Source organism: Heptranchias perlo, chromosome 3 (assembly GCF_035084215.1).
Source record: "Heptranchias perlo isolate sHepPer1 chromosome 3, sHepPer1.hap1, whole genome shotgun sequence".
Classification (NCBI taxonomy): Eukaryota; Metazoa; Chordata; class Chondrichthyes; order Hexanchiformes; family Hexanchidae; genus Heptranchias; species Heptranchias perlo.
This window is the reverse complement of record NC_090327.1, coordinates 47435055-47577200: the sequence shown is the minus strand read 5'-3', so window position 1 is coordinate 47577200 and position 142146 is coordinate 47435055. Positions and strand designations below refer to the sequence as shown.

The window sequence follows — 142146 nt, the reverse complement described above, 5'->3', positions numbered from 1 at the left end:
CAAGCACAAACAGCCTTCTAGAAATTTGTACTGACTGGCCCTGATATTTTACCATGTTTGTTTGATATTAAACAATAAAAGAATAAGTAATCTGATGGAGTTCATTAAGGAGGTGACATATGGTGGATGGGGGCAATGAAGTGGATGTGGTGTACATGGACTTTCAAAAGGCCTTTGACAAGGTGCCACACAGGAAACTATTGGAGAAGAATTTGCCTTTTACTAGTTTAAAACTTTGTCCCCTTGTCCTGCTCTCATAATTTAGTTTGAAATAATATCTGTGGCTACCATTTTTAATAATTTATTACCTTCTATACCTCTATAAAATTACCTCTCAGCTGCCTCCTTTCAAGGATGGAAAAACAGTCTTTCCTCAGACCTTAGTCCTCTGATGCTAACAATCAGCATGTGGCTCTTGTTTAAATTGCCTGCAGAGCTTGAATGTCTCCCTTGTGCTTTGGTAACCAGGAACGATCCACCTAGAAGCATAATACATGGTACATTATGTTCCTCTCATTATAAAACAGTGCATCATTAAACTTACTGTGAACAATACCACTAGAATATGTACAAAATAGTACATCTAGCTTATAATTTGTTTAACATACATCCAATGTCACATTTCACACACTGTGTAACTCAGATGTTTTCTGTCACATTTGGCTGAAATTTCATTTTCATAAAACTGGCATCTTGAATTCACACTAGGAAAAAAGATGTACAATACAAGAGAAATACAAAATTTACATGAAAATTCTTAAATTTACCTATACACAATTTGCTATGTTCAACTGTGTTTGTTTTATATCCAATGCGTGTGCCCCTCTACAATGGCAGAATAACACACAGGCCTATGGGGTAAAACTCACCATAATGCAGATAAATGCATACAACCACTGGATCAAAATATTCTAGAATTTAAAAAAATACTGTCAGAGGGGAGTGAGGCAGATTTGTTATAATATAAATATAAGAAATAGGAGCAGGAGTAGGCCAATCGGCCCCTCGAGCCTGCTCTGCCATTCAATAAGATCATGGCTGATCTGATCCTAACCTCAAATTTAAATTCATGTCCAATTTCCTGCCCGCTCCCTGTAACCCCTAATTTCCTTTACTTCTAGGAAACTGTCTGTTTCTGTTTTAAATTTATTTAATGATGTTGCTTCCACAGCTTCCTGGGGCAGCAAATTCCACAGACCTACCACCATCTGAGTGAAGAAGTTTCTCCTCATCTCAGTTTTGAAAGAGCAGCCCCTTATTCTAAGATTATGCCCCCTAGTTCTAGTTTCACCCATCCTTGGGAACATCCTTACCGCATCCACCCGATCAAGCCCCCTCACAATCTTATATGTTTCAATAAGATCGCCTCTCATTCTTCTGAACTCCAATGAGTAGAGTCCCAATCTACTCAACCTCTCCTCATATGTCTGCCCCCTCATCCCCGGGATTAACCGAGTGAACCTTCTTTGTACTGACTCGAGAGCAAGTATGTCTTTTCTTAAGTATGGAGACCAAAACTGTATGCAGTATTCCAGGTGCGGTCTCACCAATACCTTATATAACTGCAGCAATACCTCCCTATAGATAATTGCTATTGCAGTTGACGTGTGTTGTAATGTGGAGGGGGGAGGGGGGAGGGGGGCCCCAAGATTTCTTAATCGGGCTCTGCCTCTCTAAGAAGCCCAGGGCTTGAGTTTGTGGTTGTTCCAGAACCAGCATTGGCAACTACCAATGCTGGTTTGCCAAAGCAACTTTGTCTACAATTCCCAGCATTCTACAGTGAGTGAAGAAAATTTCAGTATGATACTTTAGAGCAAGTCAACATAAGGGCAGAAAACAAAGTGTCAATTTTGGAACCTTTCAAAAAAAATATTTTCAAGGGCTTATTTTTTTTACAGATAAACAGAAAAAGAGCCTGGAAAAGTATATGAAAGGCATCTAGAATACCAGACATAAAAATACAATGAGAAAAATATTATGAAATGAAATGTCCTCATTAATAGGCTTTCCTATTTTCTTTCCGAGATTCACTTTTTAAAATATGCTTCTTCTTGTACTTAAGGGTTAGCAATCTGCCTCGCATCTTCATGGGCAAATGTTTTTTTTTACAGAATGAGTTATAGTTATGTAAATTATACATCCATGTGCATTAACCCTTCACTGGTGCAGGAGCAGCGGTAAAAAATTAGGCACTGCCTCTTTAAAATAATTAGGTTTGCCAACACTTTTCGCCCCCCTTTAACGTCTAATACGTTAAACTATCTTTTTCTTTCCGAGGAGTGATTTGTTGTGCATCTCCGGCATTCATGGGTTTTCTTTTTTCCCAATTGCTCTTTTAACAACGCCCAGTTTTTTTTTAAAGGATGCGGGTACTTCCTTGTGCAAATATCCTTGACGGTCTGGTAAACAAGAATGTTGCCGGCCGCCTATTGCAGGGAGGCTTCAATCTCGCCCCGCCTAGAGCGTGGGCGTCTGACAGACCCGCCAATCAAAGTCACGTGCGCAGTGAGCTGGAACGTTGTGTCAGCAGCGGCAGGGTTTGTGCGCGAGGTCGTAAAATCAAATGAGTGTAGTTGCGACTCAAGGTGGTAATGCATTTTTTTTGTACAAATATTTTTCTCTAGTCATACTAAGGAATCATATATATAAGTTGCTTGTTTTTTTTATTTCTTTTTGTTTTATTTCCGCTCCATAAGAGACGTGGTAAAGTCCGTTTTCAGTGAGAAGATTAGAGGTGTGGCTACTTCTCAGGTAGTTTTACATCTTATTTATCAACCTGATTTGTTTCCGAATGTGTAGGAATGATCTGTGTCATGTCATAGGGCGTTGTCATAATAGGAACTAGACCTCCGGCAGGCACCAAGTGTTTTGTGTGTGTCTGTTGTCATAGTACTTACTCAAGTCGGTGCTGATTTTTCTAGCTATCCTTTTTGCTTTTTATTGGACCCCTGCTGTGGAATTCTAACGATTTTTAACTGGGTGGGAATAACATTACCGATTAAGTTGTAGTTTTGTGTACTGAGTGTTTCGAACTATTGAGCAATGCTGTCAATAGTCTCCCATGAAATTCTGAAATCTAGTGTTGGTTAATAAGGGGTGATAGCACGTTATAACATTTCTTGTGTGCGTGGTGTCTAATCTACTTTTGTGACTCAATTTTCTGCTTCATTGGTTGAATGCGTTTTATCCTTCCTCATTGGTTATTTTCTACTTGTTTGCTAATTATATTATGCAGAAATTAGATTTTTCCTCGATCCCATTTCAGCAAAACTTTTTTTTGAGGGTTAACAGTAGTGTTAGTGCATAGCACTTTCATTTTGTATCGCCACTGTGTTTCATCTTGCACAGTTATAGTGTAACGGTAGTTTGAGTCTGGAATCGGAGCCCAATCTAAAACTGCAGCAAGATGAAATGAGCCTCTGGAGATGCTTCTGTCATGCCTCTTTTTGCTTTGGAGTTAGTTTGGTCTTTGACACGCAATTTAAACTCAACAGCAGATTGCATTTATATAGTGCCTTAAATAAAGAAATGTCACAAAGGTGTGTAGAAAAAAAGACATTGAGCTAAAGGAGAGATTAGGAAGAGTGACCAAAGGATGGGTTAAAGAGGTGGGTTTTAAGGTGGAGGAGTTTAGGGAGGTAGTTCCAGAGAGTGGGACTTAGCTGATTGAAGGCAGGGCTGCCAATAGTGGGTGAAGGGGATGGCATCAGAGGAAGAGAGTTGAGCAAAAGGGATTATAGGGCTGGAGGAGATTAGAGATAGGGAAGAACGAGGCAATGGTTAAGAAACACAAAGATGAGAATTTTAAATTTAAGTTGTTGGGAGTGGGAGCATTATTTAAGTAAGTAATGAAGGGCTAAGCAGGTCTTGGTGGTGGAATAGGATATGGATGGCAAAGTTTTGGAAGAGCTGAAGGGTATGGAGGATAGAGGCTGAGCAGGAGGGTATTGGAGTAATTGAGTCTGGAGGTAACAAAGCATGAAGAAGGATTTCAGTGGCAAATTGGGTGAAGTAAAGACAGAGGTGATCGATGTGACAGAAGTGGAAGTAGCCACTTCTTGTGACGTAAAGGATATGGGTTTGGAAGCTCAGTTCGGTGTTGAACAGAATGCTGTGGTTATGAACTGCTTGCTTCAGCCTGATGCGTTGTCCAGGGAAGGGGGTGAAGACTATGGCTTCAGTCTTAAGCTGGAGGAAGTTCTGTATCCTCCAAGACTTGCACTTGATAGAGGTGAGGGTGGAAGAGGCAGAGGAAAGGAGGTGTTTGGATAAATAGGCGGTGGTGGGTCAGAAGAAATCGTGGGGAGGTAAAGCCTGGGTGTCATTGGTGTTCGTATAGAAGCTGAAACCATGGCTTTGGATGATGTCACCATTGGGCGAGTAAATGGAGGGGGCCAAGGATGGATCCTTGAGGGACTTCAAAGGTGTTGGTACAGAGGTGGGAAAAGAAGCCGTTGTTGACTGAGAGGTTGTGTTAGAGTGGAATCAAGAAAGTCCAGTCCCATTAGAGCTGGACAATGGAGGAAAGATCTTGAAGGAGGACAGTGTGATTGACTGTGTCAAGAGGTTGAGAAGGAATAATGCACCATGGTCACAATCACAGAGAATGTCGTTCCTGATTTTGGTAAGTGCTACTTTGGTACTGTAGGAGGGGCAGAAACCTGATGGCAGGATTTAGAAAGGAGGTTGTGTTGTAGGTAAGCACAGATCTTGGATGCAACAACACCTTCAGAGACAATAGAGTGGAAAGCAACGTTGGAGTTAGGACGGTACTTTGCGAAAACAGGAGGGTGGAGAGTGGATTTTTTTTTGAGCATGGGCTAATGGCTACAGTTTTGAAAAGGAAGGGGACAGTGACCAGGAAGGGAATCAGAAGTTTAGTGGCAGCAGGACTGAGGGATCCAGAGCTGGGTCTTATGGATAGATGAGCTTGGAGATTGATTGATTTGATTTCAGGGCTAGGGTGCAAGCAAGACTAAAGGGAAGTTTGGCTTAGCGGGGAAGGAGTATGCAGCAGAGGCAGCTGAATGGCTGGTCTCTATCTTGGTGACAGAAATCCATGAACTGTTGCACTTGTTAGAGGTGAGGGTGGAGGGGGTAGAGGAAAGGATGCAGTTGGTAGTCGGGGAGAGGTGTTTAAGGATGTAGATGGTAGCAGAGAAAAGGAGCCATAAATTGCTTTGTATTGATGCTAAACTAGTAGTGTGAATGCACTGTTAAATTCATTCAGCCCCTCACCCACTTAAAAAAAAATCAAGAACAAAAACATTAAGAACTCCAAAAAAAAATCACCCTAAACTTAGCTCCAACTATTTCTGTTCCTTCTCTGCACCCCCAAGCAGCACATAGCACTCTGCCCTCTGGATATACCTTCCCCTTCATGCAACATGATCTCTACCTGGGCAGCTAATGTCCACATTGCAATATATTGTTACTGAGTTGGGTGATTTCTGTGACTCTCCAAGATATTTGGATTCACTTCTAGCTGTGTTAGAAGGAGGTACAAGCAAAGCTGATATGCTCCTTCACAAGTGGAGAGGGAAATCACAGGCTGATTCATTCACAGGTTGCGATCGATGGCCTGCAGAAAAGACAGCTAAAGTCGGGCCTACTCACTGCGGACCCTGCCATTTTCGTTAAAATTTACAATTTAAATTAAACGTATCTATTCCGTTCCCAATCACTCCCCTGTATATATTTATATTTGTATTCCCTGTCATCTTTCCATTTTAAAAAGTCCTTTGTTAATAGCTGATGAAAGGTCTTCGATCTGAAACGTTAACTCTGTTTCTTTCTCCATAGATGCTGCCTGACTTGCTGAGCTTCTGCAGCATTTTCTGTTTTTATTTCAGATTTCCAGCAACCGCAGTATTTTGCTTTTGATCCTGTGTCAACAGTCCTTTTTTAATGTGTTTTCGAGATGTGGGCAACACCTGCAAGGCTGCATTTATTGCCGATCCCTAGTTGCCCTGATAAGGTGGTGTGCCTTCTCCTTTAACTGCTGCAGTCCTTGTGTGATGGTGCTCCCACAATGGTGTTGGGTATGGAGTTCCAAGATATTGACCCAGTGATGAAGGAATGATGCTGTATGGCATTTTCAAAGTTAATTATGTCCACACCTATGTTACATCTGGCGATGCCTGCCCTCATGTTTTCAATAGGATTGTTCCATTAATGTAATAGCCTGTGAGGTTAGAATACTTCTAGAATTGCTTTAATTTAAAATTCTCATCCTCGTTTTAGGTCCTTTAATGGACTCTCCCCTCCTTATCTCTAACCTTCTGCAGCCATACAACCCTCCGAGAACTCTATATTCCTCTAACTCTGGCATCTTGTGCTTTCCTCTCACCCAACTATTGGCAGTCTTGCCTTCAGCTGTCTAAGCCCCACACTCTGGAATTTCCTCCTAAACATCTTCATGTCTCCACCTCCCTCTCATCCTTTAAGACCCTCTGGTATGAGCTGTGCTAAACCCTTCTTGATTGAACTTTAATTTTACATTTTCTGAAAATCTATTCCTATGTTTTCAAGGACATATCACTTTATATTTTGTATAATTCTAAGCTACCTTCTGCTCTTTATAAGAGTTGCTGTAACAAGATAGTGATCATCGCATAGTGCATTTAATTATTTGATATTCAAATACACTCCTATAATTGGAGGGAAATTGGTTAATTTTCCCTCAGTCATGAAAATTGCAGCCAGTGCTTTACAATTGCACTTAGTTTTGTCTTTTTTTAAATTCCTTTTTCAATTTTCACAGCAAGTGCTTGTGATTCAACATAACATATATTAGTGTAAGCTGCTAAGGCAAAGTTTTCTCATTTGGTTTCATATTGCCTGCCCGAGCCTTTTTAAAAACTAGGTGTCACCTTCCTTTATATCCATATTTGGATGATTGGCTTATCTGCCATTTTTCTTGATGCTGCGCAGAGTGAAATGCAGAAAATCAAGAATTTATCAAGGAAAGATTTTCATATGTTGGTTTGGTAAATGATACTTGGGCACGTGGTTAAAATAAAACGCATGGGGGGAAAAAAAGTTTAGCTGCAAGAGTTGGACCTATAAAGAAAGGAAGGGGAGAATGTAGTGGTTCAATCAAGTGCAATCTGTGCTGTAACTTCTATATGTAGTCTTGCTCTGTTTATTTTGCAGGGCAGCAGATGGCAGATTGTGTGACTAAAGTTGAACTGAGTGTCTGCTGTGAGAACTTACTGGATAAAGATGTTACTTCCAAATCGGATCCATTGTGTGCGCTGCTTGTGAATGTTAGTGGAAATCAGTGGGTTGAGGTAAGTAATTTTCTTCAGCTGTGTAGTGCAGTCTTACACCCGTGGAAGAACAACAGTTTGTAGCAATGGAGCTTTTTATTTTTCCTCCATTCAGCTGAAGAAGAATATTTTCTAATATTTTGTTTTACTGATCTGCCTTCCTTCCTTGTGGAATATATGAATAGTTTTTTCAAACGTTGCTTCCCTCTTCAGGCCAGTTTACATAACTGACACCAGTGAAAAGGCCCTTGGGTTTTATTTCGGTAATCAGTGTTTTAGAGCTGAACTTGAATGTCACTTGCTTTGGTGGAATATGATCAAAATTGATAGTAAAATTCTGCAGGAGTCCTGACAGTTGTATGTAGTATGTATACAATTTTGCTGTAAAATCTGGTGCATAAACTGCATCTTCATGTAAGTTCTTAATGATTTGGGTTTATGAGAAATGGATCACTTTTCTACCTTGCCACAGGAGTTGCAGGTACATCTTTTATGTCAGTAAAACCTATAATACCAGTTTATAGTGTTATTTTTCAGTGACTTATTGTTGACATTGTTATAGCCCTGGTTTATCAGCATATAAAAAGTGCTTTTCGAGCTATCTATGTAGGGAAAGAAAATGGAGCAAGAAAATTGGAGGGGAAAACTGAATCAGAAGTACTTTTACAGTTCGATTTTCAGTGAAGATTTTTACTTAAGTTTGGTGAATTTTGTGATCATCAAATTTTGGGTTACACTGTTAGCAAGATCTCTGCTTGTTGATTCATTTCACTCCAGTGGTTTTAATTTTAGCAGTTGAAAATCACAATAATTCCTTGAAGGTGTGATTGTATAAACACGGCCAGTAGGATTTTTTGGTGTTATAGAGGCAATGAGTACACAAGTAAAGATAAAGTTGGACAAGTTAGGCCATAAGTGGAGTACTGTGTGCAATTTTTAGCACCCCACTACACAAAAGACATTAAAGCATAGATTTACGAGCATAATATTAGGGATGGAAACTAAAGTTATGAGGAGAGACTTGAGGTACTGGGACTAATTGCAGTTGAGCAGAAAAGGCTAAGAGGCAATTTAATAGAGGGTTTTAACACGATGAAGGATTCTGAGAGGATGAATAAGGAAAGATTACTTCTCTCCCCTCTAGTTGGGTAGTCATGAGTGTAAAATTGCCATGGAGAGTGAGATAGGTGGTTAGAAGAAATTTTTTTTACTCGAGTTGGAGCATAGAATGCTTTGTCACAAGGAGTAGTTGAGGCAGAGACCATTGCAACTTTTAAGGGAAAAGTGAGTAAATATTTAAAGCGGAGGAAGGTACAAGGCCATGGGATTAATTTTGGAATTCTCTAGCAAAGAGCTGACACAGATGCGATGGCCACATGGCCTCCTTTTGTGCTGTAAACTTGAGATTCTATGACTATTTTCCATTTTAGGCACCCTGTGTCAACATTAAGCACTTTTGTCTTCCTTGGTATTTCAGGGGACTTTATATTGGAATAAGTGCCCCACCAGATCTTAGTTCTGTTATAGGTATAACTTCATTGTAGTTTACTTTCCTAGTAGCCTAATTAGATACTTTATATAAATGGGCCAGCTCCAAATCAGTAGTTAGTGCTTGAAGAAATTTGAAACAGTGATTACAAGGCAATGTAAAAAGAGCTTTAGCGCAACTGGGGGTTTTATGCTTCGTATCTAAGTGCTGCTTGACGGTGTAGTTTGGGTTCAGAGTGCACTATTAGCATAACCTGTGTGCTTGTTCGTTCATTTCACTCCAGTGGTTTTAATTGGGGGATTTTTTTTAAAATATAGATTGATCGCACAGAGAGAGTCAATAACTGTCTCGCTCCAAAATTTGCGAAGAAGTTCCTGATAGATTACTACTTTGAGCAGGTTCAGAAACTGAAGTTTGGAATTTACGATATTGACAATAAAACCATTGATTTGAGCGATGATGACTTCCTGGGAGAATTTGAATGTACTCTGGGACAGGTAAATACAAAAAAGCTCTCGTTATTTATATTTGCCACTGAATAATACTTTGGGGACATTTCTATATTGCTGATTAATGGAAACCAATTTACAAACTTTAGCTTATCACTCTACTGCAACCAGAAATATATTGGTTTTGTGAGAAGAAAGGAGGCTAGGAGAGGCTTAACCTTTTAAACAGAAGAATATTACAATTTCAAATCTTGACATGAAATTATCTTGTACGGTGTGTATTGCAGTGTCAATCTTTTACAACAGTCACCATTATAATTTTTTTTTGACTAGTCGATCTCCTGTCTCATTACCCACAGGAGTCAATACCAAGTATAATAGTCAGGTGCAGTGGGGTTAGAGACTGGGGGACAATTGGATCAAGATGCACAGATGCAGTTCATTTGCAATTTTAAAGTCATACATTCTGTCCTTAACTTTAAATATTTCCCTTTTATAAATTTCTATGTCCACATTTATAATGGAAACTGCCTATGTAAACTTGTCACACTGGAACTACAGCTTCCTGCTAGTAGCGGCACTGCAGTGCCTCCAATGGGGAACAGTGTAATTACAGCACAAGTTTGCTTAGGCAGTTTTCATTACAAATGTGGGCCTATGGATTTATAGTGGAAAAATTGACTTAGTGCGTGTAGTTGTAAGATTTTTAATATATCAAAATTATGTTTTTCTATTACATCACTAAATTTGAATATGAAACTTTTGGTCAATGATGCATTATGCAGTGACCGTCTGATATTTAAAGCCAGCTAACAATTTCTAAATTGCTAGTGTGATTTTCTACTTGTGCAATGGGTTTTTGAAATTAAAAAATACAATCAGAAACTCGGTACCATGTTAATTTACGTGTGTTTTTGATGTTTGTTTGTTGCCATTTATTGCTATATGTTCTGTTTTTGGTCCCAATAATGCAGCGTATAACAAAATGGGATTATAGTTGAGGTAATGCACTGCTCCTGAGGCTTCACCATTATATAATGCCCAATAACCTATATGTTCAGGTTTGTGTGAGGATAATTAGATCTTCTACTCAATGATTTCTAACTTTTGTTTCCATGGTAATTGTTTCTGTTAGAAACTGAGCATCTACGGTTGAATTGTTTTGACAGATTGTCTCCAGCAGAAAACTGACCAGACCTCTTGTGCTGCGAAATAGAAGACCAGCAGGAAAAGGAACGATCACGGTACAGACCTAAATATCTTACCTTTTTTGGTTGTTAGGAGTAGATTTTGGTGAATGCTGCTAGCAAGTAGTTTTAATATACCAGCAACAATAGGAAAATTAAATAGTGAATTTTACCAACATTTTTGACTTAAATATTTTTCCCCATTATTTTTCTTGCCTCTCTGCTAAAAGGTAGTGATTTCTACTGGAGCCCTCTGATACTTTGCCCAGTTAACCATTCTGTGTCTAAGTTTAGACTTCCGCTTGTCCATGTGATGCTGCTGGAGACACATCGCATTTTCCTGAGAAGAGGGGCCTCATTTTATAGACAAGATGGGTCTTCCTGCTCCTGACTGGTTTACTGCTAGGAGAGAGGGACATTACTGTGCAGCAGCTTTGTTTAAAAGGCTACATGCTTTTAAAGGGCCAGAAATGCTGGAATTTAGGGAATACAAGCAGAAATGGCAGGTGAAGCAACATCAGAGAGTCCTCCTGTGGTTGGCGCCTCCAGATCCTTGCATGCTTCCATTGATGCACTTTTGGCTGAAAGAAGGGCAAGGAGAAACTGGTTGCTCAGCACTCAAAGAAAGTCACACATGACGGTCATGCAGACTTGATGGAGGGAGGTGTCTCAGGCAGTCAGTGAAACCTTCACCACCTCACGGACTGCCACACAGTGCAGAAAATGGTTTAATGACCTCCATAAATTTGCCAAGGTAAGTGAGTACCCTTGAACATCTTGAAACAGTGTTAGAAACATGACTCACCTCCATACTCACCCTCACTGTACAAGTGTAATGCCCAAATGAAAGGTGAGTGTTCTTGTATCCTACACTTGGAAAGATTACCACCAAGGAAAGGATGGAGACACCATTGGGTGAAAATAAATGTAGTGGCAGGAAGGTGCTTTTATTACTCTCTATTCTCCTTGAAAACATAAAGGTGGTTCATAATCAGTGTCAACAAGTAGCCACGAGGAAATAACTTACCCCGAGAGCACTAACTACTCCTGACCCAATTCTGCAATTACTTGGTGACACATAGGCGAGACAACATGAGATGAGGAAAGGAGGTGAGCTGCAAGGTGCAGGTTGGTGAAGACAGTGATGACCTGCTGTTCAGTGAGTAGTTACGGTGTCCTGCTTTTCAAGGAAATTGTATGGTCTCCGTTCAATGCATGAACCGTTGTCAGATTCCATGATGCGCAGTCCCCATCATCAAATCTATTTCCATTAATATATTCCAGATCATTCTCACCAAGACTGGACCATGGTTGGAAGACCAGCCTCTCGCCGCCTCTTCAGTAGTGACCAACTCCCTCCCCGCCCCCCACCCGCAGTCTCACCTTCACTATCACAGGACTTTATGTACTCAAGCACCAGCCCAGATACACTGACTGGGGAAGGTGTTCTTAGTGAATCAGAAGGAATATCACAGAGTAATGCACAGAGCAGCAGTGAGCAGGAGGACTGGGAGTGGAAGCTGAGGAGGCATCAGAGTCTGACTGGCAGGATGAGAATCGATAGCCTTGGGATGAGCCCAGGGACCCAGATTTCAGGGGCTTGTTCTTCAAACAGAAAATGATCCAAGAGCATAGAACATGTGCAGGCAGTGGATAGTTTCCATGAACGTACTGTAGATAGTGGATAACGAGTCCACTACCCACTCTCCGTATTTATAACCCATCAAAAGTTTGAGAGGTCCTGGAACATCACGCAGTCTGGGAGAGATCTGTGGCTGCAAGGGTGCAGGGGGAGGACCTAAGGACAGTCATGTCCTCCAGGATGGGAGCTATGGCTGCTTCCATTGATTCCTTGTGAAACACCCTTAACGGTACCATTGCTCAGGGATTGAAAGACTTAATTGGGAGCTTTTGGATCTGTTCACGCAACGACAATGAGCTCAAATGAACCATTGCCTAGAAGCAGTGGGTTGCCAGGTGTGTTACCTGAAGATGCTGCTGTGTGTCAGGATAGAAAATCATTGGTTCCCTTCTTGCAGCCCCATTGTCATAACTTATTCAGAGGATCATGATCTTCGATGTATGCTAGGAATTATACTTATTGAAAATATTGTTTATTTAAAGACAGTGAAGACATTCACAAAAGCGTAATCAAAAAAAAAAAGCTTCTGGCAGTTGGCTTTCCCTGAACAACTTCATTTACATCCTGTGCAAACTCTGCATCATCAGGTGATGGAGGGCCTATTCCTCCTTCCTCCTCAACATCCTCACCTTTACTTGAAAGCACTAACCTTTTCTGATTGGCATAGTTATGCAATGTGCAGCAGGCCACGATAATACCTGAGAACCTTGCCTGGCTGTATGAACCTATCAAAGCACCTAAAATAAGACTTTAAAATTACAATTGTATGCTGTATATAGTTGGATTGGTTGCAAGGGCCTCATTGTACTTGTTCTCCGCTCCTGATCTTGAGTGCTGGGGAAGAGGTCATCAGCCAGGGCTGCAAGGAGTATCCCTCATTTCCAAACAAGCAACCGGAAACAATGAACTGGCTCAACGATGCAGATCTTACTGATTTTTGCTAAAGCACAAATAAATTATGAATGTTTCTGAGGTAGCATGCATTCATGTGCAAAGTTATGATTGGTAGCACATTAATTGAATGAAGTCCTGTACTATTGATAAAATTGAGGGGGCTCTCGTATGGGCCTTCATGAGTTCTGCCAACGGCACCATGTACATGGGGCTCCTGCTATTCTATAAAAGTTGACTGCTTGTATGCTCTGCTTGACAGGGTCCATTTGAGAAGACCATCTGAACAGGGCACCTGTAACCACCTTAACACAGTAATGTATAGTAGATTGAATGATGTGACTTGGGTCATCTAGAGCTGCCTGGAAGGATTTGATGTAAAAATTCAGTGTGGTGCTCACTTAACAGTCACTGACAAGGCTGTGTCCCTTGTTCATGTGGGCTGCAAGAATGTGGCCAGCAGCTGGCATAACTGCCCAGTTGCCTTCAGGGGAAGCACAGTTTTCTAATATTGTCTCTTATGAAAAGTCAATGTATGACCTCCAAGGTTGGTGTACCCTCTGGAGTGAGTATCTACGTATCAGATGTTGACAACTTCCATGGTGCTTTCCTCTCCCTGCTTCCATATTCTTGCCATTCTTCTCATTATAACACAGGAGCAAGGGTATTCTCATAGTGGAATCCACTATTTTGCCCAAAACGTTTTAAATTTTTGTTGTAGTTACTCAAATTCTGAAGTATTGTCAGGTGAACCGGTGCACTGTGACTGCAGTGTGTATTATCTACAGGATGCACTGCAGCAAGTCACCAAGGCTTCGTCGGTAGCACCTCCCAAACCCGAAACCTCCACCACCTAGAATACCATAATTTCCAAGTCTCACACCATCCTGACTTGGACATATATCGCCGTTCCTTCATCGCCACTGGGACAAAATCCTGGAACTCCCTACCTAACAGTATTACGGGAGTGCCTTCACCACATGGACTGCAGCGGTTCAACAAGGTGCACCCCACCACCACCTTCTCGGGGCATCTACGGATAAGCAATAAATATCCCAGTAATGCTTATATCCCGAGAATTAATTTAAAAACATGATTAATTTATGCCCTGTATCTTCTGAGCTGGAAGAAATTTTACTTGTTGACAAAAACATTGAGTTAAATACTTTGAATGCAATTTCCCACTGTTCCATGTGAACAAATCTGCTATGTTATAGAAACTAATGTAGTGGCGACTAACAATGTTGTACAATAGCAGCTTGATTTATATAGCGCCTTTAATGTACACCTGTCCCAAGGCATTTTACAGAGTGGTAGTAAGATGAATAGATTATTCAGCCAGGGGAGAAGGATGATTAGGAGGGGTGATGGAGAGGATCTGGTTTTGAAGCTTAGCTCAGTTGACCAGGATGCCAAGGTTTTGCTCAGTCTCATTCAACCTGTGTGAGGGCCAGGAAGGGAGGTGGAGTTAGTGGCTGATATCATTTCCAGCCCTGCCCACTTACATTGGCAGGGTGGGGTGGGGGGGGGGGCTATTTAGAACAATGGATTCTAGAAGCACACAAAACTTTGCTTTTGAAATTAAAAACTGGTGAATAACATGCCTTAGGGATCATTTGAATGGTATGTTAGATATTTAAGTATGACTCATGAAATGCACATTGTGGTCTCTGATAATTAGGATCCTTTTTTGTAACTTATTTTTAATTGAGTGATCTGGATCGGAGCTACAAAATGAAGTAATCAGGATAAGACATCGTGGCCTAGAAATTGTATCGCATACGGGTGCTGCACAAACACCCAGTGCCCCAAAATGGCAGGAAGGAAGAATGCGCACACTTGCGTCCTCTTCACCGGTGGGCTACAGTGCCATGCTGGTTCTATTACAGTGAGGTCAGAGGTCCAATATCAGGGGCGTCTTGGACTTCACCATTCTAGCACAGGGTATTGGCACGGAGCGGTCCTGAATTTCTGGGCCAGCACCTCCTCCTTCAAATATTTGAAGTGTAAGTTATTTGATCATTTTGTTTTTAATTGGTTTCTATTCTGTTCCCTCTTTTCATGCTTAAGATTTTTGCAGAGGAGGTGAAAGACAACCGGGTAGTAAATTTTGAAGCTCAAGCACGGAAACTGGATAACAAGGTGGGTTTTATATATAAAAACTGAAAATACATAGCAGTTCTTTTGCTGAAAAGAGGAAAGATTGACCAATGATTTGGATAGAGACCCTTCATCAACACTGGCTGTTTATTTCCATCATTTTCAGTTTGATTATTAGCCGTTTTGCTTTTTATCTCGGTTTTTTTTATATTATTCATGCGTTTGTACATTTATTGTTGGTTCACATTTTCTATCTGGCGATAACCTCTTCCACTTTTATTACTCGTGATGGTGGTGATCAGGATTTCTTTGGGAAGTCAGATCCTTATTTGGAGTTCTACAAACAGGCTGAGGATGGGAAATGGCAAATGGTTCATCGGACAGAGGTGAGAGATACACATTTGAAAGCTTGATGGTAACATGTTTGCTCTAATTTTCATACACATTGTCTACTTGTGTAAAATAGTCATCTACCAAGTTGTACCAAATGCATAGGAATGCTCATTAGATTGTTGTGATTTTATGCTGGTCATGTGATACTAAGGTAGAGTGTTTTGACTAATTTGATTGCATTTTTGGAGAAAGCATTGAGTGTACATATAAAGGGACAGTGATGGAGGGTGTGTGTGTGTATTTGCTAAGCTGCATAATTCCAGGCCATTTTGTGCATTAACGTTCAATAATGTCAATTAAGCAGCATAAATAACACACAAAAGTGGTAATTTAGGCACAAGGGGGCAGATATTGAAGTTTTTCGATAATTCCAAATTAGGAAGCATGGCAACCTGTGAGGAAGAATGCAGAAAGACATAGGTTAGCAGTGTAGGCAGATAGGTGGCAGATGCAGTTCAAATCAGAGAAATGTGAAGTTCTACATTGTGGGAAGAACAATGAATAGCAGTATACCTAATGGAGTCAGGGTGCAGATACATAGATCTCTAAAGGTGGAAATGTAGGTAGAAAACTGGACTCTGGGATTAATACATAGTGGTATTGACTACAAAAGCAAGAAAGCGATGTTGAATTTGTACATGACATTAGACCACAGTTGGAGTATTGCATGCAGTTCTAAGCACCCCTTTTTATAGGAAGGATATTAGTACAATGGAAAGGATACAGCAAAGATTCACTGACATTACCAGAATATGAGATTATACTTACGAAGAATGTGTGAACAAATTGAGGCTTTTTTTTCACTAAAACTGGGTTTCTAATAGGAGTTTTAAAAATTATCAAAGACTTTGGGGGGTTTTGAGAAGATAAATATTGAAAGTTTGTTTCCAGTGGTTGACAAATCAGTAATAAGGGACAAAAACTAATGATTATCCCTAGAAGAAGGGGAAGTTTGAAGATCTGTTTTCACACAGATGGCTATTAGAACATGGGATGTTTTATCACAAGTGGCTATTGAGACAGGGACTATAACATGGGCTGAATCTTGCTGAAAAAATAATAGTGGGTTAACCACGTATGCCGTTATTAATGTGCAAATCGGCCAGCAAGTTCTGGGGATTATAAAATACACCGTGAGTTGTGAATCTACAGAACTTGTTGGTCGATCTACGCCGTTTGCTTCGCACAGACGGCATCTTGCCCTTAGCCTCCCCGTTATTTTTAAGAACTTGCTGGATTTGCACATGAATTATCCACTAAACTCGCTGCAGATTATTTAAAATATAATTAGATAAGTATTTGAAAGGGAATATAATAGGAAACAGATAAAGGATATGGAATTGGGATTAGAGTAGGTAGCTCCACTTGAAGAGCTAGCACAGGCAATGAATTGAATGGCCTGTTTCTTCTTAGAAGCCCCAGGTTGTATTTTATCCTGAATTCCAAATTCAGCATCTGTTTCTCGGGCTTTGTGGCCCATTTATTCCTTTTTGCATCTTCGCCAATAGCAGATGCACACTTTTATAGTGTAAAATAGCCAACTGTTGATCTGTGCATCAGTGAACTGTTCTAATTTCATTTTTAGTCCCTTTTACAATCTTTTCCCTCACCTAAGTTCTGCTTATTCCTTTTTCTTTCTCTTCTAACTTTTTCTTTTCAACTTAACTTGTATGCATGGTCTCTAATCCCTCACATTACTTTAATACTTTTTTTAATGCACTGAATTTTTTCTAATTTTAGAACATAGAACTTTTATTTAATGACTGATACATTTTTTGACATCTAAACTGTCTCTTCATAATCTGCATTTAAAGAATTTATAACAGTACTTGATGTTTCATCCCACTCTCCAATGCAGACAAGGGGGATATTCATCTAGACCATATCAAACACAAGTACAATTCAGCTCTTCACACTTTTCACATTTCAACTTTTTTTGTAAACTGACACATTTTATTTTTCTCAATATATGCACAATATTCTGACATGCAAAATCAATGGCTCTTAACTTTAATCTTAGTCTCTTTCTATATCTCTAAAACTTCAACCATGTCTTATCCTGAGCAATGCCACAGGAGGTGATTGAATATACAATTGTTTTGTCTCCAAATTTTACAATGTGATCTTTCCAATTTCAAAAAATGTTGCTATGAACTCCTGTACAATGGAAGAACTTGATTGAAATGTCAGATTACAAGGGAATGTTTTGTTTTTAAAGTCAAATGACACTTTTGTGATATTTCAATTATTGTTAATGTATTTCCTACTTTACTTTTTAGGTAATAAAGAATAATCTGAATCCCAGTTGGAAACCTTTTAAAATCCCTTTGCGGTCTCTGTGCAATGGTGACTTACAGAGGCCTATCAAGGTACTTTTATATTTATCTACATAGAAGGTGAAACAAGTACTTTCTTCACCTTCGCAATATTGATTTTAAATTAATCACTAGGGAAATATTTAGCTGGTTCACTTTCATAGTGACGAATGTAAAATCACATCAACAAGTGTGTCTAGCTGAACATTAGTACCGCCATCAGTATTCTTATAAAGAATTGACCAGACTGAGCAAGTGCGTCCAATTATGAGTGAAGTAAATCAAGCCGTACAGAGTGTAGATCTGTTTTTGTCCTTGGTTACATTTTGTTGTACAAACAAGCAGTGACAGAGGTTTTGAACACATGATGTATGGTTTGGAAATTTCTAGTAGTCATAAGTTGAATGAGAAGATTATTAAAGGATGGCGTTTTTTCTGAGTTGGCCTTTCTTCATCTCTAAATGAGTACGGGTTAAACACTCATTAGTTCTATAAGTAATTCTATTGTTTATAAACAGTCAGATTTGGGCTAATTCAGAGTTTGGCAAATTTTCCATTGGCACTATCCTTGCCTGTTTGTAATATGCTGACAGATTAGATTTGCTTATACAAGTTCTTCCTGCCCAGGGGATAAAGTATTTTACTTGTGTCCTGTGCTCATCTAATGGCTCATGCGGCTAATTTTCAGAAACTCTTAACGAGGTGAGTTTAGATTAAAATGGGATTTGACTTTATAATGGGTCTGATGGGTTAGCAATGTTGATACATATAAATAAGCTAGTTTAGCGAGCTCAAGTTCCAAGTGTTGATGACACTTGTCACCTCTGGAATCCCCCAAAGATATATCCTCGGCCCCCTCCTGTTTCTCATCTACATGCTGCCCCTCCGCAACACCATCTGAAAACACGACGTCGTGCACTAACGACACCCAGCTCCACCTCACCACCATCTCTCTTGACCCCTCCTCTGCCTCTGATTTGTCACATCCAGTACTGAATGAGCAGAAATTTCCTCCGACTAAGTATTGGGAAGACCGAAGCTATTGTCTTTGGTCCCCGCCACAAACTCCGTTCCCTAGCCACCGACTCCATCCTTCTCCCTGGCCACTGTTTGAGGCTGAACCAGACCGTTCGCAACCTTGGCATCCTATTTGATCCTGAGATCAGCTTCCGACCCCATATCCGCTCCGTCACCAAGACCGCCTACTTCCACCTAGAATCATAGAATTATACTTCCGCCTCCGTAACATTACCTGTCTCTGCCCCTGCTTCAGCTCATCTGTTGCTGAAACCCTCATCCATGCCTTTCTGAACTCTAGACTTTACTATTCCAGCTCTGCTAGCTGGCCTCTCATCTTCCACCCTCCATAAATTTGAGCTCATTCAAAACTCTGTTGCCTATATCCTAACCTACAGCAAGTCCCGTTCACCATCACACCTATGTTCACTGACCTACATTGGCACCTGGTCCAGTAACGCCTCTTAAAATTCTTATCCTTGCTTTCAAATCCCTCCACGGCCTCGCCCCTCCCTATCTCTGTAACCTCCTCCAGCCCTACACCCCTCCGAGAACTGTGCGCTCCTCCAATTCTGGCCTCTTGTGCATCCCTGATTTTAATCGCTCCACCATTGGTGGCTGTGCTATTGGTTGTTTAGGTAACTAAGCTCTGGAATTCCCCCCCCGGTCCCCCGTCCCCCGACTCAGGTTTTAAGGAGTGTCTTAAAGGATATCACTTTGACCAAGCTTTTGGTCACCTGTCCTAATATCTCCTTATGTGATTTGATGTCAAATTTTGTTTGATATCGCTCCTGTGAAGTGCCTTGGGACATTTTACTAAGTTAAAGGCGCTGCATAAATGCAAGTTGTTGCTGACACTTCTTGGGTCAATTGGCAGAAAATCTAGGATGTTAAGTCACAATCTTTTATCCCTCCAACCTCATCATTTGGGTTGCAGTTGCACAAAAAATGTCAGCTACTGTCTACCTGATCACTTCTTGTATTTTACAAAGTTGTTTTGTTTACAAGCCTGCTCAGCTGCTCAAGGTTTTTGCTGCAGATTTGCAGTGAGAATTATTAATGATCAGTATTGCTCCAATCAACAAAAGAAGGTAATGCGTGGAGGAATGTTGCATCCATCAGCAACAATAGGCCCATTGATACTGCAGTTTGAGGGCAGCAGAGTGTGGAAATGTGAAAGCAGCAATTTATAGTTTTCAACAAAAAATTTAATTTAATCTTTTTCAGGTGGATTGCTATGACTATGACAATGATGGATCACATGACCTAATTGGTATATTTGAGACTAACATGACTAAACTACAAGAAGCATCCCACAGCTCACCAGTAGGTTTTTATTGTTATTTTTGCTCAAGTACAATGTGTCTCTAGCTGCTTTTAAAGCCGTAGTACCCCAAAGGAGTAATTTTCTGACTTTGCACACTCACTGGGAGCCTCACCCTCTGGGAACGCATATTGGAACTTCAGGTGCATGTTGTACCCACTTTTTTGACCAATAACTAATGGTTGGAAAATTTGGGTGCAGCAAGTGTCACTATTTCTGACAGATTAAATCTTGCCTTCCACATTTTTTTTGCACATATATCCTAACTGTTTACATTTTAATAACATCTAAACTCTCTGAAATGCTTTTAAATGTTAAAAAGAACACCTGCATGGACTTTGAATTTCTAGAGTTACATCTGATAGCTCTTGCAGTGCCAGGCCAATAACACGTTATCAAAATGTGATTTTTTTTTTGTAAATCTCAGAATGGCTAATTCTATTGGTCATATTAAGTATGCCTATTATTGGCACAATCGAGCAGTGACTTATTCACAACACAAAAAAAATAACTAATCAATCCAAAGGAATGCTGCCTCCTTTATAAAGTTGCGCTTGGGTCTATGGCAGATTAAAGGACTGCTTCGAAAAGACGAAATGTTGCAATCAGTATATAATGAGTCATGAGGATGGATTTTCTGAATCCGCCCATGTTGAGGTAGCTGGACTGCCATGACGCGCATTGGAAAATTATGGGTGAGGACTCAGAAAATTGATCCTGAGATGTTGTGACTTGTTTATACGCTAGTCTAGTATTTTAGTGGTTCCATTTGATAATTGTGTTTTATTGTTGATGAGATCTGGTGTATTTTTTACTGTTGAAAACACATTTAGGTGTGGATGTTTAGTCTTGTAGATTTCAAGGAAAAAGTCTTCACCAAAATTTTGGCTACACATTTTCACTTTCCTGTTATTGGGTAAGCTTTGTTGAATTATCTGGCTGGTGTGGTGAGCTTGGAGAAGTGTTTCATGAAGGAGAGTAAGAAATGGGGAAATGCAGCCATGCACATCCTCTACAGAAGCTGAGGGGGTGGAGCGGGGAAGGGAAAGTTTGGAGAAAGTATATAACAAAGAATATTCTAACATTCCTGTCTTGGAGCTAATATTTTGCTCCTCACTCCTAGCAGAGCATTGATGAGGTAATACATGTCAATAAGGTTAAATTGGTTGCTTATGCAGTAACGTAGTCATTCGCCTTGGTTTTCCTATTCTAGCGATCATTTTAATGGATTACTACCGGTATACAATCAGAAAACCTAAGCCATTGTGTTTAGTCTTATGATCTGCAATCACATTTCTCATGGTATTTCTGTTGCAGGCAGAATTTGAATGTATTAATCCAAAGAAGAAACAGAAAAAGAGAAGTTACAAAAATTCAGGAATAGTGAGTTTTAAATTATGCCAGGTAAGAAATGTTGCCTCTTATCTGATTATTGATGAAAGGTTGAAACCTGACTGCTGGATGATTGCTTAGTATGTTCCTTTATTTTATTTTCTTTCTTTCTCTTCTCGTGTTTCTTTCTGCTTTCGTCTGTCTCTCTGTGTGTCTCTTGCTCTCTCCCACCTCGACCGTTTCTCTTAGCTTGCTACCTTGTGCCTAAAGCCTCAGCTGCTGCTTACCTTCCATCTTTCACCCGCAACAGCTCCCTTGGGCCTCAGCAGTTCTGTTTCCTGTCCCCAGGACTGCTGTTGCACCTTAGCCAATTTTGCAGCTTAGCTTTTTGAGCTGATAATGTACTGGCTGTATATTTGGTAAATACATTGTAAGCATAGTGCTTAAAAAGCTAAGCTGTTATTTTCCCATCTCAATGCTGGAAAACCAGTGAAGTCGATGCAGCAGGCCTGATAGGAGGTAAAACTGTACCATAAATCTTTGGGGTGGTGGTGAAGGGGACAGAGGGGCAAGAAATAGACATCATGGTAATGGGGGAATAGAGAAGGGGGAAATGCTGACAGGAGGGGAAGGCAGGAAAGAGAGCGAAAGGGGAGATAGAGAAGAAAGGTAAGAAGGGCGAGGGGGCAGGGAGGAGGGGATGAGATGGCCGTGAGGTGATGTGGAGGAGGAGGATGAGAAGGTTGATTCCTGGGGTCTATCAGCGGCGGGGGGGGGGGGGGAGGGTGTGGAGGAAAGTATCTAACAGCAGTAAGGGGGAGGCCCTGGATCTGATGGCACTGGTTTGTAAGTTTCTAATCGATCTCAGTAAACATTGAATTAATTATTTTGTGACTGCTTCTTGGAAGAATACTGTTTTCATTGGATGAATAAGTATCACAGCTGCATAAATAAATGTCATTGCCTCTCTGGAACTGTGTATAAACGCATCTGCTTTAATAAAATTTAGTTTGAATTTTACTATTTGAAAATAAATCAGCAATTTTTGCATCTGTTAAAGTGGGTGGGAGAGGTGGGGCTTACAATCCTCTAAATTTGCAGTCCTTGTCACACTGAAATGCTTCTAGAAATTACCTCTGAAAACATTGTTTAGCTGAGATAGATAGCTGTTTAAAAAATCTAATGTTTAATTTGCAGATTGTGAAAGAGTACTCTTTCCTGGATTACATTATGGGTGGCTGTCAGCTGAACTTCATTGTGAGTAAAACGTTCCCATTGGTGAAACTAACAAATGTAAATTTGGTCACTGATCTATTCTGATTTTCAAAGCAGATTAATCTGAAGTTTAATTGCAAACACAATTGATATTTGAAAAAATAAGAATTGATATTGGAGTAGCATTAATAACTGTTCATGTAGAATTCCTCCTTTTGACATTACTTTTGTGTTTTTTGTTTTCTATTTGTGTGTACTTCGTCTTTGACCTCACTTTTTCTCATCCGTGACATTCTTTTCATGTCGGAAAAATTGATCTGTAAGCAAAGTTATACCCAAACAAAAAGCTTACTGAGCTGGTAAATTACCTGTATAAATACTGCATGTTATTCAATTAACAGGAATGTTGGCCCAAGTACCCTAGTAAAACAAATTAGTAAATTAAAATCCCTGTTGCTTTTAACATTAATTAACGTTTAATATTAAATAGAAAAGCACTTACCATTACAGATAATTTTAAGAAGTACTCTGGTTGGTAAGTAAAGCCTTAATTCTGACCATAAATTTTCTTGTGCTAGTTATATATAATTTGTTTAGCAATATGAATGTTAAAACCCAAGAGTCTGCATGCTATATTGTCTACTTCCAGTAAATATTTTCATGTTTGCCAATTGCAGGTTGGTATCGATTTCACAGGCTCTAATGGAGATCCACGCACGCCTAACTCTCTACATTATATAAATCCTAATGGATTTAATGAATACCTGATGGCAATCTGGTCTGTTGGAATGATCATTCAAGACTATGATACGTAATGCATTCCTTTATCTTCAGTCAATTTACAGTGTTCCATTTTATTAAGTTTCTCCTCAAAACTACTGTAGAAAATTCTATCTGCAATATAGATAAAAGCTGTATAATGCACATTCTTTCTTGCCTGTAGATCTAATACTTATGTTTCCATTGCTTGTCTAATATTAGTGAAAATTATTTTTGAAAGCTTTGTGCAGTTATGGAAACATAGTACTAACATAGAGTACTATGAGATGCCAGGTTTTTACATTTTACTTTGCTTTTGTAACAGTGGAGAGAACTAGTAGCACTTGGTTTTTTTTCTATTGTTATTAAAAGTCATGACTTTGCAATCCTTAAGATGTAGGTTATTGTGACATAGTTGTCTAATGGGCAGTTTGTGGCACAGCTATATAGGCTAGGAACCCCAGCCCCTGCTGAGTCATTGGGGGCAATATCAGCAGTGCTGCAATTGTCTTGAGTGCCCCTGGGTTAGTGAAGGAAAAATCGACCAGGGTTGCTGTTTCTGATTATTATTCAATGATCGCTGTTAGACTCGCGTGTGTGTGTGTGGCTGTTTGGTGAAGAAAGGATCAGACTTGGCTGTAATGCAAAGTAGTGGTTAAATAGCCCACTGACACTTATGCCTTAATTTTGCACTGGTAGTGTAGGGTCTTGCTGGTGGTAGGTACGGGTGAAAAAAATGGAAGTCACATTCATGATTCACAACATGCTGCATTTTGCAACAGGTGACTTGAGAAGGGAAACACAGGCTCCACTATAGTCATGTGCGAGCTTCATTAAAGTATTCAGATTAATGAAATCACGTCCCGCAATGAATCTCGCCACTTCAGGTGCCACTTTGCTTACAGTTCGCATCTTGCCATTGTAAATTGGGTGCAGCAGCAGTCCTGGGACCTGATCTGCTCGGTTAGACTTCTTGAAGAGAGATTACAGTTTGTCAGTGGAAAACTTCTTCCTTATTTGCAGCCAGGTAAAAGGGAGCTGGGTGACTGCACTGACTTGATTATTGACTTTCTGGCATGCTCCTTGTACTTGAAATTTGTTTAGAGTGGCTTTCTGCACTAAATATGGCTACCCTGTTTTAGGTACATCTCCTGCACCAGAATCCTCAACTCTTCAACATCAATGAGAGCACTATTTTCCAACATATCACTCTTGTACCACTGAGTCCATTTTTCTGCACTATCAATTTCTCCTTTGATGAAATGATGCATCACTAGATTTTATATTCCCTAGTCAAGTGTGCTACAGACCAAGATCTCTGACAAAATTTTTAATTTGCCTGTAGCATATTCAAATTAAGCAGCGAGATTCTCATCACAAAATTTGGAGTGACCCTCCCTCTGAACTGCCAGTCTAGGTGAGCCAGCACAAGTTCACTTTGCCTGACTCTCATCGGGACTTTACTATCCAGGCTCACACATGTATAATGGTCACATAGTTATGACAGTAGAGGGTTCTTGTCAAACACGGACCCAACAATGAGTCATCTAGGCCTGAAGCTCTGGAATTCGTTCCCTAAACCCCTCTGCCTCTCCACCTCTCCTCCTTTTAAGACCCTTCTTAAAACCTACCTCTTTGACCAAGCTTTTAATCACCTCTCCTAATATTTTTTTTGGCTCAGCTTCCATTTTTGTCTGATTACACTCCTGTGAAGCGCCGAGGGACATTTTCCTACGTTAAAGGCGCTATATAAATAAATTGTTGTTGAGTCAACTTCTTCAAGTGCAAGCGAGGAGAGAAAGGAAAGAGGGGAGGGTAGAGAGAGTGGGGTGGGACGAGATTGTTGGTTTGGAGAGGGAGGGGGAGAGAGTTCTTAGATTAGTTTGTTCTCTCGGCGTTTTAAAATTAAGCATCATTAACTGAGGAGAAGCACTTCCTTGTAGGGAAGATGGAAAGGGAAATCAACAAGCAAGTCACTTGCTGATGTCTGATACAGGAGATAATGCTGTGCAGCAAAATATCTGTATCTAAGATGGGGTCCAAGTAGAATTAGAAGATGAGGCCAAAATCATTTTGAAGATGTTCTGCTCACGTTTTAGTTTGCTGCTAATATTTTATCATAAATATATAATATATGGCAGTGCTAAAAATTTATGCTAGCTTGATGAGCCCCAATAATTCCTGCTGTGTGTGAGCATTGTGTAGGATTTGGATTAGCTTTAGTTGAACAGCCAGCTGACATAGATTGTATTTAGGTTTCAGTCAACCATGTAAATTTAATTAATTATTGTAAAGGGAATTTTCAAGATGACCAGTTATCTTTGAGAGGGGTGAGATCTATCGTGTTGAAGTGCTGCCTACCCTCCTAATAGCTCTGATTAAAATATGTCTTGAACAGCAATGAAGTAAGATTAAGCAATTTATGTACAACAATTTGATTATCTGGTTTCTAACTTGTGGCGATGTTTATTATGTTGTTACTGGAATGACTTATCCTCACTCGTACATTCTCTCTTTGCGGTGGTTTATAGGCAACCGTCTAATTATGATTGTATCTTTACAGAGACAAGTTATTCCCGGCATTTGGATTTGGTGCACAACTACCCCCTACCTGGCAGGTAAATATAGATCAGTTTTATAAAAAATGTATTCAAATATCATTTTTGTATACAAGTCATATTATGTAGTGGCGTTTTTTCCTGTAGGTATCTCACGAGTTTCCACTTAACTTCAACCCTGAAAACCCATTTTGTGGAGGTATGGAATATATATTTATTTTGTAATAGCTTCTTTTTAAATGGGGAGGAAGGTGGGGAAGATTCCAAGCAAGATGTTCGACTGTTCATGTGACATTACTTTGTTGACACATACCAAAATAAGTGATTCCCATTTTTCAAGCACAACTTTAAGAACTCAACACCAAACAAGTTATGAATATTCTGCTGTATTATCTCCTGTACTTGAGGTACCCAACCCTTGCAGAACTAATCTAACTTGATTTTCTTATCTCTTCTCACAGCAACCAATACCATAATCCTTATGCCTATCACTAATGCTTTAAAAATGCCTATCCAAGTATAGCAAAGCAATTTTTTCCCCCTCTTACCTTTCCATTCCTGGCTGTGATGACTAATGCTGAGATGGCTCCTTGGATGCTCTTGTCTCTCCAGCACCTCACTTCAGGTATGAGCCCTGGTATGTGTTGGCAGACTGTTCCAATTGTGAGAGGTATCATGGCCGAACCTAATCCTGTTCCTATCCATAGCCATTGGATGGACACTTTCTGGGGATGGAAGGTCACTTGATAGTTGTCAGGAGCTAGAATCCCAACTAATTTACCAGCAGCCCAGCCTTGGACACTGATTTATAATTATAGTGCCCCAATACAACCTTGGCTGAGATCAGCTAATTCAGCACAAACCAAGGATCAAATGGGAAACCTTGGTCTATGTTGGTCATGTCAGTCTCCTTCCCGTCCCACTCACTCCTTCCAGCACTGACCCTGTTGACTCTGCCAGTAGATCAGCTATCGCTGCCCCTCTCCGCATCTCCCTCCAGAATGTTCGTTCACTTGTAAATAAGGCCCTTTCAATCCATGAGCTTATTGTGGATGACTGCGTCGACATCAAGGCCTTGATGGAAACTTGGCTGACTGGTGATGACACCTTCCCCCTTAATGAAGCCTCCCCGCCTGGCTATATCTTCCACCACTTGCCCCACCCAGACCACCGCGGTGGGGATGTGGTCCATATCACTAAATCACACCTTGGTCTGTCCCCCTACTCCACTGGCACCTTCTCCTTCTTTGAGCATCTCACCTTGTTCCAACCTCCTCATCTTTAAAATTCTCATTCTCTACTGCCCTTCCAAGTACCATGCCAAGTTTCTCACTAATATCTTCACTGCTTTCCTCCCTCAGCCTCAGCACTGAGCGACTTCTCATCCATGGTGATTTCATTCTTCTTCTCAACTCATCGTGCCCTCTCTCCTCTGAGTTCACTGCTCTCCTATCCTCCCTTAATCTCACCCACCATATAAACTCTCCTACACATATTCACAGCCACCCCCTCGACCTTGCCATCTCACGTGGCCCCTCTGCTCCCATCTTGTTAATTACGGATAAGGTCATCTCTGATCACTACCTTATATCCCTCTTCCCTCACCGAACTCCTCTTGTCCATGAGACCCACCTCCTGCTCCCTCAACTCTATTCCCACCAAACTGCTGACCACCCAACTTCCCTTCCTGGCTCACATGTCAGCTGATACTGTTAACGGATCCCTCTCCTCAGGTACTGTCCCCCTCCCCTTCAAATCTGCCGTTATCACCCCCCTCAAAAATACCCACCCTTGACCCATCTGTCTTTGCAAACTACCGCCACATCTCTAACCTCCCTTTCCTCTCCAAGGTCCTTGAACATTTTGTTGCGCCTCAAATCCATGCCCATCTTTCCCGCAACTCCATGTTTGAATCCCTCAAATCAGGTTTCTGCCTCTGGCACAGTACTGAAATGGCCCTCATCAAAGTCACAGATGACATCCTATGTGACTGACCACGGTAAACTATCCCTCCTCATCCTTTGACATGGTTGACCACACCATCCTCCTCCAACGTCCAGCTGGGTGGGACTTCCCTCGTCTGGTTCCATTCTTATCTGTCCAGTCGTAGCCACAGAATCACCTGCAAAGGCTATTCTTCCCGCTCCCGTACCATTATCTCTGCAGTCCCCCGAGGACCTATCTTTGGCCCCCTCTTATTTCTCATCTACAGGCTACCCTTTGGCGACATCATCCGAAAACACGACGTCAGGTTCCACGTGTACACTGACGACACCCAGCTCTACCTCGAACCCTCCACTGTCTCTGATTTGCCACAAGACTGCTTGACAACATCCAGGACTGGATGAGTAAATATTGCCTCCAACAAAACATTGGGTAGACCGAAGCCATTGTCTTCGGTCTCTGCCATTTAAGAATATAAGAATTAGGAGCATGAGTAGGCCATACGGCCCCTCGAGCCTGCTGCGCCATTCAATAAGATAATGGCTGATCATCAACCTCAATTCCACTTTCCTGCCCTATCGCCATATCCCTGGATTCCCTTAGTGTCAAAAAATCTATCGATATTCAAGACTGAAATACTCAACGACTGAGCATCTACAGCCCTCTTGGGTAGAGAATTCCAAAGATTCACAATCCTCTAAGTGAAGAAATTTTTCCTCAACTTGGTCCTAAATGATCAACCCCTAGTTCTAGACTATCTGGGGAAAAGCCTCTCAGTATCTACCCTGTCAAGCCCTCTTATTTTTTAAAAAAAGAGTATACATTTCAATGAGATCATATCTCATTCTTCTAAACTCTAGAGCATATAGGCCCATTCTACTTAATCTCCCCTCATAGGACAACCTTCTCATCCCAGGAATCAATCTAGTTAACCTTTGTTGTACCCCCTCTAAGGCAAGAATATCCTTCCTTAGGTAAGGAGACCAATACTGTACACAGTACTCCAGGTGTGGTCTCACCTGAGCCCTATGTAATTGCAGCAAGACCTTCTTACTCTTTTACTCCAACCCCCTTGCAATAAAGGCAAACATACCATTTGCCTTCCTAATTCCTGCTGAACCTGCACGTTGATTTTTCTGTGATTTGTTACAAGGACACCCAAATCCCTCTGACTACCACATTTCTCAATCTCTTGCTGTTTTTTAAAAAAAAAATTCTGCTTTTCTATTCTTCCTGCCAAAGTGGATAATTTCACAATTCCCCACATTACACTCATCTGCCACTCACTTAACCTGTCTATATATCCCTTTGCAGCCTCTTCATGTTCTCCCCACAGCTTACTTTCCTACCTAGCTTTGTACAATCAGCAAACTTGGATACATTACATTCGGTCCCCTCATCTAAGTCATTCATATATATTGTAAACAGCTGGGGCCCAAGCGCTGATTCCTGTGTCACCCCACTAGTTACATCTGCCAACCCAAAAATGACAATTTATTCCTCCTTTATTTTCTGTCTGTTAATCAATCCTCTATCCATGCTAATGTATTGCCCCCAATCCCATGAGCCACAAACTCTGTTCCCTAGCCACCGACTCCATCCTTCTTCCTAGCCACTGTCCGAGGCTGAACCAGACCGTTTGCAGTCTTGGCGTCCTATTTGACCCTGAGATGCACTTCCAACCACATAATCCGCTCCATCACTAAGACCGTTACATCACCTGTCTCTGCCTCTGCCTCAGCTCATCTGCTGAAACCCTCATCCATGCCTTTGTTACCTCTAGACTTGACTATTCCAATGCTGTCCTGGCCGTCCTTCCATCTTCCACCCTCCACAAACTTGAGCTCATCCAAAACTCTGCTGCCCGTATTCTACCTCGCACCAAGTCCCGTTCTCCCATCACCCCTGTCCTCACTGACTTACATTGGCTCCCGGTCCTGGAATGCTTTTGATTTTTAAAATTCTCATCCTTTTTTTCAAATCCCTCCATGGCCTTTCCCTTCCTTCTCTCTCTAATCTCCTCCAGCCCTACAATTCACCGAGATCTATGTGCTCCTCCAATTCTTGCCTCTTGTACATCCCCGATTTTGATCGCTCCACCATTGGCGGCCATGCCTTCAGCTGCCTGAACCCTAAGCTCTGGAATTCCCTCCCTAAATCTCTCTACCTCTCTCTCCTTTAAGACGCTTCTTAAAACCTACCTCTTTGACCAAGCTTTTGGTCACTGGTCCTGATATCTCCTTATGTGGCTTGGTGTCAAATTTTGTTTGATCATCACTCCTGTGAAGCGACTTGGGACGTTTTACTACATTGAAGGCGCTATAAAAGTGCAAGTTGTTATGTTGCTCGGTATCACCCCAATCAGTAGCTTTACCCTCTGTGTAATTGGAGATGGGGTTTGGAAGGGGTCAGAAGGAATGGGAGCTCATTTCAAATCCTAAAATGGAAAACACAATATTCCAGTTGTGGATCAGGCAACATGATCAACACTACTCAGTTTTTTGCCCTGAAGTCTAAAATCAAAAGCAATTTGAGTAATTTTGAGCATGTGTTTCTAACTGAGTTGGAAGCGTTGCTGTGTTTAATTTTAATGCATTGTATGTGGTGTATTTTTTTTTTAAATGTTGTAATGGGATGAAAAAATAGTTCACAATTTTTTTTCAAATATCCAATCATGTCTGACCTCTTGGCAGTCCAGATCAATAGGCCCAGCTTCTTGGGTTACGGAGAACTGAAGGTATTAAAGTCTGATTTTCTTAGTATTGGCCCACCAATTACCAGAAAAAAGCTTGACCTGCCTCTCTTCCTCTACCCTCCATGGACTTGAGCACATAATCTAGGTCCAGTCCTGATGTGAAGTTTGAATCCACAACCTCCTGACTCGAAGGCTATAGTCGTGAGCTTTATTCTACACTTGGCTGTTATACCTGACCTGGAAGAGTTTAATGCTGACAAAAGGGTGACAAATAGAAGAACAATGAGCACAAAATGCACCCATTTTTTTTAAAAGAAAGAATGTGATGGGGGATGATTTGTTGTTCTTGCTGGCCTCAGCCCATTTAACTTCTGAAATGATCAATCTTCTTGGGGACAATGCCCATGCTATATAGATACTATCAATCATTGATCTTTTACTAACCATGGCTCCTTAGATATATCCTATTAATAGTAAAGGATTTTAATGTCAGTGGATTAAGTACTGGAGTGGGGAGGGGATGAACCCACTGTCTTCTAATTTGTACTATTCAGAGCTGTTTCATTCCATCTGTCTGGGCTTGATTCAAACATAAAGGCCAGTAGTGAAAGACAGTTTGTTGATCCATGGTGTTGCTCAATCGTAACCATCAACACAGAGGAATATACAGCACCATGGGTAACCACAAGGAAAAAAATTGAAATATCAGGGGTTTCTCGGGCTTTCTCTTATCTGTGTTCCCCCATTGTTTGATGTGGAGATGCCCCTTTTCCACACCGCCTGAGGAAGGGGAAAGCCCCCGAAAGCTTGTGGGATTAAAAATAAAATCGTTGGACTATAACTTGGTGTTGTAAAATTGTTTACAATTGTTAACCCCCATTGTTTGGGGGAGAAGAGGTAAAGAGCAGTGGAGTTCTGATGCTCCTGGTCTGTAGACTGGAATCTTGAAAAAGCAATGTCTGTCCTCTCCTCAAGAAACAGGAATTTTCTTCGAGTAGTTGCTGCTGAAGTCCCATTTTAGTTCAAAGTGTTTTTAGCTTCTAATCACGTCCCCTAATCCTGTTGTCTTGGTTCAGCACAAAGAACTTCTGGTGGTATGACTCACTCCTTTTGTGTTCAGCTGTCTTGTAGTAAACAAGAGGGTCGATGTACGTGAGCTGGAATGCAAAATTGTAAACAATTTTACAACACCAAGTTATAGTCCAGCAATTTTATTTTAAATTCACAAGCTTTCGGAGATTTTCTCCTTCCTCAGGCAAATGTTTCAAGATCTCCTTGAAGCCTACGCATTTATACATATTGAACAATAAAACATGGTGTTTACAGACTGCCCCTGCAACTGCCCGTTGCCAAGGCAATCACCGTGTTCAGACAGAGAGGTGTTACCTGCAGAACCTCCGAATACACATTCAACAAAAAAACAAACAGGGAAAAAAAACAGAGAAAAAAAAACACAGAGAGAGGCAGAAACATCCGGAAGGCAGAGAGAGCCAGCAAATGACCCATTATATTAAAAACAGATAACATTTGTTCGCTGGTGGGGTAACGTGTAGCGTGACATGAACCCAAGATCCCGGTTGAGGCCGTCCTCATGGGTGCGGAACTTGGCTATCAATTTCTGCTCGACAATTTTGCGTTGTCGTGTGTCTCGAAGGCCGCCTTGGATGACACCACCCACCAGGTGCATGGTTCATACTCCTGTGACTCAGCCAACGTTGTCTACCTCATACGTTGCAGGAAAGGATGCCCCAGAGCATGGTACATTGGCGAGACCATGCAGACGCTGCGACAACGGATGAACGGACACCGCGCAACAATCGCCAAACAGGAGGGTTCCCTCCCAGTCGGGGAACACTTCAGCAGTCATGGACATTCATCCACCGACCTTCGGGTAAGCGTACTCCAAGGCGGCCTTCGAGACACACGACAACGCAAAATTGTCGAGCAGAAATTGATAGCCAAGTTCCGCACCCATGAGGACGGCCTCAACCGGGATCTTGGGTTCATGTCACGCTACACGTTACCCCACCAGCGAACAAATGTTATCTGTTTTTAATATAATGGGTCATTTGCTGGCTCTCTCTGCCTTCCGGATGTTTCTGCCTCTCTCTGTTTTTTTTCTCTGTTTTTTTCCCTGTTTGTTTTTTTGTTGAATGTGTATTCGGAGGTTCTGCAGGTAACACCTCTCTGTCTGAACACGGTGATTGCCTTGGCAACGGGCAGTTGCAGGGGCAGTCTGTAAACACCATGTTTTATTGTTCAATATGTATAAATGCGTAGGCTTCAAGGAGATCTTGAAACATTTGCCTGAGGAAGGAGAAAATCTCCGAAAGCTTGTGAATTTAAAATAAAATTGCTGGACTATAACTTGGTGTTGTAAAATTGTTTACAATTGTCAACCCCAGTCCATCACCGGCATCTCCACATCTGGAATGCAAAAGGGAGGGACAGATTATTCTAATCACAATGATAGACCAACCAAATGGCACATTTTGGTAGTGTTGGGATTTTTTAGTCACGTCAATCTGATTCAGTATCAAAGTATTACTGTTTTGTTTAGTTTGGTGAATTATTTGTCCACTGTCTCTAGATCTTTTACAAAATGTTGATTGGCACTATTACAGTGATCAAGATATTCATGTTGAAAATGTCAGTCTGATCATATCCTGTAACTCTTTCATATGATGCTGACTTTAAATTTTAAGGCCCAGAGTTTCCGCTAGATTGTGCTGGCTTTTTCAGCGCAATCCGGCTGAATCAGTGTAAACATCACAGAATTTCCACAATGTTTTGTGCTGGCTTAAGAAAAATTGTGCTGAAGCCAGCCTTGCCGACAAAACTGGCCACGTCCCCCGTTCGAAAGGATGAGGATGGTGAGTTTACGCCGATTGCACCAGCCTGCGGCTGTTTGGGGAGGGTCTTAAAATTAAGTTAGCTTTCTTAGGAGCAAAGGCACTGCTAATAGGCACGATGTAAATGTTTTTAAATATTAAATATTTAATTTACTAAGAAACTGACTAGTGTACACCAATGAAAGTAGTAAATGCTTCAGTATAGTTTTTTGTCATTTTCAGTGATTTTTAAATCAGGTTACTCAGGCAGAGGACTGAACCCCTTTACTAAAAATGCTTATTTTTAGTGATGAGCCCATTTTCAACTGTATTAATAAAACTGCACCAGGTCACCACCCTCTCTTAAATACATCTCTTAAATATATCAATGAATATTTTTGATTGCAAAAATAAATAAATGATTACACTATGTTAAGCTGCCGAATTGTGACAATTCATGGCAGGTATTATGTTTGTGATTATGTTAATGCATTTTAGCAGAAACTCCAGGCCTAAATGTTTTAGTGCCCCCATACCGTTCTCTCAATTGTTGCTTTTGACATTGAAACCATTTTTAGAAAGAATGGCCTTGCATTTATATTGACCCTTCTGTCATTTCCTCAGGACATCTCAAAGTCAGTGAATTGCTTTTGAAGTGCAGTCATTATTGTTATGTCAGCAAACACTGCAGCCAATTTGATCAGGTCAAAGTAAATGTGATAAATGACTAGTTAATCTTGTCTATGTGGTGTTGGTTGAGGGGAAAAATGTTTGCCAGGATACTGGGAAAACTCCATGCTCCTCTTGAAATATGCAACAGGGCCTTTTACGTACACGTAAACAGGAAGATGGGGCCTCACTTTTAACATCTCATCTGCTTAGAACCTCGGACAATGCAGCACACCCTCAGTACCGCACTGAAGTGTCAGCCTAGATTATGTGCTGAAGTCGTGAAATGGGGCTTACACCCAAACCATTTGACTCTGAGGTGAGGGTGCTTTGAGCCAAACTGATACTTAGCACTTTAGCCTTACAGCATGTGGTTTATCATCCAAAAAGATTCTGAAAACAACATGTATATGAGAAGGGGTAAGCAAGATTGCTGCAGCCTCATCTCTTTTTTTTTGTTGTTTCTTGAGAAGCAAAGGGGAAAAAAATTAAAACTTTTAAAAATCACATTCCTGGAATGAGAATACATGGCATGTGTGTATGCCCTTGTGAAGCATTAACTCTTTTGGAAAGCAGCACTGTTACAAGTGGTGTGTACACCAGTGCTGTATTGTAACTCCTGAATCTAAGTAACAACAACTTTGCAACTTCTGCCATTTATTTTTTGCATAATCAGATTCTCTTAGTTATTTAAAAAAAAAGTAAATTGTAAACTATTGTACTCCATTTGAATTGCCCATAACTTACCTTTTTATAAATAGAAGCATTGAGTTCATGAAAGTTCTGAGCATGTTAATGTATTTAATCTATTTTGTGATTGGTTAAATAACTACCAACTCATAATGGTTCCCTCATGGTAGGAAAACTATAGTTGGGACATTATCTTGAGTCTTGCAGAACTTGAGACTGATGCTAGAGTGGCACCAAATGGGTTTTGATAAATTCATTTATTAACATTTTATTACTGATTGGGTTCTTCAGGGGTGCAGGGGATTGTGGATGCCTATCGCAACTGTATTCCTCAAGTCAGGTTATATGGACCTACAAACTTCTCTCCAATAATAAACCAGGTGGGAAGATTTGCAGCTGCAGCGGCACAGCAACCAAAAGCTTCAGTAAGTATTTCTATATATACAGTCGCACACCACTATCTCGTATGAGTAGATGGTGATAGAGCAGCTTTGACAGATGCTAGGAAGCAGATTACTAACCACAGTGTCTCAATGAGGAATTGTGTGCGCAAAACTGGAATGGGGAGAAAATAGTAACACTTCATATAATTTTTAGAATCTCAAAGATCATTGATAACCAAGGGTTAAATGTACAGGGTGATTACAAAGTAATTGATATTCCACAATCACATTAGTATTTTGGAGAGGTGCTGAGTGTAGTGCCCCAGGGGTCAGTGTTAGTGATGTTGGGGTGGGGAGAGGTGCTGATTGCAGTCCACCATATCAGCTGAGATCAGCTAACTTAGCGCAGACCGTGATTGAATTTGAAACCTTCTCGGTCTGTATAGCTAAATTCCACATAAGGAAGTGTATTTCCTGAGTGAGCCCTGAATAACTACTGACCTCAAGAGTATGTAATTGTGCTGCAAATCTCAAACACTGCCAGAGAAGTAGCTATCTGAGATATTATCCAGTTTGTGCCTTTTTAGGAAGTTTTAAAATGTAAGTATGTAACACTGCCCAGTAATAACAGTTCTGAGGCCTCCTTCACAGGCTTGAAATAAGAAGTGATTGACAAAATCACTGAGTGATTAATATTTTAGTCCAGTATTTGATTTATATATTTAGAAATCTTTAAGTTGTTTGAATTTTAGTAGGTGGAGTTTATATGTAAAACTGCTTTGCTTTTGCTTTAAAATTTGGGCACCTAGAGAACTTGTTAGCGTGCTTTACTAGTGAGATCTGCATTTAAATAGAATGTAAGGGTCAGTATTCATAGTGAAATGAATTTCAATATATATGTCATAATTGTAGTAAGAAATAGTCACAATCCAACTTTCATGATCTTTGTAATTGAACTATCCATTAAGAAGCAATGCTTTGTGTTTGATCTTGGCAAATTAATCCATTTGCTGTATATGATTTTGATGAATTAATTAAAGTAAGATCACTTTTTTTGGCAGCAATATTTCATCCTGCTGATCATCACAGATGGAGTGATAACCGATTTGGATAATACAAGACAGGCCATTGTTAATGCTTCTAAGTTGCCAATGTCTATCATCATTATTGGTGTTGGTGGTGCGGATTTTAGTGCCATGGAATTTCTGGATGGTGATGATGGTGTTCTGAGATCACCCACCGGCGAAGTAGCTATCAGAGATATTGTCCAGTTTGTGCCTTTTAGGAAGTTTCAAAATGTGAGTATGTAACATTGCCCAGTAATAATAGCAGTTTTGAGGCCTACTTCACAGGCTTGAAATACAAAGTATTGCATTAGACAAATGTATGAAATATTGTAAAATCTGCCATACAAGTCACATTTATGCAGATCTTTAAATGTGACTGGTAAAACTGAAAACTAATGAATTAAGAAAATCACAAACTACATGACTGAGATTTCTTGAAATGCACCTCCTGAAAGAACCAGATCTTAGAATCCTCTCTAATATTTACAAATAGATGCTTTGGCATAAGATGCAAGCAGCAAAATTGCATATGTGTTGCAACTGGTTGGTCCATTTGTGCTTATAGAATGGGTAAGTATTTTAGCTAGTTCTAGTCTTAAATATTTTTTTAAATGAGAACCCACCTCATATGGATAATGTGACTGTAGTGTGTTGTGATTTATGCAGGTACATGTACTGAAGCTTATGATTTGAATACAGTTGGTAAAGGGATTGTTTTTGAGCATGTCATTGTTGATGTGCTTTATCAAGTGTTTTGCCAAATTTCAGCAGGAGAAAATGATACTAACAGTGTGATTGGCCTCATATAGTATACTGGGTAGGATTACTCTTGCTTTGTTCTACTATTACCTATCCAATTGTAGCCAGAGAATCCCTGCAATGGCTTCTCTTCCCGCCACACCATTACCTCTAGAGTCCCCCATGGATCTATCCTTGGCCCCGTCCTATTTCACATCTACATGCTCTCCCTTGACGACATCATCCGAAGCCATGACGTCAGGTTCCACATGTATACCGACGACACCCAGCCTTACCTCACCACCACCACCTCTTTTGTCCCCTCCACTGCCTCTGTTGTCAGACTGCTTGTCCAACATCTAGTCTGGGATGAACTGCAAATTCCTCCAATTAAACATTGGGAAGACCAAGGATGTTGTCTTCGGTCCCCGCCACAAATTCTCGCTACTGATTCCAACCCCCCCTCCCTTACCACTGTCTTGGGCTGAAACAGACTGTTCGCAGCCTCGGCATCCTAATTGACCCTGAGCTGAGCTTCTGACCCGATATTTTCTCCATAACAATGACTACCTACTTCCACCTCCACAACATTTCCCATCTCAGCCCCTGCCTCAGCCCATCTGCTGCTAAAAGCCTCATCCGTGCCTTGATTACCTCCAGACTCAACTATTCCAATGCCCTCCTGGCCAGCTTCCCATCTTCCACCCTCAATATACTTGAACTCATCCAAAACTCTACTACATGTACCCTATCTCTCTGCAACTCTCATTCACCCATTATCCCTGTGCTCACTGACCTACATTGGCTCCCAATCCACCAACATCTTGATTTTAAAGTTCTTATACTCATGTTGAAATCCCTCCATGGCCTTTATCTTCCTCTCTGAACTCTGCAGCGCATCTGACAATGACTGGATCAAATTACACATTACAGACAAAGGGTTGGGTGAGTATTGTCCTCCCACATTCTGTCGGTGGCAATAACAGAACATGTTACTGCCACCACAGTGGTGGCAATAGACGTGACCTACTTTGTGGCACCTGAAAATAGTCCCTTGAAAAACTGGTATTACTGGTATAATATGATTGGACCAAATTATGTAAGTTAGAACTTCACAACACTGACATCTAGTATGAGGCTGCAAAATCTGCATGAAATTGAATACCAGAAAACCTGCAGTTCTGTTACTGCAGCAAATCTTTGGCATTAAAACAAGTTTCATTTTAGAGAAGTAAAACATTATGGCTCAGGTCTTTTGCTTTAGTGGAATTGAGGCACATCTTTGACATGGTGGTACTTCTACTTTTCAAAAAGATATGCCTTGACCACAGCTAATCTTGTGGCCCTGGATCATTTAAATAATTTTGGTCAGCACTCTGGCCTCCACCAAGGAGCCTACCAGTACTAGGAGCAAAGATTTGTTTGTGGCAGTCTGCTGGTAATACTTAAATTTTAAAATCCAGAAAGCCTGTATAATTGCCAGATTCAAAACATTAAGTTCCCCCTTCTGCTGCCATAGCATTGTTGGATGCCTAGGGCAAACAACCATCTCTGGCCTCCAGCAATGCTCTGGGCCAAGTGATAGAAAATACATTGGCTGATGTATTTTCATCATTTAAATATCATTTCAATATGCCCACTCATATATGGGGAGATCTATTGAGCATCACCTGTCACTTCCAACTTGAAATCCAGTTGATTGTAAAAACTACATGGTGCATCCGTCTCATTTTCCACCTGTGTGTGCCCAGTTCTGCCCAGAAAGCGTTGGAAAAAAGCAGATCCCAGCCACTGTTTTTAGTACTGCATTGATTTGGTAGAACTATTTTATTTTAATGCGAGAGAAGCCAATTTCACAAGATGGTTTGGCTTTGAAAGTCATTGGCTGTGGATTTCTGCTTCTAGATTCACCATTCTGCAATTTCCTGCCAATGCAGTTTAATCAATGGAAAATCACAAGCTGGTGAGCGAGAGACAGGAAAACCCAACCACTGTTTAATGCAAACAAGCCTGGGGGTTCTTCTGTGTGCAATATCGCAAATATATGATTACACTTTTGATATATAAAATCCTTAATAAAACTATATGGCACTTACCCACAAGCATTTAGTTCTTTTTACTATATTTTTTGAAGTATTTAATCTGTTACAATGTAAAGTTAATGTCTTATTTGTAATGTTTTCATTTTTTTTCTCATGACTTTTTTAGAAAGTGTGTTTATGCTATCTTTTTTTAAAATTTAGAAGCCCCATAATCTTGTCCTGTATCCCTCTGCCTCATTTGAGTCAACGAGAATGATTACCACTCTGCTTGAAATTAATATTCAATTTAAAATGTGTGTAAATATAAATATTATTTGGGACACTTGGTAAAATTATATTGACAAATTACTGTCCACAGTGCCTGCCACCTAGAATAGGCTGATGCAGTTATGTGGAGAGACTAGAGAAGCTGAGATTGTTCTCCCTAGAGCAAAGAAGGTTGAGGGGAGATTTGAGATGTTCCAAATTGAGGGCTTTTGATAGAATAAATAGGGAGAAACTGTTTGCACTGGCGGCAGATGGGTCACCAACCAGAAGACGCAGATTTAAGGTAATTGTCAAAAGAACCAAAGAGGAGATGTAAAGAATGCGTTTTTTGCAGCGAGTTATGATGATCTGGAATGCACTGCCTGAAGGGTTGGTGGAAGCAAATTTAAAAGTAACTTTCAAAAGGGAATCGAATAATTACTTGAAGGGGAAACATTTGCAGGACTGTGTGGAAAGAGCAGGGGAGTCGGACTAATTGGATAGCTCTTTCAGAGAGCCGGCACAGGCACAGTGGGCTGAATGGCCTCCTTCTGTGCTGTATGATTCAATGAAACAGTGTAGACTGAAAATTTGCTGTCATATCTGTCATGTGCTGTTTGTCCACATATTTGTTGTTTTTCAAAGTAATGACATTCTCATCTCATTCCACAGGCACCCAAAGAAGCTCTTGCACAAAGCGTATTGGCTGAATTACCTCAGCAAGTGATGTACTACTTCAACTCGCGCAAACTCCATCCTTCGAATGAACCAAGCCCTTAAGTGTCTGAAAGTGTGATCTGACCAACAGATGTATTCCCTGGAGTACAAAAATCTTCAGTCCTGCCAGTATTAGCCACTATACATTTTATTTATTTTGTTAGTTAAAAATGTTTTAAATGTTTATGAATTTCCATGTTAACATAATTTGAATAATTTTGATAAAACAATATAATGAAATTTGACCAGATTAAATTGTTCTGTATGATTGCTTTCAAGTTGCCATTTGTGTAAAATGTTTTGTTTTGAAGAGAAAACATAATACAGAAAATATTTTTGGAATATCTTCAGTGAGTCAATGAAAAAATAGGTAATTCCTTCTTAACTTTCTAGGACTGGAGTATCTCTTGTTTCGTCTGCCCCTCCTTTTTGCCCCCAATCCTGTAAATTGTTTCCTTTCAGTTTTTCGTTCTGATGAAAGGTTAAATCTGTTTTCTTTTATATATAAATGCTGAGTATTCTGTGTATTTCCAGTACTTTCTAGTTTTATTTCAGATTTTCAACATTGCAGTTTTTTTTGTGTACTGCTTACTTCTAAGTTATTCTGTAGATGATTTACTTTAATGTTTTATAATGTTCTGTTTGAAATGTACAATTTTTGAATTTTTAGATTGGGGCCAAATACGAAGTAGGTGCTGTTAGAAAAAAGATTGAAATGTACATTTTAAAAAAAAATATTTAGAGTTGAATAAGGATTTTAAAGAAGATAAATGATAAATCTAGATTAACTTGTAGATAGAATGCTCTTAATAGAATGACACAAACATACCTTTCTATGACATCCTTTTGATGTATAAAGGGTGTAGTATGTTAGTCACTTGAACTTTAGCAGTTTATAAGTAGCTGATGACTACAAAACTACATGAATTAAAAAAACATAACAAAATACAGAAGGAATGTTCTTGATGTCAGTAAGTCAACATCTTTGTATTTACCTTTCAATTAAATATATCTTCTTCCACTACATTGCCACAACATTTTATCCATCCTTGTTGACCTAAAAATCCAAATGCTCAGTGAAATGTTTCCAAATTCACCACAGCATAGGGTGAAAGCATTTTATGATTTTAAAATATGCTCACCTAGTACTGTGTAAAATATACAACAGACATTTTACTATACACTAATTTCCCAAAAATAAGTAGTTATATTTAAGCAAGTATCTTTCAATAAAAGACACAAGGCAGTTTAGAAAATATTTTATGGCTTTTTATATTGAATAAAGAAAGGGCGAAAGTTGCAATTATCATCCAGTTAACAAGTGAGTTCTTAAATGTGGAAGCTGGAGAACTTGTAAATAAAGTAACAATTGCTACTTTATGTAAGTCACTGAATATTTACTGGCACTTCTGGGTCAGATGGTACACTTGTACAGAGTATATTGGGCACTTTTTATGTAATGGATAAAAAGAAGTTTTTTTTAATATAGTAATGGCACTTTTTTCTTAATATTGTAATTTGTCATATACCATTTGTAGTTCATTGGACCTTCTTTAGCTTCGCATCGATCACACCACAAGTGCATTGACATCTTTCCATAAACCATTCACTATAGCTTTCCAGTCATGAGAATATGAGGCAGGAGATACGGCCCCTTGAGCTTGCTCCGCCATTCAATAAGATCTTGGCTGACCTTCGACCTCAACTCCACTTTCCCGCCCGATCCCCACGTCCTTCGAGTATATTCAAGGCTATCGATCTCAGCCTTGAACATACTCAATTGACTGAGCATCCACAGCCTTCTGGGGTAGAGAATTCCAAGATTCACAACCCTCTGAGTGAAGAAATTCCTCCTTATCTCTGTCCTAAATCCTGAGACTATGTCCCTAGTTCTAGACTCTCCAGGTAGGGGAAATAGCCTCCCAGCATCTACTCTGTCAAGTCCACTAAGAATTTTATATGTTTCAATGAGATCACCTCATTATTCTAAATTCCAGACAATATAGGCCCATTTTACTCAATCTCTCATCATAGAACAACCTTCTCATCCCAGGAATCAATCTAGTGAACCTTTGTTGCACTGCCTCTAGGCAAGTAATTCTATCCTTGGGTAAGGAGACCAAAACTCTGCACAGTAGTCCAGGTGTGCTCTCACCAAAGCCCTGTAGAATTGTAGTAAGACCTCCTTATTCTTGTACTCCAACCCCCTTGGAATAAAGGCCAACATGTCATTTGCCTTCCTAATTGCTTGCTGTACCTGCGTGTCATATGTGCTACATAATGTACAATAACTGCAGAATGTTAAAATAATTGGCTTGCAGTCAAATTCTTGTATATTGTAAGTGATGTTCATGTCATCTGCAATTTTTAAAATTTCTGCACATCATGCTGAGATACATTGAAAGAATCAGTGACTGCCTAAAATTATCATGTGACTGTATTTTGTGTAAACCTAATGGCTAGAAATAATATCTGGAGTAAAATAAAACTACAAAATTATGATATTGCAGTGGCAATTGGTGGAGCTATTGAGCAAAGGAACCGAGAAATCCTTAAGGGGAAAAGTAATTTACCACCAATTTGTTTGAGGGAATCATTAGCAAAGAAGATCTGACAATTTATAACTTCCGCAAATGGCCGTTTAAAAGATAAAAGTAGTGTCAAAGCTTTTTGGTATCACATTTATGATAGCTAGTTATGTATGCGTGTTGTGATTCAGTGCACACAGCACACTATTTAGACAGGGAGTCTTGTTCAGCAATCTGGTGTTGCAGTGTATTGATGTGTTGTGCCATGGCCCAGAAGATCTGTATTTGTAGCTCTGCTGACATTTACATTTGGATATTAATTTTAGTTGAGCTGTCTAATCGGTGAGATGGAAAATGATAGAGGTTCAAGGTTCAGTCACACTTCAGTATCCCTTGACCACTGTGTTGAGGGAGTTGGGATGGTTCCTTATTGCTATGAAGTTAGAAACTGTTTTGGTCCTCAAGCCAGAAACGGACTTTTTGATGTGGCCCAATTACAGATCCATACCCTCTTTAATGCAGATTTTAAAATTTCAACCAGAATTTTAGTCCAGTGCAAATTAAGCAGCCTTTATAAAAGATTACTTTATAAAGATTTAATTCAACAACTAAAGTCCAGGGATGTTCTGGAAAGAGTGGCTCAAATATAGCTCCCTTGAATCAGTATGGAAATAGACTGAGAGTAAATAAATGTATCTTATATTTTGAATATGTAATTTATCTCCAGCATGTTTATTATAAAATCAGTCCATTTTGAGATTTTGAGGTAATCTGGCTGAACTTTGCTCTTAGTTTATGAAAAGAATCGGAAATAATTGCATTTGTACAGCACCTAATCCTGTTGTCAAAATGTCTAAGTGCTTTGTGCAATGAATTGCTTTTAGGGTGCAGTATAAGTAATCATGACAGCAATTCTACATCAGCAATGTATCTGTTCATCTTTTCTCTTGGTTGTGAATTAAGGGAAGAATGTTGGCCAGAACATTGGGAGAACTTTGACCTTCAGATGGTGAATCCTGAGCACTTAACGTCTTATCTGAAGGATAGCATCTTAAACAATCCAATTGCACTGGAGATTATACGGTCAAATACTGATGAGAGTTGAACTTATAACTTTGAGTCAGAAGCAAAAGCACAACCAAGTAAGCCAAGCTCACACATCATTACATGTAGATGCTGGGAGGAAGCACTGAGGGTAGCAAGGGCACAAAATGTACTCTGGGTGGGGGACTTCAATGTCCATCACCAAGAATGGCTCGGGAGCACCACTACTGACCGAGCTGGCCGAGTCCTGAAGGACATAGCTGCTAGACTGGGCCTGCGGCAGGTGGTGAGCGAACCAACATGATGGAAAAACTTACTTGACCTCGTCCTCACCAATCTACCTGTCGCAAATGCATCTGTCCATGACAGTATTAGTAGGAGTGACCACCGCACAGTCCTCTTGGAGATGAAGTCCTGTCTTCGCACTGAGGCCACCATCCAACGTGTTGTGTGGCACTACCACCATGCGAAATGGGATAGATTCAGAACAGATCAAGCAGCTCAAAACTGGGCATCCACGAGGTGCTGTGGGCCAGCAGCAGCAGCAGCAGAATTGTATTCCACCACAATCTGTAACCTCATGGCCCGGCATATTCCTCACTCTACCATTACCAACAAGCCAGGGGATCAACCCTGGTTCAATGAGGAGTGTAGAAGAGCATGCCAGGAGCAGCACCAGGCGTACCTAAAAATGAGGTGCCAACCTGGTGAAGCTACAACTCAGGACTACATGCATGCTAAACAGCGGAAGCAACATGCTATAGACAGAGCTAAGCGATTCCACAACCAACGGATCAGATCAAAGCTCTGCAGTCCTGCCACATCCAGTCGTGAATGGTGGTGGACAATTAAACAACTAACAGGAGGAGGAGGCTCTGCAAACATCCCCATCCTCAATGATGGCGGAGTCCAGCACATGAGTGCAAAAGACAAGGCTGAAGCGTTTGCAACCATCTTCAGCCAGAAGTGCCGATTGGATGATCCATCTCGGCCTCCTCCCGATATCCCCACCATCACAGAAGCAAGTCTTCGGCCAATTCGATTCACTCCACGTGATATCAAGAAACGGCTGAGTGCACTGGATACAGCAAAGGCTATGGGCCCCGACAACATCCCAGCTGTAGTGTTGAAGACTTATGCTCCAGAACTAGCTGCGCCTCTCGCCAAGCTGTTCCAGTACAGCTACAAAACTGGCATCTACCCGACAATGTGGAAAATTGCCCAGGTATGTCCTGTCCACAAAAAGCAGGACAAATCCAATCCGGCCAATTACCGCCCCATCAGTCTACTCTCAATCATCAGCAAAGTGATGGAAGGTGTCGTCGACAGTGCTATCAAGCGGCACTTACTCACCAATAACCTGCTCACCGATCCTCAGTTTGGGTTCCGCCAGGACCACTCGGCTCCAGACCTCATTACAGCGTTGGTCCAAACATGGACAAAAGAGCTGAATTCCAGAGGTGAGGTGAGAGTGACTGCCCTCGACATCAAGGCAGCGTTTGACCGAGTGTGGCACCAAGGAGCCCTAGTAAAATTGAAGTCAATGGGAATCAGGGGGAAAACTCTCCAGTGGCTGGAGTCATACCTAGCACAAAGGAAGATGGTAGTGGTTGTTGGAGGCCAATCATCTCAGCCCTAGGACATTGCTGCAGGAGTTCCTCAGGGCAGTGTCCTAGGCCCAACCATCTTCAGCTGTTTCATCAATGACCTTCCCTCCATCATAAGGTCAGAAATGGGGATGTTCGCTGATGACTGCACAGTGTTCAGTTCCATTCGCAACCCCTCAAATAATGAAGCAGTCCGAGCCTGCATGCAGCAAGACCTGGACAACATCCAGGCTTGGGCTCATAAGTGGCAAGTAACATTCGCGCCAGATAAGTGCCAGGCAATGACCATCTCCAACAAGAGAGAGTCTAACCGCCTCCCCCTGACATTCAACGGCATTACCATCACCGAATTCCCCCACCATCAACATCCTGGGGGTCACCATTGACCAGAAACTTAACTGGACCAGCCATATAAATACTTTGGCTACGAGAGCAGGTCAGAGGCTGGGTATTCTGCGGCAAGTGACTCACCTCCTGACTCCCCAAAGCCTTTCTACCATCTACAAGGCACAAGTCAGGAGTGTGATGGAATACTCTCCACTTGCTTGGATGAGTGCAGCTCCAACAACACTCAAGAAGCTCGACACCATCCAAGATAAAGCAGCCCGCTTGATTGGCACCCCATCCACCACACTAAACATTCACTCCCTTCACCACCGGCGCACTGTGGCTGCAGTGTGTACCATCCACAGGATGCACTGCAGCAACTCGCCAAGGCTTCTTCGACAGCACCTCCCAAACCCGCGACCTCTACCACCCAGAAGGACAAGAGCAGCAGGCACATGGGAACAACACCACCTGCACGTTCCCCTCCAAGTCACACACCATCCCGACTTGGAAATATATCGCCGTTCCTTCATTGTCGCTGGGTCAAAATCCTGGAACTCCCTTCCTAACAGCACTGTGGGAGAACCGTCACCACACGGACTGCAGCGGTTCAAGAAGGCGGCTCACCACCACTTTCTCGAGGGCAATTAGGGATGGGCAATAAATGCTGGCCTCGCCAGCGACGCCCACATCCCGTGAACGAATAAAAAAAAACATCATCTGCCTTCCTTGCGGAAACTTATCTAATGAATTCTGGTTATCTAGTGTCTCTGGCCATAAAATTTGCTGTGGGATAATAGCAGATGAATGCATAGTATGTTCATATAATTAAAAAGTAATAGAAAATTAAAATAAACTGGTAATGCTTCTGAATAAAACAGTGAGGGTAGGAATATCTTTTAAATGTGCTAAGAGTTCCTATGGCATAATGCAATTAAGGTCAAAATGACAAGTAAAACCTGTCAATCATACATTAATGTTCTTACCTATATTGGGGATTTAATGTTCATGAAGTCTGGCAATCATGAAGGAAAGACTGCAAGAACAAAAGTAATGATAAAAAGGAAAAATGTAAAGGCAAGCAAGGAATCCACTAACAACTAATAGGTTTGTAGAGTGAAATCAATAAATGAAGAGTCAACATAATTCTTCAAATATTTTCCATTATCCTGTTTAGTTTTTGTATGCATTTTGTAATGCACAAAGCTGTCACCATTACAATGTGCATGATTTAAATTACATTACAGTTGAAATAAAAGAAATAAGGAAATTAAATGCCACCAAATAAGCATCTCTCAAGACTATAGGGGGGATGTTCCTTGATCTGTGGCCGGTGCATTGGATCGCTGAGGGCAGCGAATATTGGAATCCAAGGCAACGGGCAGTAATCACCAGGCATTGTTCTCTGATTTTAAAATGCAAAGGATTCGAAAATGTCATTTCCACACCACCTGAGGAAGGGGGAAGCCTCCGAAAGCTTGTGGGATTAAAAATAAAATTGTTGGACTATAACTTGGTGTTGTAAAATTGTTTACAATTGTCAACCCCAGTCCATCACCGGCATCTCCACATCATGAATCAGTAAGTTCACATACATTGATATTTCAAAGGTACAAGATAACTTCTGATACAATTAACTTATTAACATAGGCAACACGATTACTGTGGGGAACTAACCAGGCCAGATGGCTTCTGGAAATGTGAATATTTTTAGACAGTTTTGTGTATTGCTTTTCTCCCCCAAAAGACAATACAGCCTAGATTTTCCGATCGGGATCAGCGAGTAATTAGGCCTGATCTTCACTCATTCTTAAAGCTGCTCCATTTTTTTCTCCTGCCAGCTGGAACTCCCTGCTCATTTTTGGACAGTCCATGCAAATTAGGTGAGAATTGTTGTGCCCCATTTTTTGACATTTCCATATCATTTCCTCTTCTCACTTTCATAAAACCAGTTTCTAGGCTGGCATTCTGGAGGGAAGTGAAAGAGCATTTAGAGCCTAGCAGCTATATTCATTATAGTAGTTCATAATCATGTCTGACCTATCTTTGAGATTTTTTTCTATTGCCAAGGAGTTTGTCATCTGCCTTTGTATAATTCGCTGAGGGACTGTATTTCCCCCTCCGCCAACCACCACCACCATCCACCAGCTCACTCGGGGCACAGTGGGAATTCCCCTATATGCTTTTTGGAAAAAGAGATGCAATGGAACAATGCCAGTTTGATCAGGCAGCTCCAGAGGTGCACAGCACCCACCTGCCAGTGTCCCCACACTGGACCAAAGGAGCAGTGCCTACAGTAGGTTTGCTTTATATAAGAACTTGTGACTGAATGATGCCACATGCTGCAGCCTGATTGCGCCAAAAAAATGTACCCGTTGTCTGTGTTGAATTTTTAACTTGTATTTTGTATTGATAGACGCAACATGAAAGGGTTTAACACTCAAGCTCACACAACTTTCTGTATGGAAAATGTTTTATCAGCTCAGAACAGCCAAGTTTTTTTTAAGAAAGGACTCCACAAGGTGTGAGTTTCTACAGCCCACATAATGGTTGTAGTGTTAATTGGTTAAATAATCTGTGACAATAACTAGCAATCTCAAACATCTTTGACATTGGCTAGTTTGAGATTGGCTAATCATTTAACATTGATAAAGGAAATGAAAGGGTAGAAAAATAAACAGGCAACTACAGACCCGTTAGTCTTATTTCCATTCAATATAAAATAACGGAATTGATTATCAGGAGTAAACTTATTGTCATCTGTACAATAACAATCTAGTAAACGACAGTCAATATGAATTCAGAAAGGGAAGATCTTTCTGACCAACCTCCTTTACTTCTTTGAGGAAGTGACAACACAAGTGGGCTGTGGAAAGCTCTATGACATGCTATTCATTAACTTCTAAAAGGCTTTTGATAAAGTTCTATGTGAAAGGCCATCAATTATACTCAAAGTTGTGGGATTTTAGGATATAAACTAGGAATGGATAAGAACTGGCTGAAGGGGAGGAATAACAAGTACTCACTAGAGAAGTTAGGGTGAAATTGGTCTTGGGCAATAATGCAAAATGGACGATAATGAATTGGCAGCCTGTTTTACACCCTGCACAATTTTCGTTTCTATTGAAGCCTCCACCTTTCTCTCTCTATCACAACTTTTCATGCCTGTCTATTTTATCAATAATCAGTGCTCCTTTGCGCTTTTTCTCTTGTTCCTAATGCACTCCACATACATTATTTTATCTGCTCCTCTTCCTCACTAGAGCAGCGGAAAGAAAGTGTACTTTAGGCACGAGAGATAAAATAAAAACTAGAAGGTGCAAGGCGATTAACCCAGCATCAAAGCTGTGGCAGGGGGTTGGGAACCTGAGCAGGGAGACAGGAAAGCGTGTCAGGAAGGGACAGAAGGTATGGAGAAAAAGGTAAAGTGTTAAAAAAGGAAAAAGCAGGAACTAAGTGTCACAAAACATATTTGAAAGTTCTTTATCTGAATGCACGTAGCATTCGTAACAAAATGGACGTGTTGTGGGAAAAATCACCACTCGGAGTCAGACTTAAAGATTCAACATGCAGTTTATTGGACAAAGCTTTGGGAGAACAGCTGGACACTCCGCAGTGTACGCAGTCACCTTTCTCAACTTTGAAATGGTTGTCATGCTTTTTTATACCTTTGAAATACAGATTTTCAGTAGCTTTTACATCATTAATCTTGATTACACACATTAACCAATTAAGTTCGCATAGCAACAACGGACTGCTTACACATTAACCAATTAAGTTCGCATAGCAACAACGGACTGCTTACACATTAACCAATTAAGTTCGAACAACTGTTATCGCCTTAAGACAGTATGCCTTTGTTTCACGCAGTCTGGTTCTATAGTTTTATCAGTTCGTTGTGAAATGTCTTTTGTATTCCCAGACTGTAAGCCAGTTTTGGAATGTACAAACTCAGCGCTTCTAACTGTCTTTCCCACAGTCACAGAATCCATTTTGTTTAGTAGTGTCCATTTTATTAGTAGTCAAGTGTTATGTTTAAGCTTTAATTAGGGTTAGTCTAATCTACACAAAGCGCATTTCGGTGTGGTTTTAGGGTAAAGATCACCGCCATGTACCCAATAGTCACTTCATCGTTGCCTTTAACTCAACAGCCCAAATTTTACGCTAACAGACGAGTTATCGGCACAAATAATGACGTATGGGTATGATCTTGTGGCCATTACAGAAACATGGCTGCAGGGTGACAACGACTGGGAATTAAATATGCCAGGGTATTTAACAATCAGGAAGGAAGGGGAGTTGGGGTTGCTATGTTAATAAGGGAAGGAATCACTGTAATACAGAGAAAAGATATTGGGACAAAGGATCAGGATAATGAAACAGTTTGGGTAGAGATAAGGAATAATAAGGGGAAAAAAACACTCGTGGGCGTAGTATATAGGCCTCCTAATAGTTGCAACTCTGCTGGAAGAAGTATTAATCAGGAAATAATCGGGGCATGTAATCAGGGAACAGCTATAATTATGGGGGATTTTAACTATCATATTAACTGGACAAATCAAATTGGGCAGGGCAGCCTTGAGGAAGAGTTCATTGAGTGTATTAGGGATGGATTTCTTGAGCAGTATGTAACTGATCCTACAAGGGGGCAAGCAACCTTGGACCTGGTCCTGTGTAATGAGCCAGGATTAATTAATAATGTCCTAGTTAAGGATCCCCTTGGAATGAGTGACCATAACATGGTTACATTCCATATCCAATTAGAGGGTGAGAAGGTTGGTTCTCAAACAAGCGTACTGAGCTTGAATAAAGGAGACTATGATGGTATGAGAGCGGAATTGATTAAAGTGGACTGGGAAAATAGTTTAAAGGGTAAGACGGTACATGAACAGTGGTGTTCATTCAAGGAGTTATTCTACAACTTTCAAAAAAAAAATATTCCACTGAGGAAAAAAGGGTGTAAAAGAAATGACAGCCATCCGTGGCTAAGTAAAGAAATTAAGGATAGTATCCGACTAAAAACAAGGACATATAAGGTAGCCAAACTTAATGGGAGGATAGAAGATTGGGAAGTCTTCAAAAGACAGCAAAAAGTAACGAAAGGATTGATTAAGAAAGGGAAGATAGATTATGAAAATAAATTAGCAAAAAATATAAAAACAGATAGCAAGAGTTTCTACAGTTATATAAAAAGAAAAAGGGTGGCTAACGCAAACGTAGGTCCCTTAGAGGATGAGTCCGGGAAATTAATGGTGGGAAACATGGAGATGGCAACAATGCTGAACAAATATTTTGTTTCAGTCTTTACGGTAGAGGACACTAAGAATATCCCAACAGTGGACAAACGGGGGGCTCTAGGGGGCGAGGAGCTAAATACGATAAAAATCACTAAGGAATTGGTACTCAGTAAATTAATGGGACTCAAGGCGGATAAATCCCCTGGACCTGATGGCTTACATCCCAGGGTCTTGAGGGAAGTGGCAGTAGGGATTGTGGATGCTTTGGTAATAATTTTCCAAAATTCTCTGGACTCGGCAAAGGTCCCGGCAGATTGGAAAACTGCTAATGTAACACCGTTATTTAAAAAGGGTATTAGGCAGAAGGCTGGAAATTATAGACCAGTTAGCCTAACATCTGTGGTGGGTAAAATTTTGGAGTCTATTATTAAGGAGACAGTCGCGGAACATTTGGATAAACATAATTTAATAGGACAAAGTCAGCATGGCTTTACGAAGGGGAAGTCATGTCTGACAAATTTGCTTGAGTTCTTTGAGGATAGAACGTACAGAGTGGATAAAGGGGAACCAGTGGACGTAGTGTATTTAGACTTCCAGAAGGCATTCGACAAGGTGCCACATAAAAGATTATTGCTCAAGATAAAGAATCACTGGATTGGGGGTAATATTCTGGCATGGGTGGAGGATTGGTTATCTAACAGGAAGCAGAGAGTTGGGATAAATGGTACATTCTCGGACTGGCAACCAGTAGCCAGTGGTGTTCCGCAGGGGTCGGTGCTGGGTCCCCAACTCTTTACAATCTATATTAACGATTTGGAGGAGGGGACCGAGTGTAACATATCAAAGTTTGCAGATGATACAAAGATGGGAGGGAAAGTAGAGAGTGAGGAGGACATAAAAACCTACAAGGGGATATAGACAGGCTGGGTGAGTGGGCGGAGATTTGGCAGATGCAATACAATATTGGAAAATGTGAGGTTATGCAGTTTGGCAGGAAAAATCGGAGAGCAAGTTATTATCTCAATGGCGAGAAACTGGAAAGTACTGCAGTACAAAGGGATCTGGGGGTCCTAGTGCAAGAAAATCAAAAGGTTAGTATGCAGGTGCAGCAGGTGATCAAGAAGGCCAACGGAATGTTGGCTTTTATTGCTAGGGGGATAGAATATAAAAACAGGGAGGTATTGCTGCAGTTATATAAGGTATTGGTGAGACCGCACCTGGAATACTGCATACAGTTTTGGTGTCCATACTTAAGAAAAGACATACTTGCTCTCGAGGCAGTACAAAGAAGGTTCACTCGGTTAATCCCGGGGATGAGGGGGCGGACATATGAGGAGAGGTTGAGTAGATTGGGACTCTACTCATTGGAGTTCAGAAGAATGAGAGGCGATCTTATTGAAACATATAAGATTGTGAAGGGGCTTGATCGGGTGGATGCGGTAAGGATGTTCCCAAGGATGGGTGAAACTAGAACGAGGGGGCATAATCTTAGAATAAGGGGCTGCTCTTTCAAAACTGAGATGAGGAGAAACTTCTTCACTCAGAGGGTGGTAGGTCTGTGGAATTTGCTGCCCCAGGAAGCTGTGGAAGCTACATCATTAAATAAATTTAAAACAGAAATAGACAGTTTCCTAGAAGTAAAGGGAATTAGGGGTTACGGGGAGCGGGCAGGAAATTGGACATGATTTTAGATTTGAGGTTAGGACCAGATCAGCCATGATCTTATTGAATGGCGGAGCAGGCCCGAGGGGCCGATTGGCCTACTCCTGCTCCTATTTCTTATGTTCTTATGTTCTTATTCTCACTGTTGAAATCAAAACTCTTTGAAATCAAAACACTGTTGAAATCAAAATTTCATAAGAACATAAGAAATAGGAGCAGGAGTAGGCCAATCGGCCCCTCGAGCCTGCTCCGCCATTCAATAAGATCATGGCTGATCTGATCCTAACCTCAAATCTAAATTCATGTCCAATTTCCTGCCTGCTCCCCGTAACCCCTAATTCCCCTTACTTCTAGGAAACTGTCTATTTCTGTTTTAAATTTATTCAATGATGTAGCTTCCACAGCTTCCTGGGGCAGCAAATTCCACAGACCTACTACTCTCTGAGTGAAGAAGTTTCTCCTCATCTCAGTTTTGAAAGAGCAGCATTATGCCCCCTCGTTCTAGTTTCACCCATCCTTGGGAACATCCTTACCGCATCCACCCGATCAAGCTCCTTCACAATCTTATATGTTTCAATAAGATCGCCTCTCATTCTTCTGAACTCCAATGAGTAGAGTCCCAATCTACTCAACCTCTCCTCATATGTCCACCCCCTCATCCGCCCCCCCCAGAATCTCTAAACTGCTCTCCTTCAGTCCTTTTTCCTATAGGCTTCTGACTTTTATAACTTAGGCTTGCATCATCTACTTCTTGTGATCTCTTGTCCTTTTCTCTTTTCCATAGCAGTATCTGCATTTTAGGCCTTGGCTCTTCCCCTTGGTTTCTCAATTTTTAAAAAATGAGCTATGACAGTGCCAACTTAATAAATGCCAACATGTAGAGCTTTCACAATGTTCCTGTGTTAATATTTACAGAAAATCAATCCAATCTCCCAACAATAAGATGTCAGCACTAATGGGGAGCCTGATGTCAATGTCAGTGAGTATAGTGTATTCTCAGATACCCATATGAAATAGTCCCATGAGAATCATTGATGATAGATGTTATCTCATGGCATTAATTATTATAGTTATTTTAAAATAACTTTTTGTTTCTTTTATTTTTCAATGTATTTTCAAATACTTTTATTTAAATTAAATACTGATGGCACTGTCTGAATAACAGACTTGAATTACTGCCTAACTACCAAAGGCTCAAACGTGAGCTTGTCAATTGTCTAATGACTAGCTAGTGACTATCCTCCTGGGGAGTCATATAATCATGGGCTCTTTGGGGTTGATTTGTTTCCAAGATGATATGCTCGGTGATGGACGATTGGAGCCAAATCACCCTTACTGGTAAACTAAATAACGTGACACTTGAGACAGGCAGACCTACAGTACTCCAAGGCCCACTATTGATGATTATCCAATGCCAGGATTTTTTGATCATTTTGCTATAAAAGGGGTTTGAAAATGAGTGTTACCTTTAATTGTTTAATTATTTGATTAAAGTGCATCCTGAAGTATGCAAAAAAGGCAGCTAGATAAAAGGTGATTAATATGCCAAATGCAAGTTGTTTTTCTCAGTGACTAACCAGTGTGCAACTTGTTAGCTTGGCCAGGTGATCTAACAAAAACAGCTCACGTCTATTGTGTTGGAGAGCCCTTTGATCCCTTTCTATCTGTGGAGAGATAGACAGACAGAGAGGCAAAATGATAAGAGGGTGGGATACAGGCAGGTTTATTAAAGGAAAAGCTGTGAGGGCTTTCATTGAGGTGAAGAGGCTAGAAATACTGGAGGATAGTTAGAAGACATCTTGTTTAATAACATCTTGCATTTATATAGCACCTTTAACATAGTAAAACGTCCCAAGGCACTTCACAAAAGTGTTATCAAACAAAATTTAACACCAAGCCACATAGGACAGGTGACCAAAAGCTTGGTCAAAGAGGTAGGTTTTAAGCAGTGTCGTAAAGGAGGAGAGAGTGGTAGAGAGTCAAAGAAGTTTAGGGAGGGTATGCCAGAGCTTAGGGCCTTGACAGCTAAAGCCACAGCCTACATTGGTGGACCGATTAAAATCGGTAATGCACAAGAGGCCAGAATTGGAGGACTGCAGAGATCTCGGAGGGTTGTATGGCTGGAGGAGGTTACAGAGATCAGGAGGGGGCGAGGCTATGGAGGGATTTGCATGGAAGGATGAGAATTTTAAAATTGAGGCGTTGCTGGACCGGGAGCCAATGTAGATCAGCGAGCACAGGGGTAATAGGTGAACAGGACTTGGTGCAAGTTAAGATACGGGCAGCAGAGTTTTGGATGAGCTCAAGTTTATGGAGGGTGGAAGATGGGAGGCTGGCCAGAAAAGCATGGAATAGTCAAGTCTGGAGGTAACAACGGTATGGATGAGGGTTTCAGCAGCAGACGAGCAGAGGCAGGGGAGGAGACGGGCAATGCTAGAGGTGGAAATAGGTGGTCTTGGTGATGGAGCGGATATGGGTTCGGAAACTTATCTCCGGGTCAAATAGGACGGCAAGATTATGAACGGTCTGATTCAACCTCAGTCAGTGGCCAGGGTGAGGGATCGTGTCGGTAACCAGAGAACGAAGTTTGTGGCGGGGACTGAAGACAATGGCTTTGGTCTTCTCAAACTTTAGATGGAGAAAAATAAGATGACTTACTAACATGAAGAAGGATGGCATGCTCTTCATTTTGTATTATTACATGATCAAGTTTTGCAGTCTGAATTATTTCATTCAGATCATAATGGTTATTATCACCTTACTGTGAAATAAAGCAGTTTAATGATTCTTATATTACCTCATCTCACCGAAAATTTGCTTCATCTGCCTTCGAAGATATTGAAGAATTATACGAGTGAAAGTCATGCATATCTGGTTCAGGTCACAAGGGGGCACTATTGTTACACCCCCTGCGTTATGATATCGTATAAGTAAATAAAGGGCAGTGTGAGTCAACTCCTATAAAAGTAAGATGCTCAGACCACTTCTGGGAACAATTAATTCCAATGAAGCTGAGAAGTCATCTACAGAAAACCCAAATTTGTAGCAATTAGATTGACTGACTCATTACTGGAACATGCAGGCATAGATCAGATTCTTTCAACTCAGCTCCAGGCAAGTCTATAAACTTATCTTCTTATAGGTAGGGTGGTCTTGGCTGCATAGGTACGGGGATGCTTATTAGTGCTATGTGCTGGTAGACTGTGTAGTTTTAGTAGACTAAGCTCCAGCAATACATTTATGCCCTTTGAGGGTCCATAAACCTCAGTTCTTTCCAAAATGTTACTAAACTCTCTGGAATTAGGTAAGTGGGGTATATTCAAATGAGACTCTGCCCACTTCATCCTGGGCAAACAGAAGCTCCAGCTGTGTGTATTCCTCAGATGCTTGGTTTGAAGGGCTTTAAGCATGGTGATGGGTTTTTGTGCACATCAGACACCTGGTAGACCATAAAATGTTTATGTATTTATTAAATATTAATATTTTTATAGGGTATGTTTAGTTGGGTTAGGAGTAAAAATGGCAGCTCTTTGACAGAATGAACTTAATGATATGATTGGTAGAAATTCATGCATTAGTCTTTCTCACCTCTTTTCAACAAAGCACAATTCCACTACATATTATGCTTGTAGTGTATAAAACATATTCAAACAATTATCCTTCATAGAATGATACAGCACAGAAAGAGGCCATTCCGTTCATCAAAGGGATTCCTCTAACTTGGGACCAAATGACAAGGTGGATTTGTGGCAAAAAGGGGAAGCAGCAGCAGCAGGGAAGGAGGGCTCTGACCTACATTGACCTATCACTGAATACCCTGGAGGAGGAGTAAACCTCATGATGGGCATGCCTCTTTGCTAAAGCTAATTGCATAAGGACCTGTTTGCTGATGAATAAACCTGGTACACAGCATTTGACTTGGACATCTAGAACATCAAGTTGGCTGGCACAACACAAGTTACTTTGTGTGTGTGTGTCCTACCACTCTGTTGAAACATCACTGGAAAGGTGGTTTTTATTGCCTACCTCTAGTTGCCCTGAGAAGGTGATGATGGGCATTCTTCTTGAACCACTGCAGTCCATTGTATTGGTTTGATACACTGAGTAGCTTGCTAGGGTCAGAGGACAATTATGAGTCAACCACATTGATTTGGGACTCGAGTTACATATTGGCCAGACTGGGTAAGGACAGTAGGTTTCCTTCTCTAAAGGACATTAGCGAACCAATTGGGGTTTTACGACAACATTGTCATACCAGCTTTTATTTCCAGATTTTTAAACTGAATACAAATTCTCACACTGCCACGGTGAGATCTGAACTCATGTTGTCTAGATTGTTAGTCCTGATCTCTGGATTACTAATAGGGTAAGATAGCCACTACACTACTGTACTCCTAGTTGGGATGACAGCTGGTGGAAGACATTCCTTAGAGGCCGAGTATTGGAATACACATTCATACATCTGGGGCTTGGCAGCTGCCGTGAGTGGGCTGTGAGAAGGCAAGGAACTACTGCTGAAACTCTGCCCCTCCAACTGGTGGAACTGCTGTTTATTGGGATATGGTGTATGTCCATGAAATGATGAGAATGGTAGCAATGCAATTTTCCATTTTATTTTAAGATGGATGTAGATTTCTCAATAATTTGATGCTTAATCTTAGTGATGGGGTTCTCTGCATGTCAAACATCCTTCAGGTCAGGTAAAAAAAAATGGTATGGAAAAGGTAGATCTGGAAAACTACTTCAAACAATATTGTGAGAGTTGGTTCAAGGGAGTAAAGATTCAAACTTTTAAAAGAAAATTTAGGACTGATGTCAGGGAGTTCTTTCTAAGAGTGTTCAACACATGGAATGAATTTCCAATTATATTAACTGAGGCAAAAATCCTGGAATTATTTAAGAAGCAATTCGAAGCCATGATGTATGAGATTGTAGGGGTTTTCTGGTTGGATGAGTTAAGATAGCTTTGCTCATCTGTATTTATCTTATGACCTTGTATTGGTTATTAACTCACCAACAACTTCACTTTGCATAGGAAGGAAAGATAGACAATACACATACCCCATGAGTGGTTTGAAATAGCTCAGGATGAAGCTGAAGGAGAACTTGGAATCTTAATCAACTGAACGCTAAGTAATATCAACCAATGCAGAGCAGCAATCAATAAAATTAATAGAATATCAGTCATAAATAAAAACAGAAAATGCTGGAAAAGCTCAGCAAGTGAGGCAGCATCTGTGGAGAAAGAAACAGAGTTAATGTTTTCAGGTCGAAGCCCTTTCGTCAGAATTCTCCACAGATGCTGCCTCACTTGCTGAGCTTTTCCAGCATTTTCTGTTTTTATTTCAGGTTTCCAGTATCCGCAGTATTTTGTTTTTGATTTAGAATATATGTCAGCTGAGTTAGTAATCAAACTTCTCGGTACTCTGCTAAGACCACACCTTGACTACTGTGTCTAATTCTAGTCAATTTGAAACAAGACATTCAAATGCTGGAGGTAGTGCAGAGAAGATACAATTAAAAAGCAGTTCCTCAAGGGTGGTAATCACGGGATTATTACCTGAGCCACGTGTTACATGCTAATTGGCATTGGGACAAACAGATCTGGAAGGTCAACATGTGACTAAAGAAGTGGTTTGGGAAGGAGGGGTTTCATTTCATGGGACACTGGCATCAGTACTGGGACAGGAGGGAGTTATACCATTGTGATGGGCAACAGCTGAACCGGGCTGGGACCAAGGTCCTAGCAGAAAGGATAAATAGGGTGGTAAAAAGGACTTTAAAGTAATAAATTAGGGGGTGGTCTCAGTCAGAAACAATAGTCAAAATGATAGTTTAAAGATCAAAAAAAAGATACAAGCAGAATTCAGGTCACAAACAGTGATAGGGAATACTAAAATAACTAAAGTAGTTACAGCAGGAGTGACAAATAAGAAATGTGTTAAGTTAAACTGTGAGAAAGATAGCATCAGGGCAGAAGGACAGGCTATGGCTATGGTCTCTTGCCCAAATAAGAGTTTTATATACTAATGCATGGAGTAGAAGTAATAAATTGAGTGAAGTGGAAACTCAAATGCAACTTAAAGGAAATGACGTGGTGACCATTACTGAAACATGGCTGCAAGCTGGACATGATTGGGAGTTAGATATTCCAGGTTATAAGGTCTTTAGAAAGGATAGAGAAACTGGAAGAGGAAGAGGGGTAGCCTTATTGATCAGATACTATTACATTAGTAAGAGAGAATATAGGTAAGGGAAAACAATCAGTGGAGATTCTATGGTTAGAGTTGAGGAATAAGAGAGGACTTAAAATTGTAATGGGAGATGTCTACAGGCCTCCTGATAGCAGCAATGAAGTGGCAGCATGTATTAATTCAGAGATTAGAGAGGCTTGCAGCAAAAGTAGTGTTGTTTTAGTGAGAGATTTTAATTTGGGAACAGCAGAGTAGCTCAAGCCAGAAAAGTAGTGAAATTCTTGAGTGCATTCAAGATAGTTTTCTGGAGCAATATGTTCTAGAACCAAAAAGAGGGAAGGCCATTCCTAGATTTAGTAGTGAGTAATGAGCCAGACTTAGTTAATAACCTTACAGTAAGGGAACATTTATCTAATAGTGATCATAATATGATCAAATTCAATGTTAGGTTTGAAAAGGAGAAATGTAATAGTCTAGATTTTGGTAAGGCTAACTTTAATGGGATGAGACAGAGACTGACGACAACAAACTGGTCAAAACTGTTATCGGGTAAAACTATAGATTAACAGTGGGAGGTGTTCAGAAAAGCATTCAGCTTAATACAGGACCAGTACATACCCCTAAGGGGCAAGAGCTCTACTTACCAAATAAAACAGCCATGGTCGATGAAAGAAGTGAGAGACAACATAAAACTAAAGAAAATAGCATACAAAAGTGCAAAGAATAGTGTAAATCCAGGGGACTGGGAGAGATATAAAGAACAGCAAAAAAAGACAGAAAAGATAGTAAGAGCTGCAAGGGAATACAAAAAGAAACTTGCAAGGGATATCAAGATTAACACAAAAAGTTTTTACAATTATATTAGAGGAAAAAGGGTAGTCAAAGGTAATGTGGACCTTTTAAAAACAGGTGCAGGTAATATTGCAAATGAAAATAAGGAAATGGCAGACATGTTGAATAATTACTTTGTGTCAGTCTTCACAGTAGAGGAAGAGAATAACATACCTGACATTCCAGGGAAACTAATAATGAATCAAGGACTGGAACTCACAGAAGTTAATGTAAGCAAGAAAACAGTATTAGAAAAAATAATGGCACTAAAGACTGACAAATCTCCAGGACCTGATGGTTTCCACCCAGGGTTTTAAAGGAAGTAGGTGAGAAAATTGCAGATGCTTTAGCCATAATCTTCCAAAACTCTCTCGATTCAGGAATTGTCTATTTAGATTGGAAAATTGCAAATGTAAATACATTATTTAAGAAAGGTGAGAGAGAGAAACCAGGAAATTATAGACCTGTTAGTCTAACATCTGTTATGGGGCAGTTATTGGAATCTATAATTAAGGACAGGGTGACAGCACTTAGAGAAATTTCTACTGGTTAGAGAGAGCCACCATGGATTTGTAAAGGTTAGGCCATGTCTAACGAACATAATTGAATTTTTTGAGGAAGTAACTAAAGTAGTAGACAGGGGAATGTCTATTGATGTAGTTTATATGGACTGCCAGAAGGCATTTGATAAAGTTCCACATAAGAGACTGATAGTTAAAATTAAAGCTCATAGAATTAAAGGCAAATTATTGACCTGGTTAGCAGATTGGTTAGGCAGTAGAAGACAGAGAGTAGGGGTAATGGGTATGAACTCAAACCGGAAGGAAGTGACTAGTGCTGTCCCATAAGGATCTGTGCTGGAGCCTCAACTATTCACTATATTTATTAATGATTTAGATAACACAATAGAGAATCATAGATCCAAGTTTGCCGATGTCACAAAGATTGGTGGCGTAGTAAGTAGTGTAGATGGGAACATAAAATTACAAAGAGATATCGATAGATTAAATGTGTAGGCAAAACTGTGGCAGATGGGTTTCAGCAATGGTTTTTTAAAATTCGCTCATGGGATGTGGGCATCACTGGCGAGGACAGCATTTACTGCCCATCCCTGATTGCCCTGAGAAGGTGGTGGTGAGCTGCTTTCTTGAACCGCTGCAGTCCGTGTGGTGAAGGTTCTCCCACAGTGCTGTTAGGTAGGAGTTCAAGGATTTTGACCCAGCGACGATGAAGGAACGGCGATATATTTCCAAGTTGGGATGGTATGTGACTTGGAGGGGAATGTGCAGGCGGTACTGTTCCCATGTGCCTGCTGCCCTTGTCCTTCTAGGTGATAGGGGTCGTGGGTTTGGGAGGTGCTGTCGAAGAAGCCTTGGCGAGTTGCTGCAGTGCATCCTGTGGATGGTACACGTTGCAGCCATTGTGCGCCGGTGGTAAAGGGAGTGAATGTTTAGGGTAGTGGATGGGGTGCCAATCAAGCGAGCTGCTTGGTCTTGGATGGTGTTGAGCTTCTTGAGTGTTGTTGGAGCTGCACTCATCCAGGCAAGTGGAGAGTATTCCTTCACACTCCTGACTTGTGCCTTGTAGATGGTGGAAAGGCTTTGAGGAGTCAGGAGGTGAGTCACTTGCCGCAGAATACCCAGCCTCTGTCCTGCTTTTGTAGCCACAATATTTATGTGGCTGGTCCAGTTAAGTTTCTGGTCAATGGTGACCCCCAGGATGTTGATGGTGGAGGATTCGGCAATGGTAATGCCGTTGAATGTCAAGGGGAGGTTGTTAGACTCTCTCTTGTTGGAGATAGTCATTGCCTGGCACTTGTCTGGTGCAAATGTTACTTGCCACTTATCAGCCCAAGCCTGGATGTTGTCCAGGTCCTACTGCATGTGGGCACGGACTGCTTCATTATCTGAGGGGTTGCGAACGGAACTGAACACTGTGCAATCATCAGCAAACATCCCCATTTCTGACCTTATGATGGAGGGAAGGTCATTGATGAAGCAGCTAAAGATGGTCGGGTCTAGGACACTGCCCTGCGGAACTCCTGCAGCAATGTCCTGGGGCTGAGATGATTGGCCTCCAACAACCACTACCATCTTCCTTTGTGCTAGGTATGACTCCAGCCACTGGAGAGTTTTCCCCCTGATTCGCATTGACTTCAATTTTACAAGGGCTCCTTGGTGCCACACTCGGTCAAATGCTGCCTTGATGTCAAGGGCAGTTATTCATACCCACCTCTGGAATTCAGCTCTTTTGTCCATGTTTGGACCAACGCTGTAATGAGGTCTGGAGCCGAGTGGTCTTGGCAGAACCCAAACTGAGCATCGGTAAGTAAGTGCTGCTTGATAGCACTGTCGATGACACCTTCCATCACTTTGCTGATGATTGAGAGTAGACTGATGGGACGGTAAATGGCCTGATTGGATTTGTCCTGCTTTTTGTGGACAGGACATACCTGGGCAATTTTCCACATTATCGGGTAGATGCAAGTGTTGTAGCTATACTGGAACAGTTTGGCTAGAGGCGCGGCTAATTCTGGAGCACTAGTCTTACTTCAGCGAAGGTAAGTGTGAGGTCATCCATTCTGGAACAAAAAGGATAGATCCGAGTATTTTTAAATGGTGAAAAGCTAGGAACAGTGGCGGGCCAAAGAGATTTAGGGGATCACTAAAATGTAGTAGTCAGGTACAAAAAATAATCAAAAAGGCGAATGGAATGTTAGCCTTAACATTGCCCGTCTCCGCCTCTGCCTTAGCTCATCTGCTGCTGAAACCCTCATCATGCCTTTGCTACCTCTAAGCTTGACTATTCCAATACTCTCCTGGCCGGCCTCCCACCTTCCACTCTCCATAAACTTGAGCTCATCCAAAAATCTGCTGCCTGTATCCTAACTCGCACCAAGTTCCATTCACCCATTACCCCTATGTTCGCTGACCTACATTGGCTCCCAGTCCAGCAACGCCTCGATTTTAAAATTTTGACCCTAGTTTTCAAATCCTTCCATGGCCTTGCCCCTTCCCATCTCTGTAACCTCCTCCAGCCCTACAACCTTCCGAGATCTCTGCGCTCCTCCAATTCTTGCCTTTTGCGTCCGATTTTAATCACTCCACCATTGGCGGCTGTGCCTTCAGCGGCCAGACCTTAAGCTCTGGAATTCCCCCCCAAACCTCTCCACCTCTCTACCTCTCTCTCCTCTTTTAAGGCGATCCTTAAAACCTACCTCTTTGACTAAGCTTTTGGTCACCTGTCCTAATATCTCCTTATGTGGCTTGGAGTCAAATTTTGTTTGATAACACCCCTGTGAAGTTCCTTGGGACATTTTGCTACATTGAAGCTGTTATATAAATGCAAGTTGTTGTTGTTGTTTATATCGAGAGTTCTAGAATATAAAGGGGAGGAAGTTTTGCTACAGCTATACAAAGCCCTGGTTAGACCACATCTGGAATACTGTGTACAGTCATGGGTACCGCACCTTATAAAGGATATATAGGCCTTGGAAGGAGTGCTGCGCAGGTTCATCAGAATGTTACCAGGTCTCGATTATGAGGAAAGATTACATAAACTAGGCTGGTATTCCCTGGAATATTGAAGGTTGCGGAGTGATTTCATTGAGGTTTTAAGGATTTTGAAAGGAATTGATAGGGTAGAGAAAATCTTTTTCCACTGGCAGGGGAGTCGAGGACAAGGGGACATAACCTTAAAATCAGAGCCGGACCATTCAGGAGAGAAGTTAGGAAACACTTCTTCATGCAAAGGGTGGTAGAAGTGTGGAACCCTCTCCCACAAAAAGCAGCTCAATTAATAATTTTAAATCTGAGATCGATAGATTTTTGCCAGCCAAGGGATATGGAGCCAAGGTGGGTGGATGGAGTTAGAATACAGATCAGCCATGATCTCATTGAATGGTGGAACAGGCTCGAGGAGCTGAATGGCCGACTCCTGTTCCTATGTTCTGAAGGGCCACACGGCTGATCCCCAATATCAGCGGTTTGAGTTATGAGAAGGTTGGATAGACCAGGACATTTCAGCCTTGAAAGGAAGCAACAGATAGATGAGTTATAGAGATATATAAGATTGTTAAGGGTATAGAAAAAGTTAATCTGGAATATTATTTTAAATTAAACACGGAAGTAGAACTAAGGGACACACAGATTCAAACTAGAGAGGGGTATTTTTAGGACTGTTATCAGAGAATTCTTCGGAAATTTCTTTTCACACAGAGAATTTGTGAATAATCTTCCAGATGGAGTAACGGAGGCTATAACAATTGGAAGCTACAATAGGGGGACGTGAGGTTTGAATTAAAATGGGCCAAAGCACCTTCTCTTGCCCCAACTTGTGTGATTGCATGTGTCAGAAAATAAAATTGCTGGACTATAACTTGGTGTTGTAAAATTGTTTACAATTGTCAACCCCAGTCCATCACCGGCATCTCCACATCAGAAAAAATACACTTTGGACAGGTGCATGCGCAGTGCGGGCAGTAGGCAGGCTTCGGGAAGTTGTCACTAAAACTCGACATCAGAGGAGCAATAACTTCTCAGTCTGAAGTTAGCACAGTGCTGATCGCCTTTTCATTTTCATTCCAGCTACCTGGATGAGTAACACATATATTCTTACAGCGCTAATCAGTGTCGAGGTATTGCTTTTCTCTTTCTCTTCGCAATTTTCTTTCCTCTGGCTGTGTTAATAATCTCTGTCCGGACCGAAAGGAATTATCTCGGGAGTTTTGGTCACTTTTCAGGTAATTTTATATTCAGGACAAAATTTTTTTTTTTGGTTTTAGTTTCAAAAGCGACGTCTGATATTAAAATATACGTTTAATTGCCAGTGTTGAAATTTTCTAGGGCGTAGTCAGGATCGCTTAAAAAACAAGGGGTTGTTTTCGCAAGCGTAAATAACGTGTGAAGAAGTCAGGCTGCTTCTGGCCTCAAGTTGTCGGGTGGTTGGTTTCACTGAGTTGGATAAGATTCAAAATCCTGTACGGCGGAGGTTCTAAAAGTGATTTGTAAAAGTGGATGGTGTCTTCACAAATGTGTTTGTCCTTATTTTTGGTATAAAAGGAGAGACACGATCATTTTTCATGCATTTTAACATAAAAAGTAGGAGGAAAATCTTGGTGCAGCTTTAATTAGCCGAACGTCCTGTTTCTGCCGTTCTCTGCCCACACTAGAAAGCAAACCCGCGAGTCTAAGGAGTCCAGTGTTTGTTGTGGGCACGGGGAGGTAAAGAAGCGAAGGAGACTCGGAGAGAATTGGAAACTTTACAGTAAATTAACGTCTGCAAACATGTTTCTTCTTTCCACACTCCCCAAAGAGAAATGAGGGCTAGGGATATCGCTCTTCCATCGCCAGTGGGTGGTAAATCAAAAATAAATGGTAATGGTGGGGGTGAAAGGGAAGGACGGTACTACAGACTTTTCCCATTACTCAAAGCTGTGCCATCTGCACGAATGGGGGTGGTGGAGTAATCTTTTACTCTCAGTACATAGGAAAGTAACCTCTAAACAGTTTTGAACTACTTCTGTTTAAGTCTTTGAGAGCTCACAAGGCATCTTTTGCTTTTCCAAAATAATTGCAATGTAAATGTACAGTTGTACTTGTGGTTGTGTAAAATATTTTACATTTGTGAACTTGTAATATAGTGTACAATAAGCATGATTGAATTTAGTATTTATATGTTCTTGCCATTAGCATTTTTTGTAACTGGCTGCTATTTTGTAGTAGTACAGTCTATTTTGCAGCTTGGTCACACCTAATAGGGAGGTACAGGATCAGAACGGGGTTGGTGTGACCGATAGTGTACCGAGTAAGGAGAACCCAGGTGACACAGAGAACGAGGATCCGCAGAAACGGATCCTATCCAACAGGTACAATGTACTTGCTAACTGTGAGGAAAAGGACAGTCAGAATGCTGACCATAGCACCCTGGATCAGGAGGCCATCCAAAGGGAGGAGGAGGAGATGTGTGATGTGGTAGTTGTAGGGGATTCAATAATTAGGGGGACAGATAACATCCTTTGTTAGCAGGATTGAAATTCCCATATGGTGTGTTGCCTACCTGGTGCCGGCTTGAAAGGATATTGGACAGTATTCAGTTGTTGTATTCCATGTTGAGACCAACAACGTAGGCACGAGGTCCTATTCAGAGAGTACCAGGAACTGCGAACTAAATTTAAAAAAAACAGGACCTCAGGGGTTATAACCTCTAGATTATTACCTGAGCCACGTGCAAATTGGCGTAGGGATAAGTAGATTAGGGAACATGCGGCTGAAGGAGTGGTGTGGGAAAGAGGGGTTCCATTTCATGGGATACTGGGACAGGAAGGAACTGTGTCATTGGGATGGGCTCCAGCTGAACCGGGCTAGGCGGAAAGGATAAATAGGAGGGATCGCAAGGACTTTAAACTGGTAAAAGGGGGGAGAGCTAAGGTGGAAAAGATAGTATAAATAATAATTCTAAAACAAGCAAAAAGGAAGAGAGTAGAGCAATAATCAGAAATTATGCTTTAGGCACTACATGTAAAGGGAAAATTAAAAGATGTAAAGTAATTAATTCTAGAGAGAGAAATAGGAAATGTGTGAGAAAAACAACTTTAGAGCAGAAGGACAGGTTAGGGTGTGTGGCCCAAATAAGCATTGTTTATACAAATGCACGGAGTACAAGGAACAAATTGAACTAATTGCAGGCGCAAATTCAACTTAGAGGGTATGACATGGTAGCCATTACTGAGACATGGCTGCAAGATGGTCAGGACTGGGAACTGAACATACCAGGTTATAATGTCCACAGGAAGGATAGGGAAACTGGTAGAGGGGGAGAAGTAGCCTTAGTGATTAAGGATGAAATTACTTCAATGATGAGAGGATGTAACGAGAGGTAAGCAGGTAGACTTTATGGGTAGAATTAATAGAAAAAGGATTTAAGACTGTTGTGGGAGTTGTGAATAGGCCCCCTGGTGGCAGCTGTGAAGTGGCAGAATGTAAAAAAGGAAATTAGACAAACAAGGCAGAGTGGTTTTAATGGGGGATTTTAACTTTCATATAGATTGGGTTAAGCAGAAAAGCTCGTATCAGGAAGGTAGTGAATTTCTTGTGTGTTCAGGACAGCTTTCTGCAACAATATGCCCTAGGACGAACAAGGGGGCAGGCATATTAGATTTAACAATGAGTAATAAGCCAGATTTAGTTAATAGCCTAACGATGCGTGAACATTTATTTAATAGCGATCATAATATGACCGAGTTCAACGTTGTGTTTGAAAGGAACAAACCTGTATCAGTTACTAAGATTTTAAATTTAGATAAGGCTGACTTCAACGGGATGAGACAGAGACTGTCCACAGTAAGCTGGGCAAATCTGATGATGGGTAAAACGTCAGAAGATCAGTGGGAGGTGTTCAAAAAAGAATTTATTCTGGTACAGAACCAGTTTATATCCCTAAGGGGTAATAGCTGTACTTGCCAAAAAAAAAGCTATGGACGACAAGAGGTAAGGGACAACCATAAAACTGAAAGAAAAAGCATACAAAAATGCAAAAATTAGCATAGATCCTGGTGACTGGGAGAGATACAAAGAACAGCAATTGGTGACAAAACAAAGCTTTAAAAGGGGAGTATGAAAAGAAACTTGCAAGGGATATCAAAATCAACACTTTTTTTACAATTATATTAGGAAAAAGAGAGTTATTAATAGCAATGTGGGCCCTTTTAAAAACTGATGATGGTGAGATTGTAAATGAAAATAAGGAAATGGCGGACATGTTAAATAATTACTTTGTGTCAGTATTTACAATAGGGGAAGAGGATAGCATGCCGGACACACCAAGGAAACTAATTTTGAATCAGAAACGGGGCCTCACCATAATTAACATAAGCAAATTAACAATAATGATGAAAATAATGGCACTAAAGAGTGACCAATACCCAGGACCAGATGGTTTCCATCTCAGGGTTTTAAAGGGAGTAGGTGAGAACATTGCAGATACCCTAACTATATTCTTCCAAAGTTCTCTCAATTCAGGAACTAATCCTTTAGATTGGAAAATTGTGCATGTCACTGCTATTTAAGAAAGGCAGGAGAGGAAAACCAGGGAATTATGGACCAGTTAGCCTAATGTCTGTTGGGAAATTACTAGAGTCTATAATTAAGGATAGAGTGACTGAACACCTTGAAAATTTTCAGCTGATCACAGAAAGCCAGCATGCATTTGTAAAGGATACGTCATGCCTGACGAACCTGATTAAATTTTTTGAAGAGGTGACTAAAGTGATGGACAGGGGAATGTCTGTGTATGTTGTTTATATGGACTTCCAGAAGGCATTCAATAGTCCCTCAAAAGAGACTGTTAGCTAAAGTTGAAGCTCATGGAATTGAGGGCAAATTATTGATCTGGATAGGAAATTGTTTCCTGCCACTCAGCCAGACAGTAGAGATAATGGGCAGGTACTCAAATTATCAGGATGTGACTAGTGGTGACCCACAGGGATCGGTGTTGGGGCCTCAACTATTCTCTGTATTTATTAACTACTTAGATGACTGGATAGAGAGCCACATATCCAAGTTTTCTGATGATAGGCAGCTTTGTAAGTAGTGTAGATGGAATCATAAAATTACAGAGAGATGTTAATAGATTAAGTGAATGGGCAAAACTGTGGCAAAAGGATTTCATTGTAGGCAAGTGTGAGGTCATCCACTTTGGACCTAAAGAGTATTTTCTAAAATGGTGAAAAGCTCAAAACAGTGAAGGTGCAAAGAGACTCAGGGGATCCATTTACATAGATCATTAAAATGTCAAGGACAGGTACAGAATCAAAAAGGCCAATGGAATGTTGGCCTTTATATCTAGAGATCAAGAATACAAGGGGGGTAGAAGTTATACACCAGCTATACAAAGCCCTGGTTAGAACGCACCTGGAGTACTGTTCAGTTTTGGGCACTGCACCTTAGGAAGGATATATTGGCCTTGGAGGGCGTACAGTGTAGATTTACTAGAATGATGCCCGGACTTCAAGGGTTAAGTTACGAGGAGAGATTACACAAATTGGGTCCGCATCCCCTGGAATTTAGAAGATTAAGGGTTGATTTGATTGAAGTTTTCAAGATATTTTTTAGCCAGTACATAGCAAGCCCAGCAAGAGCGGGGTGGGGGTGCAGTTCTGGACTTAATTTTAAGGAATTAAGCTGAGCAGGTGGAGAGCATTTTGCTGGTAGTGATCATAATTCAATTAGATTTAGCATAGTTATGGAAAAGGACAAAGAACAGGAGTAAAAGTTCTCAATTGGGGAAAGGCCAATTTTATTAAGCTGATAAGTGATTTAGCAAAAGTGGACTGGAAACAGCTACTTGAAGGTAAATTAATATCAGAGCAGTGGGAGGCATTCAAGGGAGAAATAGTGAGGATTCAGAACAAATATGTTCCCACAAAGAAAAAGGGTGGGACTCCCAAATCGAGAGCCCCCTGGATGACGAGGAGCATACAAGGTAAGATAGGGCACAAAGGGAAAGTTTATGTCCGATACTGAGAGCTCAATACTGCAGAAAGCCTAGAGGAGTATCGAAAGTGCAGGGGTGAAATTAAAAAGGAAATTGGGAAAGCAAAGAGAGGGCATGAAAAAATACTGACAAGTAAAATCAAGGGAAACCCAAAGGTGTTTTATAAATACATAACTAAGGAAAGAGTAGGGCCTATTAGAAACCAAAAAGGTAACCTATGTGTGGAGACGAAAGATGTGGGTACGGTTTTTAATGAATATTTTGCCTCTGTCTTCAAAGAAGAGGGGGACGATGCAGAGATTATAGTTAAGGAGGAGGAGTGTGAAATATTGGATGGGATAAACATAGTGAGAGAGACAGTATTAAAGGGTTTAGCATCTTTGAAAGAAGATAAATCACCAGGCCAGGATGAAATGTATCCCAGGCTGTTAAGAGAACCAAGCGAAGAAATAGCGGAGGCTCTGACCATCATTTTCCAATCCTCCCTGGCTACAGGCATGGTGCTGGAGGATTGGAGGACTGCTAATGTTGTACCGTCGTTTAAAAAGGGCGAAAGAGATATAACCTTGGTGGTGGGCAAATTATTAGAATCAATTCTGATGGACAGCAAAAATTGTCATTTAGAAAGGCACGGGTTAATCAAGGACAGTCAGCATGGATTTGTTAAGGGAAGGCCGTGTCTGACTAACTTGATTGAATTTATTGAGGAGGTAACAAGGAGGGTCGATGAGGGTAACGCGTTTGACGTAGTCTATGTGGATTTTAACAAGGCTTTTGACAAGGTCCCACATGGCAGACTGGTCAAAAAAGTAAACGCCCATGGGATCCAAGGGAAAGTGGCTAGTTGGATTCAAAATTGGCTCATTGGCAGGAAGCAAAGGGGAATGGTCAATGGGTGGTGGTGTGATTGGAAGGCTAGAGGGCACAATTCTAAAAGGTGTGGAGGAACAGAGGGATCTGGGGGTGTATGTGCATAAATCATTGAAGGTGGCAGGGCAGGTTGAGAAAGTGGTTAAAAAAAGTATCCGGGTCCTGGGCTTTATAAATAGAAGCATAGAGTACAAAAGCAAGGAAGTCATGATGAACCTTTATAAAACACTAGTTCGGCCACAACTGGAATATTGTGTCCAGTTCTGAGCACCGCACTTTAGGAAAGATGTGAAGGCCTTAGAAAGGGCGCAGAGGAGATTTACTAGAATGATTCCAGGTATGAGGGACTTTAATTACGTGGATAGACTGGAGAAGCTGGGGTTTTTCTCCTTGGAACAGAGAAGGTTGTGAGGCGATTTGATGGAGGTGTTCAAAATCATGAAGGGTCACAAGAGTGGATAGAGAGAAGCTGTTCCCATTAGCGGAAGGGTCAAGAACCAGAGGACATAGATTTATGGTGACTGGCAAAAGAACCAAAGGGGACATGAGGAAAAACGTTTTTACACAGCGAGTGGTTAGGATTTGGAATGGACTGCTCGTGGGGGTGGTGGAGGCAGATTCAATCATAGCCTTCAAAAGGGAACTGGATAAGTACTTGAAACGAAAAAATGTGCAGGGATACGGGGATAGGGCGGGGCAGTGGGACTAGCTGGATTGCTCTTGCATAGAGCTGGCGCGAACTCGATGGGCTGAATGGCCTCCTTCCATGCTGTAACCTTCTATGATTCTAGAGAAGTGTGAGGTGATGCATTTGGGGCGGGCAAACAAGGCAAAGGAATACACAATAAATGGGAGGATACTGAGAGGTGTAGAGGAACAGAGAGACCTTGGAGTGCATGTCCACAGATCCCTGAAGGTAGCAGGACAGGTAGATAAGGTGGTTAAGAAGGCATAGGGGATACTTTCCTTTATTAGCCTAGGCATAGAATATGATAGCAGGGAGGTTATGCTAGAACTGTTTGAAACACTAGTTAGGCCACAGCATGAGTACTGCGTACAGTTCTGGTCACCACATTAAGGGAAAGATGTGATTGCACTAGAGAGGGTACAGAGGAGATTTACGAGGATGTTGCCAGGGCTGGAGAATTTTAGCCATGAGAAAAGATTGGATAGGCTGGGGTTGTTTTCACAACAGAGGAGGCTGAGGAGAGAGTTAATTGAGGTGTATAAAATTATGAGGGGCCTAGGTAGAAAGGATTGGGAGGACCTATTTCGCTTAGCAGAGGGGTCAGTGACCAGGGAGCATAGATTTAAAGTAATTGGTAGAAGGATTAGAGGGGAGCTCAAGAGAAATTTTTTCACATGGAGGGTGGTGGGGGGTCTGGAACTCACTGCCTGTGGTAGAGGCAGAAATCCTCAACACTTTCAGAAGTACTTGGGTGTGCAATTGAAGTGCTGTAACCTATATAGCTACGGATCAAGTGCTGGAAAGTGGGATTAAATTGGATAGCTCTTTTTCGGCCGGCATGGACTCGATGGGCCAAATGGCTTCCTTCTGTGCTGTAACTTTCTATGATTCCAAGATACTAAGGGGAACTGATAGTTTCTCTCTATCTACCCTATTTCCGCTGGTTTGGGGAGTCTAGGACGAGGGGTTTGGCCTATATGTGACTCCAGACCCAAAGCAATGTGGTTGATTGTTAATCACCCTCTGAAATGGCCCAGCAAGCCACTCGGTTGTAAAATCTTGCTACGACAAAGGCAAACCAAGCCCAGGCGACCCTGCAAAGTCCTCATCACTAACATCTGGGGACTTGTGCCAAAATTGGGAGAGCTGTCCCACAGACTAGTCAAGCAACAGCCTGACATAGCCATACTAACAGAATCATAACTTCCAGCCAACGTCCCAGACTTTTCCATCACAATCCCTGGGTATGTCCTGCCCCACCGGCAGGACAGACCCACCAGAGGTGGCGGTACAGTGATATAAAGTCAGGAGGGAGTGGCCCTGGGAGTCCTCAACATTGACTCCGGACCCCATGAAATCTCATGGCATCAGGTCAAACATGGGCAAGGAAACCTCTGCTGATTACCACCTACCACCCTCCCTCAGCTGATGAATCAGTCCTCCTCCATGTTGAGCACCACTTGGAGGAAGCGCTGAGGGTAGCAAGGGAACAGAATGTACTCTGGGTGGGGGACTTCAATGTCCATCACCAAGAGTGGCTCGGTAGCACCACTACTGACCGAGCTGGCCGAGTCCTGAAGGACATAGCTGCCAGACTGGGCCTGCGGCAGGTGGTGAGCGAACCAACACGAGGGAAAAACCTACTTGACCTTGTCCTCACCTATCTACCTGTCGCAGATGCATCTGTCCATGACAGTATTGGTAGGGGTGACCACTGCACAGTCCTCGCGGAGACGAAGTCCCGTCTTCGCACTGAGGATACCATCCAAGGTGTCGTGTGGCACTACCACTGTGCTAAATGGGATAGATTCAGAACAGATCTAGCAGCTCAAAACTGGGCATCCATGAGGCATTGTGGGCCATCAGCAACAGCAGCAGAATTGTATTCCAGCACAATCTGTAACCTCATGGCCCGGCATATTCCTCACGCTACCATTACCAACAAGCCAGGGGATCAACCCTGGTTCAATGAGGAGTGTAGAAGAGCATGCCAGGAGCAGCACCAGGCGTACCTAAAAATGAGGTGCCAACCTGGTGAAGCTACAACTCAGGACTACATGCATGCTAAACAGCAGAAGCAACATGCTATAGACAGAGCTAAGCGATTCCACAACCAACGGATCAGATCAAAGCTCTGCAGTCCTGCCACATCCTGTTGTGAATGGTGGTGGACAATTAAACAACTAACTGGAGGAGGAGGCTCTGTAAACATCCCCATCCTCAATGATGGCGGAGTCCAGCACGTGAGCGCAAAAGACAAGGCTGAAGAATTTGCAACCATCTTCAGCCAGAAGTGCCGAGTAGATGATCCATCTCGGCTTCTTCCTGATATCCCCACCACCACAGAAGCCAGTCTTCAGCCAATTCGATTCACTCCACGTGATATCAAGAAACGGCAGAGTGCACTGGATACGACAAAGGCTATGGGCCCTGACAACATCCTGGATGTAGTGCTGAAGACTTGTGCTCCAGAACTAGCTGCGCCTCTAGCCAAACTGTTCCAGTACAGCTACTGCCCCATCAGTCTACTCTCAATCATCAGCAAAGTGATGGAAGGTGTCGTCGACAGTGCTATCAAGCGGCACTTACTCACCAATAACCCGCTGACCGATGCTCAGTTTGGGTTCCGTCAGGACCAATCGGCTCCAGACCTCATTACAGCCTTGGTCCAAATGTGGACAAAAGAGCTGAATTCCAGAGGTGAGGTGTGAGTAACTGCCCTTGATATCAAGGCAGCATTTGACCGAGTGTGGCACCAAGGAGCTCTAGTAAAATTGAAGTCAGGGGGAAAAATCTCCAGTGGCTGGAGTCATACCTATCACAAAGGAAGATGGTAGTGATTGTTGGAGGCCAATCATCTCAGCCCCAGGACATTGCTGCAGGACTTCCTCAGGGCAGTGTCCTGGCCCATCTGCTTCATCAATGACCTTCCCTCTATCATAATGTCAGAAATGGTGATGTTCGCGGATGATTGCACAGTGTTCAGTTCCATTCGCAACCACTCGGATAATGAAGCAGTCCGTGCCCGCATGCAGCAAGACCTGGACAACATCCAGCCTTGGGCTGATATGTGGCAAATAACATTTGCACTAGACAAGTGCCAGGCAATGACCATCTCCAACAAGGGAGAGTCTAACCACCTCCCCTTGACATTCAACGGCATTACCATCGCCGAATCCCCCACCATCAACATCCTGGGGGTCATTGACCAGAAACTTAGCTGGACCAGCCACATAAATACTGTGGCTACACGAGCAGGTCAGAGGCTGAGTATTCTGTGGCGAGTGATTCGCCACCTGACTCCCCAAAGCCTTTCCACCATCAACAAGGCACAAGTCAGGAGTGTGATGGAATACTCTCCACTTGCCTGGATGAGAGCAGCTCCAACAACAATCAAGAAGCTCGACACCATCCAGGACAAAGCAACCCGCTTGATTGGCACCCCATCCACCACCCTAAACATCCACTCCCTCCACCACCAGCGCACAGTGGCTGCAGCGTGTACCATCCACAGGATGCACTGCAGCAACTCGCCAAGGCTTCTTCGACAGCACCTCCCAAACCCACGACCTCTATCTCCTAGAAGGACAAGGGCAGCAGGCACACGGGAACAACACCACTTTCACGTTCCCCTCCAAGTCACGCACCATCCCGACTTGGAAATATATCGCCGTTCCATCATCGTCGCTGGGTCAAAATCCTGGAACTCCCTACCTAACAGCACTGTGGGAGAACCTTCACCACACAGACTGCAGCAGTTGAAGAAGGCGGCTCACCACCACCTTCTCAAGGGCAATTAGGGATGGGCAATAAATGCTGGTCTTGCCAGCGAAGCCCACATCCCATGAACGAATTTTTTAAAAAATTGTATTTTTATGATTTCCCCCCCATTTTTTGGTGTATGATTTGCACAGTTATTGTAACTTTCCATTTTGTCTCTTGTCTGGTGAAGTTTGCCTGATTTGTTACTTGATATCCTGATTTTATTATTTTGTTTAATTTTATTCTATTTAGTTTAATTTCTGGTCTGCATTGATTTTCTTGGTGCATTATGGCTCTGGTATTTCAGTCCCCTTGTCGCCAGCTCCCAGCATTTTTTAAGAATGAGTGTTGTATTGATATGACCTTAATATGTTTGGGGAAGTGAGGAGCACATGATCAGCTCTGTCTAGGATGTGCTGCAGTGGAGCTGTGTATGCCTTATGTGGGGACTATGAGAACATGTCGGTCAGATTCCAGTGTGATGAGATAAATCAATCAGTTGCAGAGAAGTTGCTTGTGTATCAGGCTGGACTGAACAGACAATACCTGAAGTCTAGGTCCACATTGACTTGAGTATTTGATTTTTTTTATATCATTTTAGATTTTGCCCAAGTATTATTTAATATATATTATGGGTAGGCAGATCTAACAAATAAAATATGTCACTCTGATTCCAGTTGTTCCAGCATGTTGTTGGGTTCAAGCTATGGAAGTGGCCAAGAGTGTAGCACTTTTGACGGTGTAGTTTTGATCTTACCATCAATCCCTCACCATCTACTGTGTGTAGATGGAGGTAGTTTCTACAGTCTTGATCTTTCTTTCCCCCAGCTTTTTGTAGATGGAGGTAAAGAGCAGTGTTGTCGAGTGTATTAGCCACTAGCCACATGTGGCTAATTGGGAATCCAGATATGGCTAATTGCATTTCTGATTAGTAAATAAAAAACGAGTAATTGATACAGTCCTTGGGCATGTGATCTTAATACTCATTCTCACGTGGCATATGCATTTGTACTGTAACCGTTTTGTGGGTTTGATGGTAAAACGAAAAACAGTGTGAGAGGGTTTTATGATCATTGTGAAAGCTTTAATTCTTTGGTTACTGAATGGTGATAGTTGCTTGTTAAGTAAATATACATGTGAAGTACATTTAACTGCATTGTGAGAGCATATTAAGATGTTTTTACTAAAATTAGTGCATGTGGCTAAAACGGTGTTGCCGTAGCCACTCCTGTGGTTAGTCAGAAATTTCTATTGGGCAACACTGGTGTGGCGTGCTGCCCCTTATGTAGCCATTCGATATCCTCTGTGAAATTCATTCTTCATGCTTTCCTTACTGAAACCCAAGCTTCACTGCTTCTCCACCCCCCCGCCCCCCCCCACCCCCCCCCCCCCCCCAAATTTTCAACTTCTGATCAAAAGGTCAGATCATTGCTTATCATTCATTCTGATGTCTCAGCTGCTCCCCTTGGTTCACTTGAATCACCTGGCTTTGATCTGCGCTGGCTGAAAGTACTTCTCCCTCACCACTAAATTAATTTGCTGTTTCTGTTGTTGTTGTGAACTTTTTAACTTATTGTCATGCAGATTCCCATCAATTAGTAAAGCCCCCCCCCCTGCTGAAATCACCATTCTTAGTGACTTTAATGCTCGAGGGTCAGGAAATGTTCTGCTTTCCCTCTTCCACTAATCAGGTTGACACTATGCTGAATCCTTTACTATGCTGAGACCTCTACATAGGAACATGAGTAGGCCATTCAGCCCCTCGGGCCTGCTGTGCCACGCAATTAGATCATGGCTGATCTGTACCTCAACTCTATTTACCTGCCTTTGCCCCATACCCCTTGATACGCTTACCCTATAAAAATCTGTCAATTTCTGTCTTGAAAATGTTAGTTGACCCAGCATCCATAGCCTTTTGGGGGAGAGAATTCCAGATTTCCACTAGCCTTTTGAGTGGAAAAAGTGCTACCTGATTTCACTCCTGAATGGCCTGCTGAGGGACCCCCAAATAACTCCGCAATCAGCCTAAGCTTATTCTTAATCGACCTGGTCATTCAACAAATCCAGACCAGTGCTTCTCAAACTCCTCTGTGGGGTACTCCCTGCTTTGACACTGGGAGCTCCAGCAAATATTGACATAATTTAATGGACCCCTTGCCCAAACATACTAGTAAATCAACAAATACAGATCTGTTAACGTAGCATTGCCCTATTATTAAACAGGAATTCTTGCTACTGTATTTAGTATACTAGGTATGGTGCAAGCCATCTTGTGACTTCCTGGACTTTGGAAAGTGGAAAAATAAATGCACTGTTAGACCGGCTGCAAGTTTATTAAAAGTACCGGGTAAGTCAAAGCAAGAGACAATATAACAACTTGCACTATACTTTCACAGAACATTTCTTTATTGGGTTCCTGAATGTATATTCTAATATTTTATGAAGCTTTTATACACATAGGTGTACATTCATACATATATTTATAAATCTGTTACTCATTTTATGATTCACAGAACTTTTAACTCTCACTGTTTCCTCAGATACAAAACAACAAAAGACATGGCACTTTACTAATTCTATTGATACTCCTCTGGGCTAACATATGTATTCTAACTTTTATCCATGGGTGTTCATAATAGCCCATGGAATTCCACAAGAACTCCTCCATATAAGCTGTAATACTATAATACAAGACAAAATTGGTAAGCCGAACAAGGTTTTTCCATTTATCCTTCAGAATTGAAGCTTTCTGGCTATAGAACTCTCATTCAAAGTGGACTTCAAAAGGTGTTAATGTCCTTTGCCCTCTGAAACTTATCTGAGTCTCAACACCTTCTTTTACTTTTGAAGATCAGGCTGAAACAAAGGAAATCAGAGAGGTTTTACACAAATACAACAGTCACTCATAAAAGGTTCAAAAACATCAGTCTGGTTTCCCAGCATGACTATCTGCAGCCAATCTAGGCGACTAGCTGACAATCAGCCAGATTGACCAGACTGCTATCTTTGCAGATGGGTATCATGAAGTAATTCTGGTAGATCAATGCTGATGGCTTTGGCATTTAAAAAAAAATAACAAATCAAGGCCAACTGAGGTGATGGCAGCTATATGCATCTGCCATTTGCAGTTTTCATCACAAAGTAATTCGTAGCCACACTTACAGAATGTGGTTCTAACTCAACCCAGAGACCACAAGCCTGCAGTAACATTTAAAATGACCCGCCACACCATATAACTAGAATTTTTTTTGTTAGAACATGCAGATTATGGAACAATATGATAGAAGTATTTAAAATTATGAAAGGATGGGACAGGGTAGGTAGAAGCAGAATGTTCCCAGTAGTTGAGGGGTCTAGAACAAGGTGTCATGTATACAAGACTAAATGTAAGAGATTTAGAACAGAGAGCAAGAGAAACTTATTGATACAGAGAATAGTGAGGCTCTGAAAATCACTTCCAGGGTTAGTGATTGAGGAACACACTATGTCATGGATAGGTGGATGAAGTGAAATGTGATTAGGATCCTTTGCTCATGTGAAGAGTAAACACTGACACAGACTGGCTGGGCTGGATTGCTTGTTTCTGTGTTGTAACAGCTGTGCATTTATACATATATATATATATATATATATATATATATATACACACACACGCCTTCTAGATCTTGGAACTCCCTCCCAGTGTTCACAAATGGCTAGTTGGCGTTCCCAGTGCTCCCAGCAATCCCAGTGCTCCCAGACCTTGAGACCTCCCTCTTCAATGCCACTAGGTCCCAGGATCCTTCTCCCAGCGATTCCCAGATGCCAGGACCTGATCCCATGTTCCTAGAACCTCAATCTTCAGTGTTCCTAGAACCCAGGGACTTACCTCCCAGTGCTCCCAGATCCTGACATCTCCTCTCAAAATATTGTTAGACCCTGAGACTACTGTCAGATCCTGAGCCCCCTTTCAGGTGCTCCCAGGGCTACTCCCAATGCTGACAAGTCAATTTTTCTTGTAATACTACTTGCATAACATATTTGCTCTTATGAAACCTTCGACTCATCATGCGCAATGACATGGGAGATGTGCTAGTACTTTATGATTTGTCATGTGATATTCCCCAATCGTTATGGATTGCTTGTAAGGAATATAATGCTTTGACTGTATCTAATGAGTGCACTAAGGCTGTTTTTTGCTTGTTACCTGACACATGAGCAATATTCAATAGTAAGCAAAATACTGTAGATGCAGTATCTGGATATCTGAAAACAGAATCAGAAAAAGCTGGCAACAGAAGCAAGTCAGTTAACATTTCAGGTCTAAGACCCTTCCTAAGGACTGTTTGTTTTCAATGTTCAAAAGTGTCTGCCTTTGAGTGCTTCTCACCAGTAAATCCAGTGGTTCTGCTTTCGGAGCAAATGTTGAGGCAGCGCACAAGAATTTTAGTTTGGATTATTGTGTTGCGGTTTAATGAGATTGGTTTGTAGGAAGCACATTACACACGGACTTAGGCCTTCCCATGAATTATCTGGGGTTCTTAATACTTCAGGGACGATGTCCATTTCCATTATGTGGTGCCGTACTTCTAAGAGGAATAGGCCTAGCTTAAGGGCAAATCTTTGGGGAAAAGCTGCATGGTACTTTTTGAGTAAGGTGTTTTCTTGATTCTAATGTTTCTATTTCTTCTGCTCATATCTGTGCCATGGATAACGTTTTGAGGGGATTAACTATATCCTCTAAATCATGTTTGATAAGTAGATGGCATAGAGCAGGACCAATATGATTCATTGTTTCTTCCACTCATTCAGACCTAAATATGTATCTCAACACACAGCAAAATAAATTATAGTTGGATTCATTTTTGAAGAAAGAGATGGGGGATAGGTTTTTTGGGCCTAACTTCTTTATGTTACAATAAATATGTGAGGGGAAAGCCCAGAATTATTGACACTTACTCACAAATGAAATGAATATGAGGAGCTCAATTTTTTTTTTGCCTCTAAATTGAGGTTATCCTCCTATGCTGCCGTAGCCATTTTGTAGCAGCCAAGTGGGATTGCCTCTCCTGCCCCAACCCCACCACACTTTCCTCTCCTGACCACTCCATTACCTCTCCTTGGTCCAGTGCTTGCTGATATTGTAAATTCTTCCTTTTCCACATGTGTTTAAAACTGCTGTCATCATCCCCTGCTTTACATAGTCCAACTCTGTGATCCCTCTGTTCTCTTCAATTATTGCCCCATCTCAATTTTCTCTTTGGTCCTTGACTTGTCATTTCCACCTAGCATTGTGCATCTGTTTCCTACTGTTCCCCTTTCCTACCTGTTCCTCTTTGAAGGTTCCATCCTTGGCCCACTCCTATTCCTTGCTGACATGCTGCCCCGTGGTGTTATTGACTTTCATATAAACACGTGGCCCACTATGGACTTGAGCACATAATCTAGGTTGATACTTTAGTACAGATCCCGTGAGCTTGCTCAGGTGGAAGTGAAAGATCCTGCAGCATTATTCAGAAACGAGCAGGAAGTTCTCCTGGTGTCCTGGTCAACATTCTTCCCTCAACCTATAGCATTATAAACAGATTATCCAATCATTCATTCATTTTCTATCTTTGGGGCTTTGCTGTGTGTAGATTGGCTGCCCTGTTTGTCTAACAACAGCACAACTACTTTCATTAGTATAGCGCCTTTAATGTAGTAAAACATCCCAAGGCGCTTCATCAAATTGGAGGAGTTCATAGATCTCGGAGGGTTGTCGGGCTGGAGGAGGTTACAGAGGTAGGGAGGAGCAAGGCCATGGAGGGGTTAGAACACAACAATGAGAATTTAAAATTCGAGGCATTGCCAGACCGGGAGTCAATGTAGGTCAGTGAACACAGGGGTAATGGGTGAATGGGACTTGGTGCGAGTTAGGATATGGGCTGTTTTGGATGAGCTGCAGTTTACGGAGGGTAAAATATGGGAGGCTGGCCAGGAGAGCATGGAAATAGTCGAGTCTGGAGGTAACAAAAGCATGGATGAGGGTTTCATCAGCAGTTGGTCTGAGGCAGGGGTGGTAACAGGCGATATTACGGAGGTGGAATATTATGGAGATGATAAAGGATATGGGGTCGGAAGCTCAGTTAAGGAAAACTGTAAAACTATTCTGATTTTTCGGTTGCTAATAACAGTGACCGTACTTCAAAAGTAATCCATTAGTTGTAAAGTGCTTTGGGATACCCCGGGAACATAATATGGTGCAATATAACTGCAGATTCTTATTTCCTTTACATCGGTGACACCTAGCTTTAGATCCAACTGTCCAACTACTTATCCGATATCAAGTTGTGGATGAGCCAGTACTTTCTCCAGGGGAACCCTGGGCACCGCACTTCAGGAAAGATGTGAAGGCCTTAGAAAGGGTGCAGAAGTGATTTACTCAAATAATTCCAGGGATGAGGGACTTTAGTTAGGTGGATAGACTGGAGAATCTGTGGTTGCTCTCCGGGGGTGGTGCCAGAGGACTGGAGGATTGCAAATGTGCAATTGCACCCTTATGAAAAAAAGGTGTAAGGATAAACCCAGCAACTTCAGGCCAGCCAGTTTAACCTCAGTGGTGGGGAGACTTTTAGAATCGATAATCCGGGGCAGAATTAACAGTCACATGGACGAGGGTGGATTAATTAGGGACAGCCAGCACAGATTTATTAAAGGCAGATTATGTATAACTAACTTGATTTTTTTTTGATAAGGTAACAGAGAGGGTAGACGAGGACCAGGCAGTTGATTTAGTATGTATGGACTTCCAAAAGGCGTTTGATAAAGGCCGCACAGTAGGTTTATCATCAAGATTGCGACCCTTGGAATAAAGGGGCCAGTGGCAACATGGTTACAGAATTGACTAAGGGACAGGAAACAGAGAGTAGCGGTGAATGGTTGTTTTTTGGACTGGAGGGAGGTGTACAGTGGTGTTCTCCAGGGGTCAGTGCTGAGACCACTGCTTTTCTTGATATACATTAATGACTTGGACTTGGGTGTACTGGGCACAATTTCAAAATTTGCAGATGACACAAAACTTGGAAGGGTAGTAAACAGCGAGGAGGATAGTGATAGACTTCAAGAGGATATAGACATGCTGGTGGCATGGGCGGACATGTGGCAGATTAAATTTAACACAGAAAAATGCGAAGTGATACATTTCGGTAGGAAGAACAAGGCGAGGCAATATAAACTAGAGGGCACAGTTCTAAAAGGGGTACAGGAACAGAGATATCTGGGGGTGTATGTGCACAAATTGTTGAAGGTGGCAGGACAGATTGAGAAAGCCATTTTTTAAAAAAAAAGCATACGGGATCCTGGGCTTTATAAATAGAGGCATAGAGTTCAAAAGTACGGAAGTCATAATGAACTTTTATACAACACTGGTTCGGCCACAACTGGAGTGTCCAGTTCTGGGCACCGCACTTCAGGAAAGATGTGAAGGTCTTAGAAAGGGTGCAGAAGAGATTTACTAGAATGATTCCAGGGATGAGGGATTTTAGTAACGTGGATAGACTAGAGAAGCTGGGATTGTTCTCCTTGGAACAGAGGTGGTTGCGAGGAGATTTGATAGAGGTATTCAGAATCATGAGTCTAGACAGAATAGATAGAGAGAAAATGTTCCCATTGGCGGAAGGGTCAAGAACCAGAGAACATAGATTGAAGATGATTGGCAAAAGAACCAAAGGTGACGTGAGGAAAATGTTTTTTACACAGTGAGTGGTTAGGATCTTGAATGTACTGCCCGAGGGGGTGGTGGAGGCAGATTTAATCATGGCCTTTAAAAGGGAACTGGATAAATACTTGAAAGGAAAAAAGTTGCAGGGCTCCGGGGAAAGGTTGGGGAAGTGGGACTAGCAGGATTGCTCTCGCATAGAGCCGGCATGGACTCGATGGGCCGAATGGCCTCCTTCCGTGCAGTAACCTTTCTGTGATTCTATTGGCAGGACCGAAGCCATCATATTTGGCTTCCAGGCATTGCTTCCTAGCTACTGATTCCATCCCTCTCCCTGATTGCTCACTCAGATTAAAACTGATGGTGTGCCACCTCTGTGTTCATTTCTCCCTCCCCACATCCACCTCCTCCCTTAAGTGCCTTGGGATGTTGTGCTATGTTAAAGCACTAAATATGTGAAAATTATTATTACTGTTATTCCATTTAATATTTTGCTTATTCAACTGGAAGAGTTAACTTTTTAGTATTAATGCAGATTCTAATTATAAGAACATAAGAGCATAAGAAATAGGAGCAGGAGTAGGCCAATCGGCCCCTCGAGCCTGCTCCGCCATTCAATAAGATCATGGCTGATCTGATCCTAACCTCAAATCTAAATTCATCTCCAATTTCCTGCCCGCCCCCCGTAACCCCTAATTCCCTTTACTTCTAGGAAACTGTCTATTTCTGTTTTAAATTTATTCAATGATGTAGCTTCCACAGCTTCCTGGGGCAGCAAATTCCACAGACCTACCACCCTCTGAGTGAAGAAGTTTCTCCTCATCTCAGTTTTGAAAGAGCAGCCCCTTATTCTAAGATTATGCCCCCTAGTTCTAGTTTCACCCATCCTTGGGAACATCCTTACCGCATCCACCCGATCAAGCCCCTTCACAATCTTATATGTTTCAATAAGATCGCCTCTCATTCTTCTGAACTCCAATGAGTAGAGTCCCAATCTACTCAACCTCTCCTCATATGTCCGCCCCCTCATCCCCGGGATTAACCGAGTGAACCTTCTTTGTACTGCCTCGAGAGCAAGTATGTCTTTTCTTAAGTATGCACACCAAAACTGTATGCAGTATTCCAGGTGCGGTCTCACCAATACCTTATATAACTGCAGCAATACCTCCCTGTTTTTATATTCTATCCCCCTAGCAATAAAAGCCAACATTCCGTTGGCCTTCTTGATCACCTGCTGCACCTGCATACTAACTTTTTGATTTTCTTGCACTAGGACCCCCAGATCCCTTTGTACTGCAGTACTTTCCAGTTTCTCGCCATTAAGATAATAACTTGCTCTCTGATTTTTCCTGCCAAACTGCATAACCTCACATTTTCCAATATTGTATTGCATTTGCCAAATCTCCGCCCACTCACCCAGCCTGTCTATATCCCCTTAGAAGCACAAGAGCTATCCAATTATAAGTGCATAGTATAGTGTGTCCTGTGAGCTGCTTCTCTTTTCTTTCCCTGGGAAACGGAATACTATCGGGGAAAATACCCTCTGTGAGGAAAGAAGTATTCAATCATTTGGCAGTGATTTAAGAATAGTTCAATGAGCTGGTGTGAGCTATTAGCTCTGTGACTTCATGTAGAAATTGAAAAATTGGAATAGTTTTAGTTTTCCTCAATCACTATACAGAAAGAAACAGTGCCCTTGCTGTTTCAGTTCTGTTCAAGTAGTGCAGCACCATAGTATAGCAAGTTGATAGTAACCTGAGATGGAGAATTAGTTCAGATATTGATGTTCTCACACCATGTGATACATTTTGTTACACTGGAATGTGATGATTGAGATATAGTAATGTTTCTGAGCACCTGTTGTGTAAATTTGTATCATCCTATTGTAACATAGATTGTGTTGTAAACAAAACAGAAGTTCCATTTGTGTAAAGAGAAAGCATTGTGAGTGCAAGAACCATAGGTAAAAGTACAGCTACAATATTAGTGTGCTGCTCATACAATCAGTGGTTAGTTAAGCAAAATGCATTAATGTAAAGTTTTATCATTTATCAATTAAGCAAAAGCTTATTTTAACTGTTTGCGGTACACGAAGGAAAGAAATGCTGATTACTCAGTCATGTTTGGCTACTCAGATCTGCCATTAACTAGAATCATAGAATGATGCAGCACAGAAGGAAGCCATTCGGCCCATTGTGCCTGTGCTGGCTCTTTGAAAGAGCTATCCAATTAGTCCCATTTCCCTGCTCTTTCCCCATAGCCGTGTAAATTTTTCCCTTTCAAGTATTTATCCAATTCCTTTTTGGAAGTTATTATTGAATCTGCTTCCACCACCCTTTCAGGCAGTGAATTCTAGATCATAACAACTCGCTGCGTAATTTTTTTTCCCTTGTCGCTACTGGTTCTTTTGGCAAGTACCTTAAATCTGTGCCCTATAGTTACTGATCCTTTTGTCACTGGAAACAATTTCTCCTTCTTTACTCTATCAAAACCCTTCATGATTTTGAACACCTCTATCAAATCTCCCCTTAACCTTCTCTGCTCTAAGGAGAACAACCCCAAATTCTTTAGTCTGTCCATGTAATTGAAGTCTTTCATTCCTGGTACCATTCTAGTAAATCTCTGCACCCCCTCTAAGGCCTTGACATCCTTCCTAAAGTGTAGTGCCCAGAATTGGACACAATACTCCAGCTGGGGTTTAACCTGTGTTTTATAAATGTTTAGCATAACCTCTTTGCTTCTGTACTCTATGCCTCTATTTATAAAGCCAAGGATCCCGCATGCCTTTTTACCAGCCTTCTCAACTTGTCCTGCCACCTTCACAGACCTGTGTACATACATCCCCAGGTCTCTCTGTTCCTGCACCCCTTTAAAATTGTACCATTTAGTTTGTATTGCCTCTCCTCATTCTTCCTACCAAAATGAATCACTTCACACTTCTCTGCATTAAATTTCATCTGCCATGTGTCTATTATCCTTGGAGTGAACAATACTGGTCCTTACAGCCTGTAACAAGTTCCAGTGACTGACTTGTAGTATGTTAAAATCTGATGAATCCAGTTTATTGTAAAAAAAGCGCACTGATGTACACAATAGGTGACTCTAACTAGTTGTAACTGGTTCAGTGTAGTGCTTGTATGGAGGGTGAAGGTAACTAAGGATCATTGGCAAAATACCTATGTACGTCTCACTCTTTTAAAGATATGCATAAATGTACAACAGTTATGAATTGGGCCATCTAACCTTACTTGTGACAGACATGAAGCATTTTTATCTATGCTAGAATATATATTGAATTTTTTAATTCATTCTTGGAATGTGGGCAACATTGTATTTGTACTTATTGCCCATCTGTTGATATCCACGTAGTGTTAGACTGGAGTCGCAAGTAGGCTGAGACCAGGTAGGGATGGCAGATTCCTGAAGGGTATTAGTGAACTAGTTGGGTTTTTATAGCTAGACCATAAATGATCAGATTTCTTGAATCCAAATTCAGAATTTGCTATGGTGGGATTTGAACTGATGACCTCTCTAGTCCATTACTAGAACCACTAAGCTACCATACACTGGGGACAGCACACAGGATTAAATTTGGTTACCGTTGGCTGTTTCTGTAGGCTACATAGAATACAAATTCCCAAATTGGCTGATATATACACTAAGGCACACCTTAGTTCAGGAAGTCCTTAATATGCATGGACCAGTGTAACAGATCAAAGGGTCAAGCTATTCAATCCAAATCTCAGCATTGTGTGGGGCAGTTTACAGAATGTTTTGCAGCTCTATTAGTGGGAAAATGTCATTTTGAATCTTGTGAACATGGCTAACAATAACAACAACTTGCATTTTTATAGCACCTCGAACATAGAAAAACACACCCCAAGTCGCTTCACAGAGGTGTAAGGAAAAAATGAACGCCAAGCCATAAAAGGAGATATTTGAAGGGATGACCAAAAGTTTGGTCAAAAAAGTAGGTTTTAAGGAGGGTCCTAAAGGAGGAGAGGGAGGTGGAGAGGCAGAGGGGTTTAGGGAGGGAATTGCAAGAGTGGGTCCTAGGCGGCTGAAGGTATGTCCGCCAATGGTGGAGCAAAGAGAGGTGAGAGTCCGAAGAACAGAGAGTTCGGCGGGCATTGTGGGGCTGAAGGAGCTTACAGATGTAGGAAAACTCAGCTCAGGATTGAATAGGTCACTGAGGTTGTGAGCAGTCTGGTTCTGTTGGAGACAGTGGACAGGGAGGGGGGATGGAATTTGTAACAAGAGTATGGAGTTTGTGGCAGGCACCAAAGGTGATGGCTTCGGTCTTACCAATATTTAGCTGGAGAGCTGATTTGGTGATAGGGGCCACATCACCACCTAATCTAGTTGAGATGCAGTTTTTAATGCCTCTTTGTTTTGGGATTTCTTCAAAGGAACTTGGAGCCACATCTTGCATGGCATTATAAGAAGACAGTAGTCGGTCTGAAGCCAACAGCGATAGACCCAGTTGGAAAATTGCGTGGCGTGGGTTGCCACGTAAGAAGTAAGTGTCCTTGCTTCAAGGTTCAATTTAATGTTGAGGGTTAATGCAGGTGAAACAAATGTGTTTTTGACATTTCAATGAGAATTGTAAGGTTTGTAATTACTGTAATTAATACGGTTTCTGCTGAGTATTATTCATTTTGTGGTTTAATGTTCAAAAATTTGTTCAGTGTTTTGTAGTGTATATTCTTCCGCCTCCTGAAGACGAGTAAAAGGAGTACAGTGATGAGTTCTTTATTTGACCCCTGGGTCTTACTATATTTATCTAGATATTGGGTATGTAATGACACTCTCTCTAGTTTGTAGGGGAAACAAGGCTATTGACATTGAACCATGGAAATATATACTGTTTAAAAACAAAACAAACACAACTTCTGTGCTCACCATGAAAGGCAGCTTTATTAAGGCTCCTATAAACCTAATGTGTGCAATGATTATGATGTAACGTGCCTCAGGGCTAATGGAGTACACTTTTACTGCTAATAATATGGGAAGTCCACCGTATAGAAGGAAGAACTTTATATAGTGTGTTTTGATGTCCCAAAGAACTTCACAGCCAACAAATTATCTTTGACGTGTAATCATTGTTGTTGTGAAGGCAAATATGGCAGCCAAATGGCACACAGAAAGATCCCATGAACAACAAATGACATGAATGACTAGCTAATCTGTTGGTGGTGAGGGATGAATATTGGCCAGGATACGGGAGAACCCCTGCTGCTTTTCAGATAGTGCCCTGGGGTCTTTTACATCCACCTACACAGGCTGATGGGACGTTGGATTAATGTCTCATCTGAAGACACCACCTGCGACAATGGAGCACTCCTGAACTCTGATAGGCGGAACACACCATACTGACAGACCAGGGCCCATTTACACCCTGTTAACGGTGGCGATGAGGCTGGCTCCATTTCGAAAGGGGCCTTCCAACAGGTGTCCAAAGCACTCGCCTGTAATAGGCCCGTTTGTAGGCCCCCGGAGGAGCCTACGAAAGCACCCTGCAACTTATCTTACTGGCGACCACCTCGGCCTGAACTTGAGGCCTCAATCTGGTGAGCTGCATCGGGGCACCTGTTACGTGCACCGCACAGTCCTCATGGAGATGAAGTCCCGTCTTCGCTCTGAGGATCCCATCCAACGTGTTGTGTGGCACTACCACTGTGCTAAATGGGATAGATTCAGAACAGATCTAGCAGCTCAAAACTGGGCATCCGTGAGGCATTGTGGGCCATCCGCAGCAGCAGAATTGTATTCCAGCACAATCTGTAACCTCATGGCCCGGCATATTCCTCACTCTACCATTACCAACAAGCCAGGGGATCAACCCTGGTTCAATGAGGAGTGTAGAAGAGCATGCCAGGAGCAGCACCAGGCGTACCTAAAAATGAGGTGCCAACCTGGTGAAGCTACAACTCAGGACTACATGTATGCTAAACAACGAAAGCATCATGCTATAGACAGAGCTAAGCGATTCCACAACCAACGAATCAGATCAAAGCTCTGCAGTCCTGCCACATCCAGTCGTGAATGGTGGTGGACAATTAAACAATTAACGGGAGGAGGAGGCTCTGTAAACATCCCCATCCTCAATGATGGCGGAGTCCAGCACGTCAGTGCGAAAGACGAGGCTGAAACGTTTGCAACCATCTTCAGCCAGAAGTGCCGAGTGGATGATCCATCTCGGCCGCCTCCCGATATCCCCACTATCACAGAAGCCAGTCTTCAGCCAATTCGATTCACTCCACGTGATATCAAGATACAGCAGAGTGCACTGGATACAGCAAAGGCTATGGGCCCCGACAACATCCCGGCTGTAGTGCTGAAGACTTGTGCTCCAGAACTAGCTGCGCCTCTAGCCAAGCTGTTCCAGTACAGCTACAACACTGGCATCTACCCGACGATGTGGAAAATTGCCCAGGTATGTCCTGTCCACAAAAAGCAGGACAAATCCAATCCGGCCAATTACCGCCCCATCAGTCTACTCTCAATCATCAGCAAAGTGATGGAAGGTGTCGTCGACAGTGCTATCAAGCGGCACTTACTCACCAATAACCTACTCACCGATGCTCAGTTTGGGTTCCGCCAGGACCACTCGGCTCCAGACCTCATTACAGCATTGGTCCAAACATGGACAAAAGAGCTGAATTCCAGAGGTGAGGTGAGAGTGACTGCCCTTGACATCAAGGCAGCATTTGACCGAGTGTGGCACCAAGGAGCCCTAGTAAAATTGAAGTCAATGGGAATCAGGGGGAAAACTCTCCAGTGGCTGGAGTCATGTCTAGCACAAAGGAAGATGGTAGTGGTTGTTGGAGGCCAATCATCTCAGCCCCAAGACATTGCTGCAGGAGGTCCTCAAGGCAGCGTCCTAGGCCCAACCATCTTCAGCTGCTTCATCAATGACCTTCCCTCCATCATAAAGTCAGAAATGGGGATGTTCACTGATGATTGCACAGTGTTCAGTTCTATTCGCAACCCCTCAGATAATGAAGCAGTCCGAGCCCGCATGCAGCAAGACCTGGACAACATCCAGGCTTGGGCTCATGAGTGGCAAGTAACATTTGCACCAGACAAGTGCCAGGCAATGACCTTCTCCAACAAGAGAGAGTCTAACCACCTCCCCTTGACATTCAACGGCATTACCATCGCCAAATCCCCCACCATCAACATCCTGGGGGTCACCATTGACCAGAACCTTGACTGGACCAGCCATATAAATACTGTGGCTACATGAGCAGGTCAGAGGCTGGGTATTCAGCGGTGAGTGACTCACCACCTGACTGCCCAAAGCCTTTCCACCATCTACAAGGCAGAAGTCAAGGGTGTGATGGAATACTCTCCACTTGCCCGGATGAGTGCAGCTCCAACAACACTCAAGAAGCTCAACACCATCCAGGACAAAGCAGCCCGCTTGATTGGCACCCCATCCACCACCCTAAACATTCACTCCCTTCACCACCGGCGCACAGTGGCTGCAGTGTGTACCATCCACAGGATGCACTGCAGCAACTTGCCAAGGCTTCTTCGACAGCACCTCCCAAACCCACGATCTCTACCACCTAGAAGGACAAGAGCAGCAGGAACATGGGAACACCACCACCTGCACGTTCTCCTCCAAGTCACACACCATCCCGACTTGGAAATATATCGCCGTTCCTTCATCGTCGCTGGTTCAAAATGCTGGAACTCCCTAACAGCACTGTGGGAGAACCTTCACCACACGGACTGCAGCGGTTCAAGAAGGCAGCTGACCAGCACCTTCTCGAGGGCAATTAGGGATGGGCAATAAATGCCGGCCTCGCCAGCGACGCCCACATCCCATGAACAAATTTTTTAAAAATTGATTATAATATATAATGAACAATAATAATACATGGATGCTAGAAAGAACTGATCCAGTAGTTCTGTGACTGACCCCTGTTCCAGGAACACCATTGCTTGCCTCGAACTTTGTTACTCCCAATTTCCAGATAGCAGGAAACTGATCCCACTGCATCCCTGCTTCAACGCACGGTGTCTGCTCCAGCTTTCACTTCAACCAACTGCCCCATTCCCAGACCTTATGTTACATTCCCTGCCTGACTGCTCTGCTCTCTTCCCTTCTCACGCCCTGAACTATCTGTGACAACACCATGGAGATCCACAAATATGTTAAAATGGTGTGATTGTCAAAGAAAGGACTTGCACTTATATACCAGTACTTGATGTTGTATTATAAAAAGACCAAAAATATATACACAGTAACCAACAGTGAAACCAAATGAAAACTCAAATATCTAACTCATCAGCCTTATAACCTGAGTATTTTATTTTTCTGTTGTGAACTTAATTTATATTGCATGTGAATTAAATAAAAAAGATTGAAATAACTTTTACATTTGCACTCGTTGTTAAACAGCCCTTTTTTATATGAGCTTTTATAATAAGGTTGCTCTTTAATGTTTTCTGTGCATAATTGCTTTCAAATTAGATTGAGCTCATAGTCTGACAGCTGTGGGAGTGAGATATTGTGGCGGGGGAATAAAGTTATTTTAGTTCAGATCTATCTTTGGAACCATATTTTGGTGTATCAACTTACTTGTGTTTTTATGTAATTTCAATTTCCATCTGAATTTTTTGTCACCTTTTTTGCCAGTAGTTCCTATTTCTTTTGTTAATTTGTGATTTTGCTCCTACACAATTGTCTTTTTATCAGGTATTGTCTCAGTCAAACAACAGCTTACAACAGGACCTGGATAACATTCAGGCCAGGCTGACAAGGGGCAGGTAATATTCTCACCACTTAAGTGCCAGAAAGTCCAGCCGACCCCCTTGACTTTCAGTGGCATTACCATCCCTTAGTCCCCCACCATCAACCTCCTGGGGGTGACTATTGACCAGAATCTGAACTGGACTTAACCATATGAACAACATGGCAACAAGAGCTGGAAAGAACCTGGGTACTCTGTGACCAGTGGCTCACCTCTTGACAGCTCAAAGCCTCTGTACCATTTACAAGGCACAAGTCAGACGTCTGAAGGAATGCTGAACTCTTGTCCAGATGGATGCAGTCACAACAATACTCCAGAAGCCATCCAGGACAGAACAATTCACTTCATGGGTGCCCCTGCTATTGGATTCAATATTGGATTGCACATCATAACTGATTGCAATCCTTTCCTCACCAGACATCCATATACTTGAAATGGAATCTCTGGCTAATTTTCAAAAAAACATGATTGTACAGTGCACTGTGGCTAAGTATGTATGATCTATAGGATGCACTGCAGCAACTCACCAAGGCTACTTTGACAGTACCTCCCTCCCTTGTGCCCTCTACCACCCAAGAACAAAAGCAGCAATGTTGTGGGAAGCCCATCACCTCCCAGTTTCTCACTGTCACACACCATCCTGATTTGGATATGCATCGATATTGTTCACCATCACTGAGTCAAAATCCTGGAATTGCCTATGGAGCACCATCATCACAAGGACTGCAGAGGTTCAGCAGAAGGCCGACCACCACCTTCTCAGGCAACCAGGGATGGGCAATAAGTGCGGCCTTGACTGCGTCACCCACATCCAAGGACAGATAATTTTTTTTTTAAAAAGTGAAGTGAAGTGAAGTGTAGTAAGAATTGAGGAGGTTTTATAGATAAAGAAAGAACTTGTAATGACCTGAAGAGGGGGTTTTATTCTACAAATTCATGGGCTTGTTTGTTGATGACACTGACACTGGTCCGGTGACAGAAATTTCACTCTTGCTGTTTGATCTACAAATTACTGAAAACAAACAGTGCTGTGATGGTCTTTTTTTCCCCAAAAAAACATGATTGTACAGCAAACAGACTACCTGCAGTCATAACATCATTGTTGGTTATTGGCCAGAATTTGCTGATAGAAGGAAAAGCAGTGTGGAGGTGAAAGGAAGTCAGAGTGGCTTTTAAAAACTACCAGAGTTTTTAGACTCACAGGACACTGTTTCCATTGTATTTTTTGTCACCAAATTTTCCCATCACTTTTGCTCCTCCCTTGAAGACATTTGTATCACTGCTGGGTATCATTCCATGGGCACCTGGGTGAGCAGTGACATTGCTCTTGGCAGGCTGGTCAACTGTGCACATCATAACTGAGTGCAATCCTTTCCTCACCAGACATCCATATACTTGAAATGGAATGTCTGGCTGTTTTTCCTCTCTAATCCAGGGACTCTGAGGACAATTTTAATACCCCTACTGCCACTTAGCTAAGAACAACAAACCCACACAGACCAGAGATTGAACGTGGGACCTTCTTGATCATTTCCAGTAGTGTTCAATATTTTCTGTTACAAAATGTGTTCCATCTGTTAATCTTGTGACTCATAAAACTTATTATACTTCACTGTTCTTATTAATGCCAAATTGAGTTCCAGTTAGGTTTAAAAGGCACTGCCATGTTCTATATACAGCCTGTTTTTAGCTCTTTTAATAAATGAAACAAATCTTATTAAAAGCTTAAAATATTGGTTTTATAGTATTGCATATATTACAATGTGCTTTGCAGGTTAGCAGATGGCAGATTGTGTGAGTAAGGTGGAACTAAGCATCTCCTGTGAAAATTTACTGGATAAAGATGTCTTTTCTAAATCTGATCCACTGTGTGCACTCCTTCTAAATACTGGTGGAAATCAATGGGTTGAGGTAAGGAATATCTTTGAACTTCTTACTCCGTTAGCATATATACAAGTGAAAACCATTAGCATTTATCATGGTAACAGTTTTTTGGCATGGAGATGGATTGTTAACTGGACAAAAGTGATACTGCTCTTGTTTTTCAGCCCTACAGTCAATTCAGTAACCAATACTATGGAACATTTGAAAAATACCATGATTAAGTGTTTGAGTCTACATTTTTTTTTTCTTGGTTTTCATACATTCTCATTTCCATGCCATTCAACTGAGAGAATACTGCCACAACTCAAATTTAGCAGAGTGACTTCCTACTTGTACCAGCATGCATTAATATTTTTTACATCAACCATACTCTTGGATTTTGACTGAGACTGCCAGCTAGTGCCAAATGATAGGCAGTTCATGCTGTGAACTGATACCTGCTAGAATTGGTTTGAGATTGGCCAAACTTTGAGTGACTGCTACTACCTACCTAAATATTTTGTTACAGATGAAAGGAACCTGTTGCAAATTATAGCCAGTTTAGATTTTCTGTATTATTACATTGTATTCTCTCCATCTGTTGGATTTTGGTTCCTTTATTTTAATTGGGTTTAGTAAGTACTAATTGTGTTTGAGGTTATTGTGTTGGAGGTTCATTGTCCTTTATCTTTCCTAGATTGGCCGTACAGAGATGGTTAAAAACTGCCTTGACCCAAAATTCTCGAAGAAATTTCTGATAGATTATTACTTTGAACAAGTTCAGAAACTGAAATTTGGAGTTTATGATATTGATAATGAAACTTTTGATCTGGGAGATGATGATTTCCTAGGAGAATTTGAATGTACTCTGGGGCAGGTAACAAATACTTCATTCTTTTGCTTCTATTCAACAAAGCTGTTTAAGTAAAAAAAAAGGGCTTTTTCTTGTACTGCGGTAATTATTATGAGTAACTCTTTGTAACTTTAATAGTGAAAACGTTTCAAGACAGATTATATGATATCAAGGTGTTGGATTTTATTGTAAATTCCCTCTCTGCCCATGGAAAGCAACATACCATAACTATGACATCATTATCATAATTTCTGTATAGAATCATAGAAAGGTTACAGCACAGAAGGAGGCCATTCGGCCCATCGAGTCCGCGCCAGCTCTACGCAAGAGCAACCAAGCTCGTCCCACGCCCCCGCCCTTTTCCCGTAGCCCTGCAATTTTTTTTCCTTTCAAATACTTATCCTAGCCCCTCGAGCCTGTTCCGCCATTCAATGAGATCATGGTTGATCTGTGACCTAACTCCATATACCCGCCGTAGCCCTGTATTCCTTAATACCTTTGGTTAACAAAAATCTTTGTGTTAGATTTAAAATTAACAATTGAGCTAGCATCAAGTGACATTTGCGGAAGAGTGTTCCAAACTTCTCCCACCCTTTGTGTGTAGAAGCGTTTCCTAATTTCACTCCTGAAAGTCCTGGCTCTAATTTTTAGGCTATGTCCTCTAGTCCTAGACTCCCCAACCAGTGGAAATAGGTTAGATAGAGAGAAACTATCAGTTCCCCTTAATATCTTAAAAAAAAAACTTCCATCAAATCACCCCTTAATCATCTAAATTCAAGGGAATACAAGCCTAGTTTGTGTAATCTCTCCTTGTAATTTAACCCTTAGTGTCCAGGTATCATTCTAGTAAATCTGCGCTGCACTCCCAAGGCCAGTATGTCCTTCGTCAAGTGTGGTGGCCAGAACTGAACACAGTATTCCAGGTGTGGTCTAACCAGGGCTTTGTATAGTTGTAACGTAACTTCTACCCACGTATTCTAGTCCTCTAGATATAAAGGCCAGCATTCCATTAGCCTTTTTAAATTATTTTCTGTACCTGTCCATGATATTTTAATGATGTATATACGTGGACCTGTAAATTTCTTGTGATTTTGTGATTTCCGTTCCCACTGGTGTTTTCCTGCACCAGTTACAAAGTACAGTCCTGGTCCACTGCTGCTGAGACCCTGATCTGTGGTTCTGCCATCTCAAGCCTTTTTTCCAACACTGTCGACACCTCCAACATTTAAATTAGTTGAGCGAGGAAATCATTGGTCTCCTTCTGTTCTGTAGGATTCTTTCAGCCCATCGTGCCTTTGCCAGCTCTTTGAAAGAGCTCTCCAATTACTCCCACTCCCCCGCTCTTTCCCCTGGAAATGTCTCCTTTACAAGTATATATCCAATTCCTTTCTGAAAGTTACCACCTGGGCAATGTCACGAGTGGTGGGGCAGGTCCCAAGCTCGGTATATGCAGCTCCAGTGGGATTACTGCCCAGGAGGAACAACCAGCCCCAAGTGTCCACTTCGGGGCTCAGTAAATATCAGTAACAGGCCGAGGCCTGGAGTGCTATCAGTGGGTAAAGTGGCAGGGGATCGCTCCGTGACAAGAAATGAATCACTCGACCCTGATGTGCCATGAGTGTTACTGCATCTGTTCAAATGTTCACACAGTTGTATCCGCTCGATTTGCCTGCTAGACCATATGGTAACTAGCCCGATGACCTTTCCAGCCCATTCCCCATCTACTACTGCTGAATTACAGCACGGAAGAGGACATTTGGGATTGTCCACCAGTGCCCAGTGCAAGCTCACGTTGTGACCCGTCCAGTTAAAGGGGCCTCGATCTGTGATCTCACGATGTGACCCATCCAGTTAAAGGGGCCTCACCCTGTTTTGCTCACGGTGTGACCCGTCCAGTTAAAGGGGCCTCACCCTATTATCTCACGGTGTGACCTATCCAGTTAAAGGGGCCTCAAAGATCATCTTCTGGTCCAGAGTCCGCTCCGTGCTTCTTCTAGAAGCTGCACAGAGAGACTTCTGTGATCAGTAATCTGAAGGAGAAAGACGGCTCGGTGACATCTTCGCGGAACGATGTACTGCGGATCAGCAAGTCCTTTTATGCCGGACTTGCTGATCTTCAAGGACACCCCACCTTGTACAGAATGTAATATGAGATATGTACTGAGTCACCCCACCTTGAATTGTACAGAATGTAATATAAGATATGTACTGAGTCACCCCACCTTGTATTGTACAGAATGTAATATAAGACATGCACTGTGTTTTCTACTGAAACAGTTTTGAAAAGTATTTTTCTGTTCATACATAACCATCTTCTGATATACATTGGTGAAGTTGATCAGGCTTTTCCTTGCTGGCTGATATCAAAGTTTGCTAATGATACCAAATTAGAGGCACAACAAACTGAGGAAGTTTGCAAGAGAATATAAACAGATTAGTGGGGTGGGCAGACAGGTGCCAGATGCAGTTTGGTGCAGAAAATGTGAAGTTTTGGGAACATTATAAACTGAGGTTCTACTATACATACTAACCATAACCTGTGTCCTCTTATCAATGCCGATAGGCTTGAACATGATAAAAGCCTAACATTTGAACTGTTTTGAAGTTCATAATGTATAGTGCTTGTATTTTAGGATTTATGTTTGAAGAAAATGAGATTTTCTTTAACACTAGATGATTGGCACATACTCCTAGCTTTTGTTTCTGTGCTAACTGTTTTTATGATAAACTAATAACATAAGTTTGAATTATTTTGACAGATTGTCTCCAGCAAGAAATTGACCAGACCCCTTGTGCTGCATAATGGGAAAGCGGCAGGAAAAGGAACGATCACGGTACAAATCCAGTCGTTTCATTTAGTTGGTAGGGGCTGATGGTGGTCAAATGAACCGTGAAAGTCCTGATGGTCTGTTGCACCGCTGGAAGTTCTGTACACAGACTGGCCCCAATGCTGACGCCCCTGCGAAACTCAGGGTCAGGCTAATCACCGTATTTTGGGACGGTGCCCCTGCTGTTTCAGGGCAGCTGGGGTGCCCATCCCATTTGGTGGATGGGTAGCTCTGTGTGAAGAGTGTAAGTTGGCTGTTTTAAGTGACATCATTTATTTATTGCATCTTACTGGTGGTGGCCAGGCAAATCAACAAAGTCTTCAAAGGCTATTTAAATTAGATGCGAACTGGTTTCAAACAATGTTTCATTGTGATAAGAATCATTTAGGAAGCAAGTTAGCAATGAGGAAGAAGAATCACAAAGTGAGGTGATCAGTATTAAGTTCAGTGTCATTGATATATAGGCGTTATAAGGCTTATCAGAACTAGATGCCAGATTTATATGTGTTTAAAGTCTATTCTGAGGATTTATTTATGCTTTAGCTATCTGGCATAAGAGTACTGGCTAATAAATTGTTTCAGCCAGGCAGTACCTTGTTTATAGTTATGGTCAGGAAAGATCTCCGTACATTAAGCACGAACAGAAATTCACTTCTGGCTACTTAGACATGGTGAGAGCTCTGCCGGGGGTGCCAACTTTCTCAAGACATTTAAGTCATCTGTTGTGCACTTAACAGACTTACACAAAGTTTCAAAGGATCTTCCTTAAACCAGGTCTGACACCACATTGTAGTTGTATTCCATGCAGTGTGTGACAGCTTTTCCAGGGGTTGGGGGGCTTTCTACCACTTCTGTTGTTGTCAGGCCAGGGTCTGGTTCCAGATATACACAGTCACTTTTGCATTGTTGCAGAGTAGAATGCCCTATGCAGTTATGCAAATATGACAGTGTACTTGTTCTTCAGAGAGGCATTGCGGCACAACATGCTCAGGCACTAATACACTTTCTCCTCCCCTATTTTGTGGAGTACCTGACCTCAACTACTTTGTTGTGAGGAAGTGCTAAATAGATGTGGCTTTCCTATCAGATGAGAGAGTTCTTTGTGGGCCATGCCTGTACGTGCTTCCCGACAACAAGGTGAGAGGCAACATAGCTAGTTGCCTGGGAGCAGGCTACTACGCTAACTCCAACATGCAGGTGGTTTATGGACTGAAAAGATGCTTAATGGCAAAGAGAGTTAAGTAGATTGGAGGATAATATAACTTTTAAAAACCTTTCTCTCTTGGTTTTATCTACTCTAGATTTTTGCAGAAGAAGTAAAAGATAACCGAGTGGTAAACTTTGAAGTTCAAGCACGGAAGCTAGATAAAAAGGTAGTGTGACGTTTTTTAAAAACAAATAATTATTGATGTGCTATTTATTTTTGTGCAGTTATTAGTTTACAGTGTTTCATTTCTTATCTCTAGAAATAACCTACAGTGTTTCACTTTTATTACTTGTGATGACTAGGATTTTTGGGGGAAATCAGATCCTTATTTGGAATTCTGCAAACAAACACATGATGGAAAATGGCAAATGGTGCACAGGACAGAGGTGAGAGATATTTCCTGAAGGACTTAATGATTGCAGAAATTCCATATGAATATTAACGCTCACTCTGCTTTTATACAATGTTCGAATTCTATACATATAAATAAATAGTAAGACAACATTCTTGTTTCTCAAACACAATCATATCTAATTAATAATCAGTTTATTATAAGGTTGTGAGGCAGTGTCAGGGTTGCAGGCCAAGGTTTTTAATCGATGTGCACGTTTTTTTTCTGATAAAAGAAATTAGGTTATTATTACTTAACATTACAGTGGAACCTAGCCACAAATTTTTGTGGGTGTCAAAACTTAATTTTGCATTAGCCAGTTAAAATGTAATAGTATTTTAAGTTGATTTCCACAGACTTTGGGCTTGCAATCAAAAAGGAAAATTAGATATGTGATATCCAGTTTCTCATAGAACACCGTGATAGTCCTCCCACTTCCCCTCCCCCCTGCCCCCTGCCCACCCCACCCTTTGCTGGACACAGCTGAAGTGCACTTTGCCTTATCTGATTCTTGGTTCAGCTTATCTGTATGAGACTGATGTTCTCCACCAAAAGTTTGCCCCCTGGCAGGGGCCTGTGCTCTGAAGCAGGGAAGGATAATCAACTGCTGACTGAGATGTCAACAGTAGTGGAAATGCTTGCTGTCCAAAAACAACATCCAGAATGCATCCAGCCCCAAAGATCCTGTGTCCTGTGCTGCATATGGGAGAAATAAAACCACCTTTTATTTTGGCCTTCTCTGCTTTTCTCCCAGGAAATGAATATTCTCCAGACATAAAAAGAGACAATTGGTCTTAAAATTTCTAGTCTTCTAGGTGACTATATCCACTACTGTTTCTGTGTTCAAATAATTTTGCATGGCCTAACTTCAGTGCTTTGTTTCTTTGCCATTTGTGCTGCTCCAGTGTGTGTGAGAGAGAGATCAATTAATTATATTACATTGCACATGTTTCCAATAAAACAAGTTTTTAAATTCTAATTCTAACCTTCATCAATGTAGCATTCCCTAAATATTGCACTGGAGAATCAGCCTAGTTATGAACTCAAATCCTACAGTGGAACCCACAATAATAACAACAAAAATGACTTGAATTTATACAGTGCCTTTAAAGTGGAGAAGCATCCCATGGCACTTCATAGAGGTGTCATCAGACAAAAATGGATGCTGAGCCAAAGATGATGACATTAAGAGAGGTGACTAAAAGCTTGGTCAAAGAGAGGAGAGGGAGGTGGAGAGGCGCAAAGATTTAGAAAGGGAACTCCAGAATTTAGGGCATAGATGGCTGAAGACGTAGCTGCCAATGGTGGGATGAAGGGAGTGAGGGATGAGTCCAGAACCGGAGGAACATAGAGCTTTTGAAGGGTTGTAAGGCTGGAGCTGGTTACAGAAATAGTTAGGGCAAGGCTATGAATGGATTTAGATAGGCGGATGAGAATTTTAAATTTGAAGCAATGGAGGACTAGGAACCAAGGTAGGTCTCCGAACACAGGGGTAATAGAGTGGGATAGAAAATGGGCAGTAGAGTTTTGGATGAGTTGAAGTTTATGGAGGGCGGAGGACAGGAGGTTGGCTAGGGGAACACAGTGGTAACCTCTTGCCTATCTAGAAAATATTCAGATTGACAGTTGCAACAGAAGACTTAGGAACTGGAAAATGAGGTATTTGAACTTACATGAGCAAACTAGTGGCTATTGTGTGCCATTAGGCCCACTAATAGAATAAAGTAATCCCAGGACACTTATTCGATAAGTCCAATGTAATAGAAATCTTTCCTTCCCCTCCACTCATCAAACAAATGCTGATTGTATACGTAAGTCACACCAACCAAGGACAATTCTTAAACAAACGTGACGTTTTCAGATCCTAAAGTACAAGTCATGCACCTCCAGTAGGTAACAACTTTAATACAGTTATTATATTTCTTGTGGTATTTCAGTTATTGTATTGACTTTTTCATTTGTAATTTTTAGGTCATAAAAAAAAATTTAAACCCCACTTGGAAACCATTTAAAATTCCTTTGCAGTCCTTGTGCAATAGTGACTTGCAGAAGCCAATCAAGGTATTTTACATTTTTACCTACCATAGAAAAAATGCTTTTGACACATTTTTCTGAACTTCCAGTCTCATTACTGAATAGCTAAGAAATATTTACTTGGTATCTTAATTATTGAAAAGATTATTAAACAAAGCCTCATACTCAAAAGTTGTATCAGCATCAGTGATCGAGGATTGACTAGACTGAACAAGTATCTACAATCTAGCAGTTTGAAGTGGAAACTCTAACTTTTTTTTATTCGTTCATGGGATGTGGGTGTCGCTGGTGAGGCCGGCATTTATTGCCCATCCCTAATTGTCCTTGAGAAGGTGGTGGTGAGCCGCCGCCTTGAACCGCTGCAGTCCGTGAGGTGAAGGTTCTCCCACAGTGCTGTTGGGAAGGGAGTTCCAGGATTTTGACCCAGCGATGATGAAGGAACGGCGATATATTTCCAAGTGGGGATGGTGTGTGACTTTGAGGGAAACGTGCAGGTGGTGTTGTTCCCATGAACCTGCTGCTCTTGTTCTTCTAAATGGTAGAGGTCGCGGGTTTGGGAGGTGCTGTCAAAGAAGCCTTGGCGAGTTGCTGCAGTGCATCCTGTGGATGGTACACACTGTAGCCACTGTGCGCCGGTGATGAAGGGAGTGAATGTTTAAGGTGGTGGATGGGGTGCCAATCAAGCGAGCTGCTTTGTGCTGGATGGTGTCGAGCTTCTTGAGTGTTGTTGGATGGTGGAAAGGCTTTGGGGAGTCAGGAGGTGAGTCATTTGCGGCAGAATACCCAGCCTCTGGCCTGCTCTTGTGGCCACAGTATTTATATGGTTGGTCCAGTTAAGTTTCTGGTCAATGGTGACCCCCAGGATGTTGATGGTGGGGGATTCGGTGATGGTAATGCCGTTGAATGTCAAGGGGAGGTGGTTAGACTCTCCCTCTTGTTAGAGATGGTCATTGCCTGGCACTTGCCTGGCACGAATGTTACTTGCCACTCATGAGCCCAAGCCTGGATGTTATCCAGATCTTGCTGCTGGCAGGCTTGGACTGCTTCATTATCTGAGGGGTTGCGAATGGAACTGAACACTGTGCAATCATCAGTGAACATCCCCATTTCTGACCTTATGATGGAGGGAAGGTCATTGATGAAGCAGCTGAAGATGGTTGGGCCTAGGACACTGCCTTGAGGACCTCCTGCAGCAATATCTTGGGGCTGAGATGATTGGCCTCCAACAACCACTACCATCTTCCTTTGTGCTAGACATGACTCCAGCCACTGGAGAGTTTTCCCCTGATTCCCATTGATTTCAACTTTACTAGGGCTCCTTGGTGCCACACTCAGTCAAATGCTGCCTTGATGTCAAGGGCAGTCACTCTCACCTCACCTCTGGAATTCAGCTCTTTTGTCCATGTTTGGACCCAAGGCTGTAACGAGTGGAACCCAAACTGAGCATCGGTGAGCAGGTTATTGGTGAGTAAGTGCCGCTTTATAGCGCTGTCGACGACACTTTCCATCACTTTGCTGATGATCGAGAGTAGACTGATGGGGCGGTAATTGGCTGGATTGGATTTTTCCTGCTTTTTGTGGACAGGACATACCTGGGCAATTTTCCACATTGTCAGGTAGATGCCAGTGTTGTAGCTGTACTAGAACAATCATGCACTCTTTTGAGCTCTTTCATTCTCTCTTTCACATGCTTTCCCTCTTCTGTTTCCTGTTATAAAACTGACTTAACAGTCTAGCAAATAGAAGTTTTTATTTTTCAATTTGAATAAAATGTTGTATCCTGTGACTATCTGTAAGCAGATGAGCAGAGGCATCAACTTTATAGGTCTTTTGTCGAATTTTAAATCTGTTTAACAGCACTCTAACTTTTCTGTTGCCTTTAGCATAGCATTTAGTTGCATTTATGAGTGCCATATATGTGTCAGTTTTGCTAAGTGCAGTTAAGTATTTGAGAAGGTCACACACTGGAATATAATGTTCGTGGTAATGTTTGAGCAGCGATAGTGTCGCCTTTACTGCTCAAAGAAAGATTGAATGTAAAAGCCCAAAAGTTCTATTTAAATGACTGACTTGTTTAAGCACTAAGAGTGCGTGAGAAAAGTTGTTTATGGTAACTTTCTGTTTCTGATGCGTTTTGGTTGATCAGTGCAGCATATGCATTGGCTGGGTGCAGCAATATGTGACACACAATCCTTTTGGATAAAATTTAAATTTTGTATAGAAATTTTGCCTATATACCAACAATTATTGAGCTTCAAAAGCATTTTATTGGCTATGAAGTACTTTGGGAAGTAGTAAGGTTCTACACAAATGTAAGCTCTTTAATAAATTGGCTCCTCTATACTTCAACCTACTCAATGAAATTTTTTTTAGGTAACCTGCTATGATTATGACAACGATGGGTCGCATGATCTAATAGGTACATTTGAGACCAATATGGAAATACTGCAAGTAGCGTCGCAGAGTTCACCAGTAAGTTTGTGTTGTCTTATAATGTACCTGTTTAATGCTACAGAAGGATTCAGCTATTTTATTCTATTCAATTATAGTAAGTTCTCTTTAAATTAGAGCATAATTTTTCTTTTATTATTCCTCCTCTCAACTCCCCACTGTGTACCAACTGACAGGATGGTAAAGTTCATTATTTCTAAGCCTCTGCCAATACCATTCTTCAGCTAGCTGTGCGAATGTGGGCAAGGGTGATCCAAGGTGACTTACACTTTGTATTCATGTTTATTTCATGTTTTCACTTCTCCGCCCCTTTTTCTTGTATGGAACATTCTGGTCGTCATCTGGCATCTTACCACATGGTGAATTAGAAAAGCAGTAGCACTGAGAGAAAGGAAGTAAGGCTGAATTGTTTTGGTAAACAGTTCCAGAGGGTGGAGCATATTGGCCTATGATGGTGAACAGAGGATGTGAGGAATAATTAGTAAGCTAAAGTCAGAGGAATGGTTGGGACTTATGGCTAGAAAAACTTGAAAATGTGAGTGATAATCTTGAACTTCCTAGGGGCTGTACGTTTATAGGGTTGGGTGGGGTGGAGTGATATTAGGCACCTTCTCAAATAATTGAGCACTTAAATGGCAATCTGTAAGCTCAAGCGCTAGGTTGCTGCTCAGCTAAATTTGCCTTCTTCAGTTTTAGAGTTGGGTTGAAGTCAACTTCTCAAGTAATTATGTTGGGAATGTAAGGTGGGGAGGCAGTAGATGGGAGCAGGAATGGGAAGAAAGCACAGGTCATTGGAGCTTGAATGGAGCAGGAGCAAAATAAGGACAATGAAGGCTCCAAGCCCCTCCATTCCCCCCCCCCCTCCCCCAAAGGTTTCAAAAAGGAAAGGGCTTTCCCATGATTTTACTGGGGTAGTCCTTGTGTTGTAAAGCTCAAACAGCATTTACAGTTTTGGGAATCTAGTTCCTGCCATGCAAAAGTCAATCACTGGGAACTGGCTTTAAGTTGCTTAAGTGCTCTCCGTGCTTTTACTGAACTAAAACTCAAGTCCCTAATCGTGACCAGGAACACAGATTTTACAGTGCAGGGAAGAAGCAATAGCCAGCGAAGTCTAAGGACAGCGGATTTGGGGGGGAGGGGAAGGCCACCTCGGGGTTTGGTTAGGACAGTGGGATAGGGATAGACAGCAGGGCAGGAACCATTGTGTGACTAGCTCGAATTGGTAGATCTGCAACAGGCAGCACTGCAGAGTTCAGGGCCAAATCACCACCTGCCTTGGAGGTGCAATTAGGAGGACTCTGACAGATTAAGTATAATATCTGATAAGTTTTACAGCCTGACAGAAATGATTTATTGGAATGGTGTTACAGGAAGTAAGTATGTAATTTAAAAATATTGCATATTGCACATATATAACAAGCAGATCTCCTGTGGTGTTGCTTATGGTGAATTAAAATATATGTTTTTCATGCTGTGTAATAATACATTATCAGGGCCACTTATTTGTGGTGATTGAATAAGTCAACTTGTATTTTCATTACAGACAATGGTAGGAAATTTAGTGATTTTTTTTTTGGGGGGCTCAAATTTTACCTCTTGCTTTTTTTAAAGCCCAAGATACCAAGGAAGATGGGAGGGAAGATATTCCAGGTTGCAGGTAGATTGCAGGAACTGTGTGTAGCAGTAGTGGGGAGTTGGGAGTGGATGTTTGGTTGGTAATATTGGGAGACCTGTGTTGGGGTTTGGGAGTAGGAATCATTGCATGTGTGGACAGCACTGGGGAGGAAGGAGAGGTGATTGGAGTTGCAAGGGTCTGTTAGAACCAGGAAAAGGTTTGAGAGTTGAGGGATGTGAGAGTACAAGAAAAGACAGTTAAGGTCGGTGTAATTTGACTTAATGGTAACGCAAAACTGGCGATAGTGAATTGGCAGCCTGTTTTACACTCTGCCTGATTTTCTTTTCCATGGACTTCGATAGAAAAGAAAATTGGATGGGTTGTAAAATGAGCTGCTGATTCGCTATCACCCGTTTTGCGCTATTGCCAAAGTCGAGTTTCACCCCCAGATGTTTCGGAGCACTGAGAATGGAATACCCAGGGACTGGTAGAATGGGCAGGGATGTCACAGTATAGCAGCACTGGAGGGAGTCGTGGGACGTGGAGGAATGGCAGAGGTGTTGAATATGGTATTGGTGGGAGAGTGAATGGGGTGTAGGAACGCTGGGATGGCAAAGTGTGGGAGCAGTGGGGATGGGTGGGGGTTGCTGGGTGTGAGAATATTGGGAAGGCTGTTGCTGTTTTTTTTGGGGGAGTTGACCAGCAGTGGGATAAATTGGAATGGATTTTCATAGTTTGGGTGAATGGCACAGGAGGGAAAATGGGAGCAATCTGGTTCTGGCAACGGGTGGGGAGAAGGGTTTCCTGAGTAGTGACTTATGGAAATCTATATTATTTAGAATACAGCTGAGTATTTACTTTAAACAACATAGGTTCCCTGGATCATTGCTGAGAATTCTTATAGGTAAACCTCCCCTCGAGCTATTGCCACCAATTCCTGCCGAGCCACTGTCACTAATCCCACGACGTGTTTCGACTGTCCCTACCCCAATGCAACTGGACCCTGAACTACAATGTGGGGAGGGAGTGAATGGCAATAGTGACAACGGGGAGATTTGGCTGTGAGGGTGGGAAGTTCTGAAAATTGTTTTGCCATCATTGGTGAAACCTGTATTAATTAAAATAAGCTGTAGAAATTGAAACTGGTTCCTGCGAAAGGCTGCACGAAGTGACAACAGGAGGGAGCAGGCAGCCAACTGCATTTTGGAGCTCCAGGATGGATGGTGCTGTGAAGAGTGCCACAGCACCATCCATTTGCAATTGGAAGGAGTAAGTAAATAGTAGTGATGCCTACCTTGGAAATAAGCTTAATTTTGAAGTAAGTAAAGTGAATAAGCTAAATTGTGACAGAAATAATGTGACAGGAAGAAGTAATTAAATGTCATCGAACAGTAATTTGGAAGACTTTCAATACCTGTGGAGTTCCTCATGGTAAATCAGAGAATATTATCACTCCTTTAACTGTGTATTCAGTTTTTATCTGTCAACTTTCAAACGTGCAGGATCCACAGCAAGATAGCAGGCAAAATGTATCAGGTTGGAAGTAGGTATCTAGCATTTTGGGCTACAGGCCCAGAGTTTCTTGGAAACTTCTGGCATAGTCATGGTATTCTGTCATTTTTTTCCAAGAGAATTTGTGCATAACTGATTTATGCCGGTTTTACGCTGAGACATCGATGCATACGAATTACCTCGATCGTTTTTGCTATTTCCAAGATATGGCTGCGGAAACCATCTGCCGTTCATTTACATAGCCCCGCCCCCAGGCAAAAGACTAACTCATTGGCGTTTCCTAGATTTAGCTGGCATAAATCTACGCCCAAACATTTAGGCACAGCACAACCCGAAGTCACCTTATTTTGGCATAACTGAGATATCTGGAGGTTGATGGGAAACTGGTGTAAATCCAATGTAATTTCTGCGTAAGTGCGATCTCGGAAATTCAGGCCCCCAGTAAAATAAAATGCAATCAGTAGAAATCAGATTTTTAAAATATTTATATCTGAATTACCTAGAAACCTTTCCAAGTTAGCATAACATGCCACAAGTCATTTTAAAGTAATTGACTGGGGACTTACAAAACTATGAAACTGGCCCTGTACAGATGTTACATTAGAATCTATATCAATAACTTAGATGAGGGGGCGGAGTGTAATGCATCAGAGTTTGCTGATACAAAACTAGGTGGGAAAGTAAGCTGTTAGGAGGACGCAAAGAGGCTGCAAAGGGATATAGACAAGTTAAGTGAGTGGATGAGAAGGTGGCAGATGAAGTATAATGTGGGGAAATATGAAATTATCCACTTTGGTAGGAAGAATAGAAAAGCAGAATATTTTTTAAAAGGTGAGAGACTAGGAAAAGTTGATAGTCAGAGGGATTTGTGTGTCCTTGTACATGAATCACAGAAAGTTAACTTGCAGGTACAGCAAGCAATTAGGAAGGCAAATGGCATGTTGGTCTTTATTGCAAGGGGGTTGGAGCACAAGAGTAAGGAAGTCTTGCTGCAATTGTACAGGGCTTTGGTGAGACCACACCTGGAGTACTAAATACAGTTTTGGTCTCCTTACCCAAGGAAGGATATACTTGCCTTAGAGGCGGTGCCACAGAAGTTCACTAGATTGATTCCTGCTATGAGAGGGTTGCCCAAGAGGAGCGATTAAGTAAAGTGGGCCTATACGCTCTTGAGTTCAGGAGAATGAGAGATGGTCACATTGAAATGTATAAAATTCTTAGAGGGCTTGACAGGGTAGATACTGCAAGGCTGTTTCCCCTAGCTGGAGAGTCTAGAACTGGAGGCCATAGTCCTAAATTGGCGACCCCTTATCTTGAGACTGAGATTATATCTTTGGAATTTTATACCCCAGAGGGCTGTGGATGCTCAGTCGTTGAGTATATTCAAGGCTGAGATTGATATATTTTTGGACTCCAAGGGAATCAAGGGATATGGGGATCGGGCAGGAAAATGGAGTTGAGGTTGAAGATCAGCCATGATCTTATTGAATGGCGAAGCAGGGTTGAGGGGCTGTATGTACTCCCGCTCCTATTTCTTATTTTCTTAGAAGGAATGTCCTTGTACATGAATCACAGAAAGTTAACTTGCAGGTACAGCTGTCTTCTAGTTTTGGACTCGGACCAGAGGTTTTTAGATTGAAATCCTGGCCTTAATTGACGCGAACATATACAATTTACTTAATCAAATCCTAAGCATTCCTGTCACTGAACAATTTTTTCTCCTTCTCTATTATGCTCCATTTCTTTCACTTCCTCTGCACCAGGAACTATTCCTGGCCGAGAGGATGGGTATTCAATCTGAACACAAGCCTCTGTCAGTAGCACTCTAACAGATCATTGGTGTGACTATGTTCCCCTCCCCAGCATGACTGGCACCCTTCACTTAGGGAATGAACTTGTATCTAATTGCATTCCCACCCCCAGCAACCTGCCTGTGAACTGGGACTGGTGTTTCAAAGAAGCTTTGGCATTCTTGGCAAGCTTAATACAGGAGTAATTCAAAATATAAAAATAATTTGCATGGAAAAACACTGTTAGATTAGTCAATGCTAATAACATTCCTTTCATTCTCTGTGAATAGTATGGTTTCTGTTTTCATACTGATTGCTATGAATCAGCTTAGTGATGGTGCTGTATCTGTTTCTTATCATCTGCAGTAACATTGCTCATGGTGTTTCTCTTGCAGGCAGAGTTTGAGTGTGTTAATCCAAAGAAAAAACAGAAAAAGAGAAGTTACAAAAACTCAGGAATAGTGAGTTTCAAACTGTGCCAGGTAAGAAGTATTGTAGTTTTGCTTTCAAAAAATAGACATGTTTTTGTAAATCTGTTCAATAGTTTATATAGTCCCACCTCTGATTTTGGATAATATGGTTAGTCCTCCCATTCAGTATCTTCAGTGACCCTTCCCACCCCCTCCAGTCCAACGCCCGTGTGCAGGGCTATATCATCTTTTCCCTCGATGACACTAACTATATTTGGCACAATGTGACTGTTCCAATTTTTATTATTTGCAGCGCAATGAAAAATGTAGTATTTTCTGCTGGTATGAATTAAAACACAGGGTCTGGCTTGACTTTGGTAATTTCAGTTTCAACTTTATTATTTTCCCTAGTTTATCCAAATTACTGTGACTACTTGTGTATTTTTGGCAACCCAGAGGTAGGGTTAATTTGATCTGACTATGATATTGTTTTGGCTTTGGATTGCTCATCTCTATTTAGCTGAGCTCAGATTATTGCATCAGTTAAGCTCCGCTTCCTCTCCCTCACCCAGGAAAAAAAATCACTCTTTCAAAAAAAAAAATGGAACTTGGAATGCATGGGGCTTTGCCAACATGAGATATGCTTTTCAAAACAAGACGACATTGTTAATACTGAAAGTGCCATTGCAAAATCCCATGAATTATGTATTTGGAAGAAAAATAGAGCCAAATCCACATCAGGCTGGTTAAAACTTAAGCTGTCAAATGTCTGAAGCCTAAGTAAGTCTAGTGTCCTGATTTATGATAATCAGTACTTACTTTCCTATGGATTTCTTAAAAGGAAAATTACTTTTTGTTTTACTATATTTTGTGCTTGAGCCCTTACGTTTTCTTCAGCTTCAGTGGATCCACTAATTTAGTCTCATCTCACATTCTTTTCTCTCGCATGCCAGTTAGTCTTTTTTCAGTGAGACAACACTGGAACAGTGCATTACATATCACTATGAACCTGGGGTTTGTGTCCGTGAACCACCACATCAACAAACTCCCAACCTCAGCTATGTTGCTGTGAGAAGCACCAAGCAGAGGCTAGGTACATGTTCATTATGGACAACTGTATCTTTACTCAGTATAGTTTGTTATACCTCCTAATGGCCTGTTCTGTAAAGGCAGAAAATTGGGAGCAAGTAACTCATGCTTTGGGATGCCCTGAGGATGTGAAAGGTGCTATATAAATGCAAGTTCTTTCTTTCTCAGTGTTACTGCTACAATAGACAATTTGTCACTGGAGAGAATTAGTAAGTTCCTTTTTTAATTAAAAAAGATTCACAGGACTGCTCATTGGTTGAACCTACTGAATGCTTTTAAGTGAACAGATATTAATCAGATAAGAAAATTAATTGATGGATTGAGTAATAGATCATCAGTGTATTACACAGAGAAAATCTGGCAAATGCTGATTTCAAAATTCTAAATGTTAAATTTGCAGATTGTGAAAGAGTATTCTTTCTTGGACTACATCATGGGTGGCTGTCAGATGAACTTCATTGTAAGTACAACTGATCAAGAATGTTGGCCGAAGTTTGCAGCCTGTTTTTGGGAATGAAGATAAGAGATGTAGGTGATTTGGCACTCAATCTAATTTTTTTTAATGGACTGAAATTAATGAATTCAGTTTCTGCAATCAGTTGATCTTAGCCTCATTAGATCCAATCCTTGGAATTTACTTTCATCCTCAACTTTCTTCAGTTTCCTTACTGTTATTCCCTTTTCCCATTTTGGTTTCTTGTCATTTTACTTTCTTGGAAGCAGTGGTCTAAATTGGAAATAGGGAATAAACTGCCCTAGAAACAAAGTTTACATTAATATTAACCAGGCAAATGACCTGGTTATATTAATACAAACCACTTTATTTACTTTTATTGTTTTGTTCTGTGCTTTATTTTGTCCCATATCATATACCAAGGCTAGAAAACTGATTCTTGAGTCTTGCATTTTCTATTGAGGAATGGATTGTTATGTTGATCCTGATTATTTCTCCTTACTCGTGAAATGGCGGTCTTGACCTCCAATTGATACCTCCCCAACATTCAGCTAAGATTTGGAATGTGCCTTGTAGCAAACTGCAGCATTCATCTCTGTCCTATCACTGTACTGCAGTGTGTTGTTGCACTAGCCCATTCTGTCAACAGCCCTTAGGAGCATGTATGTTTCTTGTATAATATATGTACCTTTCAGTCTTGATTGATTTATGTTCACTGTATAACACCCCCATTCACCTAAGTGCTGAAAAAGTAATAAGCATCCCAAGTGGAGCTTTTTCTTGAAGGGCATACTCTCACAATTGTTTTTTGTCATACTGCATGTCAAATGTGACCAAATGAGCTATCTGCTCTGTGCCTCTGGCAGTTCCACTGTAAACTGGTCACTAGTAGATGTAGAAGAGCAGCCTGGAAGCAATTCTTTCTTCTGCGCAGTATCTCCCCACAAAGACATGACTGAGACCAGGTAATCAGTGGCGTGGGGAAATGAAACCTCTGTTCATCACTCTATAGAGGTGTCTGAGGCTGAACCAGACTGTTCGCAACCTTGGTGTCCTAGTTGACCCTGAGCTGAGCTTTCAACCCCGTATCTTCTCCTTCACTAAGATTGCCTACTTCCCCCTCCATAACATTGCCCATCTTCACCCGTACCTCAGCTCATCTGCTGCTGAAACCCTCATCCATGCCTTTGTTACCTCTAGACTCGACTATTCCGATGCTCTCATGGCTGGCCTCCCACATTGCACCCTCTGTGAACTTGAGCTCACCCAAAACTCTGCTGCCCGTATCCTAACCTGCACCAAGTCCAATTCACCGATCACCCATGCTCACTGACTGGCAACGCCTCGATTTTAAAATTCTCATCCTTGTTTTCAAATCCTTCTGCGGCCTTACCCCTTCCTATCTCTGTAACCTCCTCCAGCCTTATAACCCTCCGAGATCTCAGCGCTCCTCCAATTTTGGCCTCTTGCACATCCCCGCTTTTAATCGCCCCACCATTGGTGGCCGTGCCTTCAGCTGGCCAGGCCCTAAGCTTTGGAATTCCCTTAAAAACCATTCCCGCCTCTCTACCTCTCGCCTCCTTTAAGACGTTCCTTAAAACCTACCTCTTTGACCAAGCTTTTGGTTACCTGTCCTAATATCTCCTTATGTGGCTCGGTGTCAAATTTTATTTGATAAAGTTTCTGTGAAGCGCCTTGGGACGTTTTACTACATTAAAGGCGCTATATAAATGCAAGTAGTTGTTGAGTTAGTTTTCCCCAATGCCTTGCGAAGGTGTGGAATGATGCACGGTTGATCAGAATTCCACAAAATTTCCTCTTTTTAAATAACTTACATATTTACTAGTTGAAAATAATTTTTGAATATCTCTATGCTCTCATTGTTAAATGGAACAGTAAATAAATAAGTAATCCATTCAATTTATAAAAAGATAGTACTGTGCCATGTGGGGTTTCTAGGTTGAGCCAAAGAGGTGATTCTATGATCCAGCACTTGCAGCGACCATAGAGAAACTGCAGGTCTGCACCTTGTGATTTCCGTACATTAAAATGAATTTTTTGGAGAAATCATGTGCTACACACCTGGGATTTCCAGAGATGCATTCCCTACTGGGAGAGCTGGATTGCGGAAGTACCCCTTATTTCAAGTCACGGTTGTGCCAAAGAATTTGTTGTTAGGAATCACGTTATTGTTGGATATAAAAGTAAATAGCTGTTTCAATTATTCTGTTAAAAGATGAGCATGACAGTTGGTGGGGGAACTTAAACAAAAATAAGCTTTAAAATGAAGTGTAATGTTTAGGGGACAAGGCTGAGGAGTTCCATTCTTAATACAACAATTAACATGGACTTTATTCAGCATTGATGGGGTTACATTAAGGATCTGTGTTATGTTTTATAATCATTTCTAGCAAATGTTTTCTTGCTTCTTAATTGCAGGTTGGTATCGATTTCACAGGCTCAAATGGAGACCCTCGTAAACCTGACTCTCTACATTATATAAGTCGTAATGGATTTAATGAATACCTGATGGCAATCTGGTCTGTTGGAATGATCATTCAAGACTATGATACGTAATGCATTCCTGTTTGTTAATATTAACAGTCTGGTTTCTTGCCTTTTATTATGTGCTCCATTTCTTGGTCTCCTTGGGCTACACGTATGTCTTTACCCAGAGGGTGGATAGGTGACCTGGTTCCAAAATTTTGCCAGTGTTGTTTTCTTTTTTTAAAAAACACAGCGGCTAGAAAGTGTGCAGGATCAGACTGAGACAATTTGCCTTTCTCTATATAGGAATCTCACTTCCACTTGGCAGCTCTTTACAGCTACATTTGTGTGTGTGAACCCTGTGGCATTGCTTTGATTTATTGTGCAGTGAGACAGGGTTAATTAGTAATCTTGCAGTTAAGGATCCTCTGGAGTAGATCAAAATATGATAGAATTTTATATTGAGTTTGAGAGTGATGTAGTTAAGTCCGAAACTAGGGTCTTAAATTTAAACAAAGCCAATTACGTAGGTATGAGGGGTGAGTTGGCTAAGGGAGATTGGGAAATTAGATTAAAAGATATGACTGTAGATAAGCAATGGCAAACATTTAAAGCAATAATTCATAATTCTCAATGAATATACATTCCCTTGAGGAATAAAAACTCCAGGGGAAAAGTGATCCAACTGTGGCTAACTAGAGAAGTTAAGGATAATAAATTAAAAAAAGAGGCTTACAATGTTGCCAAAAAGAGTAGTAAGCCTGAGATTGGGAGGGTTTTAGAAATCCTGACCAAGAAATTGATAAAGAGGGAGATAATAGATTGAGATTAAACTAACAAGAAATATACAAACAGAATGCAAGAGCTTCTACAAGTATATGAAAAGGAAGAAATTAGCGAAAGTAAACGTGAGTCCCTTAGAGGCAGAGACAGGATAAATTATAATGGGGAATAAGGAAATGGCAGAGACATTAAATAAATATTTTGTATCTGTCGTTACAGTAGAAGACACAAAAAATATACCGGAAATAGTGGGGAACCAAGGGCCTAATGAGAGTGAGGAACTTAAAGTAATGAAGATTAGTAAAGAAAAAGTACTGGAGAAATTAGAATCATAGAAAGGTTACAGCACGGAAGGAGGACATTTGGGCCATTGAGTCCACGCCAGCTCTATGGAAGAGCAATCCAGCTAGTCCCACTCCCCCGCACTATCCCCGTAGCCCTGCACGTTTTTTCCTCTCAAGTAATTATCCAGTTCTCTTTTGAAGGCCATGATTGAATCTGCCTCCACCACCCCCTCGGGCAGTGCATTCCAGATCCTAACCACTCACTGTGTTTTAAAAAAAAAGTTTTTCCTCATGTCACCTTTGGTTCTTTTGCCAATCACCTTAAATCTATGTCCTCTGGTTCTTGATCCTTCCACCAATGGGAACAGTTTCTCTCTATCTACTCTGTCTAGACCCTTCATGATTTTGAATACCTCTATCAAATGTCCTCTCAACCTTCTCTGTTCCAAGAAGAAAAACCCCAGCTTCTCCAGTCTATCCACGTAACTGAAGTCCCTCATCCCTGGAATCATTCTAGTAAACCTCTTCTGTACCCTCTCTAAGGCCTTCACATCTTTCCTAAAGTGCGGTGCCCAGAACTGGACTCAATACTCCAGTTGTGGCTGAACCAGTGTTTCATAAAGGTTCATCATGACTTCCGTACTTTTGTACTCTGTGCCTCTATTTATAAAGCCCAGGATCCCGTATGCCTTTTTAACCGCTTTCTCAACCTGCCCTGCCACCTTCAACGATTTGTGCACATGTACCCCCAGATCTCTCAGCTCCTTTACCCCTTTTAGAATTGTGCCCTTTAGTTTATATTGCCTCTCCTCGTTCTTCCTACCGAAATTAATCACCTCGCATTTTTCTGCGTTCGGTTTCATCTGCCATGTGTCTGCTCATGCCACCAGCCTGTCTATATCCCCTCAAAGTCTATCACTATCCTCCTCACTGTTTAATACCTTTCCAAGTTTTGTGTCATCTGCAAATTTTGAAAGTCATTAATACATATCATGAAAAGCAGTGGTCCCAGCACCGACCCCTGGGGAACACCACTGTACACCTCTCTCCGGTCCGATAAACAACCGTTCACCACTACTCTCTGTTTCCTGTCACTTAGCCAATTCTATATCCATGCTGCTACTGCCCCCTTTATTCCATGGTCCACAATCTTGATGGCAAGCCTACTGTGCGGTACTTTATCAAACGCCTTTGGAAAGTCCATATACACCACATCAACTGCATACCCCTCATCTACCCTCTCTGTTACCTCATCAAAAACCTCTATCAGGTTAGTTAAACACGATTTGCCTTTAACAAATCCGTGCTGGCTTTCCCTAATCAATCCATACTCGTCTAAGTGACTGTTAATTCTGACCTGGCTTATTGTTTCTAAAAGTTTCCCCAACACTGAGGTTAAACTGATTGGTTTATCCTTACACTCTCTTTTTTGAACAAGGGTGTAACATTTGCAATTCTCCAGTCCTTTGGCACCACCCCCGTATCTAAGGATGTTTGGAAGATTATGGCCAGTACCTCCGCAATTCCCACCCTTACTTCCCTCAGCAACCTAGGATGTATCCCATCCGGACCAGGTGACTTATCTTCTTCAAGTACAGCTAGCCTTTCTAGTACCTATTTATCAATTTTTAGCCCATCCAGCATCTCATCTATATCTTCCTTCACTTATACTCTGGCAGCATCTTCTTCCTTGGTAAAGACAGATGTGAAGTACTCATTTAGTACCTCGGCCATGCCCTCTGCCTCCATGAGTAGATCTCCTTTATGGTCCCTAATCGGCCCCACCCCTCCTCTTCCTACCTGTTTACTGTTTACGTCCCGATAGAAGACTTTTGGATTTCCTTTTATGTTGTCTGACAGTCTATTCTCGTACTCTCTTTGCCCCTCTTATTTCCTTTTTCACTTCCCCTCTGAACTTTCTTTATTCTGCCTGGTTCTCACTTGTGTTATCAAACGGACATCTGTCATACGCCTCCAATTGAGTATTTTTACTTTAGAGTGTCCAAATCCTTTTCCATAGCTACTCTAAACCTCATGATGATATGACTGCTGCTCCCTAAATGTTCCCCCACTGACACTTGCTCCACTTGGCCCACGTCATTCCCTAGAACCAAGTTCAGCAATGCTTCCTTCCTCGTTGGGCTGTTAACGTACTGGTTAAGAAAGTTATCCTGAACATATTTCAAAAATTCCTCCCCCTCTTTGCCCTATTATTATTATCCCAATTTATATTAGGATAGTTGAAGTCCTTGGTTATCACTACTCTATAGCTTTTGCACCTCTCTGTAATTACCCTGCAAATTTGCTCCTCTATATCTTTCCCACGAGTTGGTGATCTATAGAATACACCCAGTGGTGTAACGGCACCTCCTGTTGCTTCTTAACTCTAACCAAATTGACCCCTCCAGGACATCCTTTCTCTCCAGTACTGAAATATTCTCCTTAATCAATACTGCCACCCCCTCTCCTTTCTTTCCTTCCCTATCTTTCCTGAACGCCTTGTGTCCAGGAATATATAGTACCCGATCTTGCCCTTTTTTGAGACAGGTCTCTGTTATCATCACAACATCGTATTCCCATGTGGCTATTTCCACCTGCAGCTCATCATAAGAACATAAGAAATAGGAGCAGGAGTAGGCCAATCGGCCCCTCGAGCCTGCTCCGCCATTCAATAAGATCATGGCTGATCTGATCCTAACCTCAAATCTAAATTCATGTCCAATTTCCTGCCCGCTCCCCGTAACCCCTAATTCCCTTTACTTCTAGGAAACTGTCTATTTCTGTTTTAAATTTATTTAATGATGTAGCTTCCACAGCTTCCTGGGGCAGCAAATTCCACAGACCTACTACCCTCTGAGTGAAGAAGTTTCTCCTCATCTCAGTTTTGAAAGAGCAGCCCCTTATTCTAAGATTATGCCCCCTAGTTCTAGTTTCACCCATCCTTGGGAACATCCTTACCGCATCCACCCGATCAAGCCCCTTCACAATCTTATATGTTTCAATAAGATCGCCTCTCATTCTTCTGAACTCCAATGAGTAGAGTCCCAATCGACTCAACCTCTCCTCATATGTCCGCCCCCTCATCCCCGGGATTAACCGAGTAAACCTTCTTTGTACTGCCTCGAGAGCAAGTATGTCTTTTCGTAAGTATGGACACCAAAACTGTATGCAGTATTCCAGGTGCGGTCTCACCAATACCTTATATAACTGCAGCAATACCCTCCCTGTTTTTATATTCTATCCCCCGAGCAATAAAAGCCAACATTCCGTTGGCCTTCTTGATCACCTGCTGCACCTGCATACTAACGTTTTGATTTTCTTGCACTAGGACCCCCAGATCCCTTTGTACTGCAGTACTTTCCAGTTTCTCGCCATTAAGATAATAACTTGCTCTCTGATTTTTTTTTCCTGCCAAACTGCATAACCTCACATTTTCCAATATTGTATTGCATCTGCCAAATCTCCGCCCACTCACCCAGCCTGTCTATATCCCCTTGTAGGTTTTTTATGTCCTCCTTACTCTCTACTTTCCCTCCCATCTTTGTATCATCTGCAAACTTTGATATGTTACACTCGGTCCCCTCCTCCAAATCGTTAATATAGATTGTAAAGAGTTGGGGACCCAGCACCGACCCCTGCGGAACACCACTGGCTACTGGTTGCCAGTCTGAGAATGAACCATTTCGCCCAACTCTCTGCTTCCTGTTAGATAACCAATCCTCCACCCATGCCAGAATATTACCACCAATCCAGTGATTCTTTATCTTGAGCAATAATCTTTTATGTGGCACCTTGTCGAATGCCTTCTGGAAGTCTAAATACACTACGTCCACTGGTTCCCCTTTATCCACCCTGTACGTTATGTCCTCAAAGAACTCAAGCAAATTTGTCAGACATGACTTCCGCTTCGTAAAGCCATGCTGACTTTGTCCTATTAAATTATGTTTATCCAAATGTTCTGCTACTGTCTCCTTAATAATAGACTCCAAAATTTTACCCACCACAGATGTTAGGCTAACTTGTCTATAATTTCCAGCCTTCTGCCTACTACCCTTTTTAAATAAGGGTGTTACATTAGCAGTTTTCCAATCTGCCGGGACCTTTGCCGAGTCCAGAGAATTTTGGAAAATTATTACCAAAGCATCCACAATCCCTACTGCCACTTCCCTCAAGACCCTAGGATGTAAGCCATCAGGTCCAGGGGATTTATCCGCCTTGAGTCCCATTAATTTACTGAGTACCAATTCCTTAGTGATTTTAATCGTATTTAGCTCCTCCCCCCAAGTGTTGGGATATTCTTAGTGTTCCCTACCATAAAGACTGAAACAAAATATTTGTTCAGCATTGTTGCCATCTCCATGTTTCCCACCATTAATTTCCCGGCCTCATCCTCTAAGGGACCTACATTTGCCTTAGCCACCCTTTTTCTTTTTATATAACTATAGAAACTCTTGCTATCTGTTTTTATATTTTTTGCTAATTTATTTTCATAATCTATCTTCCCTTTCTTAATCAATCCTTTAGTTACTTTTTGCTGTCTTTTGAAGACTTCCCAATCTTCTATCCTCCCACTAAGTTTGGCTACCTTATATGTCCTTGTTTTTAGTTGGATACTATCCTTAACTTCTTTACTTAGCCACAGATGGCTGTCATTTCTTTTACACCCTTTTTTCCTCAGTGGAATATATATTTTTTGAAAGTTGTAAAAAACCTCCTTGAATGAACACTACTGCTCATGTACCGTCTTACCCTTTAATCTATTTTCCCAGTCCACTTTAATCAATTCCGCTGTCATACCATCATAGTCTCCTTTATTCAAGCTCAGTACGCTTGTTTGAGAACCAACCTTCTCACCCTCTAATTGGATATGGAATGTAACCATGTTATGGTCACTCATTCCAAGGGGATCCTTAACTAGGACATTATTAATTAATCCTGGCTCATTACACAGGACCAGGTCCAAGGTTGCCTGCCCCCTTGTAGGATCAGTTACATACTGCTCAAGAAATCCATCCCTAATACACTCAATAAACTCTTCCTCAAGGCTGCCCTGCCCAATTTGATTTGTCCAGTTAATATGATAGTTAAAATCCCCCATAATTATAGCTGTTCCCTTATTACATGCCCTGACTATTTCCTGATTAATACTTCTTTCTGCAGAGTTGCAACTATTAGGAGGCCTATATACTACGCCCACTAGTGTTTTTTTCCCCTTATTATTCCTTATCTCTACCCAAACTGTTTCATTGTCCTGATCTTTTGTCCCAATATCATTTCTCTGTATTAGTGATTCCTTCCTTTATTAACATAGCCACCCCACCTCCCTTTCCTTCCTGCCTGTCCTTCCTGATTGTTAAATACCCTGGCATATTTAATTCCCAGTCGTTGTCACCCTGCAGCCATGCTTCTGTAATGGCCACAAAGTCATACCCATACGTCGTTATTTTTGCCGTTAACTCGTCCATTTTGTTACGAATGCTACGTGCATTCAGATAAAGAACTTTCAAATATGTTTTGTGACACTCAGTTCCTGCTTTTTCCTTTTTTAACACTTTACCTTTTACTCCATACCTTCTGTCCGTTCCTGACACGCTTTCCTCTGTCTCCCTGCTCAGGTTCCCAACCCCCTGCCACAGCTTTGATGCTGGGTTAATCGCCTTGCGCCTTCTAGTTTTTATTTTATCTGTCGTGCCTAAAGTACACGTTCTTTCTGCTGCTCTATGCTTTTCCCTTTCACTTGTTCTTGAACAACTGTTTGTACTATTTGTATTGTAGATTTCCCCTGGGTCTTCCCCTCTCTTGCTGCTCTCAACTTTATTCTCTTCTGACTCCCCGCTCAGGTTCCCATCCCCCTGCCACTCTAGTTTAAACCTTCCCCAACAGCACTAGCAAACACCCCCGCGAGGACATAGGTCCCGGTCCTGCTCGGGTATAACCCGTCACGCTTGTACAGGTCCCACCTTCCCCAGAACCGGTCCCAATGTCCCAGGAATCTAAATCCCTCCCTCCTACACCATCCCTGCAGCCACGCATTCATCCTGTCTATTCTCCTGTTCCTATACTCACTAGCACGTGGCTCCGGTAGTAATCCTGAGATCACTACCTTTTGAAGTCCTGCTTTTTAATTTATCTCCTATCTCCTTAAATTCACCTTGCAGGACCTCATCCCTTTATTTACCTATGTCGTTGGTACCAATATGGACCACGACTACTGGCTGTTCACCCTCACCCTCCAGACTGCCCTGCAGCCGCTCCGTGACATCCTTGACCCTAGCACCAGGGAGGCAACATACCATCCTGGAGTCATGTTTGCGGCCGCGGAAACGCCTATCTGTTCCCCTTACAATGGAATCCCCTATCACTATAGCCCTGCCACTCTTCTTCCTCCACTCCTGTGCAGCAGAGCCACCCGTGGTGCCCCGAACCTGGCTCTTGCTTCTTTCCCCTGATAAGCCATCTCCCCGAACAGTATCTAAAGCAGAATATCTGTTTGAGAGGGAGATGGCCCCAGGGGACTCCTGCTCTACCTGCCTAGTCCTTTTACTCTGCCTGGCGGTCACCATTTCCTTTCTGCCTGCGTAATCTTTACCTGCGGTGTGACCACATCACTGATCGTGCTATCCACGATGATCTCAGCATCGCGGATGCTCCACAGTGAATCCACCCACAGCTCCAGCTCCGAAAGACGGTTAGCCAGTAGCTGCAGCTGGACACACTTCCTGCACACATGGTCGCCAGAGACACTGGTAGTGTCCATGACTTCCCACATCGTGCAGGAGGAGCATATCACGGGTGCGAACTGTGCTGCCATGACTTGCCTTACACTCTCAGATTCTCCTCCCGCTCTCGGTCTCTCCTTTTATACTGTGCTCACCTCTCGGACTCTCTTGCCTCACCTGTGACGTTGCACAGTAGTTGTCTCTTGTTGCAGGTCTGCTGCTGCTTTTATTCCCCAATCTCAGTCTTCTACTCTCAGGTCCACTGCCGCTCTGGGGAAAAAGTTAGGAAAAGCAAGGCAAAGCAGCACCTCCTTCTCCAACTCCCACATGTACCAAACTCTCAGCAGTTCACACTGTGTTGTCCGCACACCGTGCTGTCGCACTGACATGCCCCTGTATTTCTACAGTTTGTGAATCAGATGAGTCAGGCCTGCCCCACCTTCAAGTACCAGTTTAATCTAGCTAACCAATTAACTTGCTACAGCAGCTCTCTCTGCTGAAGCCTGACAGAAACTTAAAAATTTAAACTTTAAAATTGAACTTAAACAGTTGATAGCAATTGAACTTAAACAGTTGAAAGCAATATGCACTAGATTTTAAAGAGATTAACCCTTAAACTCCCACACGTACCAAACTCTCAGCAGTTCACACTGTGTTGTCCTCATCAACCTTATTTACCACGCTTCGTGCGTTTACACACATTCACTGCAAACCAGTCTTAGTCTCTCTGTCTGATCCCACCTAATACCGTACTATTTCTTGCTCAAGTGCTATCTTTCTCTCCTGATTCTTTGTGCCCCTTGTTTCTCCTTTCCAGTGCTACATCCTGGTGCCCATCCCCCAGCCACATTTGTTTAACCCCTCCCCCCCACAGCACTAGTGAACTTCCCCGCGAGGACATTGGTCCCAGCTTCGTTGAGGTGCAACCCGTCCGACCTCTACAGGTCCCACCTCCCCCAGAACTGGTCCCAATTTCCCAGGAATCGAAAGCCCTCCCTCCTGCACCATCTCTCCAGCCACACATTCACCTGTCCTATCCTCCTATTTGTTACTCGCTAGTGCGTGGCACCAGGAATAATCTGGAGATTACTACCTTTTGAGGTCCTCTTTCCTAACTCCTTAAAATCTGCCTTCAGGACCTCATCCCTCTATCTATGTTGTCGGTACCGATATGGACCACGACCTCTGGCTGTTTGCCCTCCCCCACCAGAATGTTCTGCAGCCGCTCAGTGACATCCTTGACTCTGGCACCAGGGAGGCAACATACCATCCTGGAATCATGTCTGCCGCCTCAGCTGCTTTCGGGCCCCCGACTCCTTCCTTTTTATGGCCGCTCCCTCTCCTCTGCTCCGCAGCCTCAGCTGCTCCCGGGCTCCCTGACTCCCGCCTTTATATGGGCCGCTCCCTCTCCTCTGCTCCACGGCCTCAGCTGCTCTTGGGCCTCCGACTCCCGCCTTTTTATAGGCCACTCCCACGCCTCTGCTCTACTGCCACAGCTGCTCTCAGGCCTCCGACTCCTGCCTTTCTATGGGCCGCTCCCTCTCCTCTGTTCTGCCTCCGAGAGCAGCTCAAAACCAAAGTTGTGACTAAAAGCCAACAAATCCCCTGGACCCGATGACCTACATCGTAGGGTTCTAAAAGAGGTGGCTGCAGAGATAGTGGATGCATTGGTTTTGATATTCCTGAATTTCCTAGATTCTAGAACAGTTCCCGTGGATTGGAAGGTAGCAAATGTAATCACGCTATTCAAGATAGGAGGGAGAGAGAAAACAGGGACCTACCTGGCGTCGGTAGTCGGGAAAATGCTAGAATCTGTTATTAAGGACGTAGAACAGGGCACTTAGAAAATCATAATATAATTAGGCAGAGTCAACACGGTTTTATGAAAGGGAAATAGTGTTTGACAAATTTACTAGAGTTTTTTGAGGGTGTAACTAGCAGGGTAGATAAGGGGGAACCAATGGATGTGGTATATTTGGATTTTCAAAAGTCATTTGATAAGGTGCCACAAGAGGTTGTTACACAGGATTAGGGCTCATGGGATTGAGGGTAATATTTTAGCATGGATTGAGGATTGGTTAACGGACAGAAAACAGAGTAGGAATAAACAGATCATTTTTGGGTTGGCAGGGGCACCGCAAGGATCAGTGCTTGGACCTCAGCTGTTTACAATAAATATCAATGAATTAGATGAGGGGACCGAGTGTAATGTATCCAAGTTTGCTGATGATACAAAGCTAGATGGGAAAGTAAGCTGTGAGGAGGACACAAAAAGTCTGCAAAGGGATATAGACAAGTTAAGTGAGTGGGCGAGAAGGTGGCAAATGGGTTATGATGTTGGGAAATGTGAAATTATCCACTTTGGTAGGAAGAATAGAAAAGCAGAATATTTTTTAAAAGGTGAGTGCCTAAGAAATGTTGGAAGTCAGAGGGATTTGGGTTTCCTTGTACACGAATTACAGAAGGTTAATATGCAGGTACAGCAAGAAATTAGGAAGGCAAATGGCATGTTGGCCTTTATTGCAAGGGAGTTGGAGTACAAGAGTAAGAAGGTCCAGCTGCAATTGTACAGGGCTTTGGTGAGACCACACCTGGAATACTGTGTACGTTTTGGTCTCCTTATCTAAGGAAGGACATGCTCGCCTTAGAGGAGGTGCAACAAAGGTTCACTAGATTGATTCCTGGGATGAAAGGGTTGTCCTATGAGGAAAGATTGAGTAGAGTGGGCCTATATTCTCTGGAGTTTAGAAGAATGAGAGGTGATCTCATTGAAACGTATAACATTTTTTGAGGGCTTGATTGGGTAGATGCTGAGAGAGTTTAAAACTAGGGGTCATCGTCTCAGGATAAGGGGTCGGCCATTTTAGGATCGAGATGAAGAAAAATTTCTTTACTCAGAGGGTGGTGACTCTTCGGAATTCTCTATCCCAGAGGGCTGTGGATGTTCAGTCATTGAGTATATTCAAAACTCGGATTGATAGATTTTTGGACACTTAGCGAATCAAGGGATATGGGTGTAGGGCGGGAAAGTGGAATTGAGGTGGAAGATCAGCCATGATCTTTCTGAATGGCAGAGGAGGCTCGAGAGGCCGTATGGCCTACTCCTGCTCCTATTTTTTATGCGGTAATGTCCTTATGATCAATTACTGTTGCAAATACTGACTTGTGAATGATGGTGTACAACTATTGTCTTTTTTAGTCATTCTATTTATCATGTTAAACATTTGAAATTTGGCCTTAAAATCAGCAAAGCACAAAAGAGACGCTGCGGACTTTATTTTTAGTTTGTTTTATTTGTGTATTTTTTGAACGGTCAGTCATAGAGTTTATTTGTGTTTTGTAGACTGATGATGGGTATGAACATTTTTAAATGCCATTAGCTACTTTATTTTATAGAAATAAAACATCTTTGTTAATTACTCATTGTGTTCCAAATGGAAGTGATTTAATGAGAATTTTTTTTGTGTTGCGTGAGGGGTGAATAGGCACCTTTTATGAAACACATGATTTGCAAATTTTTAATTTGAAGAGTTTTAATTTTGATTCATGTTGATCCATGGGGGTGTAGATTTATGCAGAACCCATATCCCACTTGTTTAATTATGCTGTTTTGGGGGCTAAAATTGATTTTTAAATGATGTGGGTTCATAAATCCTAATCTGAAGGATTGGTTTCTTTCCTTGCACAACTGTCCCTATCAACAGATCCCTGTTTGCTGCTTGACCATAGTGAATAAGAATTTACAGTTTAGTTGTCAAGCAGATCCATCAGCATTTGAAACTTTCAATCTCATGATGCTGAAATGGGTTAATTTCTCTGTGTCTAACATGAAGTTAGAGCAGTAGCCCTAGCCATGGGTTTGAGAGGCTGCCCTCTTGTGGTATATCTGGTGAGCTGTTGATCTGGAGAGACAATTTCTGAGGCCTCCCTGTTGACTGGTTGCTGGCTGTTCTGGTTATTGATCAGATTCCACTCTTGTGGAGACTAAAAGTGAAATTCCTCAGGAGGAGGGAAAAAAATGAAAATCTGTCAGTGTCTGTCACATTACCTAGCCAGGGAGAATTCTACATAACTTCTACTTTAAGGCAGTCATATAGTTTCTTACACAATATACCAGTCAGTTATAAGGTCTCAGAATAGATGTGCCTTTCATTTGAAATTTGGATCAGGTTATTTCCAGACCACCTCAGTGGAGATTACCTAAAATTAGCTCATTTTTTCCTCAAGATTACACTGCCAAAATTACTTCCACTGATGTATGTCTCGGAGGTTTTGCTGCATAGATGTTTTTAGAATCCTAGCTTACTGGGCCATGTAAATGTACATCTTTGTTCCATATGGGCAGGTTAGTACCTACCACATAAAATGAAACTGTCAACCACTGAAGTTGTGGCCATCTTATGTGAACAGACCGCTAAACATTCCATGTAATGCGGCTACGTGAAGCATTGGTCACTCCTTTACTAAATACTATTGGCTGGACTATCTTCCAAAGAAAACAGAATTTTTGCCAGGTTGGTCTATATGTCTACAAATTATAGGAACCCCACCCTCACCCTCAACTTTTGTCACTTCACTGCAATAATCTTATGCATATGATGAATAAATGAGAAAGAGAGCAAGGTAACCTTCAGCATGGTCTTCACTTTTTTGTACTTTACCACCTATATGCCTTTTTCTCATTCTCTGCCTCCATTGTTTCTAATTCTAATATTAAATAGTGTTCTAACACTTCATTTGAACATTCAGTTTTCCTCCTTGTGTAATCAAAACCTATTCTAAATCCTGACTCTATAGAAAAGATTTGACTACTGGCTTGATAGGCCCCGTGAGTCCGGGAATTTGAAAGTTCAAAACTCTTGAGGTCAGGAATACTGGGGTAGAGTTTCCGCTAGATTACGCTGGTTTTATCAGCGGAATCAGGCCGAATCAGCACAAAAGATCGAGGCATTTCTGTTTAGGCTAGACATAAATGACATCCAACGTAATTCGAGTTTCTGCGATCTTTTGCGCTGGTTCAAAAATCATTGCGCTGAAGCCGGCCTCGCCCAAAAAACTGGCCACACCCCCTGACCGAAATAACGAGGATGGCGAGTTTCCACCAACTGCAGCCGTTCAAGGAGGGTCTTTGAATTAAGCTTGTTTTCTTAGGCGCACAGGCACTAGTAGGCACGTTTTAAATGTTTTTACATATTAAAATTATTTAATTTACTAAGAAAATGACTAGTGTACACTAATGAAAGCAGTACATTTTTTTCAAGTATAGTTTTTCCAAGTCATTTTAAGTGATTTAGAATCAGATTACTCACAGGTTGAAGCCCGTGGAATAAAAGGGGCAGCGGCAGTGTGGATACAAAATTGGCTAAGTAACAGGCAACAGAGAGTAGTGGTGAACAGTTGTTTTTCGGACTGGAGGGAGGTGCACAGTGGTGTTCCCCAGGGGTCGGTACTGGGACCACTGCTTTTTTAAAAATCTATATTAATGACTTGGAATTGGGCGTACAGGGCACAATTTCAAAATTTGCAGATGACGCAAAACTTGGAAGTGTAGTGAACAGTGAGGAGAATAGTAACGGACTCCAGGAGGACATAGACAGGCTGGTAGAATGGGCAGACAGATGGCAGATGAAATTTAATGCAGAGAAGTGCAAAGTGATACATTTTGGTAGGAACAACGAGGAGAGGCAATATAAACTAAAGGGTACAATTCTAAAGAGGGTGCAGGAACAGAGAGATCTGGGGGTATATGTGCACAAATCGTTGAAGGTGGCAGTGCATGTTGAGAAAGCGGTTAAAAAGCATATGGGATCTTGGGCTTTATAAATAGAGGCATAGAGTACAAAAGCAAGGAAGTTATGATGAACCTTTATAAAACACTGGTTCGGTCACAGCTGGAGTATTGTGTCCAATTCTGGGCACCGCACTTTAGGAAGGATGTGAAGGCCTTAGAGAGGGTGCAGAAAAGATTTACTTGAATAGTTCCAGGGATGAGGGATTTCAGTTACGTGGATAGACTGGAGAAGCTGGAGTTGTTCTCCTTAGAGCAGAGAAGGTTGTGAGGAGATTTGATAAAAGTATTTAAAATCATAAGGGGCCTAGACAGAGTAGATAGAAAGAAACTGTTCCCATTGGCGAAAGGGTCAAGAACAAGAGGACATAGATTTAAGGTGTGGCAAAAGAACCAAAGGCAACAGGAGGAAAAACTTATTTATGCAGCGAGTGGTTAGGATCTGGAACACACTGCCAGAGCGGGTGGTGGAGGCAGATTCAATCATGGCCTTCAAAATGGAATTGGATAAGTACTTGAAGGAAAAAATTTGCAGGGCTGTAGGGAAAGGGCGGGGGAGCGGGACTAGCTGGACGCTCTTGCAGAGAGCCGGCACAGGCTCGACGGGCCGAATGGCCTCTTGTGCTGTAACCATTCTATGATTCTAGGTGGAGGACCAGATGCTCTTATTAAAAATGCAATTTTTTTGGGTGATAAGCCCATTTTCAGTTGTATTAATAAAACTGTACCAGGCTACCACTCTTAAATACTACTTCAATACATCAATCAATATTTTCTATTGCAAAAGAAGTTAATAAATGATTACGCTCTGTTAAGCTGCCGGATTGGGCTGGTTCATGGAAGATCTTGCATTTGTGATTATGCAAATACATTTAAGTGGCACCTCTAACTGTAACCCCAGCTGGCGCAATTTGCGCCCAATTGCTGATTGTACCCAAAGCGGAAACTCTACCTCACTATGTTTGATTTCTGTTGGATCTCTTGAACACTTTTTAAAATTTTACTGAAGGGGAGCTTTATGCATGGCTGTCAGCATGCATATGCAAAGCTATTTTTTTGTGAGAAAACATCAATCTGAGCTAGGCATCATAAATAAGGTACTGCCTGGCTGGAACCATTACTGGCCTGCAAAATAAATGCACCTTAGAATTTGGGGACTTAGTTATCCTGTTAGCTTTGCTTGTGCAGAAAATTTGTTGTATCGCACTGCTGGTTATATATGGTTTCTTCCCTTTCAGTTTACTGGCAAGCATCTGATTGTGATTATTTTATTATAGAGACAAATTGTTCCCGGCATTTGGATTTGGTGCACAGATACCTCCTAATTGGCAGGTAATTATGGATCAATTAATGAAAGATATTAGTAATTTGATTTTATATTTTGTGTACAATTTATACTTTGGATGGCTTTTTCCCCCTCCAGGTATCGCATGAATTTCCACTTAATTTTAACCCTACCAACCCATTCTGTGCAGGTATGGCATTCCCTTTTGTTGTGCTTTTTAACCTGTTTTAGAAATAGTGGCAATACTAAATTCCTTTTGCACTGAATTGCTTTTTAGCACTATTGTGTAAGATTGAGGTATTTTGAAGCACTGAGAGTTCATGCTCAGCTACTCAGCATTGGTGATGGTAAAATATAATTAATTACAAAACACAAATGATGCAAAACCTTTAGAAAATCCACTACATATACTTCAGTTCTCCATTGTATTTCATTTTTCAGTAAAAACATAAAAGGGTTTCTTAATGGAGTAAGAGTTCTTTGAACTATTTCTGTATGTTTGTATAATGTTTTATGGAGAGTATGAGAGAAAATATTCTGGACCGTGAAAAGTTGGCATTTAGTTATAAATTTGTGAAAACAAATTTTAATTTAAATACTCAGGTTTATATTAATTAGCATGACTATCATCATATAAAATGCTAATGATTCTTCTGTATTGCTAACATTTGCTGCTTGTATCCTGCAAACACTGGTGCTAAGAGCAGATCTAAAATCAGGTCAGATTACTGGCTTTGTTTTTGGGAGTAATATTTAAAAGTAGTATGTTTAAAAGTATTTAGAATCTGGTTTTATAGGTGTATATTTTGGAGCTGGTAATGTGAAATTCATTCAATTATTATTAAAGGAGGTGGGCTGGCGTTGATGATAAAGGATGAAATCAGAACAATAGTGAGAGAGGATATTGGCTCAGAAAACCAAGATATAGAATCAGTCTGGGTGGAGTTAAGAAGCACCAAGGGGCAGAAAACACTGGTGGGAGTTGTCTATAGGCCTCCAAACAGTAGTGGTAATGTAGGAGATGGGATCAAACAGGAAATTAGAGATGCATGTAACAAGGGTACTACAGTAATCATGGGTGACTTTAATCTGCATATAGACTGGCCAAACCAAATTAGCAATAATACTGTAGAGTATGAATTCCTGGAGTGTGTACGAGATGGTTTTATAGACCAGTACGTTGAGGAGCCAACCAGAGAACAGGCTATCCTAGATTGGGTATTGTGCAATGAAAAGGGGTTAATTAATAGAAACATAGAAAATAGGAGCAAGAGTAGGCCATTTGGCCCTTTGGGCCTGCTCCGCCATTCAAAATGATCATGGCTGATCATCTAACTCAGTACCCTGTTCCTGCTTTTTCCCCATATCCCTTGATCCCTTTAGCATTAAGAAATATATCTATCTCCTTCTTCAATACATCTAATGACTTGGCCTCCACTGCCTTTTGTGGTAGAGAATTCCACAGGTTCACCACCCTCTGAGTGAAGAAATTTCTCATCTCGGTTCTAGATGGCATACCCCGTATCCTGAGACTGTGACCCCTGGTCCTGGACTCCCCAGCCATCGGGAACATCCTCCCTGCATCTATTCTGTCTAGTTCTAAACTCTGGTGAATATAGGCCTAGTCGACCCAATCTCTCCTCTTACGTCAGTCCTGCCATTCCAGGAATCAGTCTGGTAAGCCTTCATTTTACTCCCTCCATGGCAAGGATATCCTTCCTCAGATAAGGAGACCAAAACTGCACACAATACTCCAGATGTGGTCCCACCAAGGCCCTGTATAACTGCAGTAAGACATCCCTGCTCCTGTACTCAAATCCTCTTGCAATGAAGGCCAACATACCATTCGCCTTCCTAACTGCTTGCTGCACCTGAATGCTCGCTTTCAGTGACTGGTATACAGGACACCCAGGTCTCGTTGCACCTCCCTTTTCCCAATCTATCACCATTCAGATAATCTGCCTTTCTGTTTTTACAGCCACAGTGGATAACCTCACATTTATCCACGTTATATTGCATCTGCCATGTTCCTGCCCACTCACCCAACTTGTCTCAATCACATTGGAGCCTCTTTGCATCCTCCTCACAGCTCACATTCCACGCCAGCTTTGTGTCGTCTGCAAACTTGGGAATGTTACATTTAGTTCCCTTATCCAAATCTTTGATATATATTGTGAATAGCTGGGGCCCACGCACTGATCCCTGCGGTACCCCACTAGTCACTGCCTGCCACCCGGAAAAAGACCCGTTTATTCCTACTGTCTGTTTCCTGTCTGTCAACCAATTCTCAATCCATTTAATTTTGCACACTAACCTCTTGTGTGGGACCTTATCAAAAGCCTTCTGAAAATCCAAATACACCACATCCACTGGTTCTCCCCTATCTATTCTACTCGTTCCATCTTCAGAAAACTCCAGTAGATTTGTTAAGCATGATTTCCCTTTCATAAACCTATGCTAACTTTGTCCAATCCCGTTAATACCTTCCAAGTGTTCTGTTATCACATCTTTTATAATAGCATTTTCCCCACTACTGGTCTGTAATTCCCTGTTTTTTCTCTCCCTCTTTTAAATAGTGGGGTTACATTTGCCACCCTCCAATCTGTAGGAACTGTTCCAGAGTCTATAGAATTTTGGAAGATGATCACCAATGCATCCACTATTTCCAGGGCCACTTCTTTTAGTACTCTGGGATGTAGATTATCAGGCCCTGGGGATTTGTCAGCCTTTAGCCCCATTAATTTCCCTAGCACTTTTATTTTACTAATACTGGTTTCCTTCAGTTCCTCCTTCTCACTAGACCCTTGGTTCCCTAACATTTCTGGGAGGTTATTTGTGTCCTCCTTTGTGAAGACAGAAGGAAAGTATGTGTTTAATTGTTCTGCCATTTCTTTGTTCCCCGTTTTAATTTCCCCCACAATAATCTTGTTGTGCGGGGTCCTTTAGGGAAGAGTGACCATAGCATGATAGAATTCTTCATTAAGATGGAAAGTGAAGTAGTCCAATCCGAAACTAGGGTCCTAAATCTAAACAAAGGAAACTACAAAGGTATGAGGAGTGAGTTGGCTATGATAGATTGGGAAGCTTCATTAAAAGGCATGACAGTGGACAGGCAATGGCTAACATTTAAGGAACAAATGCATGAATTGCAACAATTGTAAGTTCCTTTCTGGTGCAAAAACACAAAAGGAAATGCGGCCCAACGATGGCTAACAAAAGAAATTAAGGATGATATTAGATCCAAAGAGGAGTCATATAAAGTTGCCAGAAAAAGTAGCAAGCCTGAGGATTGGGAGCAGTTTAGAATTCAGCAAAAAAGGACCAAGAGATTGATTAAGAGGGGAAAAATAGAGTATGAGAGTAAACGTACAAGTAACATAAAAGTGGACTGTAAAAGCTTCTACAAGTATATAAAAAGAAAAAGATTAGTGAAGACAAATGTAGGTCCCTTACAGTCAGAAACGGGAGGATTTATAATGGAGAACAGGGAAATGGCAGAGAAATTAAACGCATACTTTGGTTCTGCCTTCACGGAAGAGGACACAAATAACTTCCCAGAAATTCTAGGGAACCAAGGGACTAGTGAGAAGGAGGAGTTAAAGGAAATTAGTTTCAGTAAAAAAAATAGTGCTGGAGATATTAATGGGACTGAAAGCCGATAAATCCCCAGGACCTGATAATCTGCATCCCAGAGTACTAAAAGAGGTAGCCATGGAAATAGTGGATGCCTTAGTTGTTGTCTTCCAAAATTCTATAGATTATGGAACAGTTCCTGCAGATTGGAGGGTGGTAAATGTAACCCCACTATTTAAAAAAGGAGGGAGAGAGAAAACAGGAACTACAGACCGGTTAGCCTAACATCAATAGTAGGGAAAATGCTAGAGTCTATTATAAAGGATGTGATAACAGGACACTTAGAAAATATCAACGGGATTAGACAAATTCAACATGAATTTATGAAAGGGAAATCATGTTTGACACACCGACTGGAGTTTTTTGAGGATGTAACTGGTAGAATAGATAAGGGAGAACCAGTGGCTGTGGTTTATTTGGATTTTCAGAAGGCCTTTGATAAAGTCCTACATAAGAGGTTAGTGTGCAAAATTAAAGCACGTGGGATTGGTGGTAATATACTGGCATGGATTGAAAATTGGTTAACAGACAGGAAACAGAGAGTAGGAATAAACAGGTCTTTTTTGGGGTGGCAGGCAGTGACTAGTGGGGTATCGCAGGGATCAGTGCTTGGGCCCCAGCCGTTCACAATATATATCAATGATTTGGATGAGGGAACCAAATGCAATATTTCCAAGTTTGCTGACGACACAAAACTAGGTGGGATCGTGAGTTGTGAGGAGGATGCAAAGAGGCTTCAAGGCTATTTAGACAAGTTGAGTGCGTGGGCAAATACATGGCAGATGCAGTATAATGTGGATAAATGTGAAGTTATCCACTTCGGAAGGAAAAACAGAAAGGCAGAGTATTATTTAAATGGTGATAAATTGGGGAATGTTGATGTACGAAGGGACCTGGGTGTCCTTGTACACCAGTCACTGAAAGCAAACATGCAGATGCAGCAAACAGTTAGGAAGGCAAATGGTATGTTGGCTTCATTGCAAGAGGATTTGAGTACAGGAGCAAGGATGTCTTACTGCAGTTATACAGGGCCTTGGTGAGACCACACCTGGAGTATTGTGTGCAATTTTGGTCTCCTTACCTAAGAGAGGATATGCTTGCCATAGAGGGAGTGCATTGAAAGTTCACCAGACTGATCCCTGGGATGGCAGGACTGTCATGAGGAGAAATTGGGTCTACTTGGCCTGTATTCACTCAAGTTTAGAAGAATGAGAGGGGATCTCATTGAAACATACAAAATTCTGACAGGGCTAGATAGACTGGATGCAGGGAGGATGTTTCCCCTGGCTGGGGGGTCCAGAACGAGGGGTCACAGTCTCAGGATACGGGGAAGGACATTTAGGACTGAGATGAGGAGAAATTTCTTCAGTCAGAGGGTTGTGAACCTATGGAATTCTCTACCACAGAAGGCTGTGGAGGCAAAGTCATGAATATAATTAAGAAGGAGTTAGATAGATTTCTAGACACACAAAGCATCAAGTGGTATGGGGAGAGAGCGGGAATATGGTATTGAGATAGAGGATCAGCCGTGATCATATTGAATGGCGGAGCAGGCCCAAAGGGCCGAATGGCCTATTCCTGCTCCTATTTTCTATGTTTCGATGTTTATCTCACTGGAACAGCATATTTGACATCCAGTTTTGAAACGTTCACATTTTCCAATTTTAGGCTTAGTATGTTTATCGTCTCTCTGACATCCCTCCCATTAACAATTAACCAGTGTGAACTTAGCATATTCAAGTAAGTAGGCCCATTTTTTTCTAAATTTTCCTGTTTCCATTTATTTAGATAGGGTATAGTTCAATTTGTATAAGCATGCTTTTAGTTTTGTGAAATTAGCTTGGAAATATTCAAATTAAGGTATGAGATAACTACAATCTTAATTCCTCCTCCTTTAAGACTCTCCTTAAAATCCACCTCTTTAACTAAGTTTTTGGTTACCCCTCCTAATATTTCGTTCTTTGTCTTGGCATCTATTTTTGTCTGATGATGCCTCTGTGAAGCACCTTGGGATGTTTTTCTACATTAAAGGCGCTTTAGAAATGCAAGTTGTTGATAGATAGAACCATAGAATTTTACAGCATGGAAGGATGCCATTTGGACTATTGCGTCTGTGCTGGCTCTTTGGCTAGAGCAATATAACACTAATCCCACTGCTCCATTTTCTCATATCCTTGTATCTTTGCTTCAAAAATTTAGCTAATTTTATTAGATGATGCAGTGGTTTCCGCTTCAACCATTTCCTGTGGTAAAGCATTCCATGCTCCCAAGGATTCTTGTAATTGTAGTAAATGAGGTTGATGTTGGATCAACCCAAAGGTTGAACTCCCAGCACCTGGTGATCTGAAACCCAAACACTTTCCAGGTAATGAGCTTGAGCAGCTCATTCTAAGTCTGAGTTTTCTCATTGGCGAGACAATGGGCATCTGTTTTCAGTATGGTTTCTGAGGAGGAAAACCTCCCCCACAACGTACCAGAGTCATCCACTGTTATCACCTCAGTTCTGGTGTACAGTAAACTTACTGAGAATATGTATATACGAATAAAAAGTTGCCTTAAATCAATTTCACACACTTTTTTAGAATGGAAAATAAACTGGTTACTGCCATTGTTATCCAAATGGTTCATCTGTATAAGATGTTTTATGAAATATAAAAATGGGAATTTGTTTTGAGAACTTTATTATCTTATAGGAGTTGTGCAAAATGGATAAAATCATTGTGCAACTTGCAGGACCACAAATTGTGGTGAGGATGGCAACAAGTTTTCTCTCTTGAATGAAATTTTATGTTTTATTATGATTGTTTGTTAGGAGTGCAAGGGATAGCTGATGCCTACCGAAACTGTCTGCCTCAAGTCAAGCTACATGGGCCCACAAACTTCTCTCCCATAATAAACCATGTGGCAAGATTTGCAGCTGCAGCAGCACAGCAGCCGACAGCTTCAGTAAGTATTTCTACACGTACGTATGGGACTCCTCTCCATAGAATGACTGCAGAAAAATATCAGAAACTACAAAGGCATCATTAGCTTTTTTTCCCCCCCAAATTTTAATGCAGTTTATCTCTGGAAGCTACTTCTGTTACAAAAATGAAATGTCTTTGTTTTAAAAAAAAAAGTGTAATGTGTACTAATATGGTGGTGCACATCATATGATTTAATACAAGCAAACTAGCACTATGCATTCAGTATATTTAAATGTTAAGAGGGATTCTGATAAATAGTTGAAGAAGCAAAATATTACTGTGCAGTTTTGAATATTTTAGCCATGGATAAGGTGCATTGTAGATTGAATGGCATGATACCATGGATTACATTATGTGGTTACAATGAGAAACTTGAAAAACTAGTATTCACTAGAGCACAGAAGGTTAAAAGGGAATCTATTAGTAGTTCTCACCTGAAGAAACAAGGTGGCCTCTTGTACACCAGAGTTGGAGATTTTCACCTGCACATGTAAACAGGACCTTGGTTGAGACAAGGCATCCCAGATAATGGTTTAATGCTTTTAGTTTACTGTAAAAAGTGTTCCACAGTCAGGTTGCCTTGAAAAAGTGTGAACAATATTTCTATCTTGCTTTTGTGCCAGCTTGCATTAAAGGGGAGAGAGAGATAACTGGACATGGAGTCCTTGCTGGCTAATTCCCTTCTCACTGTACTGCTATAAGAGCTAGAGGCTGATGGAAGGGCTGTGGGATTCATCTCTCATGTAAAACTTTTCTTCATGGACAGATAGTCCAAAATTACTTGAGGACCATTAAGGTGATAAGATATCTGGAGATGGATTCTCTTGTTTGGGGCAGAATATCAGCAGAGCAGACTTATGCCTGCCCCTCCATATCTACCCCAACCTTGACCTATTTTCCTGGGTTTGGGCTCATTGCATATACAAGGCAGGCTCTTAGTCATCAGTAGTAAGCCCGTTAGTGCAAGCGAAAAAATTCTGGCGGCGAAGATCCTTAAAGGGGCAGAAGCACCCTGAACATCAGAATGAATGTACCCACTGAAGGCCTTGGCCAAGATTGAAGCCTTCAGCAGGTCAGAGGGGCCCTCTGGAGGGAGAGGAGGCAGCTATGGGGGAGCCTTTATTGTTTCCTGTGGCCGACTGCCACCTTCCGCATGGCAGCCCCAAGAATCAGCGGTCAGTCGAATGGAAAGGATGGAAGTCTGGTGAGGACTTGGGCTATTTGCATATGGTGGACAGAGGAGGAAGAGCAGCAGTCCCCAGCTGGGGAACACAATCCCGGTCAGCAGTATGAAACGTTGGCCTCTCCACCTGAATTTTCCAATATTCTCTGCTGTGATCTCACCCAATTTTGGTTGGGATTACAGAGGAGAAGCTCCCCCTCCTTTGACTTTTATTGTTTTGGAACTGTTTTAATCTATGTCTTAGAAATGAAGTATTTTATTATTGTAATCATCATAAATTCATAGAATTTACAGCACAAAAGGAGGCCATTTAACCCATCATGCTTGTGTCGGCTCCCTGAAAGAGCCATCCACTTAGTTCCGTTCCTGTGCTTTTTCTCCATACCTTTAAAAAAATGTTCTTTATCAAATATTTATCCATTTCTCAATTTAAAAGCTATTGTGGATTCTGCTTTCACCACTGTTTCTCGTAGGGCATTCCATATCCCCGTAACCTTTCCTTTTATTTTTTCTTAGATAATTTTATGCCCTTTAGTTACTGACACATTGACCAGTGGAATTAGTTTCTGTATTTATATTATCAAAAGCCTTCATAATTTTGAAAACCTCTATCAGATCTCCTCTTAACCTTCTCTGCTCTAGTCAAAAAAAGTTCCAATTTCCCTCCTTTCTCCTCATAACTAAAGCCTCTTATCCTTGACACATTTTAGTAAATCTCGTGTATCCTCTCCATGGCCTTGATGTCATTCCTAAAGTAGTGTACCCAAAACTGGACACAATAGGTAGAATTTCTGCGAAGGTTCCTCACTTTCCTGCTGCACCCGTTTTAATATCTCCATCATCCCTTCGTCGTCAATCTTAAGATTTCAGCCATGATTTTAACTCATGGCGGGAGCTAGCAGCAATGTGAAGCAAAATCATCTTGCAGTGTTACTACATCTGTATTGTAAATGCAGCTTTAATGTATGTCAAACTAGGCATTCATTAAATAATTATGTATTTGCTATGCCTGATATGTAATGCATTTGCAGCATTTCAATTGCATATGGTGAGGTGACTTTTTTTTCTTTTAAACAGCAATATTTCATCCTGCTGATCATCACAGATGGAGTGATAACAGATTTAGATGATACAAGACAGGCCATTGTTAATGCTGCTAAATTGCCGATGTCCATCATCATTGTTGGTGTTGGCGGAGCAGATTTCAGTGCCATGGAATTTCTGGATGGTGATGAATGTGTTCTTAGATCACCCACTGGAGAAATAGCTATCCGAGATATTGTCCAGTTTGTACCTTTTAGAAAGTTTCATAACGTAAGTTTTGCACGGTCACAGTGTTACGTGATTACATCAGTGTTTCAAGATTGTTTCTTTAATTGTTTTCTGAAAACTGATCTCATTGTACAGTTTGACGCACTGTATTTTCAGGAGAATACGTTATTGGGATTTTTGGCATTGTTCCACTCCTACCTGTCTCAACATAACCAGCACACATAACATGCAATAGCTTCTAACCAGCCCTGTCCTATTGTTTGTCTATATAGAAGTATGTAGAATTTACAGCACAGAAACAGGCCAACTGGTCTATGCTGGTGTTTTTATGCTGTACATGAGCCTCCTCCCACCTACTTCATAGAATGATACAGCACAGAAGGAGGCCATTCGGCCCTTCATGCCTGTCTTTGAAAAATTAGTCCCATTCCCCTGCCCTTTCCCCATATCCCTTCACATCTTTTCCCTTCAAGTATTTATCCAATTCCCTTTTGAAAGTTATTATTGAATCTGCTTCCACCACCCTTACAGGTGATGCATTCCAGATCATAACAACTTGCTGCATAAAAAAATTTCTCCTCATCTCGACTCTGGTTCTTTTGCCAATTACCTCATATCTGTGTCCTCTGGTTACCGACCCGTCTGTCACTGAAAACAGTTTCTTCTTATTTACTCTATCAAAACTGTTCATGACTTTGCACACCTCTATCAAATTTCCTCTTAACCTTCTCTGCTCTAAGGAGAACAACCCCAGTTTCTCCAGACTATCCACACAACATAGAGCATAAGAAATAGGAGCAGCAGTAGGCCATATGGCCCCTCGAGCCTGCTCCACCATTCAGTAAGATCATGGCTGATCTTTTACCTCAACTCCACTATCCTGTCCTATCCCCATATCCCTTGATTCCATTAGAGTCCAAAAATCTATCGATCTCTATCTTGAATATAATCAATAACTGAGCATCCACAGCTATCTGGGGTAGAGAATTTCAAAGATTCACAACTCTGAGTGAAGACATTTTTCCTTATCTCAGTCCTAAATAGCCGATCTCTTATCTTGAGATTATGACCCGTAGTTCTAGACTCTCCAGCCAGGGGAAACAGCCTTTCAGCATCTACCCCGTCAAGCCCTCTAAGAATTTTATACGTTTCAATGAGATCACCTCTCATTCTTCTAAACTCCAGAGAATACAGGCCCATTTTACTCAATCTCTCCTCATAGGACAGCCCTCTCATCCCAAGAATCTATCTAGTGAACCTTTGTTGCACCCCCTCTAAGGCAAGTATATCCTTCTTTAGGTACGGAGACCAAAACTGTACACAGTACTCCAGGTGTGGTCTCACCAGAGCCCTATATATTTGCAGCAAGACTTCCTTAGTCTTATACTCCAACCCCCTTGCAATAAAGGCTAACACACCATTTTGCCTTCCTAATTGCTTGCTGTACCTGCATGTGAACTTTCTGTGATTCGTGCGCAAGGACATCCAAATCCCTCTGACTACCAACATTTCTTAGTCTCTCACCATTTAACTGAAGACCCTCATTCCTGGCACCATTCTAGCAAATCTCCTCTGCACCCTCTCTAAGCCCTTGACATTGCTTTGAAAGTGTAGTGCCCAGAATTGGACACAACACTCCAGCTGGGGCATAACCAATGATTTCAGAGAGGTTTGGCGTAACTTCCTTGCTTTTGTACTCTATGCCTCTGTTTATAAAGCCAAGTGCAAAAAATCTAAGTAAGCCCAGTTCAGAATTCCTGTAGAATCCACAAAATTGTTCTCTAACCTCTTCTAAAATACATGCTTTACAATGTCCAATTAACTCTTGGGTCTTAGTAAAAGTTACTCACTGTCTCTTCATTCTATGCCCCCCTCTTTGTGGCTTACTGGAATCTTGTCATATTCATGCATTATAAACAAACTGTAAAGTGGCACTCGTCAGAGTTGGAGTAGTTACTTTGCTGCTGTGCATTATGGGCAATTTTACAACACCAAGTTATAGTCCAACAAATTTATTTTAAATTCCACAAGCTTTCGGAGGCTTCCTCCTTCCTCAGGTGAACGGTGTGGAAATGAAATTTTCGAATCCTTCGCATTTGAAAATCACAGAACAATGCCTGGTGATTACTGCCCGTTGCCAAGGCAATCACAGTGAGCAGACAGAAAAGTGTCACCTAAAAGGCCACTGAATATACAAACTCCCCAAAAAAAAGAGAGAGAGAAGGAAGACAGTCAATGACCCGTTATATTAAAAACAGATAACATTTGTTCGCCGGTGGGGTTACGTGTAGTGTGACATAAACCCAAGATCCCGGTTGAGGCCGTCCTCATGGGTGCGGAACTTGGCTATCAATTTCTGCTCGACGATTTTGCGTTGTCGTGTGTCTCGAAGGCCGCCTTGGAGTATGCTTACCCGAAGGTCGGTGGCTGAATGTCCATGACTGCTGAAATGTTCCCCGACAGGGAGAGAACCCTCCTGTTTGGCGATTGTTGCGCGGTGTCCGTTCATCCGTTGTCGCAGCGTCTGCATAGTCTCGCCAATGTACCATGCTCCGGGGCATCCTTTCCTGCAACGTATGAGGTAGACAACATTGGCCGAGTCACAGGAGTATGAACCGTGCACCTGGTGGGTGGTGTCCTCTCGTGTGATGGTGGTATCTGTGTCGATGATCTGGCATGTCTTGCAGAAGTTACCGTGGCAGGGTTGTGTGGTGTCGTGGATGCTGTTCTCCTGAAAGCTGGGTAATTTGCTGCGAACGATGGTTTGTTTGAGGTTGGGTGGCTGTTTAAAGGCAAGTAGTGGAGGTGTGGGGATGGCCATAGCGAGGTGTTCGTCATCATTGATGACATCCGCAGCCTTCAACATGTCATCTTGGGTTTATGTCACACTACACGTAACCCCACCGGCGAACAAATGTTATCTGTTTTTAATATAACGGGTCATTGACTGTCTTCCTTCTCTATCTCTCTTTTTTGGGGGTTTGTATATTCGGTGGCCTTTTAGGTGACACCTTTCTGTCTGCTCACTGTGATTGCCTTGGCAACGGGCAGTAATCACCAGGCATTGTTCTGTGATTTTCAAATGCGAAGGATTCGAAAATTTCATTTCCACACCGTTCACCTGAGGAAGGAGGAAGCCTCCGAAAGCTTATGGAATTTAAAATAAATTTGTTGGACTATAACTTGGTGTTGTAAAATTGTTTACAATTGTCAACCCCAGTCCATCACCGGCATCTCCACATCGTGCATTATGGGAGTGGACTCCACTATTACCATTATCATAATGTAGTTGCCTGACCAGTAGGTGGTGGTCTCCTCCACCCTAAGTCCAGTCCTGTTGATTATGCACCAAGGTCTGTTTTAGTTTATGCTTTTGACAAAACAGCTGTTAAAGTGCTACAGCAAACGTTATTCTGACAATATGCTTTAGTTTAGCAAGTCATTCCTTTCTGGTTTCACATTTCTTGTTGATGCAAACTTGCAGAAAGTGCTGTTTGGGTATTGACGGAAATATGCAACTGCATTTTTCAAGGAATGAAAAATTCTATCCTCAGCGACTAATAATTTGAAAATTCTTAGCCCTATGTATTTAGAAATGTTGTAAAGACTACTTGAATGCCTAATTTGTATGCATTTGATGTATATTTTTGGTGCACATGGGATTTTCAATTAGACCAATTTCAGAAACAATTATTAATCAGTTAAATTGACTTATCTATATTAATTAAACTAGATTAATGTTTGTATCTCTACAGGCAACAAAAGAAGCTCTTGCACAAAGTGTACTGGCTGAATTGCCTCAGCAAGTGGTGTGCTACTTCAACACACGCAAACTCCGTCCTCCAAATGAGCCAAATCCTTAAGTGCTCTAAATGTATAGCCAAATGTTTGTAATACACTATGCCAAATAAATCTAATTTTCCTTCTAAATAAGTTTAGAAATGCATGTATTAACAATGTATTATATTACGTCAGTAATTTTTCATAGTTTTAAAATTATTTAAAATAGTTTGTTGCATTATAAATATTTTGTATGTGAATTTAAGACAATTGACAACTTTTTTTTTTACAAGTAGTTGAAGTGAGATCAAATCATTTACTAATTGCTATTTGTGTAAATTTGTTCATTTTGCTTTTGATAACTTTTTAGTAATGCTTAAAGAAGCATTCTTTTGTTAACCTCCAATGCTTTCTACAGTTTTTGTACTGTTATTATGAATGATAATTCAGCTTTTGGATTTTTGGATTATATGCCTGTATCTGGCACCAATGTATACAGCAGTTTTAATTGCTAATGAAATTGAGAATGATTTACATATCATGCTTCATATCATAGTGCCATGCAAGTGTATTGTATGAATAATGTTTTTAAATTTTAAGGTATAATAATTAGGGATTCCTTTGCGGTTTGCGATCGGGGGGGGGGATTGAGATTCCTTTGTGGTTCATGATTGGGGGGGGCGCTGTGGAGGCCCAAGGACTCCTTGATGGGCCTGGGGGGATCATGCCTGCTCATCCTGTCCCACGAGTTTAAAGAGAGACATTTTTAAAAAACTTACCTTGGTCTCTTCTGGCCAGTCATCTCCTCCCGCCATGCGTGACTCCTCCCGGCTTGACGTTAATATTATGTTGCAGAGCCGATGATGTAATCGGATTGAGACTTTTGCATTTTAATTAGGCCCCTGCCTGCTTTTAGTGGGAGCCTTGTTAATGTTGTGGCAGTCGGGAACGCAGAAGGTTGAAGGCGGGATTTCGATTTTCAAGATTGTAACCCCTCACCCGACCCTTTCCTGCCCGCCTGGGGGCAGTTAAAATCGAAGCTAGATTCCCCTGTTTAATTAGTACTATTACTAGATTTACCCTCGATTGAACACTACTTCAGCATTTAAAACACCCTGGTAAAGTATAATATCGTGCATAGTATTATAGAAAGGATCTTGAATATTAGTAATTTTTACTGTTATTCTGCATGCATTTCTACTTGAGCTCACAATTAAAACGGATGAGAAAGCAACAAACAAACAGTGTTGTTAAACAATTTATAAAGATCGCTTCAATAAACCTATCAAGTGCATTAACTGCAGTATCAGGTCACTCTTCAATTAGTTAATTTAAACAAAGTGCCACTTCATTTGTGTTCCTTTATAATTTTGTAACAATATTCATTAATCTTGGATTTCCTGTAGCATTAATCACAGATTAAAAAAAAATCTCTTCATGCAACTTTCATTGGTATATTCCCTACTCTTTAAATGTGATTTGTTTCTGTTTTATAAATATGAAATTTGTGCCAATCGGGTGCAAGTGTGACAGAGAAGTTTGCATATATACAGGTTTGATGCCCGAAACTTGACACATGAATTGTGACATCTGAAATGTGATTAGTAAAACACATGCTAGATATTATTAAACTCAATTCTTTTATACCAGTGTTTTTAATAGAAGGTTGCCTTGGAAGTTGCTAGTCAATCCTCATGTCCATCACCATGGCAATTCAGGCAAGAACGTGGGAAAAAACGTTTCTGTAGCTTTTCAGACACATTAATGTTGCACCCCATAACTGCATTACAGACGTGTATGGACTCCCTTGCCTTTAGAGTTGAGGATACAACAACAAAAACAACTTGCATTTATATAGCAGCTTTAATGTAAAATGCCTTGGGACATTTTACTACCAGAGTGGATCAGACAAATTTTGTTACCAAGCCACATTGAGATATTAGGAAGGTAACCAAAAGCTTGGTCAAAGAGGTAGGTTTTAAGGAGTGACTTAAAGAAGGAGAGACAGGTAGAGCGACACATTTCAGAGTTCTTAAAGTTTCCTAGACCAAGGTTCAGTGGGAGATTGAGAATGTCAAGCCCTTAATAAAGATGGGAATTTCCCCACTCCACCCCCAGTTTTTTCCTTTCCTGTCCTGATGTCACTTGTGACTGCCTGGTTGCTATGGCTCAATAGAATATTGTGCCATGCCTATACCATTGAGCCAACATGATTCTGTTTTCTTGAATTTATTCACAACTTACTCTTAACTCCTTCCACTTAAGGATGTTATGTCACCTGTAGATTTTATACCCTGAATCAGGTTCTTGATTCGGGTGAACCACTGATACAGTTGAAATACATAAAGCATAGTACCAAGGAGTGAATGAAAGACACCAGCAAGCATGTAGATATCTTCCTTTATAGTTTTCAGATATTGTAGGGCAATTCAATAGAATACATTTCCCTTTTAAACATATTGACCTAGACTTTCTGATCGCACGGAAGCTGGTGCAGTGCAGGAAGAGCACTTGTCTGACCTTTAGTTTGCTAACCCTGCTTTTATTCCAGGGTCAGCCTCATGAGGCTGGCTCTGAAATACAAGCAGGATTAACTAACTAAAGGTCAGACAAGCGATCTTCCTGCACTCCCCCATCTTACATGCATTGCACATACTGTGATTGGGAGCTTACCAATTGTGTGTGGGGGGAGGGGAGGGAAACCCAATGCCCCTGCAGCAGCTTAAAGGGTGGTCTTTATGGTGCACAGGAAGGAGCTGTGTTCAGGATGGACCATCATAGGACCACAGGGTGAGCTGCACAACTGAATACTGAGAACCACCA

The 142146-nt window shown here is 41.6% G+C and overlaps 2 protein-coding genes across 3 annotated transcripts; both read left to right on the top strand.

The window, feature by feature from the left end:
* Positions 1 to 2488: 2488 nt before the first annotated feature.
* On the top strand, positions 2489 to 41452 carry LOC137313374 (copine-3-like). Its single transcript, XM_067979509.1, has 16 exons — positions 2489 to 2585; positions 7156 to 7292; positions 9078 to 9257; positions 10379 to 10453; positions 15000 to 15071; positions 15332 to 15415; positions 17702 to 17791; positions 19982 to 20080; positions 21396 to 21482; positions 22608 to 22667; positions 23303 to 23436; positions 25948 to 26002; positions 26090 to 26141; positions 35063 to 35196; positions 36216 to 36452; positions 39920 to 41452. The coding sequence occupies exons 1-16, from the start codon at positions 2564 to 2566 to the stop codon at positions 40025 to 40027; spliced, it is 1626 nt and encodes a 541-aa protein (XP_067835610.1). The 5' UTR covers positions 2489 to 2563; the 3' UTR covers positions 40028 to 41452.
* Positions 41453 to 63885: 22433 nt separating this feature from the next.
* On the top strand, positions 63886 to 140967 carry LOC137313360 (copine-3-like). 2 transcript variants are annotated; one of them, XM_067979496.1, is made up of 17 exons: positions 63886 to 64030; positions 86291 to 86400; positions 92421 to 92557; positions 93207 to 93386; positions 96122 to 96196; positions 97492 to 97563; positions 97700 to 97783; positions 99760 to 99849; positions 102196 to 102294; positions 107586 to 107672; positions 109090 to 109149; positions 111583 to 111716; positions 126482 to 126536; positions 126628 to 126679; positions 132935 to 133068; positions 135349 to 135585; positions 139299 to 140967. In XM_067979496.1, the coding sequence occupies exons 3-17, from the start codon at positions 92429 to 92431 to the stop codon at positions 139404 to 139406; spliced, it is 1596 nt and encodes a 531-aa protein (XP_067835597.1). In that variant the 5' UTR covers positions 63886 to 64030; positions 86291 to 86400; positions 92421 to 92428; the 3' UTR covers positions 139407 to 140967. The 2 variants fall into 2 exon arrangements, with proteins under 2 accessions (XP_067835597.1, XP_067835589.1); XM_067979488.1 differs by having other exon boundaries at positions 63886 to 64135.
* The last annotated feature ends 1179 nt before the right edge of the window (positions 140968 to 142146 follow it).

Bases quoted from the DNA above. Each gene is read 5' to 3' on its own strand.
- LOC137313374 (XM_067979509.1), top strand. From the start codon at position 2,564: ATGAGTGTAGTTGCGACTCAAG. The intron at 15,072-15,331 runs GTGGGTTTTATA...GGTGGTGATCAG, and splicing joins CACGGAAACTGGATAACAAG to GATTTCTTTGGGAAGTCAGA. The intron at 20,081-21,395 runs GTAGGTTTTTAT...TTTCTGTTGCAG, and splicing joins AAGCATCCCACAGCTCACCA to GCAGAATTTGAATGTATTAA.
- LOC137313360 (XM_067979496.1), top strand. From the start codon at position 92,429: ATGGCAGATTGTGTGAGTAAGGTGGAACTAAGCATCTCCTGTGAAAAT. The intron at 126,680-132,934 runs GTATGGCATTCC...ATTGTTTGTTAG, and splicing joins TACCAACCCATTCTGTGCAG to GAGTGCAAGGGATAGCTGAT. The intron at 133,069-135,348 runs GTAAGTATTTCT...TCTTTTAAACAG, and splicing joins CACAGCAGCCGACAGCTTCA to CAATATTTCATCCTGCTGAT.